Below are 120,000 nucleotides of genomic sequence, written 5' to 3' on the forward strand. Positions count from 1 at the left end.
TTATTCTCATTGAGTTTTTCAGTGCTGTGTGCATCATCATCAGTGCATGGAAGGAATTCAGACACTAATAGTGATTAATTAAACATATACCCATTACTTAATGGGGTTCAAACAAATATTGCCAAACATGGCTACATCTCAAAATAGAAAGGCACTTGGAGAGCGCAGACCTTCGCCAATGTCATTTCCATAAGTGAAAAATAATGTCTACATCCGCCCTGTGATTCGGATCCACTCCAACATTTAATGGGTCTTTCTTGGCCCATAATACACGCTTCCACCAAGTTCCATGAAAATTGGGTACATAGTTGAAATAGTTTTTTCCGTTATCAGATAGAGAAACGAACAAACAAAACAAACTGAAAACATAAACCTCAAGGTAAATGTAACCAGAAATATGGCTTCTATCACCACAAAACTCTGCAAAGCCAAGAGATGAGCAGAGTGGAATACAACATTCCAGTCATGTCCTACTTATGTATCTCAAAAAAGCATCTTCTCTTAAGTGTTGCTCATACCAGTTCCCTTGTGTTCCCCAGTAGGACAACAGACTGAACCAAATTACCACAGTTCAATAAAACTTCAACACATATTTGAACACTGAGGAAAAAGCACAAAGAAAAATGCAGTGCTATGCCGCCCTAGAAAGACAGAACCGAGTGGCAGATTACCTTTAGAGAATGTCATTAACTACAAAACCACTTCGTACAGAGTCAGCAGTCGGCCTCTCTGTGCAGTCTGGCTTGTATAAGAAAACATGGCTTCCTACAGCACGGCAAGTCAGCTGTAAAAAGAAAACAAGACAAAGTATTTTAGGTAATGTTCAAACATCTCCAGCTGCACTCACAAGTGTGGTATAATTCCCTTTATCCAATAAGTCTATACTGATATGCGACTAGTTTGCATTAGCAGAATCTTCAAACAATTTAATAGAACGGTTTTACTGAGCAAATCTGCAAAATATTCCCTGCTGACATTTATTGCTACAAAGTCTGAACAAAGTAAATGCTACAAATATTAATAATGACTTTCAAATTAGATATAAACCTGTCATATCAACACTATGCCATCATCCTTCCTGAACCTCGACACACTCACTACACCAGGGCGATTAAGTTTGGCCTTGGGCAAAAGAAATTCTGAGCCACTAGAAGGCGGGCTGGAACATAATCAAACGCTTATTTAAAGGTCGGGTAGGTAATTTTGGAGAAACCAGTCCGAGTGCGCTAGAATTTGAAAATACACAACCGGGAAAAAAACACCCCTCGCCCTCCATGATCAAGCGGCTTTCTCCGATTTTGTTGTCAATGTTTGTGCCTGTGCTGTGTGTCATTCACTCTCAACATGGATAAAGTACAATAAGCATTCTTCAGGTGTAGGTAGATTCTCTATTCGGAACATTATAGCCTATATGTGCGACTGTCGGTCCGATATTGTAAAAAAAAAAAAAAAATCTGAAAATACTCTTTTATTTTTATTCTCAAAATAATTTTCCGGGGCAAATATTATTGCTGGCGGGCCACCAATGGCCCGCGGGCCGCCTATTGCCGACCCATGCACCACACTATACTGTATGACATCACATTACTGCCTCCAAATGCATTGCTAAAAATGTGAATTTGAATCCAAATTGCAAATGAATGAATAAAATAAAAAAGTCAATCATGTTTGCGCATTCCTGAGAAAGTGCACTTTTTTTTATTGAAACAGACATTTGTACCATTTATAAAAGGCCTGCTAACATGCATGAAGCCCTTGGGTCAAGTGCTGACTTTAGCCCCTTCACAATAAAAACATAATATCTAAATGAGAGCATGTGGCGTGTCAGGAGGTTTTCCTCTAAACTCCATCGACCTGGATGTAATCTTGTACACAACTGGAAGCTGCTCTTCAAGGAGCACATCAATGAGTCAATATGTGGCTTCCCAGAAAAGAAAACATAATCCTTGAGTTTGACGCTGAAGAGGCCTGATTACTTTTGTTCCTCTGTAGATCCTTTGTATGAGTGGGGGCTGCGAGTCTTCCCCCCGGAGACGGGGGGGGGGGGTGGGCATCAGAAAGCAGAGAGTCTGTCATACTCCATCCGTCCTCTCCCTCCCATTTCCCTGTCATCGGCATTCGGATCAGGCATAATGACTCTCACAGGGACCCTTTACCGGAAAGTGATCATTACGCAGATATTGTGGAAGAACCACAAAAACTATCCATGTGACGGTTAACTACACACTACAATACGGCAGTTAAAAGAGAACCAGATGTGCCACCAGTTGTGTAATGCATTGCATCATTTCCTCACCCTCTCCCCCTTGCCATCACCATTACACATCACGGAAAAAGGAGATTTGAAGGTAAAAATATCTGCATCAGTCATTTTCTACTGAAACACATATCCTGTTGAATCCCTACAACAGCCCTTTTACAACATTTCCACTCATCAATCAAAGGGAGAACTCTGAATAGCATTAATTCCCTTGTTTATTATTTCCTATAGCGGTTTGGATGCTTCCATCTGGATGCAAGGGTCAAGACATCACAAACAGTATGTGAAAATATAAAAAAGTATTCATAAAGGACAGCAGCTGCTTGTGATATTCTGATGTTGGCAGATGTCTGCTGGCCATTCGTTTCCCTTTCAATGCTATGCACACTTACAGTATAGCTGGTGGAGTAAAAGGATTTAAAAGAAAACAAAGCTTAAGACAGGCTACCTTTCTTTACTGCGGGCACTGCAAACATCATTATTGGCAAGACTCTGAGAACTGAAAAGTACTCAGGCTGTAGTGGAATCCAACCTTAAGCTGGGTAAACCTCACAGGAACAAAATAGCACAGTGGTTAAGACTTATGATCTGCCATCTTTAAAATTGCTATCTTAAGTTCCTATAATAACCTACCATACAGCACTGCCACAGGTGGACAACAAACATTCTAGCATATGTGGAGAGAATACATCAGTCTGGCATTAATGCTGATTTACTGCCTTCATCTCTTAATGTCAAAGCCTCTCTTTCATTGCCATCCTTCACCACTCTCTCTTTCTATCTCTCTATTACAGCTCACACAGTCTGCATTCTGCTGCTGCTGCTGCTGCTCAAAAGTTGCAGCATGCGCCATAGGCAAGGCTGTGCCACTTACATTCAGGTTTATAGTCTTGGTTTTATTATACACCTCCCCACAAGGCAGCCCTCAGAGACGATGACACCCCAGACACCTATTTAAAAGGCTTGGTGAGCTGCAGATGACAGAGCCCGGGCAGTGGCAGGTTGTCATCTGCAGGCCTTGTCTCTGTTTATGGGCTGTTAGAGCGCTTGATCCTCCGGGTCAGCCCTGCTGCGAAGGCACCATAACACTCCATGGGCACACCACAAAATGAACAAAAATAAATCCTAATGAACCTTTTAAGCTCTCTTGTCCATCCTGAGGCGAGGAGTGCCATGTGTAAAGGGATAATGCAAGGGGACAGGGGAGAAGTGGGTTGCCAATAGCGACAATGAGAATGGACAGAGGGGCTGTCACTGCTTTGTAAAACCTGATGATCATCCTTTGTGGTGACAGATACTGAGGAGGTGATAGTTTACTGGCGCATGTATCACAGGGTGACTCTGTTTGTTTGTGTAAGCATGAATGTGCCTACTTGTCTATCTACTTTCAAAGCCCACCCTAGGTGTTAATGGCCGGTCACCAAACTATTTACACATTACAGACAATTGTTTGAAGTCTCTTTATTTTTCTTGGTGTGGGACTCCAATCTGCGTGAAAAGCTCAAATTAGCAAAGTCGCACAAACTTCTTTTATCTAACGTCTCTGTGATCAGCCTTCAAACCTCGAATTCCGCCCTTTTCCCAGTTTTACTGCAACGGTTTCACTCTGCTTATTATACTTCCAGCATCAGAAAGAGAGAGGGAAGACGGCAACACATGACTCAAGGGAATGAGGAAACACATCTTCAAGGCAAGGCATGAAGATGAAGTTAAGATTTCGTGTAACTGCTGATATGATAAAGGGAGAATCTTGCAGTGTTTTTACTGTAAGCATGTAGGAGGTTGCTGACTGCACCTCGCACCAAACCTCGTTTTAGAATAACTACCAGGGCACATCCTGTCATCCTGCTACCTCCTGACATCCACCCCCAACACAGAGGCTTGAATACATGTTCAACACTGTGCAGACAGACACCCACACGACAAAATGTAAAGCTAATTCAGGATTGCGAGGGAGTGTGTACAAGAATACTGGTTAACTTTCAATTTGTAAACTCATTGGTATGTTGGTTGGAGGGGCTTGCACCATCTGGACAATGAGAAGAACAATTGAATTATATTGAGTTTTAATCACGCTCTATTGTAACCGTCATTCTCGCTGTAATGAGTTAGAGAGTCATTTCAGCCCTCCTGACTTAAGAGTGCAATAGTTGCAGCACTACGACTACACCATAGCTGCAGCGCCACCACCATCATCTCTCCACCTCTATCAGAGAACATGTGGACAGAGGCTCAGTGAAAGGGGGCACAGAGAACAGGCAGGCTGAGGAGCGAGTTCATTTCTGCTGTCTCACCTCAGCGCTTTCATCATTCGACTCTGATTAGCTCCAATAATGTATCTCAGACTTTTCAGCTGTTCAAAAGGACGGGGGCAGGAAAGGAAGTGAGCGAGAGGGGCAAAATGGTGAATAATGCGTCCCCTCCCGCACACCCCTTCCACACCATTAATCTTTCTCTTCTCCCCATCCTCTCCAGAAAGGGATTATAGTGACTTAATTGTATTTGAGGAGCTTCTTTACATTGTATGTTTTACTGTATTAGATGACTCGTCCAACTTTGGAATGAAGTTCAGCAGCTTTTTTTACCCAGGGATGGCATTAATCATGAGAAAAAAATTGAAGAGATTTAGTGGCTGCATGGATTTAATAAAATATGTGAACATTTGCTTTCAAATGCCGGAAAAAGAGTCAGATGATTCATTCTGTGAAATTGTTTTTCACCAAACACATTACTTGTGTTTTTCCAAACAAGGCACTGTTGTATTTGTGAGCTTAAAACATATTGCTTCTTGTGAATTATCAAAGACGGGGGGACTGCATATTTGGGTGGTTATTATTTGTAGAACATCACTTTTTGTGATATACTGTAAAGGCTAACATGCCTGTGTTTGGCAGGTAGAATGTTTAATGAATACTCACCCTTGTATATTTGCACTGAACAGTAAAACCAGTATCTTTATACAAAATATATAATGGCACTATTATTGGTTTTGCAATTACCTGATCATTAACATCTTTAATTACACCACATATTGTGGAGAAAAATCCAAACCTTGTTTCTTGGTGCAAGAGATACTGTATATTGTTACCATTGAGATACAATGACTGTTCATGCAGTTTTTTAGCAGGTCATCGTGTAAATGCTTGTATTTTTCACCAGATAAATGAAAAACGTTAACCTGCTTCTGGCACTAGAGGAATTGATTGCCAGTCAGTGGGATTCATTCCTCTGGGGAACGGAAAAATAAAAAATCTTGGAAATCCAATCAATTCATAGGATTAATACTCCGTTTTGCTTTTTTTTTATTAACCACAAAATACTAGGAAGGAAATTTGGGATCCTTAATAACTGCTGACTTTTGCAATGATATTGTACATCCAAACACTGTTACCACTATCGATCAAGACAGCCAGCAAAGGGCCTTTTGGATCAACAATGATTAACATTCATTATTTAAAAAGGCAAAGATTACAAGACTAAAAGTCTCCGTAGACTTCAAGATTTAGATCCATACAGCTCATTACCTTTTCCTTTTTCACTAGATGTCTTTGTCACAGGCTGAGCAATGTGCACCCTTGCTCAATTTATTTATTTCGCTCAACCATTAAAACGTTTTTATGGATATTTTAAGCGTTTTAGTGATTGACACCCATAGAACGCTAATTATGGAGAGAATAACGGTATTTTCTTAGGGCTAATTCATTCACAGTGTGTGGAAAAAGTTGAAATGCAACAGAGGATATGTTATGGAATTATGGAACAATCCAACATATACTGAATGTAAAAAACATGTTAATGCAAAAGAGAATGTTAGTTATCTCCAGGAGATTGTGCAATCAAATAACACTACCCTTTTTCTGGCAGGCCCAGAGGCATGCATACAAACAAAGAGACACAGGTTGCAAGAACACATGCAACCTGCACAACGTACACAGGATACCGACTGGTCATCAGGCATTGTCTCGTTCCTTTAGCTCAGACAAAAGCTTGTGACATGTTCATTAAGCAGCAGGGATCCCATTACTGCACTCAACAGCCTCCCTGTCACGATGCTCACACGTAATTAGTTACACATGCAGCCTCAGGAATGCTAATTGTTGCTCTCCTCCCCTCACTTGATCATGTCTTTCTGTACCATTTCTCACATACGCCTTCCTTACCCTCGTTTGTTCGCTCTGCAGGTGGCATAGTGTGCCACTTCAAGACCGTCAAACAAATTCAGAAAAGCTTTCAAATTACAGTTTAAATGTTCCCATTAACTTTATAATGGAGACAGGGAGTTAGAGTGAGAGAAAATGAAAGGCACAGGGATGGCAGCCTGAAGGGCTAAGACATTATTCACTTATCAAACGTGTTATTCATATGTCGTGGTCCAACATTCCTTTTTGTCCCTCCTTTCATCACTTTCTGTATGCCTTTCACTCTATCATCCACCGCTGGCTGCTTTTGTAAGGGAATAGGTTTAGCATAAAGTGCACTGATGAGATGATAGTCAGTCAGACGGGTCACTATGATTGCATAGTTCTTCAGTCTTGAGCAATTATTGATGGATAATGAGTCCTGGTATTCCTGGTTGAAAATATATTTGTATATTTGTTTTGCCTGTGAGCCATTAGTGAATAGAGAAAGAACGCATTTATGAATTTATTGTTTGTTTGTGCTTGCAAAAAGCCTGCTTGGTGCTGTTTGCAGCCACCATTCATATCTGTTAATTGATTCCTAATAAAATAAACTGTCGCACATATCAGGAATAGTGCTCAATGGACACAACATTTGGTTGAGTATTTGGCATTCGTTTTGGCTTGTAGAAATGTTTTGCTGTTCTGTTTGTAATCCCCAAGTGCCTGTGGCACCATTACAAAGACGTTTCGAGGAGAACATGGAAGCATGTGAGACAAGATATAGTTTATAGATTAACAAAAACACATGAGCCCGCAACATATATCTATGAGTCATAAAAACACCACTGAAAGCTTTGAACTGTGCTGCCAGCAAAACCCATACACACCCCCTACTCATAAATCTTACTTTAACCTGTCAAAACACAAATAGTGTCACAAATGTCCTGACAAATAGACTGAGTAACCAAGGTATTTAAGGACTAAAGCATTTAAAAACAAGGAGATTTCCAATGTGTTACAGTACAATACAATGTTAGACTACTTTTTCTATATAGGCTAACATGCATGACACTTTTTCGTGTTGTAGCCAATCTGGTCATACTCAGCAACAATTTCAGTAGATATCTATTGCATTTCTCATCCTATTATGGAAACTGAAACAAATAAGAACTTCCTTATTTGGGGTTTTATCAAATGTAATATATCATTGCTGATTTGAAAGTCTTACAATGTCCTTTTTGGTCACACCAACTAACCGCAGTGGTCAATTGTGTGACAGCTGACAGCCAAGTTAGCTTCAGCTGAACTTCAGAATTCATTCTCAACAAAGACGATGGATCCCGGATCTGTCACATTGCAGTGGCTCTAGGAAGGGATAACTTGACAGTATGGACAGGTGGAATGATAGCAGCAACCAATACCTTTAGAAATGGGCAAAGCTGAATGGCAGACTTGAAAACAAAACTAAACACATCTTTTAAACCTGTGGAGTTGGGCTTTCAGGTTGCTAGACGAAATAAAACATGAAAAACTACAAATATTATGCCTCATGTTATGGAAACCTGCTGCTCTCTGAGTTATGTGTTTTCCCTGTTTATATATTAACGTGTAAAGAGTGTGAAACTGCAAAAAGGTACAACAGTATAGCAGAACTTTTGTCTCAGCGGGAGGGGGTCAAAATTGATGAATTTGCGGTGGTTTCTTTGAATTATCATACTACCAGAATCATGCGAACGCAGCAAGGGGTAGTAAGTAATTTCAGGAAAGGTTGACAGCTCTGAAGGCACTCCAGCTAATTCAGTGCAGAATATCAGCCCCCTGCCTACACAAAAGGTTAGCTGACAATATGGCTCAGTCTTTAGAGCCGATACTCATGTGATATTCAGGTTCGACAATTGGTCTTTTCAAAATGAGCCGCTGGTCACATTTCATTCAGTTCTTGATTGCAGACAACCTGTAAATAGGGGTGTTTTTGTATGAGGGGTGGACACAGATGACAGGCATACTGTATGTTTCCATGGCAACTACTTTACCCACAAGCCTTGCCAACGCCCGACTAATTACCCAATCAGACAGCGCATGTACTTTAATGTCCATTCCACTGCCACTCTGTGTTCAGCACTGATTCCACCAAAATGCTGGCTGGTATCCTTGCATTGCACTCACTTGTATATCTAAAACTGACCTGTTGATTTTTTAAAGCTAAAAATTGAAAATATTCCTTGCTGATTGTATATCAAGATCGAGAAATGCTGTACCGACAAACATCTAATTTATTACTGTTTATTTGTATACTATTTCCATGAAGTCTCTATAAATGTGAAACCATGCAGTTGGAGATATTTACAATCTGCTAACCAAGCCTGCTGACTTCATCTTTATATTTAACAGTGACTATTAATTCTCAACATGCAAATTGTGTGCAAATAACAATATGTACCAGCCAACCACCATTTAAGCATTGATATATAATAACTGTTGGATGTTAATATGGTGAACGTGCTTAGTGCTTCAATCTGTCCACCAGCTAGCTGCAAACTTTGTTTTGTTTTTTTCATACAGTGAGTTCAGCACTGAAAACAGCTGACTGCGTATTTGAATAATGAGAGCGGTAAGAGGGAACCTAAACAGTAAAGTAGGGGCATGCAAAATCGAAACATTCAGTCACTGTTCGTCATAACTCCGCTCTATAAAGCTGAGTGCTATGGAAAAGTCCATTTGAATATGATTTTCACTACACATGACCCCTTTCAACAAGTTTGTACAAAATAAACATAGTATTTATCTCAGCTTGAATTATTAGTAGTTATTACGTATAGGGACAAAGTGCAAAAACAGATATTACCTCAACAACATATCATTCTTAGCACAATTATGGCAGTAGTCTACCACTGCTTCGATCAGTTGGGTAGTTTGTGGAATTGTAACTGCCAGATCAAGGAAGCAGACCACAAACTCATGTGTTCTCCGAGGAAACATGAACTGTATAGCTGTCTCCCATAGGCTAGTTGGTTAGAATTGTTTATTTTTGGTGGTCCTTGCTTTATGGTGGCTATAAGGCCTGACCGGGATATCGATTAACTTTTGTACGTTATCCATTCCGTCTTGCGTGCCGACCACCATCTACTTCAACTTTAGATTTTTTTGTCCCTGGCGGTCAATTGGTTTTATAGCTAGGCATATTACACTATGTGGAAGAAGATGTACATACAGTATATTAAGGGGGAACTGTAGGTAACACTGACTATAGATAAGTACCTCATGCATAACATCCAAACTCCCTTTGGTTCATTGATTTATTGTACCTGCTGTAGTTAGAACACTAAAAGAGACAAACAGTCATTGATGTAATGGAAAAACTGTGATGGTAGTACAGCTCTGAGATCTCTTAATTGAAACAAAAGGGGCTGCCCCTGGCTGTACAGTATCGCTATGTCACAACAAACCGGTCCAGCACTGACCCTCTGCGTCTCTCATCTGTCTTCCTCTCTCATGTATCCTTCTTACACCTTTGAGATATTTCCCTCAGGATTTGGTGGAGATGGTGTATGTAGGTTACTGTAACCTATATGGGTAGCACCACCCGTTGACATCGTAGTCGAAAGCTGTCAGGCAGCATGTTTCATTGCCTACATATTCGTATATCGTATCAGTGTTGTTCACTCATCACATAACCTTGCTTTCAGAGATCCCCAGCAGTATGAGACAACAGTGTCCCCTACAGGCACAGGAGGGACCCACATTCAAGGGCACTGAAGCTCCTGCAGGTGAAACGTTTTTTTTTACATCATTCATGATACTAAGACTCCTGCACCTGAACATATCATTTGTCAGACATGCCGAATCTGTGTTCTCAGTGCAGAGTGATTTATACCGCCGGCCAGATGACAAGCAAACCGACATGGCGTAGTTCAAAAGAACAAGAAAGGAAGAGGATTGTGAATAATTCATTTTTTCTGTTGCACTTCTCATTACTGTAATTACACAGCCATTGTTCTTTGACAGGGAAGAAACGTGAAATTACAATTTAGGCAGTGAAATTGTCATTTGTAGCAGTAATTGACACTAATAAAATGATTTTTCCGTCTTTCCCCCTCGGATCATATGCTAATCAAAATGTGAAGTATTAAAGAAGACACTAACGGGCGTGATAAGCAGCTAATGAAAGAGGGGAGGCAAGTGGGACAGTAATAGACATACTCCTGCTAATAAGTTCCTGTTCATTAGAGCATGCAAACTGTACCCTCCTCCTGTCATGTCTGTTTCTTCTGAATGACAGCGCTGACAGCCGTCCCTGTCAAAGAGAAACTTTTGACCGCATCCTCAAATAAAGCATTAATATTTCACAGCACCACTAAGCAAGTTATAAGCGTCTCTTTAAATGGATCAGAAGTGTACTATTATTGGAGGGTGACATAAGCCTCTCTGACTCTCTATTTAAAAATAGATGACACTGTCTATAATGCCTGTATTTTGATGACATTTTCTTTTGTCTGGAAGATGTCTTTACTGCCTCTCACGATGTTGGTAGGCTGACTCACACGGTTGATGTGACAGACTTTGATCTCTCTGTCTCTCTCGCTTTTGCTATTCCCCCAGTGGACTTCTGCATATGTCGACCCACATCCACCCTGAAAAAGCAGAACGAAGATCCGTGAAATGAGATGCCAAATACTAGGCTCTCCTTGTGACATGGCAACAAATATAGGGTTATAGGGTAAAAACTAAAAAAGTTAGAAGCAGGCTAAACCATTCGCCATAATGAGTGTATTACTTAAGTTCACTGCTGATGGGCGTATACATCTTAATGCAGTAAAGTCTGGTCAGGCATTCACGGTGGGATGGTACCAAACACGGCTTGGATCCCAAATTACACTCTTGGGGCACTTTACCCTTTCGAAAGAGGATGGGAAACAGAAAATAGGAGAAGAATCTAGAAAATAGCACATGTGCTACGAAGAGTTTGCAATGGGGCCACAGGGAGGGCTTTAGGCGAATCATCTGTAACCCATGCAGGTATGGAAAGTCTCAGAGAGTTTCAGGGAAATCAGGATGGGCGGTGTTTTTTACCATTAGCACTGTAGCGATCTGGCGTGGATGAAGAGATGAGGGCAACTCTTAGAGATAATCATGCTGACACTGAATTCCCTCATTACATCCGAGGCTGAGCTTTGGGCAGGAGTCCAAGTCACCCCCACACACACAGACACACACAGACACACACACACACACACACACACACACACACACACACACACACACACACGCACACACACACACACACACACACACACACACACGCACGCACGCACGCACGCACGCACGCACTCACGCACACACACATGCGCACACACACACACACACACACACACACACACACACACACACACACACACACACACACACACACACACACATATTTAGAGTGAGAGCTTCCAAAGTGAGCTCAGTTTGAACCGTTGAGAGTGCTAAACTAAGCCAACATTGTTGATCACAGGGATCTATGGAATGAGTACAAGGACATTAATGTCAGGCCCCTTGAGGTAAATAAATATTGACATTTAGAAATGATTGTGATGTGACTTTTCATATGAGCAAATTAATGTAGTATATTTGTGTAGCAATACCTCTTGATTACCTCCATAAGACTCAAGCACCGGGAGAACCCTGACATACTTTCTCACAGATTTCTCCCTGCTTCCACATATTATACGGTTCAACCCTGCTCAAAGTCACTTCAATGATCAACATGATACTGTTAGTGCCTCTGGTCCCAAGAGGTATTGTAGTAGTACAAGGCTAGATCGGATTTAGATCTTAGATCAGAGATGTTACATTTTGCCCAAACCCTAATTGGTGTCAAGCAAAAATAGAGCGTTTGAACTTCCTCTGATTGTGTTAGTCAAGAGCACCAGTTAATATTTTAGCATTGATAACGGTGGCATAACGGGGAGTTCAGGAAAAATACTTTTTCAACACATTTACTTCTCCATAGATACTGTTATCCTTTTCAAAACAAGTAGGAATTGGTATATAATTATGAACCCACTTTTGATCTTCAACTCCTGTCACCGTTGTTCGTGTGCTCCCTGGGATTTTCAGGGGGCATTCCATAGCTTATTGACATCTGTCAGTCTTCTCATAGTCACCTGTTGGGTAGATCACTGCATGACGTTGAAAATAATTTTAAGAGTTGTTAAGAGTCCGATATACTAGGTAAGGGTAAGGCATCCATAACTTTAAGCAAAAATTAAATAAGCTCACCCTAAAAGCGCAAATTTAATTTCCAAATTCGAAACTGAAACAGGCTACCATGTGAAAAGACACATTTAAGGGCATTTGTTAATGTTTAACCCTGGTAAAGGTATTTTTCGTATGTTTATCCACCATGCTGTTCCAGCGACTTTCAAAAAGGAACAAATTCTCTCAGGTCCTCTTATCTAAACTGTCAGCTCCTCGTTCGTCATGATGAAATACATATAACAAATATTGTGTAACATAATAACACAGGGGACATTTTCTCTGAAGGTTAAACACTATTTTAAGCAACTATATGAACAATGGCTTTCAGCAATTTGGTGTATTCTCTATGGGCTATTGTGTGTGTTTGGATCCATGCCTGTTTATGCATCTCCTCAGGAGTGTGCTTTTCTGCTTTAGTGTATGTGTGTGTGAGAGCAAGTGCAAGGAAACAGTGCCAATGGGGAAAATAAAAGTCACACCAGGTGTGTGTGTGGGTGTGAATTATGCAAATGCCAGCCTGGTATGAGCAAGGACAGGTAGCCAATTGGTGAGGGACAAGGAAGTTAGAAGGATAAAAAACCTTTTGTGGTGGGGCAGCACCTAGTGTGTCTGCATACTTTCATTTGTTAATTCAAAACATTTGTGAAGCACAAGGACTCACTTCGTCTTAATCCTAACACTAGTCCTCTATAGTATTGGAATCTCCAGAAATCAATTATATTCAGCGGTGTTGAGAGAGGATCTACCTCAGGCCTGATTTTACCCCATTCTACTTCTCTGGTAAGCTGCCATACTAGTGCTGGGCAACCAGCAGAGCTTTTCAAAATGACTGAACACAGTATGATCAAACTGAAGGCTAGTCTAATAGGCTCAGTGTGTATTAATGCCATGTAATTTGATACTATTGTGGGAAGTTATAATGATTTTATTTTTTTCATTGGCCTTTTAATCTATTATTTTTAGGATGTACAGGTGTGGAAATACTGGAAAAATAAAAAACTGATTATCTAATCAGGTAAAATGTAAGGATACAATTACTGAAATAAAACGTATAGTAACGGACTGCATTGTCCTTGTGTGAACTGCATGCTTACCTCCTCACCTCATAACCATTGCATATGCAATGGAGTATTTTTTTTAACTAACGGTTAATATGTCTCTTTTTTAAGTACTGTTACATATAATCCTTGCTGATTCCTCGATACCAGTTTTTACAATGGTAAGGATTAAGACACAGAGGACTGTCAACTGAGGAAATTATCTACTTTGGCAATATGACATGTGGTAACTATCTACTAGAGAAACCTAATCAGGAATTTGATTTTAAGATGTTATAAAATGGATTTACCAGATCTTTAAGATGTGGAATGTGTCTCTACTGTATGTCTGTGTAAGGCTGATAGCACTATGTATGACAGGGCTTGGCTTAAGTTTGTTTATGACCTGCCATGAAGTTGTGACCAAGAGCTTCCCGGCAACTGGTGAGGTGTTGGTGGATTGCCCATCGTGATAACCTTTGATAGCTTTTTGCTGACTCGTTGACATTTCTCATCTTAGAAAGATTATTAATGCACAGTTTAAAACAATTAAAGTTCACTGCGGGAGCTTTTTTTAAATGTTGGAAAATGTTTCCAATAAGGATTGTCAACTGTGTTAACAACACTGTAGTAGGCTAATGAAGAAAGTGAAGCAGTTCCCTCTTACGGCAACAATATTGAAAACTAAACTAATCCGTAACAGTAAGGGTGTTATATTACAACATTTCAAAATCCATTACCATAGAACAGAGTAACATAAAACCAAATATATTGGCAGTGAACAGTGTCTGTCATGACTCAGCTATTGTACATCGTCAACCCTTCTTGCTGGAATAAACAGTGGAGCTGCTGAAATTCAGAGCGTTATTTACATGGGATGCAAATATACTTTTGGTTAGGTCTGAAACATGCCTTTTATTTACTTTTATGTTATGTATACAGCACAAACGGCAAATGTAATGCATGGGGGATCTGTGTAACACGTTCGCTACAAAACACTAACTCAACTGACAAAGTGGTAATATGTAAAATCAGTGTACAAATTAAATAAAACCACAAACAGCAGCATGTTAGAAAGTTTATGTTTATTTAGCCTTTTTGAGCCTTTACTGAAGGCACTACAAACAGTCAAAAACCAATGTGATTACAGAAATGGCAAACAGATTACATTTTTTCCCCAGCAAATAGGACTCCATTAAAACATATATCTTAACTGACCCATTCATATGTATTTTCTGCAAGTCCACTGGACAGCTTACAAAACCCATAAGCTGTGCTGATATAGATTTCCATTGTGAAACTATTGTTAGTGCAATTGAATGGCTTAATAAGCATGGCTGGATACAAACATAAAACATTATTATTCAACTTATTTGAACAATTGGAACATCTTGGCTGATTTTATCATGCTTTTTATCACTGCATTGACCAACACATTGCATTTCCTGTAGCTGCTTCTTCACAATTAAAGACCCCCAATGTTTTTGTTTCGTTAAATGTGAAGCAGCATCTCTAAGGGTTTTCGGTTTGCATTTGCTCTGACACAAAGCAAAGAGAGCAAAAAGTAAACAATGACGCGTAAATCAATGATATAAGGTTTTGTTGTATTACATGCCTTCACCCTTTTCCTGTGAATCCTTCTTGCTTAGTCTGAATCCAGCTTGGGTTGGTGGAACATTAGAAATCTAAACGTGTGTCAATATATATATCACTTTAATGAACATAGACATTTATTTGAATAGACTAACTGAGCATTATTATATTTGATGTATTACTTTTATGAATATTTTAAGTGATATCACAACATAATATTTGAACCTATGAATTATAGTTACACTTGTAATTGTATTGTATTGATCCATATACTAAATTACTCCTCTCCTTCCTCAGCCCCTGGGCCATGGTACATCAGAGTATAGCAGCTACAACATGAGTGTAACTTCAACCACCACCCTTGAGAGCCAGCTGACCACCACCTGGGGCCCTAACAACTCCTACCCTGATGGTGAGGCTTATGACCAACTCTAATTAAGCCTACTATATTTCCTGGCATAAAGTATGCACTCCTCACTGACGTAAATCACTTAATTATTTTGTCTGAATACAACCATAAAATGCTTTGAGAATATATGCTAATTTGTTCTGTTGAAAATACTATGATTAATCTGAGTTCAACAATTCAGTTCTCTCGCTGGATATAAAACTGCAAAGCAAATTGAAAAGCATTCAGCAATTAGCCACTAATGTATTGCTCACCTGATGAGCTCAAAGTTATTAAACACATGAGGCATATTAGAGATTCCTGACTCAGAAGTAGGTCAACAGCTCTTCCAGTAAACTGCTCTGTGGGTTAATTATTAGCAAATACCTTCAGGAGGGGAATTCATGTTTAGCATTTGTATTTACATCAAAACAAAAGGAATTCACTGATGTAGACATACAAGTTTTTTTCCAATGTGTTCATGTCTGTCTCCAGTTCCTTTAGTGATGTCTGGTTACACAAGTCATCTGTGGACTCGTGACAATCAGCCTCAGTTCTGGAGTAAATACCAGGTGTGGGAGTGGCTGCAGCAGGTCATGGACGTGAACCAGATCGATGCCTCCAGCATTCCCTTCCAAAACTTTGATATGGACGGCAATCAACTGTGCAGCCTGAGCTACCAGGACTTCCTCCGCGCTGCCGGCTGCGTGGGACCCATTCTCTTCCACAGCATCACAGATCTCAAGTGGAGCGGTGAGTCTAAGAGTCGGATAAGGGGACTAAAGGGGGGGTGGGGGGGAAGGAAGATGATTAGTCCCAATAAAAGAGAAGCCGGGTGATTCAAGTTGAGTCTTGCTGAGTAGGGATCAAAGAGCCGGTCAGAGGTGGCAGTGCTGTATAGGGGGCGAGGGAGATGATGGATTTGTTGTTTTCTCTCGCTCTAGCAGGTCTCCTACAGTAGCAAAGCACAGAGGGGGTTTAAAGCTGAGAAACAAGCTGGCTGTTCCACAGTTCTTTGTATTAGAGTTGAAAGCTGAAAGTTGTAAGTCGAGCGCAGAGGCTTAAGGCGTCTTCATTGGGCTTTTAACTATAGAAATGTGTCAAATGTAGTTTTGAGGAAATTCAAGCAATACAATTATTCTTGTGTAACAATATATGTTAATGACATTAGAACAGCATTGTTTATCTAATGTCTAAAGGAATTTATAAACAGCAGTCATGGCAAGGGACCAAGCACAACAGGTTTAACCTCAAGGTGAGAGAGACATCCAATGCGAACCAAGCTAGAGCACAAAGCTGCTATTGTTGATACAAGCTGGGAAAAAACAGCTCAGTGTCTTCAGAAAAAGTGTTACATGTTAACCTATCAGACATCCTTGTCCATCTGTTTTTCATACCAGTATATAATTACCACAAAAAACGATAGGCTGACGTAAAGGGTAACACTATGGGAATGTGAGTGTTAAGGGTTATCAACATTTTGATTACATGTATCACACTCCGTCCTGTTGAAGAATATGTGTTGTTACTCCTCTACCTTTTTTTATCCCAGATTTGTATTGAACCACCTTTCAATCCTTTAAAGGACTGCTTTATATAAATAGATAAGCTTTAATTTCACTGATAACACCAAACCATCATGTGTTTGGGCTTTAAGAGTAACATTATCTAGATATACCATACAGCTACTCAATAGATTTCAACTGAATGTGCTGAAGTTTAATGACTTTCTCTAAAAAGGCATTTGGGACTGTTTGATAGCTCGATATGAAGCAGGAAGTTAAAATCCAATCTATACACAATTGGAATTCCCTGATTTCAGTTCAAATAAATAACTTCCTTATTCTTTCTTGCCCCAATATACAGGGCAGTACCATGTGGACCTGGGACAACTGGAACTTAAACCAGAATGTAAGACTCTCAAACAAGTTGTTAGTCAGTAAAGAAAATAAATGTCAACAGATATTTGTTTGAATCCAATTAATCCATCTGTCATTCTCTGCACCTTTTCTTTCCCTCCTTATAGTAGACTTCTCCTGTCCATTTCCAGATGTCAGCTATCCAGCTGGAGGTACTTTACATTTGATGGTCTGCTTTATTATTTTTTTCTAATCTTCATGTCCCAGATACAATTTTTGACTTTGATTCTTCTTGCCTCTATTATTTTAGAAATCTACGATCCTTTGACTCACCCCCTCGCCCCTGTGGCCTCCCCCACCCCGTCCAGCCCTGGTGAGTAATCTAAAATAAGTTCAATACAACATGCCTTTAAATGTAACAGCAATAAAAGTTGGACAAATACAAATAAATAAATGAATAAATGAGAGAATTATTGTATTTGTTTTTCTCAGATATCAAAAGGTCTTTCAATCGTCAGGTCAAGAAACACAGTAAGTAATATCAGAATGTTTGTACATTTTATTATCCTCTCTTTGTCCCAATAGCGTAAATATTGTAAAATGTTCATTTGTACCATTCAACCTACTTCCTGTCCCCAAAGATCCAAGAGGGACCCATTTGTGGGAGTTCATCAGGGACATTCTGCTGAACCCGGAGCGAAACCCCGGGCTGATCAAGTGGGAGGAACGGACAGAGGGGGTTTTCCGCTTCCTTAAGTCAGAGGCAGTGGCACAGTTATGGGGCAAGAAGAAGAATAACAGCAGCATGACCTACGAGAAACTAAGCCGGGCGATGAGGTACATCAGCAGCTATCATAAAACGCATGCACATAAATATAAAAGCAGACATTGGTTATCAATCATTCGAGAAAAAAGGCTGCAGATACAGATGTGATATCTCCCAAACGTTGTCATTTGAGTTGAGATCTGATTTCTGAGACATTCTTGACATTTAGCTTTCATTGATTTTAATGCACTGTATTCAGTAGAGACTGTGGCCTATAAATGTTATCATGTAGGTTATACTTTTGCTTTTCTTCAAGTTACTTTTTTCCCTCTGAGGGAGTCAAACTTGCCTGCAGAAATAAAGTTCTTTCACTTTAATACAGTTAACATCCCACATGCACATAGAGGTTTTTCTTTGTTTGGCAGAGCTTGTGTGATCTGTGATGAGAAAGACATTTCACTGTTCCTAATCCAATTTACTTAAGCAGCTTATAATGCACTTGCCACTGAAACAGTTACAACTAAATTGACTTTGAAATAACTTTAGATGCTTATGGGTGACATGAGCAAGAGTTACCCATCTAAAACAGCAAACTCAACTCTTTAAAGCACATTCTTCCCATTACTGATTACCTACAGTTTTTTCTTTTCACTTTTCTCCCAAATGAACTGAGATGGCCTTCTCCTCAGAAAAGCTATCCGGCTCCTTCAATAGTCACAGCTTTATATTCAAATGAGCTAATCTAACTAGCTTAATTTCATTGTCATGCAAACCACTGGGAACTACAAAATGTGCCCGCAGGTATTGTCAGTGTGACCACCAAAGCTGATTTTCCATTTACTGTGGTGCAGCAGAAGGATTTGCAGCTTGCATCACCAAAAAGACTGGTACTATGGATAACAAAAGCAATGGGATAACATCCAAACTAACTTAGTTTCCTTTCATTTCAATTTCCTGTGACTGAACTTGGAGGAAATTTCAAAATCAATTTGGCTATTTCTGAAAATGTTACAACATTTAATGAAAATGAATCGTATTTAAACCAGGAGTAATGGATAGCTCTGATTACATTTCATTTCATATTCAATGGAGTACAAAGAAAATGGTTGAAGTAATCGGAGAACCTCAAAAAGCTTGTTAAAAACAAACGTATAATTCAGAAAGCTGATACTGAATCGAGGGAAGGACAAACTATGCATGGTTTTTTTGTGAAAGGCAAAGATTATTTGATGACAAAAGTGAAAGGGAAGGCTGACAGAACCATACTTTTGCTACGCTCCACATATCTAAAAAATAATGACAAACCAAAACTCTCTAACTTTGGCTGCCTGTCTGTGGCTTTCAATCATTTTGTTCATATACTGACATTATTAGACATTATTAAAGGACATTCATCTTTAAAAACTGTCTCAAAATAGTCTGTTGAAAGTATAATAAAAAAAAATGCTTAGTTGATGTCATTTTAAGTGATCATTAATGAAACAGGATGAAATTGGGGGACTATCTCATTTTTTGCTGTGAATTTGGTGTGCTTGTTTCACCACCACACGGTACGTAGGATTGACTCATAATTCAAAGATTACAAGAGCATTAAAGGCTTTATGCCCAGGAGCTGCAGCATTGTTGTTGGCAAGCCTCAAGTCCCAGGCTTAACCAATATACTTTAGACCTGAAATAAATAAGGAAGTAACATAGAATTGTGCATGTTACACAATGTTGCAAAGTCAGGTGGAATTCAGGTTTGTTGTAAGTAAAAAACACAGCGACTGCACGCCTAATTCATGTGTTTCCTTTCCTAACTCAATGGCACTGTGTATGAAGTTACAGTATATGAGGCTTTTGTAGAAAGTACTTGTCATTATAAATGATAAAGGATCTTTTCATTATCAAAAACGAATGGATATCACCAAAGTGATCCTTTAACTATGAATATGCTTCCGTCCATACTTCAGAATACAATATGCTGTAATTTATGTTATTAAGATGTATTAGACCAGGGGTGCGCAAAAATTGAAAAAAAAAAAAGTTAGCCTATCATCCATCCTTACTATGGCATTTTGCCACTTGATTGCTGTACAGGTAAGCCATTCTGACATCTCGTATTTTCTAAAACGCAGTTCACCACGTATGCATGGTCAACCGCGCCAGCTGCAAATCACCGGCGAGCTGATTACCAGCCTTCCAATGTATACAATTATAGCCTACTAAAGAAAGATCCTCACCTCCTCATCTGGCAAATGCGGCACAATAAGTGTAAACGCGCCACAGTTTCTCCGCCACTTCGAGGTGCCGATGCTCGCAGCCCGAAAGTGTGGGCACCCCTGTATTAGACGTACGAGAGAATAACCACAAGTAATTCAATGACTACTGGATTCCTTTGCAAATTATACACTGCATTTTTGTGTTTCTCTATGTTTTCAAAGACGTTTTAGATTATTGTAATGAACTGATTCTTAATCCGTCTGAAAATGTTCGTCTGTTCTCTATTACAGATATTACTACAAAAGAGAAATCCTGGAGCGAGTAGACGGTCGCAGACTGGTTTACAAGTTTGGAAGGAATGCGAGAGGATGGAGGGAGTCAGACAAGTGACAATTTTTTTTATTTATGTTTTCTTTATATGCAAAATATGTTTTTGATTGTAGGTTTGATGTACCGTGTTTGAAAAAGATGTTTGAACTGTTTACACATTGTTGATAATTATATGTTTGCCTTATTATTTGTCTTTCTTTACATACATCCCTGTGTTGTGACACTTAACTGAGATCTTTTTTACTGTGCCTTATTAAAGTTGTTTATTGAACCAGCATGACAGCAGCCAAACCTCTTTTACGCCCGTGTGTTTACGTCTCACTGATGAAAAGGATATCCCAAACTGCCAACATGGCATTTTTTTCAGATATTACAGGTCCCAAAGGAGCAAATGTTGATAGCATTCAAAACACACATGGCAAACCGATGTATGTTTTGACATTCATACTGTGAAGTGTCCTTTGGGAAGGATGCTTGATCATCATAAAAATATATATATAATTATATATAATACATCAACCTTCCATGAGTGCAATACAGCTACTGTATGAAGCAAACAACACATAAACAAGTGATACATATTTACATCAACATAATAGAATGGTTTGTTTATTTGGTTGGTTCCATGATATTTTGCATTCACTGAGCTGTGAAGAAAGTGTGTAAATGTTTGCTTATGTTTGATACAAATAAAGCGTGTTGTTTTTACTTTAATGTCCTTTTTCCGGATTGCATGTCTCCAATATTTGTGGTATTGTTGTCAACAAGATGAGTACAATTCCTGTACTTTAAATTGTTATTCGTCAAATAAATGTTATTCTGATCAACCACATTAATCAGCATTAATAATTCAATTGAAGACATTTTTCTTCAGACTTAAGTAAAAAATAGATCCACTGTGTGGCTTACAACAACAAAAAACGCCTTGTTCACCGTGAATCTGTTTCACGCTTAACTTTGAAAATCATGCTCTCAGAGATGGTGCATCGTTTCTATAATATCATGACAGTGTAAAATGCCACGCAGTTAATTGTTCGCCAAGGCGTGCCACAGCTGCCACACTGGTTCCTGCAGGCAGCAGACAGGCCAACAAGATAAAAGTGGTGCCAATACAAGGCTCCATTCTTCAGCCAGTGTTCAAAAGCAAATGTGGTCTAATCTTCGCTCTGATTTATCGGGCTTTAGTAACGCTTCTTTGCATAGCAGGGTGGCATTGATTGACACCATGTCCGGTGATTGTCTTTCCTGATAGCCTAAAAGAATGTGCGTTCTGCACCAACTTTCAGTTTTGTCACTTTGCTCCCACACATTGTTGGCACTTACCAACACGGATATAATGTGAAGAAATAACGCCTCATGCCATTTTCAAGAAGCAGGCATCAATCTTCCAGTGCCATGGCTGATGGAATCTCTGACAAACAGCAGGAAACAGTCTTTGGTTAAAGGAGTTTTACATGTGTGGTATTGACGATCAAATTAAAGAAAGAAGATTGAAACTGAGAGATGATATAAACAGGGACTGCTCCTGGTTTGATTTTTATAATCGCTGCTGATTGCCATATTGTTATATTACTTTACAGGAGACAAGCGACAATGCTTTTCAAATTGAAGTGCATCTCCATCATATTCCATTGTTTTGATTCTGTGTTGCCACAATAAAGCACACTTCACATCTTCTCTAGAGCAGCACTAATTAAGGCCCCTCATTTGAAATGTACACAAAAATAAACAAAGATGTGTTTTCATGATTCACTTGAATACAAATTAAGATGATACATGTCATGCAAGTTTTACATCCTTGAACAATGACAGAAAATGAGAGAGCTTGATCATGTAAGTGCAACAGTTCAGCAGTCAAAAACAAAACACATTTGCCATTATGCAATGTATTTGTGCATTATTTACCCTTTACCTCTAATGCTTCATTGTATTTGTTAACCACAACATAAAAACTTAAAGGATTGTACATGAACATTAATATGACCCAAAAAGATGAACATCTAATCATCACAGGCATAGATACGCGTCTGAAATGAGGCCTCAGTTTTAACCGATGCTGCCGTGAGCTGTGCTTTGGGGACACGTTTGATGTGATTGGGTGAGGATAAGTTAACAGTTAGGCAAATTGTCTAGACTGATCTTACCCATGAAGCACAAAGAGACAGTAGCCAGATTTCCCTTACAGACCACTGCCCTGTTAATGCAAACCAAAGCTTTACATACCCTCAGTTTGTGAGGATCCATGATGGTCACTCAAATCAGATCTAAATCAGATATCAGAAGCCTTGAACATGTAATATATATGTGAAGAGTTGTGTGTGTGTGTTGACCTTAACTTTTCTGATCAACTGTTTGTGAGGAAAGATAATGTGTTGTTTGGGAAAGCACCGTCAAACCTGCGTAACAAGTATTCACAAAACTTGGTTGTAAGCCACTGATAGCACCTTTAGACAAACATGCAGCCTAACCGGTTGTTAGGGAACTGGGAAGGTAAAAAAACTCACAAATGCGGCTGAGAGGTGATATTTAATCCAGGTAACTTACTTTAGCGACGAGTGGTTTTGTTGCACATGAATATTAAAAGAATAGGCCAGATTGTCTTGGCTGATGACTAAACATTTAGCAAAAACCTGTATTCTGATGAAGCAATGACTGCCTTTGTTTAGCAAGAAAACAATATTCCATATCTCCCCCGGAATTACTGTATCTTCATGTCTGAAAATAATTTTGCCAAATTGAATGAGCCATGCAAAGGCTCTTTATTATTTAAAAAAGATTGCATTAATTCAATCAGATAGACTCTGGAGGAAGAACAGGGAAATTATGAAAGATAGGCTGAGCATGAGCATAAAGACAGCCAGCTGGGATTTGTGTCTGTGTGTCCTGCTCAGTGGGGCTATTGTGTTCTCTCAGCAGATACACAGCCAAATCTTATCAGGCCCCCTTATCATTTTCCCTTCACACTCAAATGGACCTGTGAGGCATTCAGCCCAAACTGTGAGTTGGACAGATTAGGACTGATGCAAGGGTGTGTGTGTGTGTGTTTCTGCTTTGTTGCAGATCACTGTCTAGTTAGAAGTAACACACTGCTTTATAACATTAGCAATGTTACCAATCAAACTATCTCTTTTTGCATTTGTACTCAAATAAAACAGCCCTTATGTTAGGTCATGCACTCGCATGAAGAAATTAGGACAAAGTGGAGTTTATAGTCTCCTTTTGCATTTTAACAAGAGAAAAACAAATTTATTGATTAAGATCCAAAGATCTCTCGTTATAAAGTGTAATTCCTGCTCAAATGTTTGGACTCACCATCAATATTTTTTTCCCAACAACTTGATGATGATTATTTACTCACCAAAATGACCCCCTTGTTTGCACACATTTTCACAACAATTTAATAATTGGGCTATAATGTAATGTTGGTAATGTATGTAAATATAATACTTGATTAATTGATAGAGCACTTTTCTAAATACTGTTAGATGCTTTATAGTTAGAAATAAAACATTTCAATCAGAGCATAAAAACAAACATGCAATAAAAAATGAAAACACAAGATGCATACCATGAATAAGGAAAGCAAAAAATGCAACGCCATGAATGATTTTTACCTAAGTATTTCAAAAGTGTGCAGAAGACTTTTGCCTAACCCCCAGCAGAGGGCAGTAAACAAGTGATTACTGGGAATTTCGACCGATATTGAACGCAACAGAACTACAGTGAAAAGGACCTCGCAGGACCCAAAGTAGTTATTTATGTATATCCTGCTCATTTATATCTAAAACAATATATATATAATAGTATATGTAAATACATAAGATAAAACATCATCAGAGATTCTCAAAGGTATCTGGAGCTGATCATATCAACAGGGTTTATTATAATTATAATGTTTACTTATACTCCCGCCTCCCTGCCGTTTTACTAACAGGCATTTTATTGGACTCTACTCACCGACGGAGGACGACAACATGGCGGCCTCCTTGCGTTTGGGTCGTCAAGGGATATTATTTGGCCTTAAATTATCTAATGTTAATAAATGTTTATGTGCTCCGCACCCATGGCAGGAGCATGTCAGACACTTCTTTCGGTCCCCATGGATCCTCGGTGAGTGTTGACAGTAATACGCTAACATCGATGTTGTTGTTGCTGCTGCTGCTGACAGATGCTATCATCGTTTTTATACATTTGGTAACTCTAATCGTGTAATAAGGTTCCTTTGTTATTGTTTGTGACATTACAACAAACAACGGGTTTGTTCAATATGCGGGCTGGTGTGTCGTATTCCTGCCTGAATAACGAGGGTCCTTATTTGACCTCAAATAACAGAAAGGCGGGGTCTAAAAATGATGTGAGAATGTAACGTAGGACTAATTGTGGTCAAGTCATTGCCCACCCATGACAGTGTTAGAAATTAGTAAAGGTTGTTGTGACTTTTTGAGAGGTTTTGACGTGTTAAGGTATTAGGAGATAGTTATAGACCTGTCACCAAACAGCAAGTGTTGAAGGTCTGTAAGCTTTGATAGATGCATCTTTTAAAATGTGAGACACTATTAGCATACATGCCATCCTTTCCAAATCGAAAAGAGGTAGGTTTGCGCACGGCAAATGTGCACGCCCAAATTAGGTAATCAGAAGAAATGGAACCCCAGTAATTACATGTATAAACCATGTGTTTAACATATATTGCATCATTTTATGCATTTTTCAGAAAAAGTGGTAGTTTGGTAAACAGTGACATCAACGACATGTTTGGTCTGTAAAATGCCCCAAAAGTAAAAGAATGGGAGATAAATATCCCAAAGTCTCCACATTTTATTATATTTGTTATGTGTTTCTGGTCCTCTTTCAGTTGAGACAGTGTAGATGAAGGATGTGTCAGGATGTAGAACTCTTGTGTGAACATTGGATAAAGCCAGGTTCATATTCTTGTTTCATGTTGTTGACATATTAGAGTCAAAGGTTTGCACAGAGCGAAATATCTTTGTGTTGCGCCATAAATCAGAAAATACTGCATTACAAAAGTAATTTCCTGCATTTGTCTACTGATAAAGTGTGATATAAATAATGTACATGCTTTCAGATTGCTGTAGTTCACTAAACAGAGACATTAATGACATGTTTGGTGTTGAAAATGTCAGAAAAAGTGAAAGACTGGGAGATAAATATCCCCAAATCTCAAAATGGTATTATATTTTGTGTGTGTTTGTGGTCCTCTTTCAGTTGAGACACTGTAGGTGAAGGATGCTTCAGGAAAAGACCAAACACTTGATGTCTTTCAGTCACCAACATGTGTTTTCGAGACACTGATACTAACGGGGAAATCCTGCAGGACTCAAATGCCTCTTCTCTGTTCTCTCACTCTTTTGGGAGTGATTACCCATCAGCCCCGGGGGTGCAGAGGAAAGGCAGCATTACCCGCTGTCTGCACGTTGTTTCTCTTTCAGAAACACAGAGGACTGTTTGTATGATGCGATCACAGACACGCTGCAAACGGTGTCCGCCAAAAGTCGAGTCCAGTGTCTATGTAGTGTCTTTTTTATTTGTTATAGTTTGGGAAGATTGAAAATCAGTAGGGAAAGCCAGCTAAGTCGGTAGGCGGTAGAAACATTTCAAAAGCGGTAGACTAGTACCGCCCAAATCGGTAGGGTTGGCAGGTATGACATTAGTTACACCAGAAGCCTCTGGAAATGTCACATAGACATTTGTATTTGTATCTGACCCTAAAGCCTTATTAGTCCAGTCTTCAAATAGTGTTATTGTGTTTTCCAATGGGTGAATCTCCCTTCCCTTCCAAGTGGGATCGAGATAATTGTATCTCACTTTCTCACTCTTAAAACAGTATGCACAGTTCCTTTAATGCAATGCCACATTTATTTAGAATACATTTGTAGGTGTTCACAAGTTGTTGGACATAATGGGCAGTTCCACAAAGAAGTCTGATTAACAGCACTTATAGATTTAGAAAACATTTGTATTCACCTCTGTTTAGCACTTTCTTTTGAACAATTCCAACTACTTCACCATCCATTGGATTAGCATAACATTGATCTGTGTTACTGCACTGCCATACACAATACACACCATACACAATACACAGCTAAGGTTTTCACTGCAGCATGCAACAATTATTCATCCTAAAAATCTTAAAAGTGACTTCAGTTTTTGGAGAGGAGCAGTCAGGAACCTCTGACTGCATAACAAGTAGACGCACGGTAGTCACTATCAGTTATAGGCAAAGGAAAATGTTCAGGGTGGAAATCGTAGCTTAGCGAAAAAACTAGAGGATAATGTAAGGGGAGTGATGAGAACCAAGAGTTATGTGAATGTTTGATTAATTGTCTTTTACAATGTGGCATTTATTTACGACTTTGGACTACTATACGACTCATCTTTTCAGTCAATTGTTTTCGGTGTCAGACCAGGCAAAGCACTGATTTACCTCATCACATTAATGATTACTCCGATCCAAACTGTGCCAGTAAGCATGCAGATTCAGAGCCATTATTGATTTGATATGTCAGAATATCTGACGGCAAAAAGTCTTGTTAAAGCAGTCAGCTTTGGTGACAAAAAACACACTGACACAAAATACAGACAGAAGGGATTCATGTTAAGTCTAAATGATATATCAATATATTTAAGGCAATCAAGTCAACATATTTTCTTTATACACACAACAACAAAATATACATGTTTGACAGTGGAAAATGGTATTCCTAATGTTCAGATACTGAAGGCAAATATTAATAATTGAAGTAACAAACTGCTTTATACTATAATTGACCTTTACTTGCCAGCAGGTGGCAGCAGCACACAACATGACGGAAGAACGCCGCAAAACCTACATGTCCTCTGTCTAAATGTCTAATTTAAGTTGGAAAAGTCTTAATCATTGCCTTTCTGATCCCTTTACTTACATGCCAGTTTGAATTTAATTTAGATTTATGTTATACTTTCTTTGATTTAAAACAGCTTAAAGGTGACCTATCATGCAAAATGCACTTTTGTACATCTTTTATACATGAATGTGTCCCCGGTGTTCCAGGGAACTCACCAAGTGTCAGAAAACACAACTCACTCTATTTTCCTCCACACCCAAATCTCTTAAAAAGGGGCTGCAAGTGATCTGATACAGACTGATCCAGATTTGAACACTGCTGTGACGTCACAGAAGTGGCGCTACGGCTATTGGGCCAACTCCACCAATCAGGAGGAGACAGCCACGGACATTGCCATTCCAAAGCGCTGGAGACGCTGTAGTACATATGCCAGGCCTGTAGATGGTGCTGTTCTCACAGAATCAGCCCATACAAAGACATTGTTAAATTGAGTCAAATGAGGAATGGCTAAAATGAATGATCTGTTTAGTATTTTGAAAAATAAAAAGTATAAATATGCCTTATATACAGTGGGGGGAAAAGTATTTAGTCAGCCACCAATTGTGCAAGTTCTCCCACTTAAAAAGATGAGAGGCCTGTAATTTTCATCCTAGGTATACCTCAACTATGAGAGACAAAATGACAAAAGAAAAAAAATCCAGAAAATCACATTGTCTGATTTTTAAAGAATGTATTTGCAAATTATAGTTGAAAATAAGTATTTGGTCAATAACAAAAGTTCATCTCAATACTTTCTTATACCCTTTGTTGGCAATGACAGAGGTCAAACGTTTTCTGTAAGTCTTCACAAGGTTTTCACACACTGTTGCTGGTATTTTGGCCCATTCCTCCATGCAGATCTCCTCTAGAGCAGTGATGTTTTGGGGCTGTTGCTGGGCAACACAGACTTTCAACTTCCTCCAAAGATTTTCTATGGGGTTGAGATCTGGAGACTGGCTAGGCCACTCCAGGACCTTGAAATGCTTCTTACGAAGCCACTCCTTCGTTGCCCGGGCGGTGTGTTTGGGATCATTGCCATGCTGAAAGACCCAGCCACGTTTCATCTTCAATGCCCTTGCTGATGGAAGGAGGTTGTCACTCAAAATCTCACGATACATGGCCCCATTCATTCTTTCCTTTACACGGATCAGTCGTCCTGGTCCCTTTGCAGAAAAACAGCCCCAAAGCATGATGTTTCCACCCCCATGTTTCACAGTAGGTATGGTGTTCTTTGGATGCAACTCAGCATTCTTTCTCCTCCAAACACGTCTAGTTGAGTTTTTACCAAAAAGTTGTATTTTGGTTTCATCTGACCATATGACATTCTCCCAATCCTCTTCTGGATCATCTAAATGCTCTCTAGCAAACTTCAGACGGGCCTGGACATGTACTGGCTTAAGCAGGGGGACACGTCTGGCACTGCAGGATTTGAGTCCCTGGCGGCGTAGTGTGTTACTGATGGTAGCCTTTGTTACTTTGGTCCCAGCTCTCTGCAGGTCATTGACTAGGTCCCCCCGTGTGGTTCTGGGATTTTTGCTCACCGTTCTTGTAATGATTTTGACCCCACGGGGTGAGATCTTGCGTGGAGCCCCAGATCGAGGGAGATTATCAGTGGTCTTGTATGTCTTCAATTTTCTAATAATTGCTCCCACAGTTGATTTCTTCACACCAAGATGCTTACCTATTGCAGATTCAGTCTTCCCAGCCTGGTGCAGTTCTACAATTTTGTTTCTGGTATTCTTTGACAGCTCTTTGGTCTTGGCCATAGTGGAGTTTGGAGTGTGACTGTTTGAGGTTGTGGACAGGTGTCTTTTATACTGATAACGAGTTCAAACAGGTGCCATTAATACAGTTAACAAGTGGAGGACAGTGGAGGCTCTTAAAGAAGAAGTCACAGGTTTGTGAGAGCCAGAAATCTTGTTTGTTTGTAGGTGACCAAATACTTATTTTCCAACATAATTTGCAAATAAATTCTTTAAAAATCAGACAATTTGATTTTCTGGATCTCATAGTTGAGGTATACCTAGGATGAAAATTACAGGCCTCTCTCATCTTTTTAAGTGGGAGAACTTGCACAATTGGTGGCTGACTAAATACTTTTTTGCACCACTGTAGGTATGGTCCTACACTATATTATTCGAATATAGTATGATAGGTCCACTTTAAACTAAAAGTGCTATGTTCCTATGCATAGAATTGTTAGCGGAAACTGCTGGTTAGAGAAGACCACATTTATTTTATTATTTCATCAGTTATGTTGAATATTTAAGAAACCTGTGCCTGTACCAACAGGTCTTATGGGTGCCATTTGAACTGAAAAACGTAAAATAAAAGAATCCTTTCATCTGCCTAATCCATTAACTTTAGCTCTATAATTTTCTCTATCAATACATCGTAAATGACTGCATTATGCAAGAAGTTCACTGCGCAAATACAATCCACCGAACAAAGGGGTCTTTCTTTGAGTTAGGCTAAACAATAATACTCTTGATAGGTCTTTTCTGAAGTAGCTCTGCAGGCTAGATGTAGAAAAGCAGTGATACCTCTGGCAGCATGCAGAATGGAGACTCAGTGTCCACCACAGTGCTGTGAGCCGTTTGAACTCTGACCTTCCCGGTGACTACAGCTGGTGACAGTAGGGGGCTTTGATGCCCCTTAAAGGCCTGAAAGAATACGAGTGCCTCTTGTGCTGTGTCAGCAAGGATCAAAATGAAATGCGTGACCTGCTGGCATTCAGTCATAGTGGCACTGTCACTTTCTGTGCCCTGCACCCAGGTTGAATATGTTGAGGCCTCAGGCTACCACTGCTACTTCTGGGGGTGTTACTTGATTTATTTTGACGTTCACATTGCCTATTTGACGCTGAAAGATATGCCTGTAGGGAAATCCCGAATACAATTTTTATGGAACCATGACTGATGTGGTTTTAAGCCTGATGACCCATGAAGTGATTTGTATATTTCTCTTTCTGTCCTGTAGGTGTCAGTCCAGTCCAAGTGCAAATGCCCGCACTCTCCCCCACCATGGAGGAGGGAAACATAGTGAAATGGCTGAAGAAGGAAGGTAAAGCAATCACAATATGTCATTTCTTCTAAGCTCTCATTACCACACATTTCTGCTGCACTTTCTCTAATGGACCTGCCATGTCTACTCTTTAGCAAGTTGGTAGGTTCCTCAGGTTGGTCCATATGTACGTAAACCTCACAGTAACACCGTCTGCATCTGTGCTCATCGGTTTAAAGAGCACAGCATTTATTTATCTCATAATGATGGACCAACTGTAGCGCTAATCATTTATTTGATGACATCACATTGCTCTGTAAGGGCTGAGCATTGGTAGCACCTGAGGGCCTTTGGTGGCTAATCGGCTCAAGGAAACATGGCAGTCACTATACATCACGACTTAGCAGCTCTGCTCAGCCAGACGCCTCAGCCACTCTCAATTATCAGGAGGCGGCAAACTGATTTCTGATTGGCCGCTCTGCTGTGTTGCCATGTGCTCCTGTTACTCGGGCTGAGATATGTACATGTATGTGTAAGTGAGAATGATACATTTTAACACATCCGGGATGCTACTTAGCTACACTTACATTCATCATGGGGTTTAGGGCTGTACGATTTGGTAAAAAATACTAATTGCAATCATTTTGACTGATATTGCGATATGACTCATGACATGGACAAGGATTGCTCATTTTGTATCATTATTTTCATAATCGTTGAAAAACACGATAAATGATTATGGAAGATCTGTACTAAATAAATATGCTTTGTAAGTCTGTAGAAAATTATTTGTAGGCCGGGATATCTCCGCAGCTTCGCTATCGTTGATTCAAAAGGATATACAACACACATTTAGCCTTTAGCAAATATGGTTCTTACTGCGATTTAATATTGCCCTAATTCATATTGCGGTTACATACAGATTTGTATTAATTGTTCAGCCCTATTATCATAGTTATAAATTATTCCAGAAATATTTATTGTTTAAACATGTGTTTTTGTAGTGTAGAAAACTTGGTTTATAGCTTCATCAATTTGAATTCAACAAAGAAAAACATATTCTTTAGAATGTTTAGTGTTAGTATTCCATTTTGAGTTTTTCTTCAAATTGTCAAAAACATTTAAAGATCTAATTATAGTAGATTGAAGTGTGAAAGTGATGTACGGGAACAAAGCTCTTTCCTGCATACTTCTGTAGTCTATACCCCATTTTTGTTCTTATGCCCATTGCCTTTGTCGTCGAGCAGAGTGGAAAAGGCTTGTGGTCGTCTGTTTAATCTTTAATGTTGCACATCACACCTAACCCCTGTGGTCATACGGTGTTAAAGCCTCATACAAATCCAATTTTGACTCCACTACTGCTTGCTCTCAGGGGCTTCCAACATCAATACTGCTCTTTCAATCTTCCCCTCACCCATCCCACTCTTCCCTTGACCCAACCCTTTTTCCTTCCCACTTAGGTGTTTACCTTAAACATAGCCTACCAACAATCATTCATTTGAGGTTTTTCAAAAATATCCTTGCCTTTGTCATAGTACTGTCCTTGATTTTCCTATTGTCTGCTAGATGATGCACCCTCAGAAGATAGAAATGTGACCAGATGTCAGATTTGAATAACCTTTGCCCTTTTATCTCATACTGTATACACTCCTCCTCCCATCTTAACACATGGACATATGTCGCAAAGAGGACTCAATCATAGTGACTCTCCACGTGAAATTGACTGCAAGGGCTAAAGCTAGAAATCAAACCATTGCTAAATAGGGCTGAACGATTTATCGATTTTAAATCGAAATCTTGATTTGAAATGATCGATGCGATTATCAAATCGCAAAGCCTGCGATTGTTTTTAATACATTTTTTACTTTTTTTTAACTTTTTTTTAAAATTTCTTCTCTGTCAGTCATCCATACCAATCAGCAGTGCTGTGCTCCACATGTACCAGCTATTGTTAAAGTCCATGTAATGTCCAAAATAAAAGTTATTCTGTGTTAATAAATCGCTTCATCACTTTCCACTGTTTCATTTGACATATCAACATCAATGATTCTTTCCATAAATACCCCCCAAATAACATGAAATGTGTGCCACTTTCCCGTGTTATTCCGCTCCGGTAGCGAAAAGCTTGCCAGCCATTAACCCAGCTGTGTGACGTCACACGTGGCAAACACCAGCCTCGTCTGGATTGTTTGTTTTGTATCCTTCCGCTATTTTCGCTCAACATATGTGTAACCGGACCTCGCTAAACCTTTTTTTATCTAACAATTCATGATGGGGAAGCGATGTGTAGTTGTGAGCTGTGAATGTTTCCTGATTGCTATAAACATTGATCATGGGTGCTGGAAGATTGTGCACAAAACTCGGGTCAGAATTAAGTTACTACAGGTGTTATGCCAGCTTGAGCTAAATGTCACCAGAGTACAGTGAACTTGCCTAGTGACTGAAATATATAAAAGTTGAAGTGAAATAAGTAAGGCCAAAAATGAATTACGTCTGAATATCTTTATTATTTTTACCACTTTTAATTATTTGTGGGCTCGCACATATACCAAAATAGACTAATGTACACTGCAATAAAGATAAAATGTTACAAGTGAAAAATTAACAAAAGAACCCTTTTTTATTTATCAAACAGTAAATTAATACAATCTTACAAATTTGTGATTTGGAAAATGTTGTTATATTTACATATTTCTTTGGAAAAATAATATTGTAAATGATGTACTTTGTAAATTATTTACATCATGCGAAACCATTTTAACCAGTTCAGCTGCATGACTTATGTCAAATTACAGATTTGGCTATTGAAATCCCTGATAGCGGCCTCCCGGCTCAGGGTAAGTCTTCCGTATCTCGGTTACAGCACATGCAGCGGGACTCTGATTTTTGGGCCGAGTAGGCCTACACCCCAGCACCAACGTACAAACTGTCGATAAGCTGTATATCGATACTTCCTAATGAAAAAAAAGTATACAGATTATAAATATATTTGGAGAAAAATAAAATGTTATGTAGTAGCCTACTATTATGTAGCAATTGTTACAAATTGGCTTATAACATGATATTTGTATTTTACTTGTACAAAATAAATATGAGGTTATACATGACTGCTTGACAGAATCATAGACCTCTTATATATTTCCTCACATGTGTAGTTGTTTCTTTTCTCAAGCATACATTGAACTTGCATACACAGAAAAAATAAAAGCCAAGCTGTTTTTGACTGCTTGAAAGAGTTTAATGGTATCTTTAAAAGTGTACCATATCTGTAGCGACTAAAAGTATTATATGAAAGCAAAGCTGCAATAGGCAGTTGGGTCAATCAATATTTACTTACTGGTGTAGTGGGCCATCAACTGCTCTGTGTTGTTGTTTGTATTGAAGATACGCTATTTTCAGTGTCCAAACACTGAGACAGCCTTCTCTAAAGCCTGGGTGGCTAATAATGCACCTTGGTTTCTCGTCGGTGTCTTCTATCTGGCAGAGTCCTGCACGGGTCTGATTTTCAAGACCCGCTCCCGCCCCGCACCCGTGACGTGCAGTACCGAACCCGCCCCGCTACCCGCACATATTGCCAATTAGTCCCGCAACCCGACCCGACCCGCCGGCACATGATCCGCAACCCGACCCGAACCCGCATAAGCAGTGACAACGTGCAATTATTAACACACGCAGTTGCATATTTGGCTCAAAAAGCCTGGGATGTTGTTTATTTTCTCCATCTAGGATGACACCAAAAGCCTCCCAGACGTTGGATTTTGCTCTTGAGGAAGAGTTATTGAAAATGCTGTATTCTCCGCTATAGAGAGCTTCACCTCAGCCATTCAGAATGTGGTGCGCTCAGCAGCAGATAGATGCACTGCAGAGGTTATGATTATGCTCGGTACCGCGGAGGAGAGGTCTGAGGATTTAAACATTAAACTAAATTATTATTGTTTAAATATATTTATAATGCAACACCCGCAACCGGACCCGCATCATCTTTGTTTTACCCAGAAGCGAACCCGGAAAAAAGCGTTTGAAAAAATACCACCCGCAAATCACCTTTTTTGCGGGTTACCCGCGGATACCCGACCCGATGCAGGACTCTGCTATCTGGTCAGTAGGTTGCAAACTGTCTATTTGTTCCATCACCTGCCAGATCTCTCTGCAGCATACACATTCATCTGCAGTGGGCATGCTTTCACAGCATTGACATGTACACCTGAATATTGTACATAACATTAAAAAACAAAACAATATCTGCCGGACGTGTGAGGAACAGATGACAAATTAAGATCGACATTTAGTGCAGGTCAAACTAAATAAAACAGAATTTACCATTCAGTATTGCCGACTCGAGTCTCGCCGGCTGCGGAATCCGCTTCTCTTTCACAAGTTTCTGCCTCGTTGTTCGATTGCTGGGCAGGAGGCTCGTACTTATAAGGCAAAATGCCTTGAAGTGAAAGGCTAGCTGGTTCACTCTCTACTTCTGTAACTGAATCCAGATAACCCACTGAATCTGAGCTTGAATGATCGCTGTCGCTGTCGCTGTCTGAAGTTATCGCGTTGCTTGCCATTTGGACTGATTTGATCAAATGGCAATGTTTGCCACGTGTGACGTCACCGCTCGTTCGGGAGTGATCGGGGGCGTACTCGGCAAACTTCGGAACCAACATCGGTTTTTAACGTATATGTCATTTAATTATGACGAAACTTTAAACATTTGTATTTATTTTTATTCTGGTGATATCTAAACTACATGTTAAAAAACACCTGTGTTAGATGCATTACATGGCCTTTAACCAATCAGAAGTGGCCCATGATAGAAGGTGATGGACAGATTGATCCAATCACCTGCCAAGTATTTTTGAAAGTGCCTTGCCTTTCCAAATGGCTTCCAATGGAGCTTTCCTAGATGGTTTGGTGAAACAAAGCATCTCAGTCAGGTTACTAAAGCTCCATCACATGTTGTACATCTATTACAGGGTGAATCTTAAACTGAAGCTTGACTTTAAAGCAGCCCAACGGAAGTTTCATGTAAGTTTAGTTCTTTCACTCGTAGCTCGGGCTGCGGGGGTGCTAGAGACGGGAGCATGTTGATGCGACCTTCCTAGCCGGAGATATGGCCCCATTTTACAATAAACTTCCGTTGGGTCACTTAACAACAAATATCGCAAATCGAATCGCAATCGCAATATTTGTCAGAAAAATCGCAATTCAATTTTTTCCGAAAATCGTGCAGCCCTATTGCTAAATCACATTTCCTGTACAAAAAGCTGACTGACAACAGTAGTTTTTCCCCTTTGTCCAAAGACACCATAAGGTCCATTTGTCTCGCTATTATTCCATTACAAGGCCCATTTTAAGTTGTTGCGCAAAACAGGTGTAGCACAAAATAGATATGTGAGCGTGGAAGAATTTAACCAGTGGCTCCTAATTGCCATCCTCTTTCATTGCTAAGCAGATGGTAATGTATTCCAGCTCTCGCATGGCGTGGACCAGTGGGAATCTTTTGGGATTCTAAGGATAGGCAAAGATCTCGCCTTCTTTCAGACACGCTGCGTTTCCGTATCTCACATTCTTTCCCATGAAACATTGATTATGCTCTTCACTTGATATGTAGGCCAAAGCCCGAGCAGATATTTTCTCCCATAACCTTTTTGTCCCATCAATGGAATTCTTTCATTAGTTGGCAACCAATGTGTTCTCTGTGCGTGTGCAATGCCCCTTTGAAAGATTAGTTGTTTTGAACCTGCTGCTGGACGTCATGATTTATGCATTTCCAATAACAGCTAAATTTAGTCATTTGCACTTAAACTAAGGCCATAAACCCCATAATGAAGACATTGATTTGAGAATTGGGTTCTTATTATGCCAATTACGTGTTTATGTTATACTGAAATGATGTGATGTGTTTCCTTTATATTGCAGGTGAAGCAGTGGCAGCAGGTGATGCCCTTTGTGAGATTGAGACCGACAAGGCTGTTGTCACCCTGGAATCTAGTGACGATGGTGTCATGGCAAAGATATTGGTAAGTAATCAAAAACACACTTAAACCTCTTCTAGAAGATGATGGATCTTGGGATTACAGATATATTTAACGATATAAATTGTGGTTAAGTATTCAAATGCTTTGTATCGAAATTTGTGTCAGCAACAGGATTTTAAATGCTGCTTTTTCTCATACTCGTTAAGTCCTTTTTAAAGAACATTCTTGTTCTATTATTTCCCTTCTTAATATGTTAAATCAGCAATTTGCAGTCGTAACAGGTATGTTTTTGGAAGGATTTTATATGTACATAGAATATATTCCTGTTAATATTTGTGTGTGAGTGTTTCAGGGTTTCCTCCTTGCCTATGCTAATTGGATACGCTTGTTAAATCTGCTGCATAGTGACAGCAACGCTTTGACAAGGTGTCTATAGTGACAAATACTTCTCTCCTTCCAACCAACAATGTGCAATTTGTGTTAATTTTTAATAGGCGGCCGAAGACGCAGCGATCAGTTTTTCTTTCATCAGTTCTCCACCACATGTTCGTCCCCCTGAACAGAAAGATGAAGATGTTTTATCTCCTCCTTTTTTATTGAAGGATCCCACTGAAATCTTCAATATATTACATGGGAGGGAGGGGGAGGATTTACCTGTCGTTCGAGCAAGATTTGACTTTTATTCAGTTTCCCTATTGAAAAAACGATGGGATTGCACTGAGATATTTCTGCATGTATTCCCTTGCATGCACAAACCCTTGCTCCATGTTGCTGATTATTGGTTTAAACACAACTTGTTCCCTAGCCATGACGTTTTGGACATGTTCACAATTTGGGGACGCCTGAGAGGACGGGGGTTTAATTAGCCAATGTGTCTGTTTGCGCAACCTTTACACAAAAACAAATACACAATCTGCACGCGCTAATGAGCCTAAGAAATGTGCACGCAGATGCATTGTTCATGAACAAAAACACAACCGTTTCTCACATATTCATGTACGGACAGAAATGTCTAAATTGATCAATTACTGAAATAAGCAGAGGGGTCATTGTCACTTATATAAACTGCAGGATTATACCTCTTGTTTTTGTCCTGCCTTTCACTCGCTTCTGTTAGTCCACATTCCCTTACTCCATCCTTGTCTTTGCCACTGTGTGGTTGAGGTAGTTTCCATAGCAACCACCCAAGAATTGGGGGTAGGCGCTTTAGAGCTGTAGCTGGCAGAGAAAGATGGTCTGCATTAAATAAACCCCCGAGCTCTCTTTCTTTCACTCGGTGGAAGAGAGTGTGTGTATCGTTAATGTGAAGAACAGCAGCTAGTGGCAATATTTCAGAGATTTCTGCACCATTACATGGCGCTGGCAATGTGGCATACACTTTGTCTGGGTCAGTGTGTTAGATCTTACTAGTGTAATTGTCTCTCACTCTAATTTAGAGGCTACCATAATTACCAGCCTGTGGCCAAACGCCTGGGCAGGCTTCAGGAGGAGTTGGACTTCCTGTGCTCCTCAGGGGTTATTTATGGGGGTCAAGTACTGCTCTGGCCCTCTACCAATTACCAACCATAGCTGTTGGGGGTGAGAGAATAGAGGGATAGATTCTGCTCATATTGGGAGGTGGATGTTGGGGGTAGGGGGACCAGCAGCATGAGCACAGATTACTGTATCTCATCAGACTCTTACTGCCTTGCTTCAATCTGAAAATCAGCCCTGGGTACAATCAATCGTAGCCTTCGGGAAATGACACGCATGTATTTACAGATACAGTGAGGCAAAAAAGTATTTAGTCAGCCACCAATTGTGCAAGTTCTCCCACTTAAAAAGATGAGAGAGGCCTGTAATTTTCCTCCTGGGTATACCTCAACTATGAGAGACAAAATGAGAAAAAATAATCACATTGTCTGATTTTTAAAGACTTTATTTGCAAATTATGTTGGAAAATAAGTATTTGGTCACCTACAAACAAACAAGATTTCTGGCTCTCACAGACCTGTAACTTCTTCTTTAATAGCCTCCTCTGTCCTCCACTTGTTAACTGTATTAATGGCACCTGTTTGAAGTCGTTATCAGTATAAAAGACACCTGTCCAAAACCTCACACAGTCACACTCCAAACTCCACTATGGCCAAGACCAAAGAGCTGTCAAAGGACACCAGAAACAAAATTGTAGACCTGCACCAGGCTGGGAAGACTGAATCTGCAATAGGTAGGCAGCTTGGTGTGAAGAAATCAACTGTGGGAGCAATTATTAGAAAATGGAAGACATACAAGACCACTGATAATCTCCCTCGATCTGGGGCTCCACGCAAGATCTCACCCCGTGGGGTCAAAATGATCACAAGAACGGTGAGCAAAAATCACAGAACCACACGGGGGGACCTAGTCAATGACCTGCAGAGAGCTGGGACCAAAGTAACAAAGGCTACCATCAGTAACACACTACTCCGCCAGGGACTCAAATCCTGCAGTGCCAGACGTGTCCCCCTGCTTAAGCCAGTACATGTCCAGACCCGTCTGAAGTTTGCTAGAGAGCATTTAGATGATCCAGAAGAGGATTGGGAGAATGTCATATGGTCAGATGAAACCAAAATAGAACTTTTTGGTAAAAACTCAACTAGACGTGTTTGGAGGAGAAAGAATGCTGAGTTGCATCCAAAGAACACCATACCTACTGTGAAACATGGGGGTGGAAACATCATGCTTTGGGGCTGTTTTTCTGCAAAGGGACCAGGACGACTGATCCGTGTAAAGGAAAGAATGAATGGGGCCATGTATCGTGAGATTTTGAGTGACAACCTCCTTCCATCAGCAAGGGCATTGAAGATGAAACGTGGCTGGGTCTTTCAGCATGACAATGATCCCAAACACACCGCCCGGGCAACGAAGGAGTGGCTTCGTAAGAAGCATTTCAAGGTCCTGGAGTGGCCTAGCCAGTCTCCAGATCTCAACCCCATAGAAAATCTTTGGAGGGAGTTGAAAGTCCGTGTTGCCCAGCGACAGCCCCAAAACATCACTGCTCTAGAGGAGATCTGCATGGAGGAATGGGCCAAAATACCAGCAACTGTGTGTGAAAACCTCGTGAAGACTTACAGAAAACATTTGATCTCTGTCATTGCCAACAAAGGGTATATAACAAAGTATTGAGATGAACATTTGTTATTGACCAAATACTTATTTTCCACCATAATTTGCAAATAAATTCTTTAAAAATCAGACAATGTGATTTTCGGGATTTTCTTTCTCATTTTGTCTCTCATAGTTGAGGTATACCTAGGATGAAAATTACAGACCTCTCTCATCTTTTTAAGTGGGAGAACTTGCACTGACTAAATACTTTTTTGCCCCACTGTATATAATGTTTATTGCTCCTCGGTGTTCAGCTGCATAAGAAGAGGAATGCTACTAAGCTTCGAACAGCGAGTCCTCGTCTAGGAATGTAATGATGGGTACATAGGAAGGTTGTTGATTGTGAATGAGTTGGCGATTAACCTAATGAATTTGATGGCAGATAGGACTGATGGATAGGTGTTTAAATATAAGGCTAAATTGATGAATATATCCATCACATGCTGCACTGCCAACCTTTCAGTTTCCCATTCATCATCCCCTTTTCGCCTCCTCTCTCCATCACCACACACTGTCCTATACGGGATCGATTTAGACACCAACAGTCATGCGTCCTCTAAATCAATTGTTGGTATAAATGACTTTCTAACTGTGCAGCATTCTTAGGTCACATTGGGTGAAAAGCCTGTGTCTTTGTTGGCTTTAAGATTTCAAAATGAGAGTAAATAGCCTGTAGGCTTTTGGCAGAAAGACTGAACTGAATTGGTTTACAGACCATATTTTTCTTCAACAAAAGCCAGCAGTGTATTTGGGAAAGTGACATAGTGGAGTGGAGAGCAATAGAAAGTGCATGATAAAGGTTCCTTGATACCAAGAATCTCGTGGTTATTTGGTTGGAAAGCTATACAAACATGATGCTTAGAAGTAATGAGTTTCAGCTTGAATTGTGTTTTTTATTTGCAAGATTACATTGCACTGACAGCCTGGTATTGCTAAAATGAAGGATTTGGCGGCAATCCTCTTAGTGCAATATCTGTCATGCTCTATCAATCATAGACAGACCTTATCTCACTCTCTCTCCTCTTCTTTTCTTTTTACGAGCATTTCCACACCAAATATCTTAACATACTCAAACACTATAATATAATCGGGGGTTGGTCTGTGCTTAGCCCTATTCGTTGTTTGACCATGATCTTTTGATTTGACCTGCCTTTGCAGGGTGTCCGCGGGGTCTTAAAAAGTATTAAAAGTTGATAAATCAATTTAATAAAAAGTATTAAACGGCATTTTCCAAGGTATTACATGTTGTAGCTTGTTTTCAATAAGTATATGAATTGTCCAAAAAGGTTGTATTCTACAGTCTGCCTGAATGTAATCATTGCGTAGGTGTGTAGTGTGATTCTGTGAAGTTTATTTATGGCATCCCGTTGGATTTGACGTCATCTGAACAGGACATCGCACGCTCACTGCTTGATATCACGTGAAGGTCCATTTACGCCGGTTGTTAAACAACATCGTTATGGGGAAATGCAAGTTTGCGTCCAAATGGTTGGAAGATAAGGAGAAAGGACAATCAATACTGTATATAGTAAATGTGAGGTCAAGTGTGTCGCCAATGTAACCGGTTAAAACTCCAAGTGGCGATGAGGTCTTAAAATGTATGGAAAGGGTCTTAAAAAAGGTCTTAAAAGGTATTCAATTTGACTTCAGGATTCCTGGATATACCCTGCTTTGTAATGACAAACCTTGAACAATCATATTTTATAGCAATTCATGCTTTACAGCAACCTCAGCCAATAGAGAGTTTATAATTGTCCAGGTCAAGCTTATTGTATCTCAGCTGTTTATACTCCAGTGACTTGTATGGCTCTATGATAACAGTTTGCAGATAAGTGGGTTTAACCTCATAAATGGTGTGGACTGGCTTTGTGATATCATTAGTACTCTAACTGATGGCTCTGCAGATAACACTGGATCAAGCCAGCGGACTGACTTTGTTAACAGTTATGAGCCCATTTTTATGAAGCATCGGAGAAAGGATGGTTGCCAGTGAGAGGACATGACATGAAGATCAGAGATAGAATCTAATCCATCTATCACAAGATAAACTGTTTCATAATTGTACAAAATGCACATTTATGATATTGGAACAATATCATGATCTGACTAAAGTAATAATACATATTAGTCTATCTGGCCCAAAGTGTGCAGTTAAGTGATCGCAAAAAGTGTTATGGAGGTTTTTCAAGCTCTGTCACACTGAAATGTTCTCTGAAATGTATAAATTGGATTTTACCACTTCTTTTCTACCTCACACCTTGGGCATAAAGGAAAACAACATTTACAATAGACAGCAGATACTTGAGCCATTGCAAAAACTGAGTTGAAAGCATCAATAATACTTCCCATTGGTTTCAGTGTATCCTATAACCATTTGATGGCAGTGTTGAGCCCCAAACCACAACAATGTCCTAAGCATCTGTTTACGCAACTACCCAGCATGCATACTGTTAACAGTGCATATCATTCGGCTGTGAGGAGTACTATGGTAGTATTAAGGTGTGCAGAGTGAACTTAAAATGAAACCACTCTTGATGCAGTTAAAATCTTAAAATATGGCGCTTACTTGATGTTATCATTGTTTTCAGATCTTAACAACATTTGCACTATAATCAAACTGTTCTTCTCAAACCACATGCTGCCAAAGCTCACTGTTAAACTAAATTGTCTTTTCTGATAGACATACATCTACTGTTACATTTACACTGATCTCGTACAATAAGGTTAGGATAAATACTAGGCAAAATGTCCCTGAGGGTCAACCACCACAAATACATTCTGAGCCTGAGAGGTGGAGGATGGCGCTAAGGATAAAGTGTCAGCTGCACAACAACATAACCTTCTCAAGCTAACTAGGAATCTAATTGATCACCATTCTGTTAGGCAGCCAGTCACTCTGTACGTGCAAATGTATTTCCTCACAGAATAAACACAATTTCCGGATAGGTTAAAATCTATATGTTATCCAAAACTGTGTATACTGTGATCCTTTTTAATACATTCATGCCAGAACATCTATACTCTTAGCATGGTGAGACTGTGGGAATTTGTCATCACTTCATTTTGGCAAATAAGTAATGTAGTATGTTATGGATCCAGTCCTTTGGTGTCTTTAGGGTTTACATTTTGCCCTTCAGTTACACACCGATATATTGATAGCTGTTGTAACATCATATCGTATAACACAGTGGAGCTTGTGTCATTAAAACCACAGGTACTCTGGAAGGTTTATTGCATCTTGAGTCTCTTCCATGACGACAAATCCCTTTGGGACTGAGCAAAACATCAGGACTTCACTGACAGGCCTTACCCTTATCTACACTTCCTATAGCAGTTCAGTGTTAACCACACATCAGACTTATTGTTTAAGGTTTATACTCCGCTGAACGTTTGGTCATAAACTAAGTTTGAGTCTTAGGGCTTTGTAATCACCTCCATCACTCTCGTTGTTTATATAAGTACTTCACCTTTCAGCAAAATCCAATTAGGTAGACATGTTGGAGCCTAAGATGCCTATCAAAATTAAAGATTCCACCACCAAGGTAAATGAACCTCAGTACGACAGATACTTACAGGTCTGCATTAAACTATATCAGCACAAAATGCCACTGCAGCTCTGTGGGGCAGGTGTTCATATGTTCTGCTTTTCTTTCCAGTTAGCTGGATACGATTATTGGAGTGCTGCTTTTGATTTGCAGGCCTGCTAGGGGGAGGGGGTTGGGGAGGAGTATGTTGGTAACCATGGAAATACAAATCGTTTGATGAATTTGCACCTTTTTAGTGTAAAAATGTAAAATATTTATGCATTTGGTCAATTGTTCGAAAATACTTGGATACTTTTGGCAATTGTATTATTTATCTTCCTATTCTGTTGTGTCTTCTGATAATGAGCTACACCTTTAGGAGGCAGCTCACGAAGTGGATACCTTTTTTTTTTTTATATAGATGAAGTGCAGCTGCCCAGCCCTGTGTATTGTGCCTGGCCTTTGATTTGAACTGATCAATATTGACCGAGGAACAACACCTTGCACTGCTCGGGGAGGAAAGCGCATGGCTTGCAGTGGATTTGGATTACTCCTCAACAAGATAGTGAATCAATAGCTGACAGCTTTGAACAGCATGAAAACACATCCATAGCACTCCAAGAACCTGTCACAGCACAGCTGGGTTTTTGTATGATTTGTGCAGGTAAAAAGGGGGAAACAGGAACGATGGAAATTGGTGCGATTGAGAAGGGATGGGTATCGTTAAGGTTTTAACGGTACTACTACTTTTATCAATACCGCTTATCGGTCCGGTCTTTTAACGGTACTCTTATCGGTTCTTTTGTAGAACAAAATAAGGTAAACTAACTAAACAAATTGTGAACAAAACTAACATTGTTTTTTATTTAAATGAAATACATAATATTTCACATCAAAAGAAACAACAATGTTTTAACAAATCGTATTAAATAATCTGATGACAGAATTGTAAACAGAATAGCTGAAACTTTAGCAAAATAAATGACTCAGTTACCTCTAATCATTAACCCATGTTTGTATAATGTAGTTAACGCTGTGTATTGCTGCTAGCATACATAACACCTGACGTGGAAACGTTACTCGTGGATGGGGCTACAGAGCTGCTAGAAGACAGTCGAACCCGGTGCATTCCTCCGTCTGAATGTGATGCACTTTTGCTAAATGTTTAGACAAATTTCTCGTGTTACCGCCCTTACATGCTAAACTCTTTTTGCACTTTTGGTAACGAGCATTGTCCACATCGAGACGGGTAAAGTTTAACCACACCTCGGAGCGCCATCTCCTCTGTGTGTTGCTGCATGTAGCAGCTGCGTGTGTGTAAACTGCCCCTCCCCCTCGCACACAGAATAAAAATAAAAATAATCATGGACACATTTTGCAGTCTTTTTGAGTATTAGAAACGGTGTTGGTGACACTAAAACTGCAATATAATGTTTGTGTAGCAACATATGACATATATTTTTACATGTCTTCAGTACCGATAAAACACCGATAACGTTGGAGCTTAACGGTACCACGGTCTTTAATAATTCAGCCCCGGGGCTCGTTTAATACCGGGGCTCTGTTCCCATCCCTAGAAGGCAGTGATTTTTCAAGAGGTCTCCTAATAATGCCTGTCCAAATATGTATCAGTTATTCAATAACCATTGTATAACTGATCAATTTTAGAACCACTTTTCCTTCATCCATGTATCTTTATAATTGTTGAAGAGACATTTCCATTTAGTTAATTCAGTTGCACTTAAGAAGTGACTGAACCAGTGCTGCTAATGTTCTCCCCTCACTGTGTATGTGCATCTCTCACCCTTTGTATGTGCATCTCTCACCCTCTTTACAGATGGAGGAGGGAAGTCGCAACGTGCCCCTTGGCACTCTCATTGCCCTCATGGTGGAGGAAGGGCAGGACTGGAAGCAGGTTGAGATGCCCCCTCCAGATGCTGCAGCTCCACCTGCAGCTCCACGTGCTCCAGAGGCAGCCACGGCCCCAGTTGTGCCTCCTGCTACCCCCTCTCCAGTTACTCCCCCAAAACTGGCCACGTCAGGACCGTGAGTGTTGCCTTCCTCTGTGTTAGCTGCTGATGTACGAATTTGCCTAATTTCTTCATTTAAACTTGCAATTTAGCCTTAAACAGGATTCATATGCCTCCCATTTCATCCCCAAAACTGAAATGTTTACCTCTTAATTAACATGATCTTGTCATAGTTGTTTTAATATGCCCACAGTATGAGTCAGTTAATTGTCATTTGAGTTGCATATCAGCTCATATGGTTAATGCAAGATTAGCTCTAACTCAGGCCATGGTAAGGACTAGTGACACGATACATAAGGTATTATCTTAAGCTCTACCCTTTTGCCATACAGCCATGAGGATTTCAGGTCGTACTGTATTCACCTGTACATAAAGTACGATGAATTTCCCCTGTTCACATTCAAACGTGTGTGAGATCCTACCTACCCTGTGTACACTATAGATACTCTTTTGGAAAGCATAAGAGGCACCGCAGTAAAAACAGGCCCTATTTGTTGTGCAAACATTTTACGCTGAGCCCTTCCACATTTCTGATTTGCACCTCGACTGCATCGGCTTGGCAGGGTTGATAGATGAAAGATTGATGAGTTGCGGGGCAGGCCAGATTATCAGGCAAAGGATACTGAGATGGGCTTTATTACAGCAGTCAGGTTAAGTAGAACTGAAACAGAAGATGGTATCTGAGCTAAGCTAAAGCTGCTTTGACGTTTTAATGAGCACACAGTCAGTGATCTCCTAAAGCTAGACTGAAATGCTTAATGTAACCTTCTACTGGACCAAGATTTCATTTGGTTAATTGGGTACCCACTATTCTCTCTGCGAAGATAAATACATTTTGTGTTTTTCAATGATTAAAGCCATAACCATTCATGTTTGGCCGTTTTAAAGCAAACGTTGGAAGTTAAAACTATTATAAAATGATTCCTGACTCTCTCGTCCTCATCCAGGTTGCGCCTGAGTCCAGCTGCCAGACATATCCTGGACACCCATGGTTTGGAACCTAAATTGGCCACAGCCACAGGACCAAGAGGACTTATCACCAAGGAGTGAGTACGGATGAATGGATTAGCTCTAAGACCTGTTAAGGCCTGCTTAATGAAAGCAGGTATGATACAGAACCTCCCTGCTGACATTTACCAACAAGCAGACATCAACTTCATCAAGCCCAGTCTGAGGTTATAAGACACAAAATAATCTTTCTTGATGTTGATGAAAATAGTTTTGACAATTTTCTTTTGCTTTATTATGTAATTCAATTGAATTTTATAGAATTTTGAGGTGGAGTTTGTAATTATTTATAAAGTCTATTAATGCTAACACGGCCTATCGCACACTTAACATTTAATCAGCGTGATAAATTAAGAGTTTTTAGCAAGATACGTTTTGTCATTGACATCCTGTTTTGATTAGTTTATTAGCTTTTTCCTTTATTCCGGTGAAAGAAGAGAGAAAGCAAAATGCTCATCAGGCCATGCAGACCAATCAAACTGGTCAAGAATTAATGATGAAGATATTAGTCTTACGCTTTTTTCTTTTTTTTTTCTTTACAGTGATGTGCAGAGGTCGCGTTAACCGTATATTTTCCGTCTATGACGATTTTTTTTTAACAATGACGGGAAAATCTGAAAGCCGTCCGTCATTTTGACGGATTAGAACAAACTCAGAACAGCGCCACAGTTTCCTTGCAGCGAGGCTCCGGTGTTATGCCGTGTTATGCATGCCAGCCCAAAAGGAAATTATACAGTTTCCAAACCTAACTTTGCCGAACAGATCATCTGTGAGTATTTGCTTTACGCTGTGCGCGATCCCGCGAGGTGCAGTGTGCATGCATAACATGGCGCTAGTTGTGTACAGGCCGACGTTAATAATGGATTTTGACGGATATGTTACGATGCAAAAAAGTCTAGCGCAACCTCTGTGTGGCAGATATGCTTGTTTATTATAGTAACAAGCCTAAGGGCACAGATGGTAGGGTCCCCTGGTGGCCACCATAACACAGAAGTCCCTCTGAGGGGAACTGATGTCAGTCAGGGCAAGGCGGGTTAGAGCCAATGTGTAGGCAGTGTGAATGACAACGAAAATGTGGGGGAGACTAGATAAGTGAAAAAAATGCGAGGTGGTTAAGATTTCACGTTCTTTAATCCTGTTATGTGGTGAATTCACACTACAGGAAGCTGTGAACACACACACACACACACACACACACACACACACACACACACACACACATCACCATTGGTTACGTGCTGTCAGAAGGGACCTGATTGAATACTCTCCTTACCCAGCTAACACCCTGCTGGGGAATCTCATTAAGCAACTTCAGTCGCCATAGCAACCCAGTCTCCAGAACCCACTGGTGACCATAGAAACGCAGACCATATGTTTTCCGAGATGTATGTCTTAGACAGTATAGGAGAAAGTTATTTGAAGATTTATATACCAAAAGGCAACAAATAATAACTTCTTAATTTGAGATACAGAAAGGATCATTAAAAGATGCTTTTACAGTTTTACCCCAACAGTGTGTGTGAATACAAACACCTTGCTTATCAATCTTAATAATTAATGTGTTTACCACTGAAAGCTTCTGTTGAGCGCCATTATATAAAAACATTGTTTTCTGTTTTTTTTTTTAACTCTGCCAACACAATTACAATCACAACACTGTTGAGAAAATGCAATTTCAGTGTTTTTGTCCCTCTTTATTTGCCATTAAGATATAATTGTCTAGGTTAATGAATAAGGGTGTGTGTGTGTGTGTGTGTGTGTGTGTGTGTGTGTGTGTGTGTGTGTGTGTGTGTGTGTGTGTGTGTGTGTGTGTGTGTGTGTGTGTGTGTGTGTGTGTGTGTGTGTGTGTGTGTGTGTGTGTGTGTGTGTGTGTGTGTGTGTGTGTGTGTGTGTGTGTGTGTGTGTGTGTGTGTGTGTGTGTGTGTGTGTGTGTGTGAATTCTAGGTTTTGAAGATTAAATTCTTCAATTAGTAATTTAGTTTTAATTATATCCAAATGGTTTGTTTTGGCACGCTTGTTCGGTTAATTCAACCATTTGTTGGACTCAGGATTGGCTCGCCGATATACTCACAGACTCCTCTGCCGGTTAATTAGCTGAGAATTTCTTCAGAAAGAAAAGGCTGCTGCTGAAAGAAAGTAATGTACTGCAGGGGATAAAAGACTGGACACCAGAGGTTTAATAAAAAAACTGTACAGCATGCTAAGAAGACTTTTTGAATATAATTATGTGTTGTTTACTGGCAAAGCCACAGACAAAAATAAGTAAAGAGAGTGTATTCTTTCTCTTTTTTCATGTAGCTTTAAGTTTGTTGAATGCCTAACTTCATGAATAGAACCTGATGATTACAATGTTTATTATTTGGTACAACTTGCTAATAGATCCATAATAAGAAAATCAAATATGTGAAGTTTAAAAACTTCCTTTTTAAACTGTTTCCTAACTATTTGGGAAAGTGGAGAAGCCATTGGTGGCAACGTTTTTCTATTGGTTTTATCCTTTTAGTCTATAGGCTTTAAGATATTTTCATTTTGATCAAAGAAGATCCGGACATATAGGCTATTAGCTTAGGTGTGTTGTGAGACTGAACAGTTGTGCTCTTGTTGGAAACCAAATCTCCCTGGTGAGAAAAGCTCACATAGGCTAAGCTTCTTCATGAGAGGGCAGAATAGACCCCATTTCCCTTCCTTTGTCCCTTGGTACATCAGATAAAACTGAAACCAGGGAATGGTACCCCTCCCATTCCACCCTCTTCTCTAGTGAGGCCCCTCTTCTATAGTGGGCATGAATACCAAGAGGTCACGCAACCCAGGAATGAGATCATGGCATGTTATATAATCCCCGACAAGGTTTAAATACAAATTGGGTACAAAGAACACATTTCTGTTACTTTTTTCTCCCCAACCAATGTCAGAAATATTAGCCAATAGGCAATGAGAACACGAGGATGGAACGGTTTCAAAAATGTTTACCTCATTGTGGTCCATACCACATGAATATATGACCGTAACTTGTTTAAATGCAGCAGAACAGTCGTGTTGTTAAGGAGACGTGAAACTGAGGAGAAACCCATGACGTATAAAGCCCTTTCATTTTCTAATGAATGATAAAAAAATGTAAGGCTATAACTTTATAAATAAAAACAAGTTTTTAGTTAACTGCTTTACTATTGCATATATTCATTGTACCCTTTTGATTTCACATATTAAGCATGAATTATTACGGTGGTTAAAGCATGATACACTTTGGAACTCCAACAGTGAATCCAATTAGCTTCAAGTTGTCAGCCTCTTGTAGCAGCTTTAAGCTATTTGTAAGTGTTACTGTTGGCTATAGGCAGCTGTATTGGTGTTGTTGGTTGGTTTGAACTGAGTGTTGCTTTAATGCAAATGTCAAATATATCACGCTGAAAATGTTGTTTATTTCAAGTTGATGCTTTTTATGCAACATCTAAAATCGTTGTTTTGAGCTGTGACATCTTAACTTACAAAAAGGGATTACATAGCAATAGGGCTGTCCCTAAAGAGTAGTTTAGTTTGACCTTGACCAGCCCATAAGGGTATATACTGTATATATATATATATATATATGAGAGAGAGAGCTCTGTTTTCCAGCCTGACTATTTAATTTATTGTTTTGGTTGTGTGATTTAATTAATTTATTATAATTTAATTAATTTGTTTTATTTATTATATATAATTTATATATTTTAATATTATTTCATATTTCATTTGCAATGTTGAATGTTCAATACAAAGTTATGTTTGAAAGGATGTACTTGAATTATTATTATATATTATCATTATGTCTAAAATGGTCTTAAAACGGTGCCGACAATATTATCGTTTATCGCAATAATTTCCAGAAAAATGTATCGTCCAACAAAATGTGTGTGTGTGTGTGTGTGTGTGTGTGTGTGTGTGTGTGTGTGTGTGTGTGTGTGTGTGTGTGTGTGTGTGTGTGTGTGTGTGTGTGTGTGTGTGTGTGTGTGTGTGTGTGTGTGTGTGTGTGTGTGTGTGTGTGTGTGTGTGTGTGTGTGTGTGTGTGTGTGTGTGTGTGTGTGTGTGTGTGTGTGTGTGTGTGTGTGTGTGTGTGTGTGTGTGTGTGTGTGTGTGTGTGTGTGTGTGTCCGTGTGTGTGTGTCCGTGTCCGTGTCCGCACCGCCTCATTCCCTCTTTAATATTCTACTCATCCTCTCCCAGTCTCTCAGAGGCTCCTTTGCCTTGGCTGTCAGTACGGGTGTAAATGGTCAGTGTTGAAAGTGCATGCCAACCAGCTACACAAACGGTATCTATGGCGTCATCCACAAGTGTCCACTGAAGGCTGCTGTTGACTTGCCTTCCTCTTGAACTTTTATTGGATATTCTTAACACATTATCATTGAAGGATATGGTGGAGTTTACACAACTCAGTCATTTGGATCTTTTTCTTGTCTTCACTTTTACTGTTGTTTTATAACCTTTTATTTATAATATGTGTCTAAATGTCCTCTCTACCCTTTTCAAATCATTCCAATTACAGTTGCAAATCTGTGCAGCGCTGTGCTTTCTTTTCTTCTTTTTAATGTGGCGCTCAGTAATAATTAAACCATTGTTGTGGCACTCTCAGGTTATCTGGGGGATTTCCATGAAACCTCAGTCCTTACTCCTTCCACAAACAAATAATCCTATCAGTGAAAAGGAGAGGGAGGAGCTAGTACGCTAAAAGGAAATAAAAACATACAGCTCAGAGTGGGAAGTGTAGAAAAATAGCTGTGGGGCCCAGACGGTTCCCGGCTACATGTGTAGGTCAGAGGCAGCTGGTCAAGACAAAAGAGTGGATGCATGTGGGTAGGTGGACCCCAGAGCACTGAACTGGAACCACAGCATTTCAAGCAGGCACACCTGATACCTGCCCCTCCTACCTCTCACTGCTGAATAGGGGGGACAAATCCAGGGCAGAGACAAATCCAGGGCAGATCTTTCACTAAATTGAGATTCCCTTCTTCATAACCTTTCTCCTTTCCCTGTATACCACAGTGATGCAAATTAGTCGCTTTTTTGACTTGTGTAATTCTTGGAGAACTGAAGAGTTTTCGTTTTGGGGGGGGGGGGGGGGGCAGTCAGTCCGTCCGTGCGTCCGACTGACTGACTGACGGACGGACAACTTCTCACTTCAAAAAAGAAGAAGAAATCTAGATCGCAAAAATAATTAAACAAGCGAGTGCCTGTTTTTCCTGGCCAAGGACAGGTTCATTGAACACAACACAAGCGTAACGTGTCTTCACCATAGGTCTTCACGTGGTTATGTCTGGTCTGAAAGGACTAACGGAGAGCATCGGAACGCCGCTCCAGCTCTTCAAATATTAGAGTACCCATAAGGAGCCGTACACATGCCGCAGTGTTTGCGAGACTGTGTCTTTAGTTGTAAGCACAGTGGCGATCTGTTGTTATTAGCATCTGGTTAGCTAGCTATGCTAACGAATTTAAAGAGCTTTTCTACAACCAGGTGGAAGAGAGCTCTCTCCTGAGAGGCTCAAATAACCTCAGCTCAGTGAGGTTAGGCCACACCTTGATATGATCCTTATAGTTATTAATAAGACATTAGAGACTAAATTATTAACAGGTATAAAATACTATATGACAGTAACAAAAAAAAGTTGTTAAAAATAACAAGAATAGATTTTGAAAGGGGAGTGATTTGTAAAATATCCAAAAAGAAAAATCTGTTTACAGTTCTGTTTCATATGGGTGTTGAAAGATGTATCCATAGATCTCCTCATGTTGCTCTCAAAATGCACCAGATTGATGCTTTTAACTTCAATATTTAAAAAAAAATCTTCCCGGGGAGGAGGTTAGGTCCCCCCCATTTAAATCATGTTCACATGGATAGGATACTAAATAAATTTGCACACATCTTGTGTCCATATCTTTCTGTTTTGGTGGTCATGCCACAACCGTGCACTTGAATGCATGCATGCGTCAAACATGTGTCATGGTGAGATATCTGGATTAAGAGGTTGCTTTTTCTTTGCACAGCATGAAAGAAAGGCCAAATGAATGGGCTGTGATTTTAGTTTTTTTAAGCAGAGGTTGAGTTCAATAATTTGTACGGCCCTCGGAGGATGTTGTACAAATTGAAAGGAAAAAGGTTCCCCACCCCTGCTGTAAATAATAATAAAAACCCTTGATTTATAACTTAACATCTCTGTCTCCTATTGATCTGAGTAAATTATAAAGAACAGCCAGTTCATTGAAGCATTATAGCACAGGCCATTGTCAGATGGTATATTACGCTGTTTTTTTTCTGCTTCGAATAGTTCTCTCTTTTTTCACCATACCTGTGTTTGCATCACTGATACCAACACTTCAGTTCTGCAAGATTCAGACCAATTCAAATGTTCTAAAATAACATAATAGAAGAGACATTAATCTGTGAAATGCTTTCTGTATGTCTTATGGGGAAGTATAATGTAATAGATTGTATTCTAATAACAAGCTTAATGATACTGGCTTTTTACTGTACGCTCGAGGTAGAAAGGATCTCTGTTAGCCGTGGGATTAGTGGGGAATTAGATTAACACTGCAATTTAAAACTGGTAATACCAAAAAATAAATGGCCTTTGCTATTATATTGTAGGGCCTTAGGAAAATATGCCGTTTAAAAATGATGGATGTCTGCGGCTCGCCTTGATAGTGGGAAGTATAATGAAGCCAAGGTTTTGAATATATCTGTCCCTTGCTGCAGCTGACACCTGATCCTGTCTAGCCGTACCCTGATGGGGTTTGTTTGTAACTGGCAAATTATTCTCATGACACCCATCCACTGGAGGATAGCCGAAAGTTACCTCTGTCTACAAGCCTGACACAAATACAACCCAGATACAACTACCACAGTGCTGCTTATAAGCTTGCCAAGTGGGAGCAAATGAGTGAATAATGTATTATCGTACCATCATAAGCTATGCCAGTGTTTTTTCATACATCATGTCATTTAGGTTGGTCAGAGCAAAACAAAAAGTGACAGGGTTTCATCATTCAAAAGGAAGTTTGTTGGATTTAGCTTTCAAAGCAGAAATGAGGCCATCCGTGTAAAATAAAGGTTAAAACAAATCTAGAAATGTAGATAAAAAAACAGCATAAAAGAAAAAAGTTTGCCAGAGGCTTGAAACGGCGTGTGTGGACACTGGGACTCGGTGCATTTCACACGTCAACAAAAATAAACCTAAATAAAACAAAAGCATTGCAGTCTAAAAAATATGTCTGGAAACATTTGTTCCAGTGTAAATGTTTGGGAATGAACTTTTATTAACATTTTGCATATTTTATCTAGTTCTGACAGTTAGTTAGTGAGTGTTGATTTCTATAGTTTTTTTTTCATATATTTATAGCTTGTTGAACCTCTATTGTCACTTACACCACAAGTGGCCGAATGGTATTAAAATATGTATAAAGAATGCATACCTGCACATTAATAAAAAGTGAAGCCTAAAGACAGAAGTATCTCTTCCTCCTTATCACCAATGCAAACCTGCCATCAAAAAAGTTGGCAGTTTGTGTTTTGGGTATCTTTTTTGAGAATAATACCAATATTATAGAAACACTAAATGATTGTATGAATTCATATTCAAGTGCACATTTGAAAAAATGCATGTTATATCTTTAGTTTTTTTTGTTTCTCTTAAACAGGGATGCATTGAATCTCTTGAAGATATCTCCCGCCGCCAAAGCAGCTCCAGCCCCCGCTGCCCCGAGTCCGGCCCCCACCCCGGCAGCTGCCCCCCCACCCCCAGGCAGCAGACCCAACATCCCTCCTCTCTCTGTACCAGGGAAACCAGGAGCACCGGTGAACACGCCTCACACTATCTCTTTTTCACAAAAACACCTGTCTGTTTTGTGATAGTAAAAATAAATAAATAAAGTGTCATTAGCCACAGGCCCTAAATGACTTGTGTCAGGACCCTAATACGAATGATGAAGGACCATTTTAAGTATTTCATGACTGCAGTTGGCATTTTAACTCTTGTAGTCCTATCCCTTTATATATCCGTTTGCCTCGGAGCACATGGACTGGGCTCATTATTAATGGAGGTGTTAGATTCCATCGATCGGGATATTTATAAATCAATACAACGATTAACGATCCAATATTATTGATGCATATGGAGAACATCAATACATATCATTATTTATAAGATATGCTCATATTTTGAAATATTTAACAGATAATTGTACTTTGAAATAAGCAACGTAGCTCTTTATAGTGAACAACAGGAGATCTATTTACGGTAGATCTATGACTATACTGTTTTTCATTATAATGTCTGAAGAACCCCATAATAACATTGACTAATCATATATTAGTTGGTTTTTCTGAGTTGATATACTGTAAATGTAACTCATTTTAAATGGGGATTTGATTTTGTTTCATATTGATTGCACGCCCCTGAATTGAAGTGCATCAAAAGTATATTGTGCAGCGTTTGCAATACCACAAAATACACTTAGTTTCCAAATAACTGATATATTTTCATATTGTGATGCTACTTGTACTTACACCCACCAAGTCATTGATAGTTATTACACCATATTCTGTCCCGGTCTTTATTATTATTATGTTTATGCTGTAAAATATGACTTTTTGATATCAAAACAGGGTAATAACAACCACATATTTAACAAAAAACATTGATTCTATCATTAAATAATTAACACATTAAAACCAAGGTTGTCAATAGTTTCTTTACATTGTTAACACTATGCATTCTTTGAGTGATTGATGACAGCTGAGCTATTTCCAGCTATCAATCTTTTTTTCGTCCCTTGCCCTTTCTCCTCATTCAACTATTTACCTCCCCCTCCCTCCCCTTGTCTTCCTCAGGGCACTTTCACTGAGATCCCAGCCTCGAATGTCCGTCGCATTATTGCTCAAAGGCTAACGCAATCGAAGACCACCATCCCCCATTCGTATGCATCCGTAGACTGTGACATGGCGGCGGTCATGAGTCTCCGCAAAGACTTGGCCCGAGGTAAAAAAAACACTCAACTTTTAGGGAGTGTTTGTACATTAGCGCTATTCTTCACTTGTCATGTCTTGAGTGAATGTCTTATTCCAAGGGAAAATGTCAGTGAAGTTGAAGATTTCCAGGTTTTTCACATGACTGCCATCTTGACAAAGAAGTGTTTTGCATTTAGAGGAGCTCTGGTACATGAGGTCTCAGTTTGGTCATGTAGCTCTGGTTCAAACCAGTATCTCTCTCCATCCTGTGTCTAATAACCTGGCATGGCATGGCGTGGGTGAGGGTTCACATGTCATGGATTAGTAAGATTAATTAAGGTGAAAATGACTTAATAGTACGTATCTTGGAAAAATCCTTATCTGAATGACAAGATTAAATGTTTCTTTATTCTCTACAACTTAATAATTGTAAGGCCGATAAGACAACATCCATTTTGTCCAGATCCAGCACTTAACTATCAAACGTAGTAAATGAGCAAGTAAGTTAATGGAAGCTGTTTTTCAGTCATAACAGTACGACTGTATTCATAAGGATGTTCCTTTTTGCTTAGAGGAAGAAAATACTGAAGCAAAGTAATCGTTTCTCTGGTTCACAGTGGATCAAATGGATTTGTTGGAGTGTTTGCTCTTTGGTGCACATCAGTATTCAGATGAAGAAATTATTTAAAAGACTATCCACACAGTATCAGTTTGTTAGGTACTGTATGGATAGATTGAAAACTTGAGTGTAAGTAGAATAAATAAATTACTAGCAGTGTTTTGGTCATGCTTTGTCAAGCTGCTGTGTGACTTTCTATGCCTCACACACTTCCCTAGCAACTGCGATTGAAATAACTGCAGCGTCTTGTGCAACACCCATTAGGATGTGTGCTTGTGTTTTAGGTGAAGGGAGATTCACACCACAACCACAGAAAGAGAACATTGCTTGTGTGTCAAAACTCTTCAGCATTTTGCTGCATTCAGCCAATAAAATATTTATCCGGCTTCTTCTTTCCATGGATTCCTAAAATGGGACCGTTGCTTACTTTGGGACATTTTCTGTTGATATAGCAAGAGTGCTTTACCAATTTCCTATTTTTAAACATTTGGTTCAACACACTACCACGTATTGGCCGCCTTATTTAGCCTAACTGTGCCCGGCTGTCAAATAAACAGTAAATCTCTCTGGGTCCTGTCAGTGATGGAGGAAATGGGGCGGCCATTCCAGACCTATTAGCGAGGTTGTGTGTGTACTGAGGGATTCTCTGCCCGGTTGTTTTTGTGGTCTCTCATTGTTCAGGAGCAGCGCGATTTCACGGTTAGCTCGTTAATCATGCCGCTCACAGCATTCATAACCGTCTGGTACCGCACTAATGGACACTGGTACAAGTTGGCAGCGATGCCAGGCCGAAACACATCACACAGGTCTCACCCACAGAGAGGAGCGAGCAAATAGTGACTCGTATAGAGAGATAGGTGATTTAGAAGGATTTAATGTATTGTATCATTTATTTTCAATGTGCATCTGTGTCACACTTCACAAAATTAATGTTCATGTGTCCATTTGTTGCATAAACCGTTCTAACAAATGTATTTTCTTTTCTCTCTTCAGATCAAATCAAAGTGTCTGTTAATGATTTCATTATCAAAGCAGCTGCTGTAACACTTAAAGTAAGTACAGTATATAATAATTTGTTCCTTTTTCATTTGTTAATTTAACCTATGTACCATTTGTAGGTTGTTTGTTTTGTTTTCCGTTTGTTGATGGGAACTCTGAAAAAGCACTTGCATACGGTGGCTGAGAAGGGCAATCGACAATTACAAAGTGTGAAACACTTAAACAAAGCTTGAGCCAAATTTACATTTTATAAAACAAAATTACATTAGCAAAACACTTTTACCAAAGAAAAAAGAATTTAACATTAACAAAAACAAATTAACAAGATGCAAAACACTTTTACAAAGCTAGAGACAAATTTACATTTTATAAAAAGAAAATTAAATGTTATAAAACTAATTTACAAGTGTCGAAACACTTTAACATTTCCCGAAATACTTTAGCAGGGAGGCTGTGGCTCAGTCGGATTGTGCGCTGAACCTTGAATCACGGGGTAGCAAGTTCGAATCCCACTGCAGTCAGCATGTCGTTGTGTCCCTGGGCAAGACACTTCACCCCAAATTGCTCCTGTGGATTGGCCTCAGTACGCTTTGGATAAAAGCGTCTAACAAGTGACATGTAATGTAATAATGTAATGTAACATTTGGCGAAACTCTTTAACAAACTAGAGAATCAAACCGGAAAGGGAATTCCCATCATATCAGAAGTGACTTGCAAGTGATGATGACACAAACTTAAGTTTGTTTTTGCAGATAGACCGCCGGTACCTATGGACGGTATGAGTGTGTTTATGGTCGTTAAACATGTTTTGTCCATTCTGTGGAAACCACCTGGGCCAAGTGTCATGGTTTTGCTCATCACAATATACGTTCTTGTGCGCACGAGAAAGTTACGGGTTCTTCAGGTGGAACTGTGCCTTTTACACACTGCGTTTACCTTCATTAGACAGCCAAAGAGCGACTGCAGGCTGCTTCGTTTTAACCACACACACACAGCGAACTGCCCGATTATTACTCTTATTATTCGTTTTATGAAGGAGATGTCCGGTCACCAGGGCGTGTGTGTGTGTGTGTGTGTGACACTCGCATTTATTTTCAGAAGATAGGAAGATACTGTCGTTCGTTCCGGTAATGCGGTCAACTCAGTCGTCTCTCGCGTTTGCTTAATCTTTGAGTGCGCAAGTAATCGCCGAGAAGTGTCACTGACGCTAGTAGTTAGAGTAAAATAATGTATGTTTTTTCTGCTTTATTTGCGATACAAATAATTTGCACCCTAAGTTCTTAATAAAACTGACACTGTTTGACTCAGTCCTAGTTTGACTGCTACCAACAATACAATTAAGTTGTACTGTGTACTTTTTGGCTAATACTCTCTCAAAGTCCCCTCCTGAGAACAAAATCATGCCACTTCTGCTATATTTGATGAGGGATAAAATAATTTCTAGCCATAAGTTCTTAATAAAATTGGTACTGTTGGACTCAGTACTTGTTAGACTACTACCACAAATACAATGAGGTACTTTTACTGTGTACTTTTTGAGTAATACTCTGTCAAAATCCCGTCCTGAGTAAAATAATTCCTGTATTGTATATGAACTATTAATTAGTGTACTCAGGATAGGAGTTTAACCAAGTATTACTCAAAAAGTACAGAGTAAAAATACGTGATTGTTCTTGTGCTAGTAGTCCAACTAGAAGGCCTGCTGAGTCCAACAGTATCAATTTCATGTAGAAGTTATGGTAACAAATAATTTTATCCCTCAACAAATATAGCAAAATACATGAATGATTGTACTCCGGAGGGGAGTTTGAGTATTACTCAAAAAGTACACAGTAAAAGTACTTCATTATATTTGTGGTAGTAGTCTAACAAGTACTTAGTCCAACAGTACCAATTTTATTAAGAACTTCTGGTAAAACCTATTTGTATCGCAAATATAGCACAAAAACATGCATTATTTTACTCTTGTACTAGCGTCAGTGCCGATTCTCGGCCGATTACCGTAAAGGTTAATCGCACACTCAAAAATGAAGAGCTGCTGATTTGACCAAGTAAACGCGAGAGACGGCTGAGTTGACCGCAGTGTTCCACTGCACTCCGACAGCCCCTTCCACATTTCCACACATTTTACTGATAAAAAAAATACATCTATGTATTTTCAAGCTAAAGCTGATACACAATATAAACTGTATACTGTTATTTTTTCAAAGACATGTTACATTTCAAAAGCTTATATTGCAATGTTTAGGACAAACAATTAAAGACTGCTTTAATTGAACAAATTCTACAATTTAAAAGTGGCAGATTTGCTTTATTAAACAGAGCAGACCTAGGCTGCATACCAACACAATTAGGAACATGCTCACATCTTACTATGTTGGTCTGAAGAGCTGAAGCATTCATACACAATGGATACAAACTGTGTTGTCTCATTTTATATCATGTGAGAAAATGATATACATTTAGCATTACAAATTTGACATACTATTCCTAGCCTGAGGAAGATATGAATAATCAACAGGTTTGGATGGAATCTCTAACATTTTCATGTAGAATAAAGACAAAAGAGTGATTATACAAATTACATTTATTGAAATTTGAACCAGAAGATGAAGTCTCAAAGAATGTTTTAAATAAATAAAAGGACATAAAACAAAAAGGTGGATAATAATATCATCTATTAAATGTATATGTCAAGACATTTGGTCAAATGAAATGACACTGAGCAAGTGATAACAGCAAAGCCCAGCGTGGATGAAGATGGTGCAGGTCTTTCTTCTGAAAGTTCCGCCCACCTGGGACGTTTGTGTCAGAATCGAAAACAAAAAATGAGGGAGCGCAAACGAGAGAGCTGCAGTAAGAGCAAAATTCTGATCATTGAGAAAGAAGCAACAAGAACTGCAAACACAAATATATGTTCAAACAAAGAAAAAAGACGTATAGTCTAGATCAGGGGTTCCCAAACTTTTTCTGCATGAGACCCAAAACAGAAATGTTATTGTCCTAAGGGACCCAAGCTCAAAAAATGTCATGATTTTCCATAATATCTACAGTTATAAACAAAGAATGCAACACACCATGAATTTAAAATGTAAATGAAAATATTTATTTAATTATAAAAGTGCATCGCAGCAATTAGGTTTCTCACCATAACAACCTTCCCTTTGAGCTTGCCCAGAAAAAATAAGGATCAAAGCAGAAAGACGAAACATGGGAAGTGCAGTCAAGTATATACAGTACAAATCAAATTTAAATTATACAATTATCAAAAGTGCAATATTAAGTTTGTCGCTAGCTCAAAAACTATATACACACCATTTTAAACTATTTTAAATGAACAAAGAGCAAAAACATGTTGTAAACAGAAAGGGACAAAACACTAACTATAGGAAGTGCAGTCAAGTGTATTCAGCATCACAGGTGAAACCAAATTTAAATTATCAGAAGTGCAACATTAAGTTTGTCACTAGATCAAAAACTATGTACACACATTTTTTAAACACTTTTAAATGAACAGAGCTGTTTTAAAACACTCTGAGAGACAAAGAAACTCCAACACTTGGCAACTGATTAACTTTTTTTTTGTGGGGGCTGACTTGATATGATGCCCTCAGTGCCCCTCTGTTCCCTTTGAATGCCTGAAAATAACAGAGAAGATATTATCATTAACATTGCTGGGTTATCGGGTGATTTTAATACCAGCCGGCGTACGCTATATACCCAATGTGGACCTGGCAACCGCATTTATAGCGCATTACATTACATGTCACTTGTTAGACACTTTTATCTAAAGCGACTACATACTCAATACTGTGGGGAATCCCCACGGAGGGATTTTGACAGGGTTGTTGCACAAAAGACCCAAGCGCGCACAGAAGAAATCTGAGAGCAGACATTTCACGAGCGCACAGAAACAGCCTGAGTGCAAGGAGAAGGTTTTAAAATGGAACACAGGAAACCTGTAAGCAGAAATATATCTGAGTACAAGCGTACAGTTTGAGCAGAAGCAGAGCAAATCTAAGCGCAAGCAGGCACTATTTGAGTGTGAGGACAGGGTTTGAGGGAAATAAATACATATTCTGAACGTGAAATCAATAAAGTATGCTCTCAAATTTAAAGACCACGCTCTTGAATAAAGATAGGGAATAACCCCCATATGTATTCCTATGTGCATCACACTGCAGCAGTCACGTCCGTGCGGCTGATACTTTCTCTCGCTTTCCTTCTCATACTGCCTGTCACTTTCCCTCTAATCTTCCTGTGGTTATTGTTTCTCTGTTTTTCTCCCGGCCGTTTTAAAACTATTTCAGGCTAGTAAAAGTTGAAACACCGCTCTGTGCCGCTGCAGAATGTAGTGGATTTGCGGGAGCGAGTAGAGGACGCGTGAGAGCGCGCAGCTGGCGGTCCGCTCCGGGGCTCAGTCTGCATTTCATCCAACTTTGCATTAACGAAACAATTTCACAACAGACCCTGACAAACTCACAAAAACACAAAACAAATGATACAAATGAGTGACTTACTTTTCCGCCGTCAAAACACTGCTTCTTGAAAGACTCTTCTTTGCAGATGAAAAAATCCTTCGATTTGTCCCGATGCAGAGGATGTTTTGTTTGGAGATGCCGGTCCAATTTATTCATTTCAAGCTTTCGTTACTGAGCACCTCTTCACATAAAACACACTGAGGCCGCTCCTCTCCATTTCTAACAGCTTTTGTGAAGCCAACGTTTAAAAACTCCTCTTTGTATCGTCTTTTTGCCATCATGTACGATCGGGATTAATCAACAGACAATAAACAGACTGCGCAAAAAATCTGAGTTTGCAAAAGGCTGGTCTAGATGATTACACAAATGATTTGTTTGCAACTTATGGTTTTATTTTTTAAATTACATTTATTTTGCTTGAGTCAGTTTTTTTTCTCATAAACTTAGTTTTGCTTGATTCTGAGAAAGTGTTGCTTTATCTTTATGACACAAAACTAATCCCATACATGTACATTTGTTTTACAAAAATGTAAATTTGTTTTATAAAATGTAAATTTGTTTTACAACATGTAAATTTGTTTTACAACATGTACATTTGTTTTATAAAATGTAAATTTGTCTCAAGCTTTGTTTCACACTTTGGAATTGTCGATTGCACTTCTCAGCCACCGTACTTATACCATCAATCACCATAAGCAGTTTTTAGAAATTCACAAAGGGCTAGAGAGGGATACTGGAGTTGAATTTAGGGACTCAAAATCCGTACTTATCGTTATTCCAGCCAGGAATGTCTTTGCAGCATCCCATAAGAACTGGCTGTACTCTGCTCATTCTTATCATGTATGGAATACTTTATATGCTTTAGCAAATTTGTGCTGGCCTCAAGCCAAAGGTCATGGTCACTGGACATTATACAAAACACACTGTTGGAAACAGCTACATGAAGATCAAACAGCAGCTGAGAAATATGCCTGTTAATTGCATGTGTTACAGTAAATGTGAGGAACGTGGAACACAAGTGTGTACGTTTTCCAGTTTCTTTAATTTAGTGTTGAATTCCAAAGCACCACGTGTCCGGACACTATGTCCCACACCATCAAAATACCTCTTTGGATTGGCTTTTGCTCTAAACTAAGATGCGTGATTCACTGTGACACCAGAAAATTCCAAATCAACTGTACTTTCCCTCAGTTTACTTTTCATCAGGAAGCAGCTTCTGAGGTTAATTATTTACTTTTTTGACAGATAACCCACAAACTCAACATGAGTCCCTTCCACACAATCAGTCTATTACTGACATACAGGAATCATGTGTGAATGGAAGCAGGTATTGATAGTACATGTTATTAAATTGTCAGGGGAAATGCTGGTAGGCATGTGTTGTGAATGAAGTGATACCAATGCAGGAACATGCCATAGTTATTCCATCTGACCAAAAACGCTTTCATTGAACCATTCAAAAGTCTCCACTGATGACATATCTGCATACTGTTTGTTGACCCTTCTATTCCATCAATGCCATGAAATGTTTAAGAAGTGCAAGGGCGAAATATTCCTGAACGTAGTGCCTGTGTGAATAGAGAAAAACCTCAGTGGGGGCTTTAAGCTTTTTGCAGTAATTAACCAAGAACTGTGTGAAAGACGCTTCAGATATGTTGTTATTGAACCTCCACCACAGCAGATTCCTCAAGACTATCCAGATAAATCAGATTATTCCTGCATTGATAGCTACAGTGTATTTGAATGCTTAAAAACTGTTTTTTCCGATTTGCAGTCCTTAAGAGCAAATGTTTGCAGTACATTCACCTTCCAAATGGATACATGATTTTCCCACAATAACTGTAATATAATTGTTGTAATATTTGTACTGCCATCACAATTAATTCATTTGAATGCTACTCATCGGAAATAACAATTTTTGTAATTGTATCAGACATCTGCTTGGATTCACAGTGCAACCGATAAACAGGGAGGCATCTTATCGTGTGTTTGTTATTTTGAACAGCACATATTTTTCAAACCTGTGCTGACCTCTGACTTCCTCTCCTAGGAGATGCCAGAGGTGAATGTGACCTGGTCTGGCGAGGGACCCCGCGCGCTTGATTCAGTCCACATTTCAATCGCTGTGGCCACTGACAAAGGCCTCATTACCCCCATCATCAGGGATGCTGCAAACAAAGGAGTTCAGGAGATCTCAGCTAACATCAAGGTACAACATTTTTTTATAAACCTGAATGTTGTGATATGCTATGTTGTGACATGCTATGTTGTGACAGGTGTCCCCTGAAGCCTTCTTGCGGGGGGAATTTTTCTCATACTTTCATTGCTGTGAGTAGATTATAACGTCAAGGTGCCGAGGCGTTTGCTGTTTACTTTTACGTGGGACTTGACTGCAGCCCAACCGTATGGGAAAAATAACTACGTGTGCATCTGTAGAGCTGTGCTCACATTCTGGTTGGAACTTTATCTTTTATTTTTTTAAATATCCATCTGATCATGTAGAGTAGAAATCACAATATCATTTCAACTGGATAGATCTGAAGGTAGCCGATTGGATTCATGGTAGTCAGATCTTCCTCAGCTGTTACTGGCCACAGATGGAGTGCAAAGCATCACTGGTCAACTCTTTCTCTCACTCCCAGTCAGCAGCTGGGGACAAACGTTTATTCACATAGATGTGCTCTCGAAATCTAATATGCATGTACAGACACACACTTGATGATTAGCCCCTCTCTTTCTCATCAAAGCCACACACACAGATCAAATAGAGAATTTCTCAATGAGGGTTATGCACATAATGTCTCTCACCAGCAGTGACCAGGTGTCACATCCCTAAATGCTCACTTAACACTGCTTCTTAACCTAATGACTCAATATCAGCCTGCAGTGGTGACATCACATTTCTGTCTCAGTGGCAGAAGAAGTATCGGTATGATTGTATTTGTAAAAGTGACAGTACCAATTTCAACTGGGGAGAGGGAGGAAAAGGTGGGATGATGAATTTTTCGGGGAAAATACACATTATATCTGTAAATGTCAGTAAGATGTGTTGAGGGAAAGAGTGAGTTGGTGTTGAATTGCTCTGATTCAAGCTTTTACCGTATGACTGTGCTGTTATGGCGTAAGTCCATGCAGAACAGATGTTGCAACAAATAAGAGAACTCTTGTCACTACAGACAATTTAGCCCACTAACGTCAATACTGTAATTTTTAGCAAAACTATTGTGGCAATGATTGTTTAATGGCGTAGCGTTCAGTATTATGCATTTGGATAATGCTCAATTAAATTATTGATGTATAAAGTAATTCAAACCCAGGTTTTTATTTTTGAACATGCATTCTTTAGCAAACTGGAAAATGCATTTCCTGCTGAAAATGCGTGTGAATGCTGTAAAATATTTTATTAGTTGAATGGTAGCTTCTTTTAGCTAAAAAAACCAAGTAAGTGTGTTGCTGAACTTAGCGGAGAAATGCAGAAAAGTGAAATGATTTGAATCAAAATTGTTACAGCTCAAATGCATTGCAATGACTTTGTTGGAAACTTGAAAGTGAAATGTTAAACTGGAAGAGTAGGAAAAATAGTGAAGAAGCTTAATATTTAAAAGAAAAGGTTTAAAAAAGGTATAAACAACAACATGTATAGCCTTAATGTCCTGAAATAGCTGAATACATTAATAGTTGAATGGTTTCTGTAAGAGTTAGATATTAAATGTAAGTAGTAGTGAATTAATGTGTATTAAGAAGAGGAAATAAAATAAAAGCGCTTTGAAAAGTAGCAGAATATTTTAACTGCAAACCTTTGAACTAAAACCATACATCACCAATAATGTTATCCTAATCTTTGAAACAAGGTGAACTACAGTGTACATCCTTCTTTAAACTGTATATCTATTTGTATTGGCTCTAGGTGTAATTATTGCTTCCTGAGTCTAGATTGCATCAAGTTTTCATATAGCTGTTCACTTGTCTTTGAGAAGACAAAATGTATGTTGAAATTTGAAGTGGGAAGTTCCGAAAGTTGTAATAATTCTATTCTTCTTTTCACTTTTGAAATACGCTCGTAGTGACGTACATTTGTTATATTATGTCCTCAAAATCAATCGTCATGACTACATTTTGAAGGCTGTAATGTCTGTTGGTGCAAGGTGTCAACCAACTGCAGGAGAAATTTAAATCACACACACTTACAACATCTGCTATAAAGCATGGGCACTAACACTGCAGATTTCAGTCCACTAAAGCCTTCAGAATGAGCTTCACCTCCCACTGTTTTGAGTTAGAACTACATTGGTGTAATTATTGTTCCCAGATTAAAAAAACATGCGGTTTAAATGAAGCACAGAGGTCGCCGCCTTTTTATGTGATAGCGTGGGACATCAGACTTTCTTTGCATGAAGAGCTCTTATCTCAAATGTGCCCACCATTTCCCACCGTCTCTCACCGTCCTGTGAGTCATTTCTGACTTTTGTGTCGGTCGCGTCCCCGCATGAACCTTTTAAGTACATTCCCATTTGAATAAAGTTCAAATTATATAAAGATGTGGCGGCCACCCAGCAGTGTGGACTAAAAGAAAGAGCTCAGAAGAAAGAGAAGTGTAACTGTAGCACTGTTATTTGAGCAATGTCTGAAGTATTGTTGATCCGTGGCACCTCGTTGTATGTTTGGAAAATCTTTATTGTGAAAGTCTAGTGCAGGGGTGTCAAACTCAAGGCCCGGGAGCCAAATCCGGCCCGTGACTTCATTTTATGTGGCCCACAAGAGCTTGAAAGAATATAATATGTTTATTATACGGTTACATGCCGATTTACAGAAGCACGTTGCCCATAAACTACATGTAGCACAATGCATCTCAATTTAACTTTTTTCTCAGAATTCGACTTTTTTTTACTTAAATCTGCCTTTTTTTCAAGATGTTATTTCTTTTTTTGACTTTTTTACCAGAATTTGGCTTTTCTTTTGAAATCATTTTGTGACATTCTCACTGAAGAGACTTGCAATTACCGTAATTTTCGGACTATAAGGCGCACCTGAATATAAGCCGCAGCAGCTAAATTGAATGATGTGTACATATTATAAGCCGCACTGGACTATAAGCCGCAGGTGTTTTAATGTTTCATTACCATATGTAAGGGTTCGTGCACAGAGGGGATTGTCGGGAAAGAGATGGCTGTTTTGAGGAAGCTCCCATTTATTAACATTTCAACAAACAAGTTGCATATTTTCATAACGTATTCAAGTGTTACCATTTAGTGCAATAGTAGCTACAGAACATGTGCTGTGTAAACTGTACTGTATCACATAGCGTTTCAGACACACAAACTTTTCAACTTTCAAACTTAAACGTTGCGCTCCCAGCGCACGTACCGGCAGTGATCTACAGCAGTGGTTTTCAACCAGTGGTACGGGGACAAACTGTCTCGCTCTCGTAATGTCTGTCTGTCTTGCTCTAGTTCTGTCTCTCGTACCACTCTCGGTTCCACTTTTACTTTTGCGCGCTACCTGTCCAACTCTTTTCCGGCCTCCAGCTCTTCCTGATGGAGCCCGCCACTTAAAGGTGGGGGGCGTGGACCGGCCATAGAGCCCATAGAGTTAAAGGTAGTGGACTGTAACCTGTAAAATCCATAGATTTAGGAGGTCCCCTAGTGGCCGTTAGCTGTAAAAATCCATACATTAGCCGCACCGTTATATAAGCCGCAGCGTCGAAAAATGGGAAAAAAGGCGCGGCTTATAGTCCGAAAATTACGGTATTTGCCCCAGACTTCTGCTTTCAGACGTAGTTAATTATGAAGTTATTACCCTATCCGATAATCATCCAATGCAGGGGTATATCTATTTGTATTGGCTCTAGGTGTAATTATTGCTTCCTGAGTCTAGATTGCATCAAGTTTTCATATAGCTGTTCACTTGTCTTTGAGAAGACAAAATGTATGTTGAAATTTGAAGTGGGAAGTTCCGAAAATTGTAATAATTCTATTCTTCTTTTCATTTTTGAAATACGCTCGTAGTGACGTACATTTGTTATATTATGTCCTCAAAATCAATCGTCATGACTACATTTTGAAGGCTGTAATGTCTGTTGGTGCAAGGTGTCAACCAACTGCGGGAGAAATTTAAATCACACACACTTACAACATCTGCTATAAAGCATGGGCACTAACACTGCAGATTTCAGTCCACTAAAGCCTTCAGAATGAGCTTCACCTCCCACTGTTTTGAGTTAGAACTACATTGGTGTAATTATTGTCCCCAGATTAAAAAAACATGCGGTTTAAATGAAGCACAGAGGTCGCCACCTTTTTATGTGATAGCGTGGGACATCAGACTTTCTTTGCATGAAGAGCTCTTATCTCAAATGTGCCCACCATTTCCCACCGTCTCTCACCGTCCTGTGAGTCATTTCTGACTTTTGTGTCGGTCGCGTCCCCGCATGAACCTTTTAAGTACATTCCCATTTGAATAAAGTTCAAATTATATAAAGATGTGGTGGCCACCCAGCAGTGTGGACTAAAAGAAAGAGCGCAGAAAAAAGAGAAGTGTAACTGTAGCACTGTTATTTGAGCAATGTCTGAAGTATTGTTGATCCGTGGCACCTCGTTGTATGTTTGGAAATCTTTATTGTGAAAGTCTAGTGCAGGGGTGTCAAACTCAAGGCCCGGGAGCCAAATCCGGCCCGTGACTTCATTTTATGTGGCCCACAAGAGCTTGAAAGAATATAATATGTTTATTATACGGTTACATGCCGATTTACAGAAGCACGTTGCCCATAAACTACATGTAGCACAATGCATCTCAAATTTGACTTTTTTCTCAGAATTCGACTTTTTTTACTTAAATCTGCCTTTTTTTCAAAATGTTATTTCTTTTTTTCTTTTTGACTTTTTTTCCAGAATTTGGCTTTTCTTTTGAAATCATTTTGTGACATTCTCACTGAAGAGACTTGCAATTATTTGCCCTAGACTTCTGCTTTCAGACGTAGTTAATTATGAAGTTATTACCCTATCCGATAATCATCCAATGCAGGGGCAATAATGTAATATAATACATTATTTTATTATATTAAATATTTATATATGTAATTTAATATAGTCTTATATATAAAACTGGCCCTTTGAGTGCAACCATGATGCCAATGTTGCCCGAGAGGAAATTGAGTTTGACACCCGTGGTCTAGTGCATCAGCAGATATGTTCCTCCGAGTTTGTCACTCTCATGCTCTGTTGCAGCATGGCAGAGCCTGGCTGAAGCAATGTGTTCCCTTCTGGGTGATGTCAATCCCCTTTCTTCATTGTAGCAATGCACCGTCTGATAGTTTCCATTTATCTCAGCGCTTGCTATTGGACAATTCATACATTTCTTAAATAAGGTTTGTGAAAGTTTTCCCCTGTGGCCTTTCACCAAACGTCTGAACGATTTTAAAATGTAAAGGGCTGCAAAAAGGAGGATTGCTCTTTGGCCATGTGCCAGCCAAAAGCCGCCTTAAATCCAGGAAAAGTTTCCTGAAGAGCGTCCCACCCCTCGGAACACCGAGCACAAGCAGTGAAAGAGTCACTCGGTGGGAAGAAAGACTTGACAACCTCCCATCAGCAACAACAATGGAGCTAAAGGCGAGCGAGGCACTGCCCCCTGGAGCAGACACCAACTACGCAGTGTGGAAATGCCTAAACAGAATAAGATTTGGTGTTGGACGTGCAAAAGCCACTCTCACCAAATGGGGATACCTAAATGACGGGGACGTTGTGCGTGACTGCGGCATTGAACCACAAACCATGCAACACCTCCTGATATGCCCCCTGCTGGAGCAACCCTGCACAACATCGGACTTGGCAGAGTTTAATGAGAAGGGAGAGCAATGTGTTCAGCTGTGGCTGAACCACATCTAACCAAGCCCTGTACTGTAACTGACTGCCTTGTGGACACGATAAGAAGAAGAAGAAGTGTGTGTGTCTGCTTGTATCTGGCTACATCAGATAGAAGAGGCTTGTTTGACTCTTTCACTTTCAGCTGAAGATGATTCAGACCGGGATGTCAATGTATAAAAGAGTATGACCTCAATGTCTGCCACTTGATTCTCACTACATTGGCAGAGAACATGCTGTATTGGGATTAATATTGTATGATATATGAAAGAGATGTGAAATGGCAACATCACCCAGCCTTAGTCAGTCTCTTGGTTGGCTCCCCACTTTGGTTCAGTTGGAATAATCTCAACAATATTGTCCAGAGAGACATGGTCTCAAACAGACAATCAATTTGTCAATCAGACAAAGTGAGTAAACGTCTAAGCCCAAATAGTTTTACAGTTTGCCAGTTTATAAACTCATTTTAGGCCGATAAAAACAAGCTAACTGTCTGGTCAATACTTGTCGGACCATAATGACATCTTCAAATCTGGTCCTGTGGCCTATATATTCCACATACGTACGTAGATATATTTTTATAGAGGAAATGTACCTCCTTAATTCACTAGAAATATTTTTCATGTGGACACGTGTATTTCTAATACTTTGGATACCAACTGTGTTTTTCTCTATCCAATACAATGTGTGTTTTCTTTTTCACTGTATATATCCTGCAAGTTGTCTAAAATCCTGCTTGGATCTCTGAAACTAAGTTTAAGAGTTTTAATGACAGTGAATCTTTCCATAGGCTCTGGCCCAGAAGGCTCGAGATGGGAAACTTCTGCCTGAAGAGTACCAGGGAGGCTCATTCAGGTAAACACACACATCATCTCTTGGCTTAAAAAAGAGACCGATAGAAAGTCACAAAATAAAAAAAATCATAATATTTCAAGCCACTCCTCTGCATTATGTAGTATACCACTGTCAAATTTCTCAATTCAATAAACCGCCTTTTCATCTCCAACCCCTTAATTCTATCTCACAATTTCCTCTGTAGCTCGGCAGTAAGATTGTATCATATATTTCCGCTATTATGACTTATGACTTGAATCCGGTTCCACAGATAGTTAATATATTATGCATATTCCACATTAAATGCAGGGCCTCAACTGAATGTGATCCTGGGCAAAGAGTACCATCAGTAACCGAGCCATCAATTTCAGAAAAGTGGAAAGGGAGTCTTTACAACTCATTAGAATTAATGGTGTCATTTAGACATAAATGGGGTTTCTGTGTCAGGCAGGAGCGATGAAGTCCTATAGAGAAGCAGCCCTCTTTGTTCTCCCGAGGATATGTATGCCCTTCCTCTATTACTTTTTCCATCCCCCTGAGCTAGAATTCTCATTAAGGCAAACAGCAAACTGCCCTTGGGGTCAGTCTTGCTCACCATCAACAACACAGAGAGAGACTTAGAGCCCTGCGCTGCCGCAATAATCTTTACTGATCTGTGTTCTTTTTAGTAAAGTAAGATGTTCACAGCTGATTATATTTATATTTATTCTCCCCTCAACTTTTGTATTCACTCACTTCTAGAGGTAATGTCCGTTTTTGAATTAAGCGGCTGGTTTAAAAGCCCCCATGTGCCTGTTTTGTTGATTTTAATGCATTTTCTCCCCTGCTGAGCGTGACTAATGATGTAAGATGTTTACTGTGTCTTCCCTCTTCTTTTCTCTCTCTGTCAGTATATCTAACCTGGGGATGTTCGGTATCAGTGGCTTCAGCGCCGTGATCAACCCTCCTCAGGCGTGCATCCTTGCGGTCGGTACCTCCAGGTCCGAACTGCGACTGTGCGAGGATAGCCAGACCCTGCGCACCCAGCAGCTGATGACAGTCACACTGTCCAGTGACGGAAGAATGGTGGATGACGAATTAGCCTCACGGTTTCTCAATAAATTCCGCAGCAACCTAGAAAAACCACAACGCATGGCCCTAGCCTGAAATATATATATAAAGTGAGATAGCTGTTTGAAATGGATTCTAAGGTCACAGCAAGAAAAACCTGCATGACAAAGCCTGTTTCAAGTGTGTCATGCTCTTAAAAAGCTAATTCACGATCATGCTTGGATTAAGGCTTACAAAGTAGGCATGTATATAGTGTAAACATGTGTTGTTTGCTTACTACTGATTTAAAATGACCAGGCTTTGTGATGCAGGAGTTCAATTTGGATTTTGCTAGAGTGGTAGAGGATTCTTGCCGCTGTGCCAAATATAAGGGCAGAGGTCAGTGATATACAGTATACCAGTGTTGTGTATATATGAAAAGGTTATTCCACTTCAAGTTCTTTTCTTCAGACCCTTTTCATCTACTCTGTGTCACTATTAATGCACATGCAAGTGGTTATGCAAAATAAAAATATATGTATCATTGAACATCTGTAGCAATTCAGCTTCCGATAAGGATAAACCAGAATGAACCATTTCCTGCTGTTACAGAATTCATGTTCAAGAACTTAATGATTGTTCATATTAATACATGTTAACTTATTTAAAACAGATTGTTTGACACTCCTTAAATTGAATCTCAAGTCCATGTGTATACAAAATAAATACAATCATTTAGGTTTTTGATTTCCCTTAGATGCCAATAAATTACATGTTATTCCTTGAGATGTCTCCGTGCCTCATTAACACATGTTTCTCCCCATCCTCATACACACAGCTACCAGGGAAACCATGTCTGTTTGTGTCTAACTATTTAATTAGAATCTAAAGAGACTACAAAGTCATTATTTCATAGAAGCTAATTAGAATAATTTGCTTGGCTTAGTAAATAGGTCAGTCTCTGCTGACAGATGTTTATCTTTGCTGTAAGCGGGCATAACAGCTGTTTACATAGTTACCCGCAAAACACGGGTGGGCAGAGTTTATCCTAGATGGGCTGTTAGCTTTGTTTTTTTTAGATTAAGTGAAAAGCTGCTGAAAAGGGAACATTTTGAATATCTGACTTACTCACGTCTCTGGTTTTGATTTAAATGTTTCACACCACATCCAAATGAAGCACAATAAAAATACGGGTGGAGTTAATGCAGTCTGACGAGGCTTGGACATTGCTCTGAGGCGGACCTGGAGCTCACCTGATAACACGGGCAGCCCATGTACTGAGACTAAATAATTATTATACTATTACAATTTGTCTGCTCCTGCAGCTTTTCACATTTGACCCCTTGTCAACAACTCTGGAAAAAGGAAGTGTTCTTCTGTGGTTTCTTTGGAGTCAAATAGAGTAGTGTGCCTTCTCCATACAGTACAGAAGGGGTAAATATGGATGAGAAAGAGGGGAGGTGGGCAATTGGCAGAGGACAGCTGTTTTTAAAGTGTGCCAACTGTTCTGAAAGCCATATGTGGACATACACACCACAGTGCTAGTTACCAAGGTGATGGAAGCTCCACTCAAATAAAAAGAAACCAAAAAACAGATCCCTTAAACATTTAAACATCAGTCATCACAATACATCTCTACAACAGTAATCCAATGCTTTTAATGCTTTACACATCTTTTAGTTTTTAACTCACACCATATTCCATCATCCACGCTGAGTCACACTGACCTCTTCCTTCCAGCTATCTCCTCTTCATTGAATATAAATGTACTATTACTTGGTGAGACATGCTCATAATCCAACCGCTGCATCCTATCTGTGTGCACAACGTCAACTGCTGGGAAGAGATACAGTACTTACCACTGATCAACGTGATATCGGGTCAAATAATGAAATTGAAACAGCAGCAAGAGAAGGCAAAACCAATATGAACACTAGCTTTAGAGCATAAGGAAAATTCCACACACTTTAAGTAGTGTTTTAAGTTGTTTAACATGCCTAGATGAATGGAGGATTTGTTGAAAAATCAAAGCTAATGATAACCATGTGTCCTTTTTTTTTTTAAGCTAATTATTTGTCTCATGGTCTTGTGCTACCAAAACCCCCGTAGCATGATGAGATGTTTGTGTTTGAACAAGGCGTCCTTGTGTGATTGGTATGCAATATCCTTAAGGCACAATATCTTTTATGAATTAGATCATTCTTGCTGCTGACAAGAAACAAATGTCAGTTCTTATATGCCCTCCTGTTCTGTTTCTCAAGATGGTTTCATTATTAGAACTGCCTGCTTTATCCCATTTTGCTATCAGCTTGTCAACTTCCAGGACACAGCAGTTGAACAATGCTATTCTAAATAGTAGCTCTGAATGCAGCAAAACAGATTCTGACATTTTCTTAGCTTTTCTTTCACAGTCTGACATTTACTCTTCTGACGGCCGCCTACCAATCTGTCACCCAGCAATCTTGTTATGTGAAACAGTTGGATAAGCGAGCCACCAGACAGAGGAAGTCAGATTGGTTTTGATGAACTGTGCACGAGGCCTTTAAGATATTGCGGGGGCTCTCGCCGGTGTGTAGGTCAGACTCATGGACACACAGCATGTGTTCAGAGAGAGTGAGGCAGTTGCTATGGAGACCAAAGTGGGCAAATGTGCACTTCTGTTGTGCTGATATTTGGATGTCCTTCAGATCGGTTGTCTGATGAATGTGTTGGTCAAAAAATCAGAAGTGGTCAGAATTCCATGTTTGAAGGGCTTTGACTGCCCAAACAATAAGGGGCTTGAAAATAAACCAGGATGTGGGGTTAGGGAGTAGCAATCTACCAGTCTGCATCCACCCCTTTCTGTTAGCCTCTATGAATCCCCAGCCATTACTACATTCAGTATCAAAGCTTGGAACCATTTTGTATTAACAGTCTAAAAGCTTAGTAATTATATTAAATGATGGTAACACTTTATATTAAGGTACACAAATTCACTATCAACTAGTTGTTAGTTAACATGCATATTAGCAGTATATTAGCTCTTTATTAGTCATTATAAAACACTTATTAATGCCTAATTCTACATGACCATATTCTACAATAATATGCCATTGGTTGATGGGTTTTCCTCAATAACCCTCTAAATTAGTGCTTATTTATTGCAAGTAAGGAAGTTGTTGTACATGAGTTTTTATGCTCTGCTCAATATTGGCCTAATAAGGCAATAGTACCACAAGAATAGTAATTCTCCCATAATAACCCTTAACAAATATGATCTATTCTTATTTAACAAGACATGAAACTATAATTGTTAATTGTGTCTAAATAACTCAAAAATAAGGTATTTATATCTAAGAACATGTTCCCTATTTTAAAGTGAAGTTGTGTTCATAACCAATAAGCTAGTTCGACTCTAATTATGTATTTCTATCTAAGAATATGTTCCCTATTTTAAAGTGAAGTCTTGTTCATAACCAATAAGCTAGTAGTTTGACTCTAATTTTCCTGAACAGGTTCCCTATTCTAAAGTTGCCTCCTCTTCACACTTTGTAAATACATTATAGCACACAACTACTGAAATGTACCTCAACAGAACATGAACAAAGTAGGCACACGTTGAAATATCTGTTTTATTAATGAACCACTAAAGAGAAGTTCAGACACCAAAACATGTCAAGTTTCACCGAGGCTGAGAACACATATGCAGCCTGTACTTTTTAATAAAAACTGATTTTTCAACAGAGTTTATGTATCTGTGTGATTAGGGGTGCTCGATTATGGCAAAAATCATAATCTCGATTATTTGGGTCAATAATTGATATCACAATTATTAAAAACGATTATCCATTTACTTTGAAAACATTCACAAAAAATGTGAACAGTATGTTTTTAACAGTTGATTACCTTGAACTCTAAGTATAATTAAACTGAAAAAACAATACAAAAAATGTTTTAAATCGTTTTATTTCGATTATGTTGTTTTCATAATTGTTGCAAGCCAAAATCGTAATTGCGATTAAAATATGATTAATTGAGCAGCCCTTTGTGTGACCATACTGTGTGACCTGCTTGTATGAACAACATAGATTAAACAGCCAGCCAAACTCTTTTGAGAGCCATGATGAGCAGCCATGCTCCTTTATTGAATTATTTGCATTCCACTGACATTCAAACGGAGTGAAACTATAAAAAATAAGTTACAAGGCACTTAATGATCTCATAAATATAAGAGTAACATACACAGATTAACACATAGGGCCCCTAAGTGTAAACAAGGTAAATATAGCTAATGCTAGCTGTGCAATAAGCATGTAGCCTATAGGCCAGGGGTACTCAAATACAAATGTTAAAGGTCCAAAAAAATGTTTTTAATAAGACAAAGGTCCGATGATTACGGTCATTCAACATTTTAAACAATTGCAACAAGATTCTTAACACGAGGTTGCAAAAACAAAAATAATCTGTGTGCAGCAGTTTTCATTGTTATTGCGTCTGTGCTTGATCCCTCAGAGTCGCAGAGCTGCGCAGTTATGAATAAAGGCAGCCGCACCCTCTTTCATTCAGCATTCCCATCATTGCTTTATAAATGTCTTGCCCCCTTGTGTGTCCACTGAGGTTCGTCAGGCCCAACACATCTTCAACAAACTCCCCCTTTGCCTCATCATAAAAACTCACAAACACCAGCAACTGAGCAGTCAGTGGTGCCAGTGGTCTCATCCACAGCTAAGGAAATGCACTGTGCATTTTGTATTCCATCACAAAGCTGATTAATCAAATCACCAGCCAGTATTTATGTTCTTCTGGTTGCTGTGGAATCTGAGAGGGGGATTTGCTTTATTTGACCTGTTATTTCCTCTTTTTGTTTGCCTTCAAACATGGTCTCCATCACTTCAGTCATGCATTATTTTATACTTCAGTTATTATCCAGTGGAAAGTCCTTACCTACTGGCCTAGTTAAAAAAAAGTGGTTACTTTTTTTTGGCTGGGCAGTGTAGTTTTACACACCGTCTTATTTGACTTTCTCAGGACTTAGAACAGTTTTTTGGGGGCAGACCCCCACAAAGAAAAAACACGTAAGGTCATCATCTTAACAGTTTTGTATGCTCATCCCGTGAGCAGAGCATCATGTCTATTACAGCTGAATGCCGCGATTACCATTTTGTTCAGCAAAACGCCTCACCAAATTAGTAAGATCCAAAGCTTTAGTGCGTTTTGATTCAATGAACAGCCATTGATTCAATGTACAGCCAAACTTGACAGTCTCTTCTCTGTCATTGTAGACCGCAAATACCTCATTCCTTCAGTACTTAGGTCCGAATCAGTCTATGGTCCGAATGCTTCTCGTTTTGCGCCGTACCGTTCAAATGAAATCGCCGCCAATCATATTTCAACGCTCGCGCCATGGGTTGACGTGCGTTACAAGACGTGTGTCTTGTGCTGCATTCACTTGCACTCGGACATTAGAGACGTTCTCTCATAAATGTCCGATGAGCCACAACTTTTCTTTCAAAACAAAGCTGCCAACTGGGGTGGCAGCGCCTATTTTTAGGGTGGCAGTTGCCACCCCATGCCGCCCCGGGGTCCCCGGTAGGTGAAACTAGGCTGCTAGCTACAGTACAGATGCAACTAGATGAGCTGTTAACTCTCGCTCTGACTTTTTTTTTTTTAAACACACATTTTTCCCACCCGCATTCCGCGAAGACCCGCCCTACTGTGCCTCTGATTCGCAGAGTGTTGGTGGGGGGGAAAAAACGCTGACGGGATGCTGAATGTGATTGGACCAATGCATTGACAGACACACACAGACACACACAGACAGACAGACAGATAGAGCGCTGTTTGTACACAGCGGAGAATTTTGACTCGTTGCGTTGTCTCAAAAATAACACAGATAATACAGATAATACATATGAAAAGTATAATTTCGCTCAGAGTCCAGAGACAGTTGTCGTTCGGTCCGGATCCGGACCGGAGTCCGGACTTTGAGGATGCCTGCTATAGGCCTACAGGCTAGTATGGCTAACGCCAGCGCCATATAGATAGAAGAGTTACGACAGCGGAAGTCCAAAAACGGTTATCGTCACGTGGTTCATGCAGACGAGTATCGTTCCCCGGAAGTTCATGGCGGGCAATGTGAATGCATTGATAACAGGAGATAGAACTACGATTTTTGGTAATTATTAGTTAATAAAGGTTTTGATTTGCAATATTTATACAACAAATCGATATGTGTATGTATTTACATCAATATGTTTTAAAAAATAAAATAGAATTTGCTAATATTAAGTGATAATATTAGGATTAGTGTGAACAACTAGTTTACATGTTAGGCTAACAGTGCCTTGGTTAAAGAGCCTGTTGCTGTTTATAGCAAGAATATGAATTCTTTAAAACCAATATTATCTTCTTAAACTTGTATGGTAGTCAGGAGCATCTCTTTCTAATGTTTATTGATATATTTAGAGCGAGGGGATCTGAAGGAATGCTTCAAAATTCAGATTAGATTAATTTCTACCATTTTCTTAAATTCATGGTAGTTTCAGTAATCCCATGGTAATTGAGGACACAAGTTATCTAAAGGACTAATGTCATCTTTATGGCTTTCAGAAAGGACAGGAGACCGACAGGTGACTATCAAAGGACAAGCAGCAGCAGCAGCAGCAGCATGATGATGATGATGTTAAATGTGTTGTTTTAGGAACATCCATTGCAAATACATGGAATTCAATAAACATTGAATAGCATATCATGCAGTTTGTCTGTGCCTTTTCCTCCGTGTTGTCCTGGTTTGCTGTGCTGCCTCCTAGTCGCCACCATGGTTTGCTGTGCTGCCTGGGGATGCTCAAATCGCTCAGAGAAAGGAGTACGAATGTACGGCTTCCCCACTGACAAAGAGCGGAGGAAAAAATGGCTGGCTCAAGTCGGCAGGAGCAATTTCACGACCAACAGCAAAAAAATATGTGAGGTAATTAATATACAAACACTGCATTTGCACTTTTTCACAAAACGAAAACCACACCATTGGGAAAGCTTAATGTTTTGTTTAATACAAAAAAACAGGGAGTTGAGACTCAGGGTGTAGGCGGAGGGTCTCAGTGCAGGTATTCAGGCTCCATTGAATCCCCCTCTGGTTCTTGTGCTGAAAGAGGGAGTAACAGACAGGAGAAAGGGTTATGCACACCTATATAGCACACCTATTGGATGGGAAATTGCCTTGGGGAGATAAGGTGTGGTCTTTGTTCCCAACTGAAGTTATGGAACTTTATTATTTGTGAGTTTAACAAAGTATGACAAATGGCATCAGTAACAGATGTGATATGAATTTCTATAAAGTTGTCTCACATTCTTGGTCATATTTTATATACAGTATGTAATGAGTATAACATGTCCAGTAAGTATAAAGTGTTTCCTAATACTGTGTATTCAACCACTATGGAATATGTATGTGGGCAGACAAAACTGAGTTGTTCTGTGTGTGAAGTAACCTCAAGTCACTCCGCAGGCACATTTTGATGCAGACCAGTTTGTCAAGACAACAAAGGGCAAGACTAGGCTGAGAGCAGAGGCTATACCCACCATCTTCGTGCATCGCCCTGTGGTCAAAAAGAGAAGGGCCCCTGCACCACGATTCACCCCGGGACCTGTATCTACAAAGCCCATAGCTCATGATCACAGCTATAGTGTGAAAGGTGACACAGGTATAATAAGTATGAACTCTTAGTAACAAAAGTCATATTTCTTATTTTTAAGTGGTATAATATTTTAAATGTTCAAAAATCTACAGTGCCATGTCTTCTACTTACATTAGTCTCAAAGATTGAGGGAAGAAGGGATGAGGAGACTGAGAGAAAGGAAAGTGAGGGTGAAGAAAGAGAGGACATGGCTAGTGAGGAGAGACAGGGAGGGTGGACACCACCCACTCAGCCAGCAGCCAGTCAGCATACGAGGGAACCAGCAGCCAGTCAGCATACGAGGGAACCAGCAGCCAGTCAGCATACAAGGGAACCAGCAGCCAGTCAGCATACGAGGGAACCAGCAGCCAGTCAGCATACGAGGGAACCAGCAGCCAGTCAAACAGATCTATTAAAAAGATTAAAGAGAAAATTAAAGAGCCAAGAAGGAATCACCAAAAAAAAAGTTATATTTATCTAATATTTAACTCCCTCCACCCCCGCATACAATCCCGTTTATAAGCCCCTCTTTTCTAATTCAACAACGTTGGACGAAATGACATTAAGAGAACGGAATTTACAATTAAAAGGCTGTTCAACGTGTGTTGCTAACTTGATCCGGTATCCTAGCTTTATCTGTTATCTGTAAACGTTCCCTAAATCTACTAATTTAGGGATAATCCACTGACATCCTTTAATACACATGTTAATTTGAATCAGATGTACTGATAATATCCGCAATATAAATCTTTAAACTTCTTCTTACCTTTAAAAGTCCGTCACGAACGGTCTATTATGCTGCAACTCTACAGCTCTGCTAGCCTTGGCGCTAACTTCCGGGGAACGATTGAGAGGCTCCACGATCCGCCATTGCTGTAAAAAAGTGGTCCATTGGAGTGAACGGAGATGACGTAACTCTCAGTCTATACGGCGCTGGCTTACGTTAGCGCGAATGCTAACACATTTTCTCATTTAGTTTAAACATCTCCAAATGTCATCACATAAACACAATACATGTTATTAATCCTTACAGTGTAAGTGTAAGGCTTGCACTTACACTTACAGTCATTGCTTTCTGAAGGGCTTGACCCTTTTACTCTTCAGGCTGCATAGGGGAAATTAGTAGCAGTCTACTGCCATACAATTCAGTTCACTTTCTCATACCTCCCGTAGGCTACCCGGTTTCCTGTCTACCCTTCAGTACACATTTTACAAAAATATAAATGTGCAAATATGAAACATATAGGTCAATATCACCTTATTATTGGTAGCTGAACTGTCAATACCCCAAAACATATTATTAGATAGAAATACCAACTTTTTTGTTATTTAGACACAATTAACACTTGTAGTTTCATGTCTTACATAAAAATAGATCATATTTGTTCAGTGTTATTATGGGAGAATTACTATTCTTGTGGTACTACTGCCTTATTAGGCCCATGTTGAGCAGCTCATATTAAGACCAAAACTCATGTAGCCTATACAACTTCCTTACTTGCAATATATAAGCACTAATTTAGAGAGTTTTGGAGGAAACACTCTCAACTAATGGCCTATTACTTGTAGAATATGGTCATGTAGAATAAGGCATTAATAAGTGTTTTATAATGACTAATAAAGAGCCAATATACTGCTAATATGCATATTAACAACTAGTTGATGGGGAATTTGTGTACCTTAATATAAAGTGTTACCCAAATTATTATACGTCTGTCTTTTCAAGGAGGGTAGTGTTGGGGAGGAAAAACAAGGACCACTTAATGAATAATCAAAGAAACCCTATTATTGTATCATCTAAATATTTCCCATTTTCATCTGATTTTTCTCTTTCTCTGGGGTCTCTCCCTGTCCCTTTTGATCTCACAGACACATATTTCCCCTCTGTGAGCAGGCTGAATGATCACCAGGGTTGGTGAGAGGCCTGCTCTCATCCACATTATCTCACGCTCAAGTTTGTTCAACCATTGTTGACAGGATTTCCTCTGGTCACCCCATTTTCCCCTGCTCCCAGCACTGCTCTATTCAGTCCTTTTTTAACTGCGAGGCAGACCTTGCTCCCTATACTGTATAATGCACTTCCACTTCCTCCTACTGTGTAAATGTCTTTTCATGTCTTAAAAAAAAATCCCTTTTTTTTAACACTCAACATAAGGCATCCTGTTTGAGTTTTCTGAAACGGATTACATCTGCAAACACTTAACATATGAGATCACTGGCGCTGAACCTCACTGTGCTGACTGAGAGTCCGACCCAGATGGCTATTCAGTGCTTTGTGACACTCACTGACTAAACACACTCACTCTGCTGTCCGAGCACCCAAACACAAGCGAGGCTCTTGGTTTGTTTTTGTTGTACAAAGCCCAGCCTTTTGAAGCAGTCCACTCATGGTACCATGATGCCAGGACAGCTCATTCAGCCTGGGACGACATTTGGGGGGTGAGGCAGAGCTCATCTATCGGCCACATATACACAACAAGTGCACACCCCTTCTGACGACCTCATACACCTCCGAAGAGACCCTAGCGTTTGAGTAAACATAGATCTTCTTCTGATTGACTGTAAAGGAAGTAGTGTCAAGAAGATATCAAAAACATTGATCTGATAAATACTTAACATCTTACATGTTTTTTCTACTTTGGTTGATCAGAGAAAAATGTTTGGAAACTTAATTTTGTCTTTATCCTCAGCTAACACACTATGTCGTTTTAAGCATCAAACCACATCTGTGTAAACACTCATATTCACTGGATGCGAATGATTGATTTCATGTCTCTGCTCTGTACTTATATGGACATCTTGCAAACTCTTCTAGTCGCAAACCAGTGACTGCGCTGGTCTGAGGGAAAAAGGGACGTCACCTAACAGGAATGCTGAGGAGGAGTCATTATTCAGCCATTACCACGAGTATATCCAACCACAAGAGCTTCTGGAGAGAGCGTATGTGGGCGTCCTCACCGAAAAGCTATCATGGAAAAAACGAGTTCCGAGCTGGATGAGTATTAGTTGACTCAGCAGTCTGATGTTTAATTTAGGCCTCATTCATGCCCAATTTACAGCTGTTCACCTTCTGTTTTTGTTTTTTTGTCCCGTTGCAACAGCAAAGATAGCAACATAATAACCCTGACCCCTTATGATTAGTTGTTAGGTTACAGATAGGCTTTAATCATCTTGGGTTTTTCTTTACATGTTATATCAAAGCCATTTCACACATGAATCTGACCGACCACATGATCATGTTCATGCTAACAGAGTCCAAGTTTAATTTACTTCTATAGACTGACAATGATCGAGAGGTTTGTGCATTCCTCCTGGCTCAAGTGTTGACCATAATTCACCTTTTTTATTCTTGCCTACATGTGTGTATGTTTGGCTGTTTGAAAAGAGATTTATCAATCACAGTTCATGTTACACATTCACCCAACTATTCATTTAGGGATTATTTTCAGTTTGGCTCAATGTTGTTTCTCAAGAGAGAGAAACTGGGACAGAGCTTGTTCTGAGAGGGAAACTAAATGAAGGCTGAATAATCACTTTTCATTCTTAATTGCTTCTTTGGCACTTACACTCTTTTTCATTATCCTATCCCACCCAGAATTTCACTTATACTGTTTAATTGGTTTGTTATAAACTGTATGTTATCAGAGTGGACTTAGTGGATATTTACACTAGTCTTCATATCATAGATAAACTACTATTACAAGCAAGACAAGGCCAACTGTATTATTATAGCCAAACACAGGGGGAAATTAATGTGGTTGACAAGAAAAAAACTAAACTGTAACCCAAATATACAGTAGTTACAATCTTCATTGGATTTCCTATATGCAGACTACAGATGCTTGTTTCTTCATGTTTTGCACTATAAAGAAGTTTTACTATGGCAACAGCTAAAACAGGAAGTGACTTGTATTTGTAGGTTAGGAAGTGTGAATCTATCTGATACTCCCTTCTCTTTTTGACATTTATTACTTGTGTGGTTGGGTGTCAGAAAAGTTAAATGTATCTGAATCTGTGCGTGAAATCATAGCCAGAAGTCAGTACGACAGTTTTAAATCTTAGTCTTTGAGTTTACCAAAAAACCGATCTCTATGTTTTTTATGTCCTTATTTTATCAATGCAAAAAGTAGTTTATTCCCAAACTAGATTAGCTGTTTGAGAAGGGAAGTCAAGTGCTTAGTCCTGATCATCTGTGTGAAGTACATTGTTTGTTTATCTGTTTTGTTCCGCAATTATCCCACTAGTTCCTTTTCCTGCATTTGTCACTATTAGCTGTGTGACGGTGTTAGTGTTTAGGGCTTTGATAGCAACCTTTGTGTTCAGGGATATATCATGCTGGTGACTTGGCTCTAGGGATGTTCGTCTGTTGGTCACTTGATTGGTCCATCACCTAGGTCAAGACTGAAATATACAACTATTAGATTGTTTATTGGTGTTATTTCTGTATGAACATTAAAGGTTTCCAGGTGTTGCATTCAAAAGTAAGTGATGATAGTTAATAAAGTTTGTTGAAGGAAAACCTTTTTATCTGTTGTCCATCAACAGCTATTTTAGGTTTCAGTAACAGGTTTGATGGAAAAAATAACTACACGATATTTCACAGTGGTATTCTACTCTTCATCATCGGGTAGCCGGAGGACAGTTGTTTTCTATGATGCTGAACCTCAAACCTCAAGTAAAAATGGCTTTGTAAAATCTAAGTGGCTTCCTGTTTTGGCAGACTCATTATTAAGCCTCACCTTTTTTAACCTTGGCTATCTGATCCCTTGACTCTTTCATTAGCCACACCATGAAATTGAAAAGTTTGCTTTTGAGTCAAATCACAACAACTATTAGATGGTTCACCTCAAATCAGCATAAAAGGTTGTCATTTGGAACATGTTTGTATTTTGACATTAGTATTTAGCTATATTAGTATATTACTGTGCCAAAGTGACTGTAGACACTCACTCTGGTACATTTCCATTTCCTGTGTTTCACACTTCAGGCGTGTATCCGGTAAAGAAGCATATCTATACAATCTCTTTTAATGATTTTTAGTTTTACCCATTACCCTGTATTTCCCAATCTGTCCCTTCCTGATAGGCTAAATGAGCTGGAAATTCAGTCATTTCATTGCCATAAGCAGCTGAGTGGAATAATAACTGTGTTCACCTGAAATAACAGGTCACATCTGTTTGCTCATTTGCTGTCCCCATGACAACAACATCTCTGGCCATGCTGAGCAATCGTATACAATTGTAATGTGTGGTTACATATATACAGAGCAGCAGTCACACATTCTTTACAAACTTGTTTATTTTAGACATTGCACACATCACATGAGATATGCTAACGTTGGGGGAAGATTCCTGTAACCTGAGATGACTCCATCTGTCACCTGTTGAAGTGAAATGTTAAACCCTGAGTTAAGGGTGAAGAGATGTTTCACATGATGTGAGTTAAAAGGAAGGAAGTTGAGATATTGCAGATAGCATTGACTATGGTTCTCTCTGACTGGGCTCCTAAGCTTGAAGCATAACTGAAACCGATGTTACGAACCATCATGTGTGTCATCCCAACTACATACTAGACAAATGTCTGAAAAAAGCATGGTGAAGCTTGCTTTTCTTTTGGTAAAATAAATAGATGCTAGACAGAGAGAAGTGTGCAAACATTTCTGTATGTTTAGCATTTGCTTCCATCAATGTTTTGGATCAATACAAACTTGGAGGACGAGGTGTTTCACTTTGAAATGGATGTGACCTCTTTTAAACTGTGGTACAGGATCACACTGAGACATACAGCAATGCAGAAGGACAAGAGAGACAAGAAAATCGGATTAATTGAAAATGGAGAGGACTGAACAAAAGACCAGATGGGCTCTCAGAAACTGTTGCTGTAAGGAACATGAAAAGAGGAAGAGGTGGAGTGGGGTGGGGAGGGGGGCTAAAGTGGGAGACGGTGAAGGAGGGAAATGAGGATAAGCAGCCAGACAGAGGGAGAGATCACCTTCTTCTTTACCATTAATACATGTAGAAGCGAAGGCGGGAGAGAAAGAGCAGTAGAGGAAACTGTGTGAGGTGGGGTGGGAGGGGAGGTGGGGCGAGTGAGGGAGAGGCAGATGGGTGTGTGCTCACATGAACCACTCGTGTCCTTCTGTGTGCGTACCACTGGTCTCTTTCGGGCAGAGAATAGAAAAGTTGGGGCAAAGTCTGAGTCAGCTCCAGCAGCTACCAGACACTCACAGCAACTCCCTCCACAGTGACAGTCTTCTTCTCTTTCCTTTTTTTGTGTACTGCTCTTTCATTCAGTCATTCTCTCTCTCTCTCTCTCTCCCTCTCTCTCTCTCTCTCTCTCTCTCTCACACACACACACACACTCTCACACACACACACACAAACACACACACACACCACCATTCACTTCTGGCAGAGGGAAGACAGGACCACAGGAGAACAGTTACACACCTTTACTTCCAGTTATTCACCCAGCCATCGCCAGACACTTTTTCCCAGGATGTGGGCGCTTCTCTTGGGGGTCACCTTCGGATTACTGGCCTCCTCCAGGTCCGAACAACTTCAAGGTGAGATCACTGTGCCTTTGACTAGCGGAGAGCTCTTTGTTTGGGGATTATTTTCTTTTATTTATTTATTTTTGTACCTTATTCTGCCTACATTTTCCCCGCTGGCATTTCTCTGTTTTATGATTAAGGGACTTTATTGTAATGTGTGTTCCTCCTTTTGAGCCTGTTGAGTACTTGAGTATGAGTAGACAGCAAAAGACAGGCTTTGCTCTACTGCTGCTGCTTGTAGAGTGGATGAGTGGATGCCGGCAAGAGAGCGCGTGCTACACCAGCACAGACAGGCTTACGTCTGGCAGTCTCGTGACAGACACAAAGGAGACTCTTGCTCACTCTCTGTCTCACACACATTTACACTCTGGGAAGTGAACCTTATTTATCATACGTTAGGATAATAAGTGTAGCTTTCACAAACAGGTAGAAGCAGAAATAGAGAGGTATTTTGTTCCCCTTTTTAGCTGTGCCGCCACGCTTAATGCTTTATTCTCTGACACAAAGGATGTTCAGTAATCGCTCTAGCCCCCCTCAATATCTCCCCCTCTCCTCTCTGTCTCACATGTGCTTTCTGTGTAAGGTTTGATTGGATTTGTTGCTCGGAGCGATATTTCTCTGGAGGTGAAGTAGGTGCTGAATCAAACAGGTCTGGGTTCGTCTGGCTTGTTCCCAGGAGGTGTTGGTATGGTTGTTCACAAAGACTCCTTCTGTCTCTGTGCCAAAGAACCATCGGCATCTGGCCATACATTTGACCAGTATTTAAAGGCAAATAAGAGGCTGGTTAAACAGCTTGAATGCACTGTATGTGGGAAGAGGTAGGAGATGGGGCAACCCCCCCTCCCTGTGCTTCAACATGTGTTGTGAGCTTTTCTATGTGTGCATTTGTTTGTATATCACTGTGCCTGAGTTTCCAGAATAATTGGTGTCTGGCTAGAGCTGTCCTGTGGTGATTTCATCTCATCCTCATCCTGGTCAAGATGTTACTTGAACCTTAAACCTGTGGATGTTTTTTGTCCAGAGTACATCATTAAGAGCAGCACTCTTGGACTTGTGGCCTGTCCAGCTATGGATTAGGGCTGGGGTTAGGATTATGTTTAACCAAGAGAAGATTTAGGGGACTGATTTGACCATGCTGACTGTCTGCCCACCAATAGCACACATACACTTATAGGATTCAACATAGGATTCTTCTGCCTGAGAACAAAATAAGTTTTGACTGGTAAACGGAGTGAAAATGCCCTAAGTGGTATTCAAATTAATCCTGCCCCTCCCCCCACCCAAAGTTATTAAATAAATGTATTTCATCCATTGGAATTCATTTGAAACTATGACCCTGCTTTAGTGTAATAAAACTGAATTTGGTATGATTTAAATGTTAATACTTTGCATTTACATAATTAAATTGTCCATTAGACTGTAGAGTTGTACTATCTGTGATGAACTTTCCAATTTGAATTCATGCTCAGAATGACAACATATGCAGAGCTTTCCAATGTCCAAAGCTCTCATTAACGTTATCTTATTGCGATCGTAGTGTTCTTGTATCTTTTGAGTTTCCTATAAAGAGATCAACTGCAGATTTCCTCTTACTACCATCACCGCGAATCGGAGACCTACTTCCTCTAGTATCTCTCTCTCTCTCTCTCTCTCTCTCTCTCTCTCTCTCTATCTCTCTCTCTGTCTTTCTCTCTCTCTCTTTCTCTCTCTCTCTCTCTCTCTCTCTCACACATACATACATCAACTTAAATGCACTCGGGCCAACCTTACAGCTGGACTTCCTTCAAATATGGCCGTATTTGCCTCCTTGGCGCGTAACGACCCCTCCTGCATGCGCCAGTGTCATGTTTCAAGGTGAGGGGTGGTCAGGGGCCCTGTTGGCTGGGACTGGGCCCTGACAAAGAGGGCTAGTGAGTACCAATATCCTGCCACCTGAGACTCTTAGACACGTGTTTCCCTTCTCTACCATCGCACCTCCTCTACAAACCAACCACCCAAATGGCACCAATATCCTGCACAACTTGTCTGCTCTTTTAATGTTCTTTTCTTTACCCCTAGCCTTCGACATTGATTGAACTGGTCTTAAGTTGTGCAGGGGTGCTTTTATTTCATGTTTTGTCTATCTCTTTGTGTGCTGTTAAAGCTCCTTATTACTTTTTAAAACATTTATGTGAGTTTCATGCTCATAGCCTCTCTAACCCTGTGTTCTTCACCTTATCATATGTCCTAAAGTCTTTGTGTTCATGGGAAAACTGCTCAGAAAGAGCTCTGTAATATACACACATCTTTCTGCATGACTGATTTCCATAGTCACTGTATCATCAGGCATAGCAGCAGATTACATCGGATCTATACTTAGGTTTAAGCAAAAAAAGGCATGTTGGTAGAAGAGGAAGAGGTCCCTTATTGCACAGTACTGCAAACAAGACACTGTGTAGGCTATATAGGTTACCATAAATAGGACTCCTGTTGCTATAGAGAAATATTTTTGACATCTCTTAGTCCTCCTAAGGGGATAAGACACCCTGAGGGCAAAGAAAAACGAAACAATAAAATCATTTCAGGAGTGGATGGTCCTTAAGTGCAATATAGCGTGAGCCCTTCTATTGACAGGCCTCTTATGATTGTCCAAGAACTTGAGTCTCTCTAATCTGGCCATTTTATCAAGACTTCCAAGTCAAAGCATAATGATCGAAAGCAGAACGAAACAGCTAATTGGGCAATTTCCCAAGTGTTGTTTCTACATGTCTGTGTATGGACTAAACAGATGATAACACATGGTCATAGCTTCATAAATGCTTCCCAGTTCTTAGCCAGAAAGTCTGTGCCTAAACGACCTATATACCCAATACATTAAAATGCTAAAAGAACAGCCAATGACTAACTTCTACTGTGACAGGAATGTTTTTACGTCGCCTATATCCTCACATGTTTGAAAAGGATGTTCTTGGTCATATTTCTTATCACATATCACCTATTTGGATCAATTTAAACCTTCTTATTCCTTAACTGAGAGCTTGAATGGTAACATGTATAAAATAGAGAAAATAAACAAGTGCACATGCCTGTTCTGATGTAGGTGAGAGAGGAAATGGCACATTAGAAAGAAAATCAGATAGGGAGAGTCCTTTTGACCTTCAGGTAATATTGTGAGTGTGTGTGTGTGTGTGTGTGTGTGTGTGTGTGTGTGTGTGTGTGTGTGTGTGTGTGTGTGTGTGTGTGTGTGTGTGTGTGTGTGTGTGTGTGTGTGTGTGTGTGTGTGTGTGTGTGTGTGTGTGTGTGTGTGTGTGTGTGTGTGTGTGTGTGTGTGTGTGTGTGTGTGTGTGTGTGTGTGTGTGTGTGTGGGTGGGTGGGTGTGTTCACAAATATATTTCCCCCATATCTCAAGTTTCACCTGTCCAACTGGCCCAGCTGCCCTTTGTTGTGACCAGCGGAGGGAAAGACATAACTGCTGAGTGGGCAGCGTCACTCAGGTGTGATAATGAAGGACACTGGAGCATTGTGGGAGTGACGGGCGACAAGGGCTCTCTCTGAACCAGCTGATGAACTATGGCTAAAAGGACGTTACGGTAGTAGTAGGACGTAAACAGCACGCTCTCTGTTCTAGCACAGAATTCCGCACCACATTATGTGAAATTTTTTGAATAAGGTGTTTCTGAGTAAAGAGAAAAATGCAGATAAAAGATCAGTAGGATAAATAATCCGATATTGCGTGTTATTATTTTCAACATGTACATATTCCGCATACTATGATATACTATGTGACTATGCTGTGTCATGGCTCTACAAAGGTTGAGAAATTATCCGCCAACGTTCAAGTGCATCTGTGTGTTTGCACACCTGCATGTGGGGGGTCATTTGGACTTTATTGCTGCCGTAGACAAACAGAGGGTAATGAGAGAAAACAAGTGAAAAGAAAAGGGAGGAGGTGAGGCAATAGAGAGTCAGGCTTGTCTATTACTTGTGGTGCAGCTGGAGGTTCTGGCAAGACGCTGTGTTAAAGCTCCCTTTCTCCCAGGTTTGGTACACCGAGACTATGCAGTATCCTTGGTTTCAACTCTATTAGGTGACAATGGAGCCATTGGGAGAGACAGTGCCTTGGCATAGCATGGCTTCTCAACTCTATAAAGACACCCATGGCCATTCCCTCTGCATACTAATGATTGCGCCTCAGATTCATGTCGGTCCCCTTTTCAGCTCACTGACGGTAAGCCGCCTTTGATCCCAATGTGCAGGTTTGCAAGGCCAGGACCGTCGTCTTGTTATTCACCCCCTTCACTTTCAGGGGATACTGTGCGTGCGTGCGTGCGTGTGTGTGTGTGTGTGTGTGTGTGTGTGTGTGTGTGTGTGTGTGTGTGTGTGTGTGTGTGTGAGTGTGTGTGTGTGTGTGTGTGTGTGTGTGTGTGTGTGTGTGTGTGTGTGTGTGTGTGTGTGTGTGTGTGTGTGTGTGTGTGTGTGTGTGGGTGTGTGGGTGTGTGGGTGGGTGGGTGTGTGGGTGTGTGGGTGGGTGGGTGGGTGGGTGTGTGTACACTGAAACTCCCTGGCAAAGTGTTGGCACTAACTCTAGTTGTTCAACTGCCACAGCAGAAAGCTCAACTTCCTGCTGTTGCGAGTGCTCTGTTTACTCATAACAACCAGTGGAAAAATACTGGGGGCTTTTTTTTTTACCATAATCTAATCTGTTAAAAAAAAGTTATCTACTTTTAACAAATTTCTATAAACTGTCTATTTTATGTGTGGTTTGTATTCGTCCTCCAAGAAAAAAAGAAAAAACAGTTTATCAGATGATATATATTTTTATTTTCCTTGATGAAAAAAGTATGAAAGTTCTGCAAAATGTGTTTCCTGTACAAGGTATTTAGTTGTGTGACTTTGCATGAAAGATCTGTCACTTCCTGTGCATCTGTCACCATGGCAGTGCATTTAAAGAAGCAGCAAACAGGTGCTTGTGTCTGCAATAGTATTTATGTTTTGTTTTTTGACAGACCTTCAGTAGCTTTTCTTCTATGAGAGAGGAGGTCATCGAGATTTCACCATAGTGACAAAGTCACAGTTAAAAATGTGTCCCATTTCGCAAGACTCTTCCCAGGTGGTGTTGCTCTCTTTCATTCTCAATGCAAATGATCATCTGCTCATATCAGGAAAAAATCCCCCGGGGTTTAAACTCAGAAAACAGTTTCTTGCCAATTCCAACCATAACATTGTTTAGTCAAGAAAACTTAAGCAAATTAGCTGAGCATCACATGTGAGACACTTCGTGCACCACTGTTAGGGCAATGTTGGGCGGCATTTTAATAAGGCTAAACTTGTTAGCACAATGGAAACTGACTGAAACGTTTCCTCAAAACGTTTTTTATATTTATTTACGAGGAATCCTAATAACAAAATGAAAGAAACATGTTATTCAGTTATTAGACTGACCTGGACAGTTTCCAATGTCATCCAAATATAGCTGTAGCCAAATTCAAAGTCGATCTGCGGTTCTCTGTTACTGCCTATACATAATTTTAGTCTTAACATTATAAGTTTAACAGAACATAAGCAATGACACTCCCTCACCCTACAGTATGTGTACATAGTGATGAATCCTATAAGACACTGAGTCTGTATTTTCTTTCTTTCTCTGTCCCAACAGTGAATTCCCGCAGCTGCAGCTTTGCACGGGTATTTCTGGCTGAGGGGGAGAGCCGTCACGCTCTGACCTTTGGCATGGCTAAAATGGTGTGTGAGCAGCTGCAGAGCATCTTGGCCAGTCAAGAACAAGTCCAGCAGGCCTTTGATAACTCCATGCAGACATGCAGGTGAAACTAAAAGCCTTTCTTCAATAAGTATTTTTTATTATTTGTTTTCAACAAGTATTTTTTGATTAAATCATTTTAAAGATTATTAAATATATATTTTTGAATTAAATTATATAAAAGGAAATACAGGACATTTATGTTGAAATATTTATGAAACCCAAATTCTCAAGAATTAGCTATTTCAACGCTTTAACTTCTGGAACTTTTGGTATTAAATGTCAGAGGGAAAATGTTATTAATAATCAGACTTCATGATTAAATCCCACAATTTGACTTCAACTTTAAACACACTTGGGGGTCCAATATTGCATTTTATCAGGAAAACCAGAAAAGAGGAAGAAGATGTTTCAGTGTTTCAATACGGATACCCAATTGTTGTCATGTGGTAGGCATCCCTAGACTTCAGTTACTGTAAACTGTTCTTCAAAATCTTCTCTACTTCTCTACATTTCTGAGCAGTGTGATGTGTGATTCACTTCAGTTTTTAGTATGAGACATTTTTTTTTAGATTTTAAAAATTACATTCTGCAACACATATCCTAAACTGTGCTACAAATCAAATATGTGTCAAAATATGAGTTTTAATAATAATATTGTTGTGTCTATTTAGGAATGGCTGGACCAGCAATACCAGTATTGCCATCCTCAGACAGGACTCCCATGAAAACTGTGCAAACAATACGACTGGCCTCATTATTAATACATCTGTAAACACTGATGATCCTTATGATGCCTACTGCTATGATGAAACAGGTGACTTAATCCACAGGACATCAGTGACACTGCACCACTGCAGTCTAAATCTGATACACAAATTACACAGAATGTCCTTTCAATTTACGTGATCATTATGGTAACATCTACTTCCTGTTTCCCTATGTGCTAGTTGGGCCTGAGAAGAACTGCACAAAAAGATTTGTAATAAAAGGTTAGTATGATGTAAGGATTTGCCTCACATTATTGTGTTTACATCATGTGTTGTTTTGTTACAATATATATTAAAGATTTGTTTACAGTAAACTGAAAAACTGAACTAAACTGAACCTTGGTCTAGTAACCAGTTTATCTCACCTTTATAGATAAAACCAACATCAGCGCTCACTGTACCACAAACGACCTCTTTTTTTTTAAACTGCACAACCTATATCATATATTAACAGCAGTAACACTTTGATTGGTCTCATTGCGACTTTGAATACTGCTTAATGCTGTTTAACATCCTAAAGAGATATTTCGGAATTAAATACAAATTATTTGTGAATCCATGGTAAAAAATGTGTGTTATATGTTAAACATTTTCATAGATTTGACAACCTTTACATTAACACAGTCCCCTTCTAAGAGAGGCATACACTCCTGCTTTCGCAAGAATAAGGAGCACTGTCAAGTAACATTACTAAAACACAATAGTTTTAATGTTTCAAATCAAAAAATAGAAGAGTTAAATATCATGATGTTGAAAATGCATCAAGCAGGATTTATTTTGCACTTAATACTTATGTAGCACCTGTATCATGACTTTTCTGTAATACATTTATCTACGATCGGAGAAGACCTTGTTCAGTTCATTTGCTTCAGCCGTATACATATTGTGATGTAATATTGTTATTGTGATACCCGTGCTTAAGATTGTGAGACTGCACAGAGCACGTCGGAAGGGGTTAATGCTCTCACAAAACATATCAAAAGTAACCTGTGACCGTAACCATTTATAACCATCTCTATTCTCCAATTAGCCACACTAGAGCCTCAGGAGTCAATAACAGAAGGCCCGGAAGAGACGACTGCAAAACCTGAGAATGCTTCTGTCAGTGAGGGTTTGGACCCCACAGCAGCCCCTGGGGAAGATGCTCTTACTGAGGGGTCTGAAACAACGCTGTCAGACTCCACTACTAGTCCAGAGACTGCGACTGAGGGCCCCGCCGTGGAAGAAACAACTGTGGAGTTCGACCTTGGATCTGGTATGATGCCATCTGAAGAGGGAAAGAACACTCAGACGGCCCCTGTTGGAGAGTCTAAGTATACACAAGCAACCACTGAAGAGGGGCATGATGGTAAATATGCCACAATAGAATGTAAGAAAAGCACAAGCACAGATCAACTATAACTGACACAAATATCCTTTTGTTTACCCTTTATATATCTGAATATGAAATGATATAAAATGCAGATACTTGAGCTTTTAAATATTAAAACTGTACTTACAGCATGCTGTATGCAACAAGTTCTTGGAGGACTGAAGTAACTTTAAAACACATGACGCCCCCTTGTGTTAGATTGAGTTGTGGAATGGATTTATTTAAAAAGAAACCGCAGTGATTTTGCCTTTTAGATGTATTCACCGCGAGTTGAGGGCCTTACAATATATATATAGTTCAATTTGCTGATCAAATGATTTAGAATTTGAGACAAAAAATAACTTTAACATCGATCATGTGTAAATAATCATTAAGGAAAAGCAACTTATAATGTAGCTTGCAGTATGTTTTGCCTCAAAGCCTGCAGCTTTAAAAAGAGATTAACATGCATACACAATTAAAGGCAATTTAATTAAAAAACATCCTCTTCGGTATCAATTTGAAGGTTGAATTCAGTGTTTCGTTTTCAATGCACTCTTTATGTTGATGCTGCTGTGTTTAAAACGGCCGTGGGTTTACTGTATCTGGAATTATTTAAATATTTAACTTTGTTGTATTGACTTTCAGCTCAACCAGAACAACCAAATCCTAGGGGCAAAGGACGGGTGCCGGATCCTACTGGCTCTGACCAGGGCGGAGATTCATCAAGTGAGGAACCACATTTCCCATACCTCTAAGACTCTGAAGGCCATAGGGATTTCAATCAAATAAGACCATTTTTGGACAAGTTGACTCCTGTTTTGATCCACTATATATGTGTTACTGACTCAGCTTTAATACTCGACTCATGGCTTGTTATTGCTCCCTGCAGACTGGCTGGTTATCCTTGTAGCGATTATTGCAGTTGCTGCTATTCTTTTCGTGTGCGCAGCTGTTGTAAAAAGAAAGAGGTATGTCTTTGATAATTGTTGTTTTATCATACACTAATACTGTCATGTAACTTGTTTTGGATATAAACAATACTGTGTTTTACTGTGCAGAGCAATCAATAGTCAATTTTCACATATTTCGCTGCAGACTGGGGAAGGGCAAAACAAAAATCAATAAAAAATGAACGTCTGATTATTCTCTTGCAGTTGGTGTGGCAAACAGCAGACCCTGATGATCACGTCCAAAGATGGCGGCGAGGGCAACGGTGCTGCAGCATCAGCATCCAGCTCGCACGCCCAGGAGAGAGAGCAGGAGATGGTGACCCTGATGAATAAGGAGAAGATCACAGAGAACGGCAACACGGAGGAGTTCACCGTCATCAAGCTAGAGGAGTCGCCAGATAAAGAACAGCTGGCGTGAGAGAGTGTAGAAGCAGACGGGGAAAAGTAGGGGAGGATGGGGAGGGTGGAGTCGGACGGGAGGGCGGGGTGGGGCTCCAAACACTGGGGGTGAAAACTGCTTTTGTGGCCAGCACTGGATGGACACTGAGTAATGGTGTCTGATATTTAGAAAGATGGTCCAAGGAAAGTACACTGGGTGTGACTTTCATGTGCAGCATTTTGTGTGTCTGGTATGCCAGGTTAGTGAGGAGGACTGAATGGCGGTTTAGGAGCGTCATTCACTGTGGGGTATCATGCAGGGTGTGTGAATGTGTCTCATGTCTCTGTGTTTAATGACGGGATGGGTTTTAAAGGGAGGGGGTGGTGAGGGTCTTATGGAAAACTAATTGTTGACAGACTCTTCTCTTTGTTTATATAATTGGTTATTCCTAAAATTATCTGGCCTTTTAGCCTTAATGGGAAATAATAAATAGTTAATGAGTGGGTTATTTTTGTTTGAGATACTGCAAATAGAAAACACATCATTTTGAGCAAAACAATCCTCAATGTTTTATTTCTTTGATTTATGTACTTATTATTGTAACCCTGTGTATATTTCAGCCGTGCCTGTGGACTAAAGTTTTTTTGTTGTTGCCATTTTCAAGACAAATGGGGATGTCACCACCTTAATTTATGCAGCTTTTATTCCCTTTTTCTTGTTCTTTGTATATAAAGTGTATGTTTTGCCTTAGCAATAGCCACCAGTGCTTTTTGTTGTTTGGTAGAAAGGAGGCGTTGTATCCCTTTTAAATAAAGGTTGTGTCATGTTTTGAGAGTTATTTAAATAGAAAAACAATACCTCAGAGGTAATCAATTGTAAATTGATTTTTGAAATAGTCAAAGTGGAGTGCATATTGTAAGCGAGCATCCAAACAGTACAACGGGTGGAAGTCAGTTAATATGGAATGATTTATTTTGGGTTGGAAATATGATGAAATTAAGTCCCTAATGTTATCCTGAGGATAAGTAGAATGAATATGATAAACTGTATGCATACTATATACACAGTGTGTACATTGATTGAGGAAAAAAAGAAAGAGCAAAATAAATAACTGGATACATGAATCATTTTTTGAATGCAGGGTTAAAACTCAACCGTGATAGCGCCCTAGCTTTAGATGCTAAACTGCATGGCACATATGATAATGGGGGGCCCATGTGCCGTAAGCAATGTAAAGGTTCCTTCATAAGAAAGGGGTTGTGACAGCATCGTCTATGTGCTCCAGAGGGGGGGGGAGAGATGAATGAAGCTTGCGTGATTGCCCATGCCTCAGTGTGACAGTCTCTGTACATTAAACATGTAAACAAAATGCTGCAGTTTTTCTACTGACCTTCTTATTGGTGAAATGTATTATTCATTGTGTCTGCTAATTCTTACCGGTTTCAGTATGAAAATGCTGCATTACATACAACGTTTTTTTGTTGTTTTTTTCTGACTTGTTCTTGTATTTTTCCTGCTTTTGCTCTTTTGATTTGTTTGGAAGAGAAGTAGCAAATGTACTAGTTTAGGCAGGTTTTAAGAAAAATTAACTAAAGATGTCGCTGAAAAAATTTGTAAAGTCATGGACAAAAATAAATGTGTATAGAGAAATATGCAGGAATGTGGTGTGTTCAATTACTGATTGCTCTGTATGTGTGAAGACAAAAAGGAGCGAGTGAATGGCATGACAGTGGGAAGCGAGTGTACATTGCTGCCACATAGGAGGAAGTGAAGTTTCCATGGCACCGGGGTCGTGATGCGAGAACATGTTCATGTGGGAAACAAAGAATTAGATAAAGACGGCCATTTTGAAAGTTTCCCATGGCATAGAGTGTTAAACTGCATCAAGCTGTCTTCATTGACAAACTTTGAAGAGAGCACAATTGACACTTATTTAGCATGCATTCAGAGTACAATGTGCTCAATCATTAAATACTGCTCTCAAGCTGCTCAAATGCAGCGAGGCAATCACAAGGGATTCATATAGAATCCATTATTCTGATTCTGATAATTACTGATTGTTTTGCAGTGTATTTTCAGATTTTGCATTAGTTTATTTCTTTATGTGAAGATTCAAGGATGTATACAGTACTAATGGGTATATATTCACAATCAGAAAACACGACTGTATAGAATTACATTACACTCAGCAGACACTTTTATCCAATGTAACTTATCTACTCTTCAATACTATTGGCCATGCCTCAGTTTCTTGCCAAGGGAAACTTTGACATGTCGTCTACTGTTTTGTGTGTCGACAACAGCTGGGGATCGAACCACTGACCATCTTATTGGTGGACTTCCATTTAACCCCTAGGCAACATCCGCCCTATATAAAAAAATAAGCCTTTTTTCAAACCCGATTGTGCCAATCTTTTCATAAAATGCTTATTTTACTCTTACAATCCTATAGATACTATGTTTTTAGATGTATTTTATTTGCATAAAAAATAAATGCTTGACAAGTGCATTATTTCTCAAGTCTTAAGTTCTAAACACATAGGCAGAATCCTCATTTTAAAAACTATTTCAGAAATGTTTAATGCCAAACTGGATATCAAATAAAAAGTAGCATTCCTAATAATGGTACGGCGTCATACTACAGTAACTCTTGTTTCCATTCAACTGAACCGCTACTCGCACATTTCTATTTTTAGAAAAAAGTCATATGTTATGTTTTCCTAACACCTCCCAAAAGTGTTGGACACGTCATTGATCCGGCTGTTTTGTGTGCAGTTCATACATTGTGGTCTGAGAGAGCATAATGAATGTTCAGATATTTTTGTTAGCATCTCCGAAAGTGTTGATAATTACTTGTGTCTTTGGTGGCTCTGGGGATGGAGCATAAAGGACAAGGGTGACTGGATATACTTAAAAATAGCCAATGAGCAGTTCATTGTCCATTTTCATCTATTCATCATCCCTTACCTCAGTAATCAAAATGATTATAGATGATATTTTCCTGAATTATATTTTGCATCTATTAATGCTATTGATCAGTTTGGGAGTTATAATTACACTAAAAGCTATATAACATATATTTCTTGAATCATGTGAGAAGATGTAAAAAATCACACAGTGAAAAAGCCATTTAGTTATGAATCAACATTTATTAGTTATATTTGTATATGTACACCAAAGGTACAACACTTATTGATATGTAGAAACAGATTTTTTTATGTATACCATAGACAAAGTAAAGAATTCTGTATTTTTTTTTTGTCCATTTTTTTCTCAATATTGTTTCTCCCCCACATATACGCTCTCTGCCTTTACATCAATATTACAACAGCTTTACAAAGAGGGAAGGCCTAGAAAAGTAAGATCAGGAAAGCACGTTGTAGGCAGGAGTGAGACAGTGAGACATCAGCTCTGTTTGGGAGTTTCTTCAAAAAAGACACATTGCAGTAGAAAAGGACAAGCTCAAAGATAAACTGGCTTTTTGTTTAAAATACTGTCAATCATTTTCCATTTTATCAGTGCCATTTAGCTCGGCAAGTTCCAGGTGATAACGTTTCTGTGTAGAAAGCAAAGAAAAGGCAAGTGGAGTAAAGGCAGTTTACCGAATGCGATTTCTAAAAAAACATCTATGATGTTGATGGCACGCCAGAGGTCGAATGTGTGAAGTTGTGGCATGTAGACAGAGTAACAGAATCTAAAAGATCTATATATCCATGTCATGCACCTGGTAAACAAAGGTGCCTGAGACTAAAGCAAGTTTCTTTCATTGAAAAGAGAAAAATGTTTCAGATGAGTGACCTGAAGAGTGTTGCTCTCTAACAGGCCTCTGAATGCATCTAACCACTAGGCTATATTTGATTTCTCACTCTATCCTACATACAGGGCACATTTGACCTTTTCCTTTGTATTTGTCTCTCTTTTTAGAAACCTTAATCACAGTAATTCCCACCAAAATATATTTCATGTTGGCCCCCTTTTTTTCAAACCCAAAACATCCCCTCGCTATCTTTCTTTCTTTCTATCTTTCTTTCTTTCTCGCTCTCTTTCTTTCGCTTTGTCATGCAAACAGTGTTTGCGTCATGATCACTGTAATTTCAGATAAATTCTGCATCGCCACTGAACAGAACAATTATATATTTATTTATGTACAATGAAAATGAATGCACACTGCTTATATCTCCATGGAACAAACATTCAAAACGCTTACATTAGATGAAAAAAAAGATATTTATATATTGGTGTGTGACAGGTAAGTAAAACAACTAGTAAACAGCTATTAGAGAATAAAAAAACAAGCAATTTATTACACGATTTCCTCTCTATACATTTGTCTAATCTAATTTTACTCAGGACATAGATTATATATTTCTTTCTAGAGGATTATTTAAAAAATGTCACAGCAATGAAACTATATTCCTATTTACCATTTCAACGCCCTCTAAAATAAATCAAAAGAAAGAAAAAAACATCTGTTACCTACAATATATACACAAAGTGCAACGAGGCACTTCAAATATCATGCTTTTAAGATAGTGGTGCAAAAAAATAATCATCATTTTTATTTAATTCATGCTTTTAAAGCCGTGTGTTTGAACATAATAGTGGTTCAACACCCAATCCCCATCGATGGCACTATACATTGTCTCCTCACTGGAGAGATTCTTTTTTTCTTTTCCTGAACATCACAAGGTCAAAAGGTCAGGCTCAGGGGCCTGTTGAGGTGTCAGTGCTGTGCTCTGCAGCTCACCGATTACAAATGTAGTGACTTCGAGGTTTAAGAGTGTTTGCTTGTGTGCATTTGAAGAAAATAAAAGTGAATGTGTGTGTGTGCATGCTTGTTTTTGTGTGTATGGTGTGCGTCAGTCTGTGCAGTGTTTACGGCTGAACGCCAAGCGCAATCTTTGTTGTATCAAAGCTTCTGTTAGCCGAGCTTAAAAAAAAAAGTGTTTCAGGGAACTAAAAGACAGAGTGCTGCGCTAATTGTTTTTGTTAAGTTCCCTACTGTTACTTTAATTGGCATTTGACGTTGGCATTTGTTTGAAGTGAACATCTTCAAGACAAGGTTGTCATTAAGCACAAATAAAAGGAAACAAGACAGGAGAGAAGGACACAATACTGATAAAGAAATCAAATCCACAGCCATATCACAGAAGTCTCACCTCTTATGCACATAAGCTTAAAAAAATACAAAATAACAGCCAGTAGTCCAGCTTTGTTTCTGTGTTTTTTCAGCTATTTGGTTCTAGGAGAGGTTTTGTCACTACCTGATAATTGTGGAATAACGCATGTGAAGTGTCTATTGTTCTGTTCTGAGTTTCCTGAAAACATCTTTGCACCCATATGGACGCACAGCTGCAGCATCTAGGGTTGTAGAAACAGTCTTGAGCTCTGGTGGTTGAATATATGGTTGTTTACTTTTTATGTCTGGCTAAACAAGAAGCTGGAAGAGCAAGATCACTGATCCATCTTTGTTTGTGCAGCCAAGATTCCATCTGACAGCTGAATGCTTCTTCCTCTGTCTCTTAAAAAAAAATTGCTGGCTCACTTTGTGTACTCTGTCAGTAATATCTGTGTCTGTGCTTTCTGAGAGTACTCATGTTGAGGATCGATAAACCACTGGAATGTGTTTGAAATATGTATATGCGCTTCCTGTGTGTGCTTGGAAACTCTCTTCCCAGTATATTATCATATTATAAAATTACACTTTTTCAACACTGCAGTAAACTGTCAACCTTTTCAGAGTCAGTGCTTTATAAACTTGTGCTTTAAGAAGGCCATTTTAACGAGGCTCATCAGTGAGCAGGTAAACATTTGAGGATTTCAATATTTTATTTCTGTGTAAAAGATTTAATAAGCCTGAGTATCTGCAGTCCCTTATTATGTTTTCAAAAGCTAACATTTGAACTTGGAATATGATCAGTATCGACATGAAAGGTTAATGTGCCTGACTTTGATTATGCCACTGACTGAACATTATCCTCATTGTCTTCATTTGTGCTCTATATATAATCTCTTTTTTATGCTTCTAATTATTCAGATTTGTCAATTCTTTTTTATTGTTTGTCTTGACAATAGTCATTTTGGTGCTAATGTTCTTTTAATTTCATTGGCATCACAGATATCTTTTGGAAGAAGGGAAAGCATATTTAGGGCAGTGATTTCATTAGCTTTGAGGGTCTGTCAGAAAATGTGGTAATATCATCTTCAGTGCCAATCAGTTTTAAAATGATTCTGGAAAAATGTGTTGTGAGTGACGTCATGGAGGCAGTTCAAAGGCCTCTATGAGTTGATTGATTTTCTGCCTGTTTGGTCCCTATAATTGAATTGGTCATGTTCTTAACCCCTGCTCTCTTTATCTCCTTCTCTCTCTATTACTCACAAACACACACACACGTTTTACATCTCACTCAACAGGTGACATAAAGAAATAAAAGTCCCTTTCCTTTAGAGCAAAACAACTGGGGGATGAAACATGGCGTTCGTGGTATAATTTGTGCTTTAGAATATGACTGTGGCCCCCTACCCTTACAGTGTTGTGCTGGACCTCAGACATAGAGGCTAATATTGGGCTTATTCAGTCAGATGCACTTTAAAATCTCTGACAGTACGAGAGTCAAGATTGGTGTACAAACGTCACGCTGGTTGTCATTAATAATGCTCTCCCTCCAATTTATCTTCTGTCATTTGAATAATAAATCGCCTGAATGAAACTTGAAAGCTAATCTCAGGACTTCCCATGCTACACAGCCACTTCCTCTCTCCTCCTAACTCCTCCCACAAATGTAGAAATGAGATGTATTGCTATGGGAAGCCTATCTTACGTTTTTTTTTCTCTTCCTTCCCTCCCCCAGCCTTGAAGTATGTTGTGCAAGTATATGCTAAACGGACATAATTGTGCTCTAAGTATACCTCTGTTATTATTTCACGGTTAAGTGAATTAGTATTATATATCAGTCAGATAGACAGTTACAAAAACTTTCAAAGGGACTAATAAAAAAGAAAACTAATCTACATAGAAAACAATTAGTAGTTCTGTTCGTGTGACTTTTTTTTCATTCACTCTTTTTTATCACCAGATGGGAAAGCTTGTGGAGCCCAGGAGCAGGGGATCTCTGTGCTGCCATTATTCATGTTTCCATGGTCCCTCCTCAACAAGCGTGCACTCCGCAGCAGAGCCGTTAGTGGCTGAGGTTACCTGTAAGCAGTTAGCAGGGAAAACTAAAACACTTGATCCAAGGCACTTCAAAAACACAATTCAATTCTAATTAAACGTCGGATCAGAAATAACATTGCATTGTTAATTCTGTGTCTCCTCTTAGTTTCAGCCAAGCAATGTGATTGGTCAATCAGGTTTACAGGGCTTATATAGCATGGTTAACTATGATTTATTACTTGCTGTCCTAAAAAAAACAAATCTTTATCAATCAATTCTACTTAATCCTGGTTTTAAGTAAAGGTAATTAAATAACACACGACTGTAACAACTTTATAAGGGTAAAACCAGGATACCATTTATCACATTATTTTTCTGTTTTTTTGGCTGCTGTAGCAATGGTACTCTATTGCCTCTTAGGAATCATAGCAATTTTGCAACATACAAAAATTAATAAAAAAACATTATTAGAACTCAGTAGGAGCTCTGATGATCATGCTTATGGTAGTCTTAAAACAGGGGTTTCTTTAACTGAACTGGTAACACACCACACATAAATGATGAACAAAATGCCAGAAGGCAGTAACACAAAATAATAATACAATGGATAAAGGCAAATATAAACAGAATACATTGAAAACAAGGTGCAAACACTGCCGTATGAATGCATTGTTAGGTTGTTAGCCATCAAGCTCTCTACTGTCTTTGGAAAGGGTTAGAAAGTAGCCATGCTATGTACAGGCAAAACAGACCAACAAACAGAAAACAGTCATTGTGAATACTGGAAATAGCAAGCCTTTGTGTTAAATGTCATATAGACTCGGAAAGGAGAATATGATTTTTTTTTTTGATGGCCAGACTAATTGTGTGCCAGGTTGCCAGCGTTGCTAGGCAACACCTTACATCCTTTAATAAATGAATAGGCTCATCAGTAGACCTTTTCTGCCAGGGTGTGAGTGTGAGGGAACCAGCACTCTGAACTCCCATGTATTATTCTAAAAGCCTGGAATACATTAAAGACCGTATTCAAAGTGCATTATGTTTTACATTACGGGAGCTACTTCACAGCTTTCCATTTCACAACACAGTTCTCACAATGGGCAAAAATAGCTGGTGTGGAAATTATAAAAAAAACCTGACTGGGAATGACTCACTGACAGCGTGGTAGATGTGTAGGAAATATATGAGCTGCTAATTATAACTCACACTTTCCATCGTGTTTGAAATTATACAGGAGAGGGTAAACGTTTAGGAATAAACCTCTTAATAAAATTAAAATCAATTACATTTTAAAGATTTTTAGATAAGGCAGTATGGACTGCGTTCATTAGACTGAATCAAATGGGAGGAGAAGAGAAAACATTGAATGAAAACCTTCTATCAAGACGTTATGTTTAAGAAAAGGATATGGTGTGAATGTTTGATAGATGGGAGGGCTGCTAAATAATTCCTCAGGGTCATGAGGAGGATTATCTGGCTCTGCCCATTAAATTAGAGCCAATCCCCAACAGGTTACAGTCATCTGATGAATCTAACTATAGATCTGTAGGTATGCACATAATAATGTTTTAGTACATTCAACACAAAAGCTGCTTTTCCAGTAGAATTTAATACATACGTGCACATACATTTGTTGTTCTTGAGCTTGATTTCAGACTTAAAATAAAATTTATTGTGAGTGTATTCCCATTAATATGTACAGAGATGCAATGAGTAAAACAAACAAGAGTGCTGAAAACATGCAGGGTGAGCGTGCGACAACGGTGAGGGTTATATACAAGTCTCTATGTCCGTAAGCATTAATTGTACCTTGCATTCATCTACTACTACTTCTACAGTATTGTTAGCAGTGGCAGTAGCGGTTGTGCTAGTTGTAGCTGTAGCGGGAGCGGTTTTGACGCACTGGTTGGAATTGTTTTCGTGGTGGTTCTTCATGTCATCGTAGTAAGACTGGGTCTTCGTCATTTCGATGTCGTCGGATTTGGCCGTTTGTGCATCCAGTTCCTCAAGCTCAAGCTTGGACAGGTGGTACACGATGCCTGCACCGTAGGAGTCACCCACCACGTTGACTGAGGTCCTGAATCGATCCCTGAAGAGAGAAAACACAGTTTAAAAAGATGGTTTTCTACACCTTATCATAAAAGGGAGTTCTGTACATAGAAAAGTAAACTAAAAGAATATCAATACGTAACTACAACATAAGTGTTAGGGAAGAATTCTCCTAGATATCCACCATTTGCCCTTTGTCGTTTATGACCAACCGTGACGTCTGTTATCTCCCTTAAGGAAAGGGGTTGCTTCAGCCATATGTTGTTGTTACCAACAATGACCGGGCAACTCTCGGTCACAAATGGTTTATTGTTGTGGGTACGCTGGAAAACTTCCTTCTTGGTGCTTTTTGACTCCAAGGTGTGAAATCTTCGAGGCCATAAGTGTCAGACGCAAGTAATTCAGTGTTCCCAGCTGTTTAGTCTATCTCCTCAAATATGTTGATTACTCTCTGTGAACCAGTTAAAAGGTATAGCGAGAGAGAGGCTCTTCAGAATTGACGCGGCCACTCTACCGTGCAGTCAGAACCTCTGACTCCAGATTTGTTTTGTGAATTCTCCGGCCGAAGCTCCTAAATAAACCATTAGTGTTCGACATCAAAGCTCCAGCTCTCCCCGTGTCTACTTCCTGAATCGGTGACTCCCACTGCATTGTTACACAGAAGTTTCTCCCACAATAAGCATGTGTATTTTATAACTCACAGCAGCCAGTCAACAGCAACCAGCAGACTGATGTCTTCGGTTGGCAGGCCTACAGCAGTCAGGATCAGGAGCATAGTCACCAGGCCAGCACTGGGAATACTGGCCGCTCCAACACTGGCCAGGGTGGCAGTCAGACTGAATGAAGACACAGCAAAGCAACAATCAATCACATTTTCACAGCCCACTTCACCTAAGCATATCCTCCACAACTGACCCTACGCCCTGATGCTACTCCTCAGATGACGATGAACATGATATGGTCCACTCCACACAGCTACAGATGAAGATACGTATTCTCTATGGTACTTATATAAAGAGGAGCCGCTGAAGAGAACCAGAGAGGGTGCTCCATCACACATGAAGAGAGGTTTAAATGTAACAGATGGGATGTTACATTTGAGGGTTTCATAGATTGATATGCCATATAAATGTCAAGGTGAAGGTCATGCATCCTTGACTCACTCTATTAACAGAAGAGCATTTGGGGAAGATAGTTAAAGATACTAGGTTGATGTCATTAATTCTGCTTAGCTTGAGACATGGCAAGAAAATATGTTTTCATTTCCTCATTACGGTTTATTTGCTCCTTTGTAAATCAAATCTTTGAAGTTGTTGCTTTGAGTAACAGAGGATTTTTTGTTCGTTGTTAAACCTCCCTATTCTGCTGCTGGGTTTTCCCCCATTTATTAAGAGCTAACTGTGTTTGCTAAACAGCATCATCAGGGCTCCATTTAAACCCTCTTAAAACTGTGGGAATTGAAATCTTACTGTTATGACCAAGCATAGCTTTTTTTGATCCACAGTTTTTCTATTTCAATAGCAGGATTGTTGAAATATAATAGAAGGTTAAATCATTATATAACTTGTTTATTGAGATTGTATTCATTGGCTTTTAACAGTGCAAAAAACAACCTATGACGTGTTTGAAGTGTCTCCTGACCTGACAGTGATAATCTGACCAGGGTCAAGGTAGATGCCGTTCATTTGGGCGATGAAGATGGCTGCCACTGCCTCATACAGAGCAGTTCCGTCCATGTTGATGGTGGCACCGACTGGGAGCACAAAGCGAGTGACTCTTTTGTCAATACCTAAGTTCTCCTCCAGACAGCGGAAGGTGACAGGCAGTGTACCAGCACTGGAGGTCAAAAGCAGAAGAAGGTTGGTTATACTGTGTTTCAACTGAATACATATCAACAAAAACAACTAGCTATTTATTTTGATGCTGACCTAGAGGCTGTCCCCAGGGCTGTGATCCAGGCCTGAAAGATGCCCAGGAAGAAGGTATAGGGGTTTTTCCTGACAATAGCAAAGTAGATTGCAGGCAGGAAGATAGCTCCGTGGATGATGAGGCCAATGATCACAGTGACCATGTACATGCCCAGCTGTCTGCCCACCACCTCAAGGTCCTTGATGGAGATGATCTTACCACAGATGAGACAGGCAATACCGAAGGGAGAGTACCTAGAGAGACAATGGAACTTTATTTGTTACTAGTAATTCAGAATGACAACTTTGGCAGGACACAAATGATGTCTTTCAATAGCTTTAATCTTTAAAAATGCTGTAATGTCTTGAGAAATTACTTTTCAGTTATTTCTGACTCATTATAGTTGAGTTTTCAAATGAGTTTCAATGAGATTCTTAAGTGATACTAACCACATGATACAGATGACAAGTTTCATCACAATCTCATTGAGGATGTTGAAGAATTCAAGCATGAGCCTGGCCCTCTCTCCCATCTTGCCCATGCAGATGCCAAATGCAATAAAGAAACCAATCAGACCTGTGACAGAAAATAATAAATGTATCAAACGTTGAATATCCGCGTGGAAAGGTCTGTTGACTACTACATGAAGGGTTTATCATTAGGAGAAGAATTTTTAACATCCACAGCTAAAAACATTAGGTTTGTCCACATGTTTTCAATACTGTTTATATTGCTTTTACTTGTTGCCATGCTAGTAGCTTGGCCCTAGGAACAGCAATGTGTGTTGGTTGGTCCACCACTTTGGCCCAGACAGAATATCTCAATAACCATTAGATGAATTACCATGAATTCTTGAAGGGATATTAAATGGGCCCAGAAAATGAATCCTTATGACTTTGGGGATCTGCTGACTTTTTTAATATATTCGCAGAATAACAACAAAACTAAACATATGCAGATCAGCATCACCTGATGCACATTGTTTTGTGCTTATTAGCAAATTATATCATGCTGAAATGCTATTATTAGAATGGTGAACATGCAAAACATTGTAGCCTATGTACGAAACATCAGCATGTTAGCATTAGCCTCACAGAGCTGCTAGCATGTCTCTAGACTTTCAGTATTGGTTAATGTTAATTGTACAGTGTACATACTGTGAGTGATGTTGGTGTGTTACATACCCAGAACATTCATGCCACTTTTGAACTGAAGTGTCTTTGAGACGATAATCAAAGGCTCCCTGGTAATGTTAGCAACGAGGCCTTCCATGACGGTTGCATTGACATCCTCAACGAAAGGCACCTCTGTCTTTTTTGTCGTGGTCTGGATCTGAGGTAAAGGATGACAACATAAAATGGATTAGTTAGATAACAGACAACACCTAATTCAGATATGATGTTCCCTGTGACTCAAGTCCACTCAACTTTCTGTACAAGCCCACCTATTTCCTGACGATCAAGCTTCTGAGACTCTCTTGATATGCAACAAATAATATTCCATAATAAGTGACTGCACTCATCCAAGATTCGCAGTGACATCCAGATATCACAGACAGACTTTCTAAGTATTTAGCATCTGACAGTCAAACTAAATATAAGTTTTGTGCATCATCTTGTTATTGTCACCCTCCATTACCTGTTGGAAACAAGCCTGCACCAGATTTTCTGGGAACAGGTTCCTTATCAAATCAAAGAAGGCATCCAAGCTGGACACATCGTCGTTCTTCTCGCCCTGGCCCAGATTTTCCTTCAGTTTGGGGTTGCCAGGGTGGATAACCAATACAAGGATGACTCCCAGGATGGCAGCAATAACCGTGGTGGTCATGTAGTAGACCATTGCCCTGGTGCCCAGGCGACCGCTGGATTTGGCATCCAAACCAGCCAGACCTGTAGCCAAAGCAAACAAGATGGTGTTTAGTTATCTGCACGTGTTGAATAGAAATGTTGACTTAATACTTTGGGCAAAGTCAATTACTGTAGGGGTTGGCATAATGATATTTGATCATGTGCATTATGCAAAACATATTGTATGACATGCAATATTGTCATTTTTTATTTCAGTACTTTATTTTTAGCTGTTGTATTCAAACTCAACTGCACATGAGCTGCTCAATCATATCACCAACAGTTAATAATGTCGAAACGATCCAATATCTATATTTTTTCAGAAGTCATTATTTATACTCCACCTGTGATTAAACTGGAGATGATGAGTGGCAGGATCAACATCTTCAGCATCCTCATCAGGATGTCTCCAGGAAAAGCGATCACCATGACGATGTCTGGGTGGATCGGGGAGGCCACACGGAGCAAACACCCAAATACAGCTCCGAGGATCACACCTGAAGTGCAAGAAAGAGTGTTTGTGAATGAAACTGCGAGCGTGTATAACAGCAAACTAGGAAAGAATCAGGAATGAAACCCAGTGGAAAATCACATATTACAGATTGATATAAAAAAGGAATCCATTTCATATCGGTGTATTATGTTCAATAGCTACACCTTAGATATAATCAATGAAATAGTTAATAGGCTTTAATTTTCTCCTTTAAAAACTCTTAATAATTCTCTCCTATACTGCCAATTCAGATGTTAGGAGCTGTACAATGGGCTGTCTGTTTCATGCTTAAAGAGGACAGTGGGTTGGGGAGATAAAATGGAAACCTGCTGAGAGAAAGTAAAGCTCACAGAGGATTAAGATCAGATCTCTTTGAAGCAGCAGGGAGGAGGCAAGCATGTCAGATTCCCTGGTAGAGCATCTGTAATCTGTACAAACCCAAAATGTTTTTGAGGATTCTTTTCACTTTGTGTTAGGTTCACAGACTTATACAAGGATTTAACAAAAAGGGGGGACAAGAGAAGAAGAAGACAGTGTCTTTTGAAAGACCAGCCCCCTTTTTTAAAAGCCACTGTTGACCCTTGAATTATGCCACTTCCAACCAAGGGTTCTTTTCCTGCCACCCAGTGGTTCTGTCCCCCAACACTAAAGATGACCTCTATGTGCTCCAACACCCCCCACTGCCCAGTCCACCGGGCTGGGCAGTTGGCCTCTGCGTCTGTCCATCTCAGACCACACAAAACTCCGGCTATCCCCCCAATGGCTGCACTTCCTCTGCCACCACATCACTGCCAAAGTTCACACAGGCTGAGGCATTGTTTAACAACACACACTGGAATGAGGAAGCCTTCCAGCTTGTTTTTTTCATATAATAAGCTGTCTTCTGTGGTCCAGTTTAGTAGCATCCTGGGGATTCTGCACACCCAATGACTTTGGAAGGCACTTGATATCCTGTGCCTTCTCTTTGGTCATTTTTCAAGTTCCCATTCAGACTCTTATCTGCCAAGTGACAGATGATCAATGATCATGCTGGCTCCCTTGCTTCGTGAGAGTCCTGCCAAGTGGGGTGAGATGTACACATTACAGATACTCACACAAACACACAACCATTTCAGTGGGACCCAGACAGAAAGGGACTCAAATCCCTAAATTAAATATTCACATTTATTTGTATACAGTTTAACGGGTTCATGGCCGATGTTTCTTAAAGGAAATAAAATAATGATACAATTAGGACACAGTTTAAATGATAAGTGTGGGTTAAACACACATCTGATTCAGGGCATATTACCAGAAAATGTATCCCTTCTTTTGTGCCCTTTCCTCTTTTCATTAAATCTCCCCATGTGGCGCAGTGAGCTATTACTATAATCACAATATTTTTTCATGCACCACCGGAGGCAGTTTGGATGTCTAGTGTCACAGAAAGCGTTTGATAGCAACAGGTGGTACAGAGCTGGGGAAGGTCAGGACACCCAGTCATCTCAAAGTCTGCTACACTGAACAAGCACAGATGGCATCTCCTCCTCAACTCACAGAACATTGAGCTCAGCGGTGGTCGATCTCCGTCTTTAGCATGCCCTGTTTTTTTTGGTTCTTAAAAAAGAACAAACGGAACAATAATAAGCCAACAACAGGATAACTTACCGAGGATGGTGAGTGTGAGCAGAAGGTTTGTGCACATACTGGAGCAGATTTTGGCACATTTGGACTGAGGCCTGGCCTCAATGGGCTCCAGGTGACTCTCGTGCATCCTCACCTCGACTTGTTTAGGCATACTGTTGGTACTGTGAAAGAGAGAAAGAAAAAGAGAAATTGTTAGTTGCATAATGCATGAAGATAAACTCCTTCCTATAATACACAATAAGCTTAACCGTATTATTAATCAGTATAATGGTGCCCTTTCACTCTGACAAAGAACAAGGCATTTCATTTCGGTATGCCTTAGGTCACAGGTCAACATGATTGCATCTCTCTTCTCATCGTAAGATCCAATAAACCTCTGGTGTCAATTATCATTGGTCTCCTGCAAGATTATTTTTTGAATACTGTGCTAATTAACCTTTTCCTTTACAGACTCTACTAGGGCTGCAACTAAATATGTAGCATTAATCTGCTATTTTATTTCAAATGTATCTGTTAATAGGTTGGTCTATAAAATGTCAAAAGTAGTACAACAATCTCAGTTTCTTAATGTCTAAGTCAGTGGTTCCCAACCTTTTTTCCCAAGAGCCCCCCCAAATGACTCCTGTTGGAAGTTAAAACACATGCTCAAAGTAAGCCAGATTTTGCCGATGTGTTTCTGTGGATTCAAAAGTCATAAATAATCTACAAAATGGAGGAGACCGATCTGATCGGAGCAACTGTGACAAATAATCCAACTGAAACCGGCATGGACAATGACTATGTTTTGAAAATGCGCTTATCCAGAAAAGCCCGGTTTGGACACTTTACGGGCAGAAGAAAGATTTCTATTAAAGAAAGAATTATACATTTCTGTCTTTTTATGCCTTTAATAGCTACTAACTTGAATTGTTATTCAAATCAATTATTTTTTATATTTTATTCTAATGTAGAGACAAGGCTTTTAGTGAAAATCAGGTATTGCTTTACAATTATATGTAAAAAAAAAAAATTAAAGACAAAAAAATAAATAAGTCTAAATATGATATCTGGCCTCAAATCATCTGAGGCCTGGCGCCCCCCCCTGCGATGTTTGCGCCCCCCAGGTTGTGAACCACTGGTCTAAGTGATGTTTTTACATTTCAGTCCAACACCCAAAGGTATTCATTATATTTCAAACTAAAGCTGAACAAATATTTCCTGAAATGTTTGCATAGAAAGTTACTTTACTGATTAATCAATTAGTTGACTCAGGGTTCTAGAATAAAATATAGCATCAAGTAAGAGACAATCATTTGGAAGTGGATGATGTTTCTGAAGATATGTCTGGCATATGGTTTAAACAAAAACAGCATTATTAAATGTTAAGCATTCAAGTGTGTTACCAAGCTGTCACTCATGCTCTGCCCATAGTTACCATGGCCCCCAACAGATGGAAGCTGACTACAAGCGACTGCTTCTAAAAATGATTCCTTAGGGAGTGACGTGCAGACACATGGCACTTTCAGTCAGTTTATATAAGTTCAGTATTGACAGGCTGTGTATATTGTAACTATAAAAACTTCCAGGATGGTTGTTATCATCAAGTTTCAAGCTATGGAGACTTTATATTTCAAAAAAACGATATATCCTTATGTATAAACTACTGAATTGGTTGGGTTTCAGTGTATGCAAATTGCAATCAGAGAGAAAATCCCCTGGTGAGCGTATTAAAACATTAATTTAACACTATCTAACAATGAAACAGATTCCTACTTGTCATTACAAAAGGCTATTGATTTATAAAGGGGGGGGGGGGGGACGACGACACATATTGTCTGTTGAGACATACACCCACTAACCATTCTTTCTCAAATGCGATAGTATGAAGAGGGGGCTCGTTCACACAGCCTAATTAGTTAGATGAAAAGTGATTTCCCGTTACAAGCAGTTTCCTGCCATTCCGGTCAGGTGTGAATGTGTTTTTTGGCGAGAAGAGAGCCAGCTGTGTCTGTCACATGGCAGTTAGGCAGGTGTTCAACAACTCTGTCATAGCTTTATATCCATCGTCCCATCATGAAGCCACAGGAATAATCTATCAAATTGTTTGACATCTTTTTTGTCTATGAGGCCTTAAACATGTCTTTGTGTTTCTTTTGATCTTCAATAAGCCCATGTGAATGTCTGCTGTGATGGATAACAAAGGATAACAAAGAAGAAATAATGTGGCTCTGACCTTTCACCTAACCCCTGGGGTTCATGGCCTAAAACTCACAAATGGTGGAGTCAATGTTTTTTCCCCCTCAGACATCCCCCCCATTGTCCACTATGAAGTCACAACACTTCATAGAATTGAATCATGTTGGCTGTCAAGTTTTTTTTTCAAAGGTGAAACTTGATCAAAGGCAAGACGGCGAGCTCGAACCAACAGGCAGAAAACTTCTTCTCAACCAAAGGCTCTTTGTGGAGTTATTGTTGTTGTGTAAGTAGTCTCTAATAATTCCACACGGCGCACAGAAATACTCACACATTCACACACACCTCCCCCAGATTTTTGTACGGCTGCTTTGTAAGCTTGCCTATAGGAAGACCACCTGGTCAGCTTCCAGGCACACAGATGGACCAGCCCTGTCTCCTCTTATTAATTTCAAAGTGAAGTGTGAAATACAGAAAATACATGCAAACAGCAGGCGAACAGTAGCCATCATTATCTCATACTTCAGATGACATCCGGATGAATTAGTAAAACCCCAGGAATAAAACCCTGAAAATTGGCATTACCATGAAATCCCATTCCATAAGAGTAATGAGTCCGGTTAATTGAATTTCCCCTTTTTTCTCTCCCTTTGATTATTTTTAGCACTAAGACAGAGATGAAGCAGGCGCTGGACGTCACAGAGGTCGGATATTATTCTGCGATCCTCTCATTAGCGCTTCTCTCACCAAGTCATGGACAGATGAGAGAGTGGGCTGGTGCGATCAAATGATAGATGAAAAATGTACAGCAAAGACAAATCCACTGCAGCTGACTGTTATTTCTCATCAGTAGTTGTTTTTTATGTGAATTAATTATTTTATTGGAGGGAAAATCTCCACATTATATTAGCTTTGATTTATATGTTTTTCTCCGTCATAAAGAATACATTGCAGATATTAAGCTTAGAAATGTTCAGCATCCATTGAGATCAAGAGATCTGGGCTGCTACTTTTATACACTGTAAGTATAAAAACAAGTTGTTAATAGCTAGTGACTATGAAAGGATTTGTTAATAAGTTATATTAATTTAAAAGTGATGACATTTACATACTGATGCACACTCACTCACTGATCCACACAGTTTCTTCTCCTCAGTCTCTAATGGGATCATTTTATAAACCGGTTAATCTTGGCCGAGGGCTTAGTCAGATTAATTGCATTACAGGGCCGTTAATCCACGAAGGAATAATGATGGACTTAATAAAACAACACCTGGTTTCTACTCAGATGATATACAGCCTAAACTGAAGGATGTCACATTTTTTGTAATGTATTGAGAGTTAAAAAATAGAGGTTATTTTACTCCCACTTCATTTGCTGATTTACAGTCTGGTTACACTTACATTCAAGTAAAATAGTTTGCCTTGAATGAATGAGAATAGAATCTAGAGAAATGAAAAACATATTAAGCCTAAAACTACAAATTGGGTGCGAGGACTTACGTCATTTCTGTTGGAGTTGAGGTAGGGACTGTACATTCACCAGGATCAAAACTCCAGCCTTTGGTATTTAAAAATGAATCAGCTCAAAGAATCGTTGCTCCATTCACAGCTGATGGCAGATGTCAGCAGGTAAGGTCCGAGGTAAACACAGAAATCTGCTGACAGCTAGCAGCCCTCAGCTGTCCAACAGCTCTTCCAAAGCATCCAGAGAGGAGCGAGTCAACACAGCCAAGACGAGTCACAGCCAAAGCAACCTGAATTGCCCCATCCTGAAGTCTGCAAGCCCCCCTCAGCCCCCACCCCCTGACTCCACCACCAACACCACCACCCACAGCCAGCCACACACCAAGGCACACACACATCAGATAAATGTAAAAACAAAATGACAATAAAAAGTGGTGGGAGGAGTCAATATCTGAGTTTAAGAGTCAAATCCCTCAGGGACCCTCCATTCCCCGGACACTGTAATCCCCCCAGAGAGCACGCTCTCAGACTCATCAGGCTACATAGGACAGTGAGAGAGATGAGGTGATGATGCCTGCTAATGGTAACATGTCAACAGTAGTGCTTTGTTAGTAACCCTTTTGCTGAGCGAAGAATAAACGACAAAGGAATGATGGATAGAAGGGTTAATGTTTTGATGTCACAGTTTGTGAGCTTTGAGGTCATCCTGATGGACAGCAGATTAATGCTTTAGTTACTCTTGAGCCACAGTGGTCAAAGAGGATATATAATAATGTGCACTAAGATCTCTGTCAATCGTTACGTCACACTCAACAAAGCCCAAATCAATATATGCAAAGATGTTATATCTAATGTTCTCAATAACGTCAATATATAGTCATTTAAAAAAAGACAGTTACGATTTTAAAGGTTTTGGCAAAAATGAGATGCATCCATTCAAGTCACATACAATCCAACATTCACAGATTTAAGTATCCCCACCATTCAACAAAACTCCTTAACTCCAAAGCCCAAATGACCGACGTGATTCATGTGAGGATGGTGTCACGCTGATTTCCTTCTAGTCTCCCAGCAGCATGGGACTTCACATCGTATAGAGCAGTATCACATTATTCTAATTAGGGAAATGTGTTGTAAAGCTATTTCCTCTTCAAACAAATGACCAACTGCACAACAAAAGCCAGAGGAATCCCATCCCTGTAGGCAAGGGTTGTGTCATGAGAAATCACTCATCCTAAATCCCTTGACACGTCATACTCATTGAAAGGGCCCTCTCAGGGAAGAGGCAGTATTTTCAGGATGAGAGCGAGAGAGAGAGAGAGGGAGAGTGAGGAAGGGGTTACACAGGGGAGTAAGAGGGACACCACAGGGAGAAGGGGGTACTGGGGTCACACCAGCACCTCTCAGCCAAAAGAGGGGCCTGTGAGGGGAAGGCTCAGGCAGCCATCCCTGCTTTTGGCTGGTACCATGTGAAGCTCGCTGCTTCCTCTCTCTTCCTACTGAAGGGCTTTGTTTCACACGCAAACAGCAGCAGTGGCCTCAACATGCCCGGCCAAGCGCTGCATCCAAACTGGCATGGGTGAGAAAAGAAGGGAAGGGGTTCGAACTGGAAGGGGTATAAGGGTATAGTGAGGGAGGGAGGGAGGGCAGTGGGCATGTCCAGAATGCCAGTTCTTTCAGGCCACTGATGTCATGCCTGTGCCCACCGTGGGAGAGCAGCGGAGGGACCAAGGCGCCCCTTTCTCTATCCCCCTCCACAGTCCCTTTTTCCACGATGAATGAATCTTTCAGAAGCGCCGGCCCATTGTGTCCCATAATCGACGGCGATTATCCCGATTTTATGCTGCCTTCCCAGTGCAAGGAGGTTCCCTGAGTGGTGGCATTGAGGACCGCTGCGATGCAGCAAGGACCACGAGGGGTTGTCCTAGCAACACTCTGCGGCTTAGAGAGAAGGGGATGAAGAGGAAAGAGGAAGCACACAGCCACACACACTCATATCCACAATCAAAAGCACACACACCATATTAAGATGGGAAACTTTAAAGATTAGCCGACAGGACGGCGTATTATTGTTTTCCCCTCACCAAAGAAAGTTTAATTTCATAGACAGGTTACTAATTCATTCATTTTGTTCTATAATTATTTCTAAAGCTTGACAGGATATTTCCCAAAAGGAGCTTCTTTAGTGTGCGGGCTGCATAATACATGAGCTTCTGTGAAAGTCTTTGCCAACAATGCCACACTACCATCTACAACATGTGCTTACATAACAACTAACAAGTTAGCATTAATGACAGGTTGCGTGGAGATACTTATCTAATTCAGGTTGTTGGGAATCATTTGATCGCTAAGAGGAAGATGTAAATGAGAATACAAGTTTCCCACTGGTCTTTCGAGGGGTCCGGTGCCCGTTCTCATGACTGGAACATCACAATATACTCTGAGGTAAAGACAACTGGAGCTGGGCCAGGCTCCGGATATATCTGCCCCCCCCCCACCCCCCCCTCCCCCCCCCCCCCCCACCCCCCCTGGGCCTCAGAGCCACTTGCCATGCAGTGGGAAGAAATGGACTCACACATACTGGGTGCCTAGGAGCTGTGAAAAGCCCCCACACCCCCAAAATGAAGCTCTCAGCAAACACTTCAGGTTGTGCTTTGCATAGGAAGTGAGAGATAAATTCCAGGATCTGAAGAAGGGGAAGCTTTGTCACTCTACGACTCCCACTTATGTATTCCTTGATGGTTGTGGGGATGAATGCATTCAGTGATAGATAGCAGTAGAGAGATGTGGGGACTGTCATGCAAATCTGGTTTATTCCATCAGCAGTGTAACCTAAACAGTAGCAAAACAAAACACACAAGACCCTCTCAAAGTGCTGCTTGCTTAGACACAAAAGTAGAGGGGCAGTGGCCAAACAACTTTCCCATCAGGAAGCTGCCTTCAAACTTTGCTTAGATTTAACCCCAAATACCAAACCACAATCAATCTTTTTCCCTGTATACATTTCTCAAACAACGGCCCAAATTGAATGGAGCTAGCTATTTTTCTTTCAATTCATCGAGACTACTTTCAAAGAATGTTAATGGTAAAGGTTCTCATCCGAAACACACAACCAACTCGGCCCAACCCCGGCGATACATATATGTGTATCTATATCTATATGTAATGATAGTTATATAGATATATCTCAGCAATCGATTTGAAAGCTGTCTTCAACAAATATTGTAACTGAACCCAGGAGTGAGAAGACAGTCGGATCAAAGAGTAACATAGAGGAAAAGGAAATGCACATGGAATAAAGCTGATTTTGCTGATATTCAGACAGGGTAATACCATGCAATTTGCTCAAATATAGTCAAATTTGAGCAAAACAATGTATTATGTATTATCTATAACTGACCTCTGTAATATTTGTATTCTTTGTGCAATTATGAATGGCTAAATTGAATGTGTGTGGGTTGTCTGTTCTTGGTGGGTTAATCCTTCAATAGTAACAGGGCAGGGATTCAGTACCATGGTCAGTGACAGAGACTCAGGCCTCAGCTCAGAGCTGTAGTGCTGAAAGAGCTGCTTACAGTAGGTTAGCACGCTGCACTCCAGCATTGAAGCTATGAAAGGTTATACAGCCGTACACACAGTTGTTGACAAATTAGTAACACTATTCTACAAACTCTATACAGAGGGAGATAACGTTTCCAGAGAAAATCACTCAAATTGACCCCCTGGGAGCACATATTTTATAGAGCCAATCTCCAGCCCAGTTTTCATGAGAAACAATGCTTCTGAGGAATGCATAATCAGCAGGAGATGTGACATTGAAACTCCTGCTGTGTTGCTTTCATCACATTTTTTACCATTCTGTTTTACAATCAGGCTGCATCAGCATGCTGGCAACGCATGATTAAACCATACAGTACGTGTCTGTCCCTCAGCATCCTCTAAGGTTTCCCTTTGTTTGGCACAACGCTTTGTGTCCATAATGAGGCAGTCATTAGAGAGAGCCTCTGGGAATCCTGAGGCTAGCGTTGTAGTTTGTATATGTCCCTCAGATGTGACCAGTCGTACTATAATTATGTGCTAACAGCCTATTATGCTAGGTAGTGGCTGTTATAGGGCTGCCTTGGGTAATTCCCATTCATCTGTATAATATCTGCAAAGGGATTTAGTTTGATGGAATTTAATCCAACTGCAAGCAACTTCACAGTCAGAGGTAAAGTAAGTTTACTCATCCTCACGTCTTTCGCTCTCTACCGTCTTTCTTGTGTTCAAAGATACACACAAACACTCAACCTTATTTCTCAACTCGTGCAACTCTCAGTCTTTCTTCCATCACCTTGAAATAGTCTTAATTGTCATGCTATGTTTTCAGAAGTGTCCTTCTAAGCTGCAACCAAATACATGTTGTGACAGCCCATGCAATAACCCAGCCCCAATATATTGCCTAAAGCTGCATCTATAGAAGATCATCTGAGAAAAGAAGTGCTTCCATAGTCATGTGAAATATTCCCACTGTTCCTCCCCACGGCCTCCTCTATCTGATGAGGGGCTACGCCTATTGCAGACAAACGCGCATGTTCCTCCTATAGCTGCTCCTGTGTTCACGTCGGCTGCATATGAAGTGATGCTAGTGTCATTAGCAAAGGCGCATCTGTTTAAGAGAGCTGGCTATATAGCCGCACGCAGCTTCTGATGGCTTTGGTCCGATCCCCATAGGAGCTCATTAAATCTGTCAGTAAGGCAGGACCACCCCACCCCCTATACACTCCTTGCTATGGTATACCCGCTACAATGTTGTAAGGGGGATGACAGTGGTGGGGGGGGAGGGGGAGCAGCAGTAATTCCATATAAAGATAGATGTGTTACAATGTATGGGGGAAGGGTGGAGGAGAAATGGGGGAGGGTGGAAAAAGGAAGGTGTGGCTGATGAAGGTAGGGATGGAGACAAAGACAGGGAATTGCAAGCAGATGAGAGAAAAAACTGAACATGGAGAGAAAGGGTTAGACAAAGGTTAAAGATTAAAGCAATCAATTGAAGTAGAGAATGAGATGGAGCATGTCTCTTCATCCACAGTGTATGAGGGGGCTTCTGTTTTATCAGGTTATCTGTGGGTACATGAAGAGCTGACATCTGTGTTGGGCAGCTGGCCCTGTGAAATGGGATTAGTGCACAAATCACGTTTCATACATCACTAGACTCACCTGCTACACTCTCAAATGTATATATACTCAGACGATACGCGTACTCTCACTGTCTAACCCACTTCCTGCTCACATTTGTGTCGGTACAATATGTGTAAATGCTAACACACACACACACACACACACACACTCTCTCTCTTGTCTGCGTTCATAAATCTCAGTTGGTCAAGTCCCGTGGTATTGGAGGCGGGTTGGGGTGGGGGGGGGGGGGGGTTACAGTCTCACTAAGGAATTGCCAATAAGGGAGCTAAGGAGGATGCATATTCTCTCACTAATTAAACACTGGAGTCTGTAGGGACTGAGCAGAGCCTGCAGCAGTGGCCGTGCCCCCACTCTCCTCACACCACCCCGCAGTGATGACAGAAAGGGCATTCCTGCACACACACTCAGCTCATTACAGGAGCCAGCTTGACCAGGGGACCACACACACACAGACACACGTACCTTTTGCACATCGCTCCCCAAAGACTGGAGGCTAAAGTGATCACTGGCTATAAGGCGTGTTAGGTCACGTCTGCTAAAAAATGTGAATGCTCAGTTCGAAAAAGAAACTTCATAGCTCTGGCCATATACTGTACAAACGTGTCATACAGTATTGCTTGGTTTTAATTGTTGTTAAGCTTTTGGGATATTTGCCATATGTTAACTGGATATCATGCAATGCCTTTAACATGAAACAAAAGTTGAAAAGTATGTACACATGGCATTTGGTGATGTTAACATACACACATTTATATAAGCTCCCTGTACACAATGCAACTTTTTCCTAATTGCAACATTCCCAGTCTGTGTCTTTTCACAAAGAGAAACACATCTGATCAAGGATGACCAGAATACAATGGGGAAGCATATCAGGAAAGCAGAGAAGTGTGACGGAGCTGACAGGCTGCTACTCTCTCATTCTACAGTATGCATTTCTCTTCCTCATTACACTCCCTTTTTCCCTACCTTTGTCTCCCTTTCTCTCTTTTTTTCTGTATCTTCGTTTTTCACACATGCCAAACGACACGTCGTTGTCTTCGCAACATAATGTATTGACCAAAAAAACGATTTGTTATGCATGTCTGACAGACAACACATTTCCAACAGAGGCTGGAACAAAGCTCTTGTTTCCAGGCACGGTAGCACAAGGACAAAACCCGTGGAAGTATGACACACCTGGTGTGAGCGTGAGTGTTGGCCAACTGTTTTAGTGCAGCAAACTGGATTTTAATCACCAAGTCCAATGAGGTGTGAAGTGGAAAAAACCTGAAAATAAATCTGCGAAGATAAAGACTGAAAGGGATTTAAGAAATATGTTTGGTTGAATGATCATTAAACAATAACCCTTGACTCACTTTCACAAAAGCAAAACTTAGAGACTGCCTTCCTTTCAGGACCACTTCACTGACGCTCTTCTTACATTAACACATACACTTTAACACATAATATATATCATTATATCTGTTGTCACACATAAAGAAACCCAGAGGGACCCCCTGCTGCTCCTCACATCATTGTTTTTCTTTCCACGTCACTGTTCCCTGCATACTTAGACAAACTATGTAAATATTT

At 39.8% G+C, this 120,000-nt stretch overlaps 4 protein-coding genes across 7 annotated transcripts in view; 3 read left to right on the forward strand and 1 right to left on the reverse strand.

Moving 5' to 3' along the window:
- Positions 1-13,185: 13,185 nt before the first annotated feature.
- ehf (ets homologous factor) lies at positions 13,186-21,513 on the forward strand. Its single transcript, XM_079681128.1, has 9 exons — positions 13,186-13,404; positions 15,552-15,666; positions 16,138-16,395; positions 17,509-17,553; positions 17,669-17,713; positions 17,812-17,874; positions 17,994-18,032; positions 18,143-18,338; positions 20,760-21,513. Exons 2-9 carry the CDS (start codon positions 15,591-15,593, stop codon positions 20,857-20,859), a joined length of 822 nt encoding a protein of 273 aa, XP_079537254.1. The 5' UTR covers positions 13,186-13,404; positions 15,552-15,590; the 3' UTR covers positions 20,860-21,513.
- Positions 21,514-24,732: 3,219 nt separating this feature from the next.
- Positions 24,733-71,923, forward strand: pdhx (pyruvate dehydrogenase complex component X). The gene is made up of 11 exons (XM_079681125.1): positions 24,733-24,909; positions 30,663-30,746; positions 36,600-36,700; positions 45,146-45,354; positions 46,286-46,384; positions 54,011-54,167; positions 55,203-55,350; positions 56,932-56,990; positions 63,469-63,627; positions 70,065-70,129; positions 70,999-71,923. The coding sequence occupies exons 1-11, from the start codon at positions 24,774-24,776 to the stop codon at positions 71,252-71,254; spliced, it is 1,473 nt and encodes a 490-aa protein (XP_079537251.1). The 5' UTR covers positions 24,733-24,773; the 3' UTR covers positions 71,255-71,923.
- Positions 71,924-84,919: 12,996 nt separating this feature from the next.
- Positions 84,920-96,186, forward strand: cd44b (CD44 molecule (IN blood group) b). Of its 2 annotated transcripts, none has more exons than XM_079681126.1 (8): positions 84,920-85,354; positions 90,978-91,143; positions 91,754-91,896; positions 92,030-92,071; positions 92,880-93,218; positions 93,849-93,929; positions 94,093-94,171; positions 94,358-96,186. In XM_079681126.1, the coding sequence occupies exons 1-8, from the start codon at positions 85,288-85,290 to the stop codon at positions 94,569-94,571; spliced, it is 1,131 nt and encodes a 376-aa protein (XP_079537252.1). In that variant the 5' UTR covers positions 84,920-85,287; the 3' UTR covers positions 94,572-96,186. The 2 variants fall into 2 exon arrangements, with proteins under 2 accessions (XP_079537252.1, XP_079537253.1); XM_079681127.1 differs by having other exon boundaries at positions 84,922-85,354; positions 92,880-93,197.
- Positions 96,187-97,661: 1,475 nt separating this feature from the next.
- LOC307039247 (excitatory amino acid transporter 2-like) overlaps positions 97,662-120,000 on the reverse strand; it is a 31,458-nt gene continuing 9,119 nt past the window's right edge. Inside the window, exons 1-11 of one of the 3 annotated variants that reach the window (XM_079681124.1) lie at positions 113,284-113,533; positions 109,630-109,769; positions 107,834-107,986; positions 107,281-107,531; positions 106,827-106,974; positions 106,092-106,218; positions 105,663-105,896; positions 105,376-105,570; positions 104,436-104,570; positions 103,495-103,774; positions 97,662-101,727 (exon numbers count right to left, since the gene is read on the reverse strand). In XM_079681124.1, coding sequence (XP_079537250.1) covers positions 101,656-101,727; positions 103,495-103,774; positions 104,436-104,570; positions 105,376-105,570; positions 105,663-105,896; positions 106,092-106,218; positions 106,827-106,974; positions 107,281-107,531; positions 107,834-107,986; positions 109,630-109,769; positions 113,284-113,288 — 1,740 coding nt within the window. In that variant the 5' untranslated portion in view covers positions 113,289-113,533 and the 3' untranslated portion in view covers positions 97,662-101,655. Of the gene's footprint in view, positions 101,728-103,494; positions 103,775-104,435; positions 104,571-105,375; positions 105,571-105,662; positions 105,897-106,091; positions 106,219-106,826; positions 106,975-107,280; positions 107,532-107,833; positions 107,987-109,629; positions 109,770-113,283; positions 113,534-120,000 lie in introns of those variants that run through there. The other 2 variants (XM_079681122.1, XM_079681123.1) reach the window with 2 other exon arrangements.

Source organism: Notothenia rossii (assembly GCF_949606895.1).
Source record: "Notothenia rossii genome assembly, chromosome: 5".
NCBI classification, from domain to species: Eukaryota; Metazoa; Chordata; class Actinopteri; order Perciformes; family Nototheniidae; genus Notothenia; species Notothenia rossii.

Bases quoted from the DNA above. Each gene is read 5' to 3' on its own strand.
- ehf (XM_079681128.1), top strand. From the start codon at position 15,591: ATGAGTGTAACTTCAACCACCACCCTTGAGAGCCAGCTGACCACCACC. The intron at 17,875-17,993 runs GTGAGTAATCTA...TGTTTTTCTCAG, and splicing joins CCCCACCCCGTCCAGCCCTG to ATATCAAAAGGTCTTTCAAT. The intron at 18,033-18,142 runs GTAAGTAATATC...CTGTCCCCAAAG, and splicing joins TCGTCAGGTCAAGAAACACA to ATCCAAGAGGGACCCATTTG.
- pdhx (XM_079681125.1), top strand. From the start codon at position 24,774: ATGGCGGCCTCCTTGCGTTTGGGTCGTCAAGGGATATTATTTGGCCTT. The intron at 54,168-55,202 runs GTGAACACGCCT...TGTCTTCCTCAG, and splicing joins CAGGGAAACCAGGAGCACCG to GGCACTTTCACTGAGATCCC. The intron at 63,628-70,064 runs GTACAACATTTT...ATCTTTCCATAG, and splicing joins AGATCTCAGCTAACATCAAG to GCTCTGGCCCAGAAGGCTCG.
- cd44b (XM_079681126.1), top strand. From the start codon at position 85,288: ATGTGGGCGCTTCTCTTGGGGGTCACCTTCGGATTACTGGCCTCCTCC. The intron at 85,355-90,977 runs GTGAGATCACTG...CTGTCCCAACAG, and splicing joins CAGGTCCGAACAACTTCAAG to TGAATTCCCGCAGCTGCAGC. The intron at 93,930-94,092 runs GTGAGGAACCAC...TGCTCCCTGCAG, and splicing joins CCAGGGCGGAGATTCATCAA to ACTGGCTGGTTATCCTTGTA.